Source organism: Cherax quadricarinatus, chromosome 39, assembly GCF_038502225.1.
Source record: "Cherax quadricarinatus isolate ZL_2023a chromosome 39, ASM3850222v1, whole genome shotgun sequence".
NCBI lineage: Eukaryota > Metazoa > Arthropoda > Malacostraca > Decapoda > Parastacidae > Cherax > Cherax quadricarinatus.
In genome coordinates, this window is record NC_091330.1 from 12476721 (window position 1) to 12620899 (window position 144179).

Here is a 144179-nt window from a genome sequence, read left to right on the forward strand (position 1 = left end):
GGGGAAAAGTGCTCTCGTGGATCGAGTCATGGCTCACAGACAGAAAGCAGAGAGTGTCCATAAATGGGGTTAAGTCCGAGTGGGGATCTGTAACAAGTGGCGTTCCACAGGGATCAGTCTTGGGCCCGTTGTTGTTTATGTATATCAGTGATCTTGATGAGGGAATTACTAGTGATATGAGCAAATTCGCCGATGACACAAAGATAGGTAGGATAATTGATTCAAACGTAGATGTTAGGGAACTTCAGGAGGATTTAAACAAACTCTATTCATGGTCAGAAAAATGGCAGATGCAGTTCAATGCAGATAAATGCAAGGTTCTGAAGCTCGGGAGTGTCCATAACCCTAGCACTTATAAGTTAAATGATGTAGAACTTAGCCATACAGATTGCAAAAAGGACTTGGGGGTTATGGTAAGCAGCAACCTTAAACCAAGACAGCAATGCCTAAGAGTACTTAATAAGGCAAATAGATTACTGGGATTTGTATCAAGAAGTGTAAGCAACAGAAGTCCAGAGGTCATACTGCAGCTTTATACATGTTGTTAGGTAAGACACATATGCAACAGTTAGGTATCTTTATTTCGAAACGTTTCGCCTACACAGTAGGCTTCTTCAGTCGAGTACAGAAAAGTTGATAGAAGCAGAAGATACTTGAAGACGATGTAATCAGTCCATCACCCTTAAAGTTTTGAGGTGGTCAGTCTCTCAGTCTGGAGAAGAGCATTGTTCCATAGAATGAAACAATATGGAGATGAAGTGACAGGATGGAGCCTTATATAGTGCCAACAGGTGAGACGTAGGTCACTAGAAGACGTAAGAACTCAGATGCTGGGAGGTCAGGTCCCTCTCAAATCCAGCCGTTCTCACTAGTAGAGGTTGTCGAAGTTGATTTTAGGTCTGTACCAAGATACCCTTGGTCATTCTGTCAGACACTGCAACACAAGGGTATCTTGGTACAGACCTACAATCAACTTCGACAACCTCTACTAGTGAGAACGGCTGGATTTGAGAGGGACCTGACCTCCCAGCATCTGAGTTCTTACGTCTTCTAGTGACCTACGTCTCACCTGTTGGCACTATATAAGGCTCCATCCTGTCACTTCATCTCCATATTGTTTCATTCTATGGAACAATGCTCTTCTCCAGACTGAGAGACTGACCACCTCAAAACTTTAAGGGTGATGGACTGATTACATCGTCTTCAAGTATCTTCTGCTTCTATCAACTTTTCTGTACTCGACTGAAGAAGCCTACTGTGTAGGCGAAACGTTTCGAAATAAAGATACCTAACTGTTGCATATGTGTCTTACCTAACAACCTGTCGGTATTTTATACCATTTTAATGTTCAATCTGTCAGACACTGCAAAACAAGGGTATCTTGGTACAGACCTGCAATCAACTTCGACAACTTCCACTAGTGAGAGCGGCTGGATTTGAGAGGGACCTGACCTCTCAACATCTGAGTTCTTACCTCTTCTAGTGACCTACGTCTCACCTCTTGGCGCTATATAAAGCTCCATCCTGTCATTTCATCTCCATATTGTTTCATACTATGGAACAATGCTCTTCTCCAGACTGAGGGACTGACCACCTCAAAACTTTAAGGGTGATGGACTGATTACATCGTCTTCAAGTATCTTCTGCTTCTATCAACTTTTCTGTACTCGACTGAAGAAGCCTACTGTGTAGGCGAAACGTTTCATAATAAAGATACCTAACTGTTGCATATGTGTCTTACCTAACAACGAGGGGAGATATCATTGAAGTGTATAAGTGGATGACGGGCATAAACAAGGGAGACCTTAATAAAGTACTGAGGGTGTCGAACCAGATAAGTACCAGGAATAATGGGTTTAAGTTGGATAAATTTAGATTTAGAAAGGACATAGGTAAGTACTGGTTTTCTAACAGAGTTGTAGATGCGTGGAACAGTCTTCCCAGTGGGGTGATAGAGGCTAGGACCTTGGGTAACTTTAAGAAGAGACTGGACAAATATATGAGTGGGAGGGGCTGGGTTTGATTGGTGTCATGGGGTACGGGAGTTATTTCTTGAGTAGCTTTAGGTAGATGTCGTTTTGAAGATTGACACACTTATGCAGCATATGGGAATGAAAGTTAAGACACATGTGCAACATCTGGATATCTTTATTGTAGACGTTTCGCCATCCAGTGGATTTATCAATACAGATTCTAGGACATAATAGGAAGACAGTAGAACTATATACAAAAGATGAGGTAATCAGTCCCTCGGCCTTGGTGTTAGTGAACATTAAAATGGTATAAAATACCGACAGGTTGTTAGGTAAGACACATATGCAACAGTTAGGTATCTTTATTATGAAACGTTTCGCCTACACAGTAGGCTTCTTCAGTCGAGTACAGAAAAGTTGATAGAAGCAGAAGATACTTGAAGACGATGTAATCAGTCCATCACCCTTAAAGTTTTGAGGTGGTCAGTCCCTCAGTCTGGAGAAGAGCATTGTTCCATAGTACGAAACAATATGTTTCATATTGTTTCATACTATGGAACAATGCTCTTCTCCAGACTGAGGGACTGACCACCTCAAAACTTTAAGGGTGATGGACTGATTACATCGTCTTCAAGTATCTTCTGCTTCTATCAACTTTTCTGTACTCGACTGAAGAAGCCTACTGTGTAGGCTAAACGTTTCATAATAAAGATACCTAACTGTTGCATATGTGTCTTACCTTGGTGTTAGTGTTCACAGCATCGTGGTGGAGGAGAATCTGGAGCAAAGACAAGAAGACTGGCGGTTATATAGACGTCAGTGGATAGGGACGGGCAGCAGACGAGGGCAAAGTCACTGGTAGGCGGGATTCCCCAGTGGAAGTAGGTCCTTCCCAAAGAGATGGGTTAGTTGCAGCAGCCGTGAAGAAGGTCTTGTAGATGTCCTCTGAACCAAGATTCCATGATGTTGCAGTGTCTGACAAGTTGTGCAAGAAAGGTATAAAATACCGACAATATGAAAGTTAAGACACATGTGCAACATCTGTATATCTTTATTGTAGACGTTTCGCCATCCAGTGGCTTTATCAATACAGATTCTAGGACACTGCAACATCATGGAATCTTGGTTCAGAGGATATCTACAAGACCTTCTTCACGGCTGCTGCAACTAACCCATCTCTTTGGGAAGGACCTACTTCCACTGGCGAATCCCGCCTACCAGTGACTTTGCCCTCGTCTGCTGCCCGTCCCTATCCACTGACGCCTATATAACCGCCAGTCTTCTTGTCTTTGCTCCAGATTCTCCTCCACCACGATGCTGTGAACACTAACACCAAGGCCGAGGGACTGATTACCTCATCTTTTGTATATAGTTCTACTGTCTTCCTGTTATGTCCTAGAATCTGTATTGATAAAGCCACTGGATGGCGAAACGTCTACAATAAAGATATCCAGATGTTGCACATGTGTCTTAACTTTCATATTGTCGGTATTTTATACCTTTCTTGCACAACTTGTCAGACACTGCAACATCATGGAATCTTGGTTCAGAGGACATCTACAAGATCTTCTTCACGGCTGCTGCAACTAACCCATCTCTTTGGGAAGGACCTACTTCCACTGGGGAATCCCGCCTACCAGTGACTTTGCCCTCGTCTGCTCCCCGTCCCTATCCACTGACGCCTATATAACCGCCAGTCTTCTTGTATTTGCTCCAGATTCTCCTCCACCACGATGCTGTGAACACTAACTCCAAGGCCGAGGGACTGATTACCTCATCTTTTGTATATAGTTCTACTGTCTTCCTATTATGTCCTAAAATCTGTATTGATAAAGCCACTGGATGGCGAAACGTCTACAATAAAGATATCCAGATGTTGCACATGTGTCTTAACTTTCATATTGTCGGTATTTTATACCTTTCTTGCACAGCATATGGGAATCTTTATTCAGGAAACGTTTCGCCACACAGTGGCTTCATCAGTCCAATACAAAGAGGAAGGCGTAAGGAGAGGAGGAGTATGAGGTAATCAGTCCCTCAACCTGGAGTCGATGTGTTCAGTCCATCAATCTTGTAGAATGTACAGCATAGGGCCGTAGACGTGGCTTATATACTGTAGTGAGGTGAGGTGAAGCAGGCGCAGGCGGGGTCATAGTGGTACCATCCACTAGTCGAAGTAGGTCTTCGTCCAAAGGTTGAACAAGTGTTGAAGAATTCTTTGTAACAAGATCCCATGATGCTGCAGTGTCTGACAGTTGTGATGAATGGTTTGAAAAACCGACAAGTTGAAGATTGACACACTTATGCAGCATATGGGAATCTTTATTCAGGAAACGTTTCGCCACACAGTGGCTTCATCAGTCCAATACAAAGAGGAAGGCATAAGGAGAGGAGGAGTATGAGGTAATCAGTCCCTCAACCTGGAGTCGATGTGTTCAGTCCATCAATCTTGTAGAATGTACAGCATAGGGCCGTAGACGTGGCTTATATACTGTAGTGAGGTGAGGTGAAGCAGGCGGAGGCGGGGTCATGGTGGTACCATCCACTAGTCGAAGTAGGTCTTCGTCCAAAGGTTGAACAAGTGTTGAAGAATTCTTTGTAACAAGATCCCATGATGCTGCAGTGTCTGACAGTTGTGATGAATGGTTTGAAAAACCGACAAGTTGAAGATTGACACACTTATGCAGCATATGGGAATCTTTATTCAGGAAACGTTTCGCCACACAGTGGACTGATGAAGCCACTGTGTGGTGATTGATACTCCTTATTTCCTCCATTCACCATCTCATTTCGATGTCCTGCTACACCGACACGGTTCTTATTCCAGCAGGACGAGGTATCCGTTGGTTTGTCCCAGTTTAGAAGTCGTGACTCAATAAACTTCACTTTCCTCGTGACGGGAACAACGTGGTCTAGCGTGTTCACTCGGAGCAAGGCGACTTATTTCACTTCACGCATTCTCTTAACTTAGCGTTATTATCATTAATTACATTACAATTCACAAGACGATTTAATGTCTCATAATTATTATACACATTAGAGATCACTCCATTAAGATCTGAGACCGATGAGTGATGAATAAACCAAGGGTAATTTTCCCCGGGACACAGTCCATGGCGACGCGCCAGTCACCCGGTCCTACCCTTATTCACTCACTTTACCACTCTATTACGATGGTCCTGTAAATCACGTTCCCTCACTCTCCACCAGGAACACTTACGACACTTCCTATTATGAAATGAGGCCTATATTAATCCTTAGGCCACTGTGAACGCCAATTTCCTGATCCCATGTTTCACAGCTTCCTCACTACATTCAAAACACTCCCGCCTCCTCGTGCCCCAGCTCGACCTATACCCCCGCACATCTGCGCAGGCGCAGTGGGAACCCAGTTGGTTCCATTCAGAATACAAATACATTTTGACCCAAATCAACACATTAAACACTTATTAGGCACTATAGCTTCGGAAATTAAATAATTTCCACACCACCTACGACTGCTGCCCCTCACCTGTCTACGGTTTATAAGCTGCTTCTCCGCTCATATACCGTATTCTGTTCAAGATTGATGGACTGTCCACATCGACTCAAGGCTGAGGGACTGATTACCTCATTCTCCTCCTGTTCTTCAAGTTTCTCCTTTGTATGGACTGATGAAGCCACTATGTGGCGAAACGTTTCCTCAATAAAGATACCCAAGAGTTGCACATGTGTCTAATTCAACATGTCGGTTCTCTGAACCATTCATCTACGACCCACACCAGCCGACTAACACCCAGGTTTGTTTGCAGTCGTGTCATTATGATTTCGTGAGTCACCCAGGTACCCATTTTACTGATGGGTGAACATGGACAACATGTGTAAGGAAACACTCCCGATATTTTCACCCTTGCCGGGAATCGAACCCGGACACTCAGCATGTGAAGCGAGAGCTTTGCCTACCAGGCCATGAGCCACCTTCAGAAGGCTTCTGACATAGTATCACAAAAGCTAGAGGAATAAGAAAAACACTACAGTGGATCAAGGAATACCTGGCAGAAAGGAAACGAGTGCTGGTCCGTGACGAGATCTTGGAATGAGTGCATGTAACGAGGAGGGTTCCACAAGGATTAGTCCTAGGGCCGGTGCTGTTATGTGAATGGCACGACAAAAGGAATAGAGTCAGATGACGTGAAACTAATGAGAATACAAACGGACGATGACCAAGAAAGGCTATAAAGGGATTTGGACAGGCCACTGGCCTAGTCTAACAAATAGCTCCTGAAGTCTAACCCTTACAAAGCTATAAAGCTTGGAGAAGGACAAAACAACACAAACAGGCCGCAGACGGAGTACAGGCTCGGAGGGGGGGGGGGGAAGGCTGAAGTCTCCCATCCCTGTTACAGTTTGAATGTTCTGTCCATGAATTTAATTTGTAAGTCTTCAACAAGAATATCCTTACCTGTTTAGTAGACGGTTCAGGACTTATGGGGTTCCTTTATCCTCGTTCACAACTGAAGTACATTCATTCTGGAGAACAGAAAAAACTTTCTTACCTTCAAGTCTGGCCCTTTATCTTTCCTCAGTTAGACACGTCTTCTTTTACTGGAAACCACTTCTCATATTTGTTACTACTACCAACCTCCTCCTCACTAATAACCTGCCTCCCTTCACTGTCCTCATCCACTTTACATTCATTACGAATTTTCAGTTCCTTATTTTCCTCCTTGAACTCTGATTCTAAAACACTACAGAAGCAGGCCATGTTAACACTATAATATTCCACACTAATTCACGAAGCATCAGCCGCAGGACAGGTAGGTGACCTCGTGACCACTGACCTTTGTGAACTGACCACTGACCTCGGTAAATTGCCCTGTCACCCTCCCTACAACAACCATTGTCCTTCCAACCACTACCATAAACCTCCCCCCCCCCTCCACAACCACTACTCTCCCTACAACCACCAATCCTTCCAAATACCATCATTTGCCATACTACCCTGCCCCTTACAACAACCCTCTCCCTCACACAACCACCACCATCACCATCACCCAAACAACCATCATCTTCCCCACTACCACTGCTCCCACCACCACCACTGCTACCCTAATACCTACCTGGAGTCTACCTGGAGGGTATTCTGGGGATCAACGTCCCCGCGGTCCGGTCCATGACCAGGCCTCCTGGTGGATCAGGGCCTGATCAACGAGGCTGTTACTGCTGACCGCACGTAGTCATTTATCACCCATGCAACCATAACCACCCACCAAGAGTGGGTGGTTATGTTTGCATGGGTGTGCTTTTATTGCGGTGAAGAGCTTTTGATTCGTGGAATTGGAGATATTCTCCACTTCCTCGGATTAAACCTAAATTAGAGATAATATGATTAAAGTGTTCAAATGAAAAATGATTATTGGGAAGAGCTAAATCCGTAGGGATTATACAGCGCATATTGGGGGAAGAGGTGGAAGGCATTATGCTTAATTCAGGGAATTGGAGCACAGATCCAATTCCCTAGATCAAGAGCCCCTCACCAGCATCAAGGAACCTCCCATGAGGGGGTTGAAAAACATTAATCAAGGAATATAAACGTGTTGAAAAAATCCAACCACGACAGGACTGGCAGAAATAGATCTCAGACAAATTTAGATTTAGTAAGGATATAAGGAAATACTGGTTTCAAAACAGAGTTGTAAATGAATGGAACAAACTTCCAAGCAGTAGTATTGAAGCTAGAACCTTGGATATCCTTAAATACAGGTTGGACAGGTAAATGAATGGGTGTGAGGTAGACCTAACTAGCATTGACTAATAGATAAATAAGACATATTCATTAACTTATTGGTGTTGTATACCATTGTTATGATACCTGTCTGACACAGCAACACCATGGAATCTTGGTACAGAGGACACCTTCTTCTACCTGTTTGGTAACCTCTTTGACATGACCTACTTCCACTAGTGGGCCCCGCCCATGATGACGATGCCTTCAGCTGCTGCACCTCATCTGACCCCACTACAAGTGACCATCTTTCTGCCTCTGCTTCAGATTAATCAAGACCACTGCTGTGAGCAATTTCATCAAGACTGAGGGACTTCTTACCTCCTCTTCTGCTGTCTCCACTTTCAAAACCTTCACTTAACCTCTTTATTGAATTAATAAGGCCACTGTATGGCGAAACGTCTTCAGAATAAATATATTATTATTATTATAATCAAAAGGAAGCACTAAGAGAATAAATATAGCCGAGTGTTGCACACTTGTACTCAGGGCCGGATTACCGCATAGGCAAACGAGGCATTTGCCTAAAGGGAAGGGGGAAGCTAAAGGAATCTTATAGGAGTCAGGAATCGCGGGAAGAACTAAAAGCCATAAATGAAATCGAAAGAAACCCAAAGTATTTCTTCTCCTATGCCAAATCAAAGTCGAGAACAACGTCCAGTATTGGGCCCCTACTTAAACAAGATGGGTCCTACACAGATGACAGCAAGGAAATGAGTGAGCTACTCAAGTCCCAATATGACTCAGTTTTTAGCAAGCCGCTAACCAGACTGAGAGTCGAAGATCAAGATGAATTTTTTATGAGAGCCACAAAATTTGATTAACACAAGCCTATCCGATGTTATCCTGACGCCAAATGACTTCGAACAGGCGATAAATGACATGCCCATGCACTCTGCCCCAGGGCCAGACTCATGGAACTCCGTGTTCATCAAGAACTGCAAGAAGCCCCTATCACCAGCCTTTTCCATCCTATGGAGAGGGAGCATGGACACGGGGGTCGTCCCACAGTTACTAAAAACAACAGACATAGCCCCACTCCACAAAGGGGGCAGTAAAGCAACAGCAAAGAACTACAGACCAAAAGCACTAACATCCCATATCATAAAAATCTTTGAAAGGGTCCTAAGAAGCAAGATCACCACCCATCTAGAAACCCATCAGTTACACAACCCAGGGCAACATGGGTTTAGAACAGGTCGCTCCTGTCTGTCTCAACTATTGGATCACTACGACAAGGTCCTAAATGCACTAGAAGACAAAAAGAATGCAGATGTAATATATACAGACTTTGCAAAAGCCTTCGACAAGTGTGACCATGGCGTAATAGCGCACAAAATGCGTGCTAAAGGAATAACAGGAAAAGTCGGTCGATGGATCAGATATGGTAAACACGAGGAAATTAAATCTTCATCAGAGTACAAAACAAATTCTGGCCACAAAATAGAGCGAAACACCAACGTCAAAGACCTGGGAGTGATCATGTCGGAGGATCTCACCTTCAAGGACCATAACATTGTATCAATCGCATCTGCTAGAAAAATGACAGGATGGATAATGAGAACCTTCAAAACTAGGGAGGCCAAGCCCATGATGACACTCTTCAGGTCACTTGTTCTATCTAGGCTGGAATATTGCTGCACACTAACAGTACCTTTCAAGGCAGGTGAAATTGCTGACCTAGAAAATGTACAGAGAACCTTCATGGCGCGCATAACGGAGATAAAACACCTCAATTACTGGGAGCGCTTGAGGTTCCTAAACCTGTATTCCCTGGAACGCAGGCGGGAGAGATACGTGATTATATACACCTGGAAAATCCTAGAGGGACTAGTACCGAACTTGCACACGAAAATCACTCACTACGAAAGCAAAAGACTTGGCAGACGATGCAACATCCCCCCAATGAAAAGCAGGGGTGTCACTAGCACGTTAGGAGACCATACAATAAGTGTCAGGGGCCCGAGACTGTTCAACTGCCTCCCAGCATACATAAGGGGGATTACCAACAGACCCCTGGCAGTCTTCAAGCTGGCACTGGACAAGCACCTATAGTCGGTTCCTGACCAGGCGGGCTGTGGCTCGTACATTGGTTTGCGTGCAGCCAGCAGCAACAGCCTGGTTGATCAGGCTCTGATCCACCAGGAGGCCTGGTCACAGACCAGGCCGCGGGGGCGTTGACCCCCGGAACTCTCTCCAGGTAAACTCCAGGGCCCCGCGCATTTGGGGGCCCCGCGGTCCAAGGGGTTCAGGGGCTCATCCAAGACTGCGCACATGGTGCAAGTGCAAAGGGGTCCCTACCTAAAAAGTTCAAGTGTTTGGAGAGTAAAATTGATTTTTAAAAATTAATCAAAACAAAAATAAATAATGAAATAAAATAAAATAAAAATAAATAAACCTAACCATAGATGGCAACTCTCAACACGCCTTTGTTTACATCAGAACAGCTGTGTTTTCCCGCTAATGGGCGAGTATGGGAGATTCCTCTCCAATTTTCTGTAGTAATTACACGTTATCTAGACTTGTACTGTGACAAATTAACTGAAGTGTTGTTGATAGACATTGATGTGTATGGATAAATGTTTGTTTTCGCCTCTAAATGTTAAGGGAGGTACCTGATAGGGTTACTTGACCAGTAAAGACGCATGGACCAGTAAAGACGCATTTTTGGTAAAAAAAATACTATAAAGAAAAACCTAAAAACGCAAACTGACTTCCGTTTGTAGGTTTTAAAAGCACTTTGTCCTGTCTTTAAGTCTTTGTCATTTCAATAACAGATCTCAATTGATTGATGTTCTACATCACTTCCGTCGCAAATGCTTAGTTTTCAAGTTGCGACGGAAGTGATGTAGAACATCAATTAATTTACTACATATTTCCCCAGAAACACATAAGCCACATCAGAAAATCGTTGGTTGGGTGAAACTGAAAACTGTCCCTGCATTCTTTAATTCTCATGTCCTTATCTATGGTGGTAGGCCATATATCATGCAAAACATAATGATTAGTTTAATTATGAAAATGGTAATACAAATACCATTGTGCATTGTTCTTGGACTCGGTATGATTTCTGTTTAAGTAAATTGGAGATCAAGGAGGATGAATTAGTAAAATATTCGTAGCCCAAATCACTAACCTAATCTATAGTAAAAGGTCTATATATGACTCCTTTCTGGTAACGTTTTGAATTTTTAGATGCGCAGCCAGAGGAAAGGGGGCTACAAGGGCCATATCCCCCCAATTGACAGAAAAAAAAATTAATAATTAAAAAATTAATAATAATTGATAATGAAAAATTTGTATTTGCATGATTACAGACAGTGATACATCCTCATTATGGCATTTCGTGAACGTGATGTTGGACGTTCTTATGCGAGTGGGTCACAGAAAAGAAAGAAGAAAATTCAAGAAGAACAGAAAAAGAAAGATGTAGGAAGCTGCAGAAAGATCACAGACATGCTCACGAAAACAGTTTCTGATGTTACCAGTACAGTTGAATCTGCAGATACGTCAGATCATACAGGAAGCCCTCCCTCCATTATTTCTCAGCCAGCATCTACTTCTTTTGTGTCTCCTCTCAATGTCTCAACGGACATTTCATCCACAGGATTTGTCTTAAAAGATCCTGCCTCATGGCCAAATGTAATCCCAGATTCTCTACGTAATGCTTTCATTGCAGAAAACTTCAGTCAAACTCTGAACATTGACTTTAGGAAATCAGCAAGGATTTATGATGATGGAAGTCGTCGTTGTTTAAAGTCATCTATGTTTTATAGGAAGCTTGCAAATTCAGAAACTGTGAAAAGATCATGGATGGAATACTCTGAAAGCTCAGGAAAAGTGTCCTGTTCAGCATGCAAGCTATTTTCTACCAAAGAAAATACCTTCACACAGGGGTTCAATGACTGGAAAAAATCCAAGCGTTTCGAGGAACATGAAAACAGCACCACTCACAGGAGCTGTATTTTAGCCAGTGTATCTCGTGCACAGAAAAAAGGCTTATTGGATTCTCATTTGGAAAATCAAACTGAAAAAGAGCGCACTTGTTGGAGAAAAGTTCTAGAAAGAGTTGTTGCTGTTGTAAAATTCTTAGCTCAAAGAGGACTTGCTTTCCGTGGAGAAAATGAGGTTTTTGGTTCGGAAAACAATGGCAATTTCCTAGGGATCATAGAACTGTTAGCACAATTCGATCCATTCTTAGCAAATCATGTGTCACGCCTTGGGAATGCAGGAAGAGGCACTATATCTTACATGTCATCTACTATATGCAATGAATTTATTGAACTGATGACTAAGAAGGTCCTCAATAACATCATAGCAGCTGTGAAAACTGCAAAATACTTTGCAATAAGTGTAGATTCAACACCAGATATTTCACATACAGATCAATTGACATTCATTGTTCGCTTTGTCGACTCCAGTGGTAAGCCTGTAGAGCGCTTTATAAAATTCATTCCTCTTTCAGGCCATGATGGAGAAACAATGATGAATGTAGTACTGGATACTCTGCTTGAACATGATCTCTCTATTATGGATTGCCGTGGCCAGAGCTACGACAATGCAAGTAACATGTCGGGTAAATATAATGGATTGCAAGCCCGTATCAAACAAAACCCACTTGCTGAATATGTGCCCTGCTCAGCACATTCTCTTAATCTTGTTGGGTCATGTGCTGCGGAGTGTTGTGTCGCTGCAGTTTCATTTTTTGGACTTTTACAAGCACTCTTTAATTTTTTCTCTGCTTCAACGCATCGGTGGAGTATACTCAAGTCAACCATTCATGGAGATGTCATCAAATCATTATCAACAACAAGGTGGTCAGCGCAGCATGATGCAACACATGCTTTGAAAGACAGCTTTGCTGAAATACGTTCTGCTTTGATCCAAATAGCAGAGGATGAAGACCAGACAGCAACTACAAGAAGCGAAGCAGCCAGCTTAGCATCAAAATTGGAAGATTTTGAATTGGCCTTACTCTGTGTGCTTTGGGACTGTATACTGGAACGGTTAAATGCCACGAACAAGACACTTCAGAAAATTGAAATTGAAATGCCTACTTGTGCTAACCTCTATGCAGGCTTAGTGGAATTTGTAAGCTCACTTCGCAATGATGAAGCTTTTGAAATGTTTGAAGAGAAAGCTAAACTGCTGGTGAAAGACTACAGTTACCGGGCTGATCATCAGCGGTCAAGGAAGAGGAAACGCAATTTTGAAGAGCCAGACAATGAAATTGTGTTGCTACCAAGGCAGAAATGTAAGACAGCTACATACTTCGTCATTCTGGATTCACTGATTACAGAATTGGTGAAAAGAAAAGAAATCTACCAGAATCTCAATTGCAAGTTTGGATTTCTGTTCAAAATTACTACTATGCCAGATGCAGAATTGAGAGAAGCTGCATTAAAGTTGCAACAACACCTTTCAGCAGATGTTCAGGACACATTTGTTGAAGAAATAGTTCATTTTTCTGGGTATATGAATCAGATTAAAGCTCCACCTGAAAAATGTGCGCCCTCAGCTGCTTTGAAACATTTAAGAAATGCAGGTATCTCAGAAACCTTCCCTAATGTTGACATAGTGTATCGCCTTTACCTAACACTTCCAGCTACTAACTGTGAAGGAGAACGTTCATTTTCTGTTTTGAAAAGAGTGAAAAACCAGCTCCGTTCAACAATGAGCCAAGATAAATTGTGTAACCTAGCCTTGTTGACCATTGAGTCTGATCTAACAAGAAATATTAATTTTCAGAATATAATTGATGATTTTGCCAATATGAAATCCAGAAAAAAGTTTATTTAAGAAGTGCCTGTGAATATAAACAATTCTTTACTTTCTTGAGTTTATATGATTTGATAGTCTTATGCATGATGCAATGATAAGAATAATGGTCAGTGATTTATAAAGGGAATAATAGTGCTGTAGTGGTTATGCTGAATATAATAGATACATGATGTCACTACTTTAATAGCCTAATCTAGTAGTACTATGCTGTCTTGAGTTTATTCTCTTTAAAATGCATGATTTAACAAGATAGTTATAACGGCTGTTGGTAAATGGTTTTGGTTGTCTTGATGTACTTTCCCTATTAAATTTAATCTAAATAGCCAGAATGTATTTAATTAGACCTTAAACAGGCTCACACCGACCCCCCCCCCCACCCCCAAGCTGGAAGGGGTCGCTTCGCCTATCGTAACTCAAAGGGGCCCCGCCAATCTGAATAGCCTAGGGCCCGGAGACTTCTTAATCCGGCCCTGCTTGTACTCATCAACTTTTCGGCCCAGTAGGCCTTCTGCAGTGTTACTTCATTCTTGTGTCCTCCAAGCGCTTTGCCACCACTAAGGGTTTAGCGCTTCCACATTAAATAATAACTGTACCCTAAAATACTATGTATAATAACTTTCTGACTATTGTTCCATATTTATTTATAATGAATTTATTGTTATTATTACCAGATGTTAACACAATTTATGTCATTCATACAAGCACCACCAGACACGTCACTCACCACCAGAACGCTGCAACCAGTGATACGTCAGCACCACCCAGACACGTCAGCACCACCCAGACACGTCACCGCCACCCAGACACGTCACCGCCACCCAGACACGTCAGCACCACCCAGACACATCACCATCACCCGTACATGTCATCACCATATAATCATGGGGGAGCGTTAGATAAGATATGATAAGATTTCGTTCGGATTTTTAACTCCGGAGGGTTAGCCACCCAGGATAACCCAAGAAAGTCAGTGCGTCATCGAGGACTGTCTAACTTATTTCCATTGGGGTCCTTAATCTTGTCCCCCAGGATGCGACCCACACCAGTCGACTAACACCCAGGTACCTATTTGCTGCTAGGTGAACAGGACAACAGGTGTAAGGAAACGTGTCGAAATGTTTCCACCCGCCGGGAATCGAACCCGGGCCCTCCGTGTGTGAAGCGGGAGCTTTAGCCACCAGGCCACCGCCACCGCGTTAAACCCATAGGATTATACAGAACATATGGGGATGGAAGGCATTCAGGCTCAATTCAGGGAACTGGAGTACAGATCCAATCCCCTAGATCAGTGGTTCCCAAACTTTTTCAGCTTGTTACCCAATTTAACATGCCACATGTACATAAAGCATGTTACCCCTTTCACAAAATGTTGTTATTATTGATATATATGGCTAAACGTGAACGTATACAGCCTCGCATACTCTGCTAATCCTAGCAAAACCATTGAAAACGTAAGAACCACACATACATTATATATAAAATTAATAATAGCTACAAATTCACAGTAACAGTGGGTAAATACTAACTATATACTGCACAGGACAGTACACATACATACCAGCTTATGTCTACCTCAGCTGATGCTCACAGATAAACTGACAGTGTGAAATAGAGGCAGCCTCAGGAAGTGAGTGACGCGTACTGGACAGGTCGATCTGGGCTACTGAGTGACTTTTGTCCTGAAGCATACTTGTCAAAATACTTTTGGGTTTCCACACACTTAGCTATATATTTCTTCTTTTCTAATACTGTATATTAGTTTTTGATGTTTATTGTTATTTAGTTTAACTTTATTACTTACTTATAATAGGTTTACTTTACAACTTTATATACTAAGACAAAGTTAACAATAATCCTCATACCGGGTACCGCATTGTTTTCTTGATTTTCAGAATTCATAACTTTTTTTCTGTCACCCCTCCATTACCCCCCAAAAATGGTTAAATTACCCCCAGGGGGTAATTTACCCCCAGTTTGGGAACCACTGCCCTAGATCAAGAGCCCCTCACCAGCCTCAAGGAGCCTCCCTTGAGAGGTATGTCATCACTAGACATGTCATCACTACCAGACACGTCACCACCATCCAACAGTTCTAGGGTAGTGGGTGGTTGCATGCCTGTCATGAGAGATTAGGCTGACGTGTTGGCCAATATTTCCTCTATAATGGAGGGCTGGGTCTCTGCCCAGCCGCTTACAGGGTAGGTTAGCGGATAGCATTATTTTTTCAGTAATATACATACTACCCAAGTGCTTCTGTACTCCCCAACTTGGATATTCACACCACACATATTTTCTTTTTTTTTTGTATTGATGCAGAAGAGGATTAATATATTTTCCTTCTGAATATTATTTTCGTTCCTACATGCATTACTAATCACGCCCCATTTCCAAATGTGAAAAATTTGCTTTGAATAAAAAAACTTTTCATGTCCTTTTTTATATGGGCATATTTGGAAACACCTTATCTTTTTATTTATGTTCATTCGTGTATGAAATGTGAACCCAAGCACGTTCTGACTGAATACATAGTAAGACAGCATTTATAACTTTAAAAATAGGCCTACCAGGCATAGAGAATGATACGTGATTTCACAGTCAAGAGGCAGGGACCAGGAGCTGAGGCTTGAACCCCAGGTGCAGTATTATGCCTACAGATTTAGCACTCCCCATGGATGTACAATAATATGTAATAAGAAAGGCGAGTGGTGCATTGAGGTATATGTGGAGACAAAAAACGTTATCTATGGAGGCAAAGAAGGGAATGCATGAAAGTATAGTAGTACCAACACTTATATGGGTGTGAAGCTTGGATTGTGAATGCAGCAGCGAGGAGGCGGTTGGAGGCAGTGGAGATGTCCTGTCTAAGGGCAATGTGTGGTGTAAATATTATGCAGAAAATTCAGAGTGTGGAAATTAGGAGGTGTGGAGTTAATAAAAGTATTAGTCAGAGGGCTGAAGAGGGGTTGTTGAGGTGGTTTGGTCAATTAGAGAATGGATCAAAGTAGAATGACATGGAGAGCGTATAAATCTGTAGGGGAAGGAAGGCGGGATAGGGGTCATCCTCGAAAAGGTTGGAAGGAAGGGGTAAGGGAGGTTTTGTGGGCGAGGGGCTTGGACTTCCAGCAGGCGTGCACGAGCGTGTTCGATAGGAGTGAATGGAGACGGATGGTATCTGGGACCTGACGATCTGTTGGAGTGTGAGCAGGGTAATATTTAGTGAAGGGATTCAGGGAAACCGGTTATTTTTATATAGCCGGACTTGAGTCCTGGAAATGGGAAGTACAATGCCTGCACTCTAAAGGAGGGGTTCGGGATATTAGCAGTTTGGAGGGATATGTCATGTATCTTTATACATATATGCTTCTAAACTGTTGTGTTCTGAGCACCTCTGCAAAAACAGTGATTATGTGTGAGTGAGGTGAAAGTGTTGAATGATGATGAAAGTATTTTCTTTTTGGGTCACCCTGCCTCGGCGGGAGATGGCCGACTTGTTAAAAACAAAAAATAATAATAATAATAATAGACAATGAAAGTTTGGATATCAGATTGGAGGGAGGGAGGGGAGGGGAAGAGTATAGAGGAAGTTACTGTATTTATATATATGGGAGTGGATTTGTCAACAGATGGATCTATGAAAGATGAGCAGCGCTGTATATTATTATAATCAAAAGGAAGCGCTAAGCCACAGCACTGTATAGCCCTTGTGGTTTAGCACTTCTTTTTGATAATAATAATAATATGAAAGATGAAGTGAACTATAGAATTGACAAGGGAGAAAATTGGTGGATAGTGTGTTGATGCATCCATGGAAAGAAAAGTTCATTTATAGAGGAAAAATGAGGAATATGCCAGAGTATAGCAGTACCATTACCTTCATGTGGGCAATAAATTAAGATACACATACAACAGTCAGGTATTTTAATCTACAATAAAGATGCCTAACTGTTGCACGCATCTTACTTATCAACTTGTCGGTATTCCATACCATCATCATATTTGCACCTTTTGTGTGTGTGTATAAGGCATGGGTTTTAAATGTTGCAGCAAAATGTAAGCTGGAGGCAGTGGAGATGTGTTTGAAGTGTTGTATGAATATTATGCACAGAATTAAGAGCATAGAAATTAGTGTGCGGGCTATATGAGTAGGACACGTGCAACAGTTTCGCATTTTTTTATTCCAGAAATGTTTTGCCTGCACAGTGGGCACCTTCGGTCAAATGAATCCAAAAGCTTCAGATTGCTGAGAAAAGGTTGTTGGGGAAGTTTGGCGTTTAGAGAGGAAGTAGCAGAATAGGATGACCAAGAGTGTTTGTAAATCTGGGATGGAAAGAGGGGTTGGAGTCATACCAGGAGTTGGAGGGAAGGGGCAAAGATTCTGAATGCTGATGGGGATTGTTTCATTTTTTGGGGTCACTCTACCTTGGTGGGAAAAAGCTAGTGTTAAAAAATAATAATAATTGAGCAAGAGGCTAGTAACCCCTTCTACTGTATACATTACTAAATTTTAAGAGAAACTATCTTTTTTCTTTTTAGGTCACCCTGCCTCAGTGGGATATGACTGGTTTGTTGCAAAAAAAAATATTATAATCAAAACCATGTGTTAAAACCCACAAGGGTCATACAACACTGCAATAATAATAATAATAATAATAATAATAAAGAATAAAAAGGCACAATACTGTAACTAGAATAATAAACAAATAACTTGCACATAGGAGAATGAAATTTATGTATTCAGTAATGAGAACAGTACTAAATGCTAACCCAGGTGAGAAATTTAATCAATATACTACAGCACAGGGGAAAAAAATCTATGCCTTGGCACCATTGTACCAAAAATTCATTTACCACATTTACATTTGGAGTAAAGGAGTCAATGCACATTCAAACTTTAACTATAAAATAGCCACAGAGAAAATCACAAATAGAATGTTAAGTCTGGCACTTCCTAACATCTACGCATCATAGCAAGGGAAAACCAAGAGGAGGAGGAGGGCAAAAATGAAACAAAGATAAAACAGTTATGATATACTACTGGTATGTGGGAAAATATTTGTGACTAATAATAATAATAATAATAATAATAGTAATAATATAGGCACACTCACTACCCTCTGTTCATAAGCTCCTTAACTAGCCTTCATTTTTAGACTCGCTCTTTTTTCACAAACACCAGAAAGCAGGGCTTGATATGTTACAAGCTGTCAGTGACCCTTAAAATCCCCAACAACAATGACAACACTTTGAACATAATTTAATTTGGGATTACAAAGGTAATATTCAATCTGGAACAATTCTCTGGAAGAAAATAAAACAAAAATGTTTGTCCAAACTGCTATGATACAAGAGCTGGTAATTAAGAGTATCCAGTCATGTACGAACCAGAATTTATAATAGATGGCACGTCGATGTTCAAATGCATGAAGAAAAATTTACTTTAATCTGGCAAAGAGCTCGGTTACTTAGGACAAATTGGATTTCAGTGATGTCTCTCTTCTTGCTTACTGCAATTATCATCATTTTTACAAAATACTGTATTGTGCTTTAATTCACTGCCACACAATATTTTAATTCTGAAGACTGTATTAGAATTAAGAAAGGATTTAGCATATTATCATTAGTAAAAAGACTTTAACAAATCCTAAGGATAAACTGTAATAAAACTAAATTCAGTTAAAGGTTTTATGCATTATTAGAGAATTTAAATAAATTTTAACTCTAAAATAACAGCAATGAATAGTTATGCAATAAATATTATATTCATAAATATGTTAATCACATGAGCATTTTTGTCTGAGATCCATGGAGCACAGATTAAATACCTTAATGACTCACGAAATTGTAATGACACGATTGCAAACAAACCATCGCGGGTTCTATCCCCGCCTGTGGTATGGTTTAAATACCTTAATGTTCATAAGAACATAAGAACGAAGGAACACTGCAGAAGGCCTACTGGCCCATGCGAGGCAGGTCCAAGTCTCCTACCGGCTTAAGCCAATGCACCCAACCTAGTCAGGTCAGGTCACATTGACTTAAGGGAGGAACACAGCAGTGTTCATAAACTATATTGTTTCATAATGTACATACATGAACAGGATTTTAAAATGTAATTTTCATTTTACACTACAAATACTGTACACATTTATACAAGCAGAGGTACAATGATAGTAATCTGAAAGAGTAAATGAATTTTGTAGTGACAGACACAAGCAGCAAGTGGAATCATAACAGCAGACGGTATTCCCATGTCATCTGCTCTTATTACAAAATTAATTTTCTTGGCCATATATTCTTGAAAAGATGAAGATAATTAATCCACAGTTTCCAAATGCACACTGTAGTACAGATAAATTATATAAATACAGATACTGTACTCATTTCTATTCTAAGCTTAGATGTTCTAGCCACTGTCATAACTTGCTAATTTATTAGCTATTACTGGAATTTTCTCTTCTGGAAGACTTGACTTTCAAAACATTACTACAGCTAGAAAATTATTTTTTTTTAAGTAGTGGTTGATAATTTATGTCAGTTCAATGATAGTTTTTGAAAAATCATTTATCTATGCCCTTGACACCATAATATAGTTTTTGTAAAATTATTGATCTATTCCCTTGACAGCTTTACAGTCAAAGAAGTTTTGGGCGGTCAAAATAGAAACTCTTAACTCGTATTATCCACTTTTTACTGTATTATTTTTATTTCAAAATGAGATTTCAAATACCAATTCCTTCTAGTTAATTTCACATAGACATTCGTACACTTGGATTTCAAAAGCAATTAACTATATTTTTAAGTGTGCTTTGAAATTTTGTGCCAATTATTTTTAGGTACAGAATTAGACTCGTTATATGCTTTGGAAGTACTACCTAAATTTTATCCTATGTACAACAATTGGACATGTCCCCTGGAATCACAAGTGGCGTTTGCCTAGTGAGCACAACTGTACTAAAATGAAAGTATCAATGAATCAACTAGCAATTATAAAGATCAAGCAACTAAGGTACACCATTCAATTATAAAATCAATACAGTACATGAAAAATACACTCGATGGCATCATTGAAGATTGGCAATATTTATAATTCACTTTGCAATAACTACCTTTACATTTTCTGGTACAAATACAGTATTATGAAATACGACAGTGACAAGATATTTTTTTATTCTATATAAGCTTGAGCAAGTGTTTGTCTTATATAAATAAATCAATAAATATTAAATGTGAGAGCAAATTTTATCAAATCACTTTATGTGTCTAGTACAGTTATTAAGAGAATGCAGGACTTGGCTCTCCCATGAATTTAGTTTGTTTACCAAGGAAGTATCATAAAAATAATGATACCATAATAAAGATGATCTAACAATGGGAAAGAAAGAAAAAATGCTAAGAATAGCAACATAATTTACAAGGATAACAGAGTATGTGTTCTTTACTTGCCATTGCCAATATAAGTACAAAATATTTCATCCATTACTGCCACATTTTGTCAAACATTAAAACAATTAATTTTTTCAAAAAATATAATAATGTGAAATGATCTGAATTTCAAAATCACTTGTTACCCATCCAACAACAATTACAGTATTTCAAGAAAAAATGAAATTAATCACTTCTAAAGTACTCTTTTCTGGTTTTCACTTATTAGAAGGCTTTCATGCTGCTAACTGGAGTCCTCATTCTTTTCCTTATCATCAATGTTCTCATTCTCTTTCTTTTCAGATTTATCTCCATCTTTCTTATCTCCTTTCTCCTTTTCCTTGCGAGTGTGACTCTCATATGAGCTTCTGGCATGTTGAAGGGCTGACTCAACACGAGAGGCAGTTTCCCTGAAAGCATCCGGTAGGTCGGGAAGGTCAGGAAGGTCGATGGAAGTGATGTGGGAAGAGAGGCGCTTGTACATGCTCGGCTCCCGTTGCTTTCTGTACAAACGAAAGATGAAAATAAAAACAGTGTACAGTACTGTACTGTACTAAGATTATCAAATGAAGTCAGTTGAAATTTTTCAATAGTTTTTTATAAATAATGTAGTATTCATGAATAATTGCAATATTAACAACACATATTTACATTTACAGTCATCTATCTATTGTGCATCACAAAACTTTCATTAGTTAAAGTGCAGTATTGTAAACCACATTCAAGGCACTTAAAAAAATAAACAAATAAATATCAAATAATGCACTTAAGAAGTATTAATGTATTACTTGGACACTTGTTTACCCCACAGTAAGATTTGGTTATACATTTTCAATATGTCATCATACACAGTAGGTATACTCAAGAAGTGTTCGAAATGTAATCTTAGGTGTTTAATGTAAAGCAACTATATTATGCCAGCTGACAAGTGGTAGTGAATATACTTGTTAGTAAGTAAAGTTAACACTTGTACTGGTTAACCTATGATGCGAGTATACTGTATACGAAGTAATAATGAATTTATCACTTTACAAGTAACACTGCATACACAGTGAACACTACATATTGCTATGAAAGTATTGGTGGAGATATCAGTGAACAAAAACACTGGATACAGTGACTAATTAGCACTATACTGTATTGCAGCATTTCTCTACTGGGAGTGATTATGCCTATATTTGAGTATATCTCCTGAATATACGACACAGAAAAATTGCTTCTTAAAAACATAAATACTGAATGCATTCAGTAATGAGTACAGTACTAAATGCTAAACAAGGTGAGAAATTTAATCAATATACCACAGCACAGGGGAAAAAAAATCTATGCCTTGGCACCATTGTACCAAAAATTCATTTACCACATTTACATTTGGAGTAAAGGAGTCAATGCACATTCAAACTTTAACTATAAAATAGCCACAGAGAGAATCACAAATAGAATGTTATGTCTGGCACTTCCTAACATCTACGCACCATAGCAAGGGGAAACCAAGAGGAGGAGGAGGGCAAAAATGAAACGAAGATAAAACAGTTATGATATACTGGTATGTGGGAAAATAAAAATCTTACTTACATCATACAATCTGGGTGCAACTAAATGGTCAGATAGGAGCTATTTTGGTCTGAAACATGCCAGAGAGAGAGTAATAAATAATACTAGACACAAAAAGCATAAATGTTCAACTGAATACAAAAAAATAAAACAAATTAAACAAGAACTTATACTGTAAATAAAGATAACGATCTGTTTGTAGAATAAAAAATTATATAAACACTGATCTGAACACAGTAAAAATAATTTTTAAAACAATGAGTGAAAAAATTCACTGTAAAAAAAAATATAATAAAACTCATAAAACAGCTGTAAAGAAAAAAACATGATTTGAAAGAATCTAAAAACTTATATACGTTACAATACAATTCCTATATTATATAAAAATAGAAACTGTACGCTTAATTTCACATAACTTTAAATTGAAATGAAAGCTAAATACTGAATATTTTGACACATATTTGAAGTGCTTAGCATAATATTTCAATAAAAACACCAAAAATCATTGATAAATATCATACAATACTACACATTATTATACTACCTGTTTTTTTTTTTTTTCCAACAAGTCGGCCGTCTCCCACCGAGGCAGGGTGACCCAAAAAAGAAAGAAAATCCCCAAAAAGAAAATACTTTCATCATCATTCAACACTTTCACCACACTCGCACATTATCACTGTTTTTGCAGAGGTGCTCAGAATACAACAGTCTAGAAGCATACACATATAAAGATACACAACATATCCCTCCAAACTGCCAATATCCCAAACCCCTCCTTTAAAGTGCAGGCATTGTACTTCCCATTTCCAGGACTCAAGTCCGACTATATGAAAATAACCGGTTTCCCTGAATCCCTTCACTAAATATTACCCTGCTCACACTCCAACAGATCGTCAGGTCCCAAGTACCATTCGTCTCCATTCACTCCTATCTAACACGCTCACGCACGCTTGCTGGAAGTCCAAGCCCCTTACCCACAAAACCTCCTTTACCCCCTCTCTCCAACCCTTTCGAGGACGACCCCTACCCCGCCTTCCTTCCCCTATAGATTTATATGCTTTCCATGTCATTCTACTTTGATCCATTCTCTCTAAATGACCAAACCACCTCAACAACCCCTCTTCTGCCCTCTGACTAATACTTTTATTAACTCCACACCTTCTCCTAATTTCCACACTCCGAATTTTCTGCATAATATTTACACCACACATTGCCCTTAAACAGGACATCTCCACTGCCTCCAACCGTCTCCTCGCTGCTGCATTTACCACCCAAGCTTCACACCCATATAAGAGTGTTGGTACTACTATACTTTCATACATTCCCTTCTTTGCCTCCATAGATAACGTTTTTTGACTCCACATATACCTCAACGCACCACTCACCTTTTTTCCCTCATCAATTCTATGATTAACCTCATCCTTCATAAATCCATCCGCCGACACGTCAACTCCCAAGTATCTGAAAACATTCACTTCTTCCATACTCCTCCTCCCCAATTTGATATCCAATTTTTCTTTATCTAAATCATTTGACACCCTCATCACCTTACTCTTTTCTATGTTCACTTTCAACTTTCTACCTTTACACACATTCCCAAACTCATCCACTAACCTTTGCAATTTTTCTTTAGAATCTCCCATAAGCACAGTATCATCAGCAAAAAGTAACTGTGTCAATTCCCATTTTGAATTTGATTCCTGTACTGGCCATAATTTAAGAAATATCAACAAAGTAAAGCACATTTTTCAATTTAGCCCTTTCATTTTCATACATAGAGCTATGTTATTGATACTAGGGTTGCTTTCTTAGATATACGCTTCGAGCTCAGTTCCCTCAGATAAGCTCTGAGCGGTAAATTTTGGCCTAGACGTGAGATAATAAGTCTGTTCAGTGAGAGTGCACAGCAGAAAAAAAATCCTGCCTCATGCAGTGAATGATGGGAAAAGCAAACTTCTGACCTTTTGTTTGGTTTAAAACAGGTGTTTTCTAGGATATTTTTTATGGTTTTATTGGTATTTGATAGAATGAAGACATGCCACCAAAGTGGAAATGATCTTGATTGGTTTCAGCACCAGAAGTAGCTTGAAAATGGTCTCAAATTAGAGGAAATATTAGAATTTTGCAAATTTTCCTGAAAATGAGAAAGGCCCTCCTATACCCCTATCTATTTTATGGTTTTTACCAGGTCTAATTTAATTATTGGGACACAGTAAACCATGATCAATCATCCCTAGTTATACAAGAAATAGATAAATCACCTACCTTTTTTTTTTTTTGTATGATGATGAATTCAAAATTGTAGGTAAGTGTAATAGTATAGGAAAGGCCTGAAGATGTAGTGCTTTGAATGTCTACAGTGTTTATTTTGGACTGTTTGTAAATCTGACTTTTTGAATTCTGTTTAAAATTGGCCAAATTACCAACTTCTGTGCACTTAAAAAGAGTAGTTCTGATAATTGAATGAGCAGTTTTTTGTGCTCAATCAATAGAACTGAAAGAATACTAGTGAAATAGCTAAAAATTTTGTCAAATTGAGCATTAGAATTGGTTTAAAATAAGACCCAAAGTGGGCAAAACTGCCTAGGCATAAACTGCACCCAGACTGCAAGCCTCTTCCCTGCATAATTCTTTAAGTTTTCCATCAAATTTCGTATTTTTGAGGTCATTTACCTCCTGGAAAAGATTCTCTACTATTTCGGATTATTATTTTTTTTTTAATGCTGTATTAAAGCACTTTTAATTCTGGGTCTTCTGACAATGAAGAGGTTAAGAAAGTTGCTTCAATAATGTTCAATTTAATGTCCCCTTCCCTTAGAATATTTTTCATTATCATACTTTATACATTATTTTTGCTCCCCCCTAGCCTTTTCTGCATTCTACATTATTTGGCCTCTCAAGCATGTCTATTATTACATTAATTACTGTTTCTCCTAGAATGATCTGTTCCATGAATTGTTAATTTTACTCCTAGCCTGTTTTGCACTATATTAATCATATCCATCAGCAAGTTAAGTATTAATTAATTAACACTGTATGACCCACTGAAATTTAATACCTGTTTTCTGAATATAAAATAATGTACATGTTTATAGAGGGGCAACTGATATATCGGATCATTATTAGTTGTAGCTACAGTTAGAGTAAGAGGTAGATGGGAAAAGAGGAAGGTGGCAACAACAAGTAAGAGGGAGGTGAAAGTGTATAAACTAAGGGAGGAGGAAGTTCAGGCGAGATATAAGCGACTATTGGCAGAAAGGTGGGCTAGTGCAAAGATGAGTAGTGGGGGGGGGGGGTTGAAGAGGGTTGGAATAGTTTTAAAAATGCAGTATTAGAATGTGGGGCAGAAGTTTGTGGTTATAGGAGGGTGGGGGCAGGAGGAAAGAGGAGTGATTGGTGGAATGATGAAGTAAAGGGTGTGACAAAAGAGAAAAAGGTAGCTTACGAGAGGTTTTTACAAAGCAGAAGTGTTATAAGAAGAGCAGAGTATATGGAGAGTAAAAGAAAGGTGAAGAGAGTGGTGAGAGAGTGCAAAAGGAGAGCAGATGAAAGAGTGGGAGAGGCACTGTCAAGAAATTTTAATGAAAATAAGAAAAAATTTTGGAGTTAAACAAGTTAAGAAAGCCTAGGGAAAGTATGGATTTGTCAGTTAAAAACAGAGTAGGGGAGTTAGTAGATGGGGAGAGGGAGGTATTAGGTAGATGGCGAGAATATTTTGAGGAACTTTTAAATGTTGAGGAAGAAAGGGAGGCGGTAATTTCATGCATTGGCCAGGGAGGTATACCATCTTTTAGGAGTGAAGAAGAGCAGAATGTAAGTGTGGTGGAGGTACGTGAGGCATTACGTAGAATGAAAGGGGGTAAAGCAGCTGGAACTGATGGGATCATGAAAGAAATGTTAAAAGCAGGGGGGGATATAGTGTTGGAGTGGTTGGTACTTTTGTTTAATAAATGTATGAAAGAGGGGAAGGTACCTAGGGATTGGCAGAGAGCATGTATAGTCCCTTTATATAAAGGGAAAGGGGACAAAAGAGATTGTAAAAATTATAGAGGAATAAGTTTACTGAGTATACCAGGAAAAGTATACGGAAGGGTTATAATTGAAAGAATTAGAGGTAAGACAGAATGTAGGATTGCGGATGAGCAGGGAGGCTTCAGAGTGGGTAGGGGATGTGTAGATCAAGTGTTTACATTGAAGCATATATGTGAACAGTATTTAGATAAAGGTAGGGAAGTTTTTATTGCATTTATGGATTTAGAAAAGGCATATGATAGAGTGGATAGAGGAGCAATGTGGCAGATGTTGCAAGTATATGGAATAGGTGGTAAGTTACTAAATGCTGTAAAGAGCTTTTATGAGGATAGTGAGGTTCAGGTTAGGGTGTGTAGAAGAGAGGGAGAATACTTCCTGGTAAAAGTAGGTCTTAGACAGGGATGTGTAATGTCACCATGGTTGTTTAATATATTTATAGATGGGGTTGTAAAAGAAGTAAATGCTAGGGTGTTTGGGAGAGGGGTGGGATTAAATTATGGGGAATCAAATTCAAAATGGGAATTGACACAGTTACTTTTTGCTGATGATACTGTGCTTATGGGAGATTCTAAAGAAAAATTGCAAAGGTTAGTGGATGAGTTTGAGAATGTGTGTAAAGGTAGAAAGTTGAAAGTGAACATAGAAAAGAGTAAGGTGATGAGGGTATCAAATGATTTAGATAAAGAAAAATTGGATATCAAATTGGGGAGGAGGAGTATGGAAGAAGTGAATGTTTTCAGATACTTGGGAGTTGACGTGTCGGCGGATGGATTTATGAAGGATGAGGTTAATCATAGAATCGACGAGGGAAAAAAGGTGAGTGGTGCGTTGAGGTATATGTGGAGTCAAAAAACGTTATCTATGGAGGCAAAGAAGGGAATGTATGAAAGTATAGTAGTACCAACACTCTTATATGGATGTGAAGCTTGGGTGGTAAATGCAGCAGCGAGGAGACGGTTGGAGGCAGTGGAGATGGCCTGTCTAAGGGCAATGTGTGGTGTAAATATTATGCAGAAAATTTGGAGTGTGGAAATTAGGAGAAGGTGTGGAGTTAATAAAAGCATTAGTCAGAGGGCAGAAGAGGGGTTGTTGAGGTGGTTTGGTCATTTAGAGAGAATGGATCAAAGTAGAATGACATGGAAAGCATATAAATTTATAGGGGAAGGAAGGAGGGGTAGGGGTTGTCCTCGAAAGGGTTGGAAAGAGGGGGTAAAGGAGGTTTTGTGGGCTAGGGGCTTGGACTTCCAGCAAGCGTGCATGAGCGTGTTAGATAGGAGTGAATGGAGGCGAATGATACTTGGGACCTGACGATCTGTTGGAGTGTGAGCAGGGTAATATTTAGTGAAGGGATTCAGGGAAACCGGTTATGTTCATATAGTCAGACTTGAGTCCTCGAAATGGGAAGTACAATGCCTGCACTTTAAAGGAGGGGTTTGGGATATTGGCAGTTTGGAGGGATATGTTGTGTATTTTTATACGTATATGCTTCTAAGCTGTTGTATTCTGAGCACCTCTGCAAAAGCAGTGATAATGTGTGAGTGTGGTGAAAGTGTTGAATGATGATGAAAGTATTTTCTTTTTGGGGATTTTCTTTCTTTTTTGGGTCACCCTGCCTCGGTGGGAGACGGCCGACTTGTTGAAAAAAAAAAAAAAAAAAAAAAAAATTATTATCTATCATGTTCATTATTATATTGCACTGTATATTAATTTACCTTGTAGTATGTTTTGCATTATATTAATCACTAATTGTTCCCCCAATACATTCAGCTTGTTCTGCATTGTCTCCTTACATGTTGTGCACAAATACATTAATTAATGTCTCCAGAAGGTTCAGAATCATACTGCACTGTATCTCCTGTCTTCTAACATGTTCTGCACTACATATATCAGTGTCCTCCCCTAGTATATTCTTTGCATATTAATTGCACACTACTGAAGTGTGAGCAAGGTAATATTTATGATGGGATTCAGAGTAAACCAGTTGGCCAGTCTTGAGTTCTAGAGGTGGAAAGTAGTGCCTGTACTGTAAAGTATAGATGAGGATGTTGCCATTCAGAAAGCCATTTAAACTATGATGTCAGCATTCTTTTGGCAAGACAGGGATTGAATGAGTGACGAAGAACTTGTTTCCTCATTTTTGGGTCGCCCTATGTCAGTGAGAAATGACCAGTGTTAAAAAAACTTAATTGCAAATTGTGTCCCCTAGAATGTTCTTGATTGCGAAAATATTATTTGTTTACTAAGTTTAATGATCTTTAAATATTATATTATCATTACTGTCGAGAGTGTCTTTCAAGTTTTAGTAGTTCCAGACAATATTGGTATTAAAAAGAATATGAAATTGTGAATTTATTTCACACTAAAGTAAAATAGAATAAATGCCTCAACCCTTTCAGGGTTGGTGCCGTACTAGTATGCCTTGCACGCCAGGGTTGGTGCCATACTAGTACGCATAAATTCTAGCGCCTTCAAATCTAGCGAGAGAAAGCTGGTAGGCCTACATATGAAAGAATGGGTCTATGTGGTCAGTGTGCACAGTATAAAAAAAATCCTGAAGCACACAGTGCATGAGAAAAAAACTCCGACCACATTTTTGCTTTAAAACAGTGACTTTGCAGTTTATTTTCGTATACTATTTATGGTTGTATTCTAGTTTTCCTGGTCTCATTTTATAGAATGGAAGACATATTACAGAAATTGAGATGATTTTAATTGGTTTCACAATGAAAAGTACCTTGAAATTGAGCTCAAAGTAGCAGAAATGTTCGATTTTTGCCAAAGTTCAAAACTAAACAAATCATACCAAGCGTCCAAAACACGTCAACTGGTGAATCTAATATTCTTTCACAAGTGCACCAATATTATTTATACCATTTCTACACTAATGCAGTAGTCTGCATAACAGTAAATCTTCTATTTTTTTTGTGAGAATAAAAATTCAAAGTGGAAAGCAATATGTAAGAGGCCTGGGGACGTGACTAATGAACAGAAAAAATGTTATTTTAGTGCTAGGAATGTCTGTCTTGTTTATTCTGGACTCTATTTGGAAATTGGCATCTTTTGAAATTTGTGTGAAATTGGCAAAATTACTAATTTCTGACCACTTTATTTGATAGTTGAAATCAGTAAATGGGTGGTTTCTTGTACTCATTCGATAGAAAAAAATGGAGTTCTAGTGAAACAGTTATGATTTTTGTCAACTGGTACATTGGAATTGGCCAAAAATATGGCTCAAAGTGGGCGAAATCGCCAATGCATAAACACTGTCGAGACGGCTAACTTCGCAGGAGCATAATTCCCCAAGTTTTCCATCAAACTTCATACTTTTGGTGTCATTATGATCAGGAGAAGATTCTCTATCATTTCATAAGAAAAAATAATTTTTTTTTTTTCAAAAAATTTCTGACCCTGAGAACAAGTTTAGGAGAGGGCCTACCAACCCTGAAAGGGTTAATAACTGAAATGACACATGTGAGATCAATGTTTTTTTACAATTTTTGCCAGATTTTCCTGTTTTAGATTACAGTAATATATATGAAGTCAACCCAATACAGAGTATCACGTAACACAACTGAGAAAATTTTTTTTAGTAGCAAGTGGTTATCGCTTAACCAGTGCAAAGGGATCGAGTAGTTCTTTAGGCTATTTCCCTCCTCCTCCTCCATATGTCCCTCGTAGGGCTCACCAAGTTATCGTTACCAACTGTTATTCAAACATCTCACAAATTTGCTACATTTGATTCTTCTCTCTAGTTCCTCTGAAGATTTGTGTAAGTACATAAAAGCATTTGGGTATTTTTGTTAAACAGTATTTTCACAATGGTGTGTATGTATTAGTACTCTGTATGTTTATGTACATACAGATAGTACTAATACATATATAGAGTACTCTATGTATATGTACATATAAATAAATAAATGAATAAATATATATATTTATTAATTTATTTACTTTAATAAAAGCCATTAAAGCAAATAAATAAAAACACTTATGCTCAAGCTTTCACAGCAATTAAATTTATTAATTTTGCGATTAATGAAATGCCACTTCAAATATAAGAAATAAATCTTATATTGCTGATTTATTATTGCAAATTGTCCTGTATGAATAACCTACTCACAGAATCACATGCACTGTTTGTAGCCACCACCGAACCACACCTACAAAAATGAGAATAACAATGATAAATAACCTTGATTTGTGGACTGAGTTATCAGATCCATATATATGTAGTTCAGTTTTTTCCAATGGTAAAAAAATTTACTACTTATAATAAAAGGATATTCTGAAGTTTAATGCTTTGTTACTCCTAATACAGTGCAGTTTCAAGAAAGGTTGAACAAAATTAATCTTCAAAACTGTGCAAACTTTTTACCCAAGAAATTATTCACAATAAATATGCAAATGAAAAATTTCTTTATGAATTTAACCAGGTGAAAACAAACTTGTCACTTGATGTACTGCATTATAATCTATTTCAAATGAGTTAACTGTAATTTTTGTTAACATTCTACTTCCATATTCTCAATGTTGATAAATTACACTAGCCAACAAAATTTAGCTTTTTATTCAGCTCAGCACTAAACAATCTGAGCTTGTTTAGTCTCTTATCATGTATGAATTTTTTGAAATCTTATAATCAGTATTTCTGTTAATTAAGGATGAAAACCTCATGATATATGTTACCTAACAATGCATTATATTATGCATGGACATTAATGTGATTCAATGACAAAATTAATCTTCCTTAATGTAGATTCATTATATATATATATATGAATAACAAAAATAAGAAAGTTCCATACAGTCATACAAGCATATTTACATTACATTTTTTGGATTTTTCACTTGGTATTCAGTATGGCTCTCCTGCACCAGTGTCAAGCAATAGCCGGCCACCAAACTGATTGTCAGGTTTTCCTGATATCTCTTTTCCATAATGTCCATAATGTCTTGGTGAATCATTTACCATGGGATTCTATTTCTTACTGTACATGCTGGAGCAAAACTTAAGTTCAAATTTGAATTCAACATCCTAAAATTAGTTAGAAACACTTGTTTTTAAACATGAATTGAAACCATTATTGGCCAGTGTTATCAAATGAGTTCATAGCTCAACATTTTTACTCTAATAAACCCTTTATGTATGTTACAAAAATGTACACCCTTTTGCAACAGGTTAAAATCCTTATGCAATGTAAAAATTAGCCTACTGAATTTCACACTGTAATAAGGTATAGTAATATTACAGTTTACCTATTATATGTTTAGTTTGGAATGAAGTACGGTTAACAGACCACCCAATTGTTTATTCAGTTTCAGAATTTAATTTTTAACACACTGACTGTCTCCCACCAAGATAGGCCAACCCCAGAAAAGAGGAAATGCATTCACAGTCATTCACTCAATTACTGTTTTGCCAGTGGTAAACATACATGCTAGTCTTAACTGTATATAAAATGCAGTTATGCTTCTAACTTGGTGCTTGTAACATACCTACTAAATATTTCAAAAGTTTTGCCAGCCTTTGCAGCCTGAGGCCAAGGTTTCCTGGTGACTGACTGATCAGCCAGACTATTGCTACCCATGGCCTACAAACCTAAACTTCAAAAATTTTTCATGTACTGAATAGATTATGAGGCCCCTCTCTTATCTCTACTTCAAAAAATTATACTCATTGTTTTAAGCGGAAAAAAAGATCTTTATATATATATATTTTTTAGCATCAATGTCTTACCTGAAGTGAATGGAAATATGAGCACGTTCTCATAATCTAGAAGGTCATTTTCCCAATTTGGGCAAAATTTGTTTTTATGTTCTCTAAGTATTAAGTCATCTGACACTTAATATTCCTGACTCTTTTACATGCTCCCTATATTCTACAAAAAAAAAAAGATATGATTGTATCTTTTATCCTGTACATATTCAATTTACTCACTTCAAATTTATCACAGTGGAACATCACGTTATTTTCTGTTTCCCAGTGGAAGCCCTTGTTGATATCTGATTGTAACTTCTTCAGTGTCATCTACTAAGGTAGAATTATTGCATTTATTATATGGTAAATGGTGACAGCAAGAGCAATTTCTATTGGAATTCTTTGCATTCAGAGAATGCATATTCTATTAAATGCTGTATTGTAGGGTAAGAAATGTTATAAAAAATAGAATGTTGCACCACAAGTAATCTACCATCTACTCCCTGCCATATTTAAAAAATAGTCTTTAAATTAAATTTGGGATTCAGATGATATTAAGTTAACTACATAATTATCAATCAACACCATTACCATCATCATTATCTACTGTATAACTCATTTTCCCACTTTCATGAGATAAAATACACTCACCAGAAAAAAAAAAAAATTTAGGAAAAAGGGTACAAGAAATATTCAACACTATGTAGTATCATAGATAACTTGGACCAGCTAACATCAGACAAACATCCACATGCCTCAGATATTTCACAAGATCCTAGTATACGTAAGAGTATAATATACACGACTTGAAAAAAAAAAAAAGATACTGTACAAATCATTCATTCCCTCCTAGCAAACTATCTACTTTTACTCCAAATCTTGTTAATCATCAATTACTGTGTCTTGTTAATATACAAACCAAGCTGCACGTTATACATACCATGTATACAGTACAGTAACACTGCTGCTCGTTAATATAAATGGACAAGGCAAAAAATTGTATTTTCATCCAGTTCTAAGGTCTCTCTTTCAGAAAAAAAAAAAAAAAAAGGAATGATTGTAAGTGCCATGAGTGGTGCTTTCTAGTGTAATATCAGTAATGGATGCTCCTTGCTAGACAATAATGAAGTGGAACATAGATGTTACTATGACCATGGCACCCGTGTGAATCAATTTAACAAAGAAGGGTGCATTTGATGAATTTTTAAACAATGTCAGTCAAATTCTAATTATTCCTAAATTCTTACATGCTCCATGCACTGCACACAAAAATTCAATGCATTTTCCCATTTTGCCATATAGCAGATCATTCTGACTTTTATTTGTTGAGTATTATTGTACACACTTTATATATCACAGGTGTTCCACGGAGTTGAAATTCCTTCAGCATTGTAAGAGGGTAAAAAAAAACATGGCATGAACCATGTGCTCATCTTGTGCTGTCACTAAGCACAAGTAACATAAAAGAAAATCTGATGCATATATTATATTTTGTTGGAACCAATGGGGAATTCTGCCTGTATGTTGCATGTACTAAATGTACATGCAATACTATTGCTTTCTTTGAGAACTGTAATAGTCAGGTAAGACTTAAGCATTCCTGTTGCCAGTTGGTAAATATTATGCCTCAGCCACAAATGCCAGGATATTTCCCCAGGATATATTGAAATGCATCATTTGGACTTAGGTACAGATTTTTTTTTTTTTTTTCAACAAGTCGGCCGTCTCCCACCGAGGCAGGGTGACCCAAAAAACAAAGAAAATCCCCAAAAAGAAAATACATTCATCATCATTCAACACTTTCACCATACTCACACATTATCACTGCTTTTGCAGAGGTGCTCAGAATACAACAGTTTAGAAGCATATACGTATAAAGATACACAACATATCCCTCCAAACTGCCAATATCCCAAACCCCTCCTTTAAAGTGCAGGCATTGTACTTCCCATTTCCAGGACTCAAGTCCGACTATATGAAAATAACCGGTTTCCCTGAATCTCTTCACTAAATATTACCCTGCTCACACTCCAACAGATCATCAGGTCCCAAGTATCATTCGTCTCCATTCACTCCTATCTAACACGCTCATGCACGCTTGCTGGAAATCCAAGCCCCTCGCCCACAAAACCTCCTTTACCCCCTCCTTCCAACCCTTTCAAGGACGACCCCTACCCCTCCTTCCTTCCCCTATAGATTTATATGCTTTCCATGTCATTCTACTTTGATCCATTCTCTCTAAATGACCAAACCACCTCAACAACCCCTCTTCTGCCCTCTGACTAATGCTTTTATTAACTCCACACCTTCTCCTAATTTCCACACTCCGAATTTTCTGCATAATATTTACACCACACATTGCCCTTAGACAGGTACAGATATTATGATTTATAGATTGTAGGTGTAATATATTTTGTTAGGAACTGTATTTAGCATATGATTTTTGGTTAAATATTTCTCCCTTTTCAGATCTTTATTTTTTATCAGGAATCACTGGCCTCTGTTAGTCATCCCTTTTAAAATGAGGCTTGCTTATACATGTTCTTTCATGGCTGAAGCATCTGTACTCCAATTCCTGGCACCTTAAGTTATATAGACACGATGCCTGGGGGATCTACATTTATACTTACAGCGTATATATACCAGTAATTTAGAAGAGAACAATGCATATAGATTTTGGCGAGTACACTTTTAAACTACTGCTTTATATTTTGTTAAACATCCCATTGATTTCTTTGACTTTCTTGCTACAAAAAATTTCCATAAGCTGAAAAGAGCCAGTTTTTGATATTCTTGGATTAACAGTGAAGCACTAGGGAGTGAGTACCCCATAACATATGATATACTGGGCATATGATATACTGTAATGTGACTACCAGGACACCGAGTAGTCACATTACACTTCAGGAACAAGAGGGAGTATAAAATGGCACCACCTGATATACTATAAAAAAAATCATAGCACATTTCAGTTAAGGAGAAAAAAGTGTGTGAGAAAGGGAAATGTAGTGGAGAAGAGTTCAGAGGTGAAATGGAGAATGTGCGAGGGGAAAGTATGCAAGGGAGGAAAAAGAGTGAGAAGAAGGAGAGAAAGTGTAAAGAATGGGAGTGTAAGAGGGAAAATGTGAGGGAAAGAAAAAGTATGGAGGAAGGGAAGGAGAGAAGAGGAGTAAAGAAAAGCAAGGAGAGGGTGTGAAGAAGGGAGAATGCATTCTGGTGATGCCCCTTTGAACACAATGCTAATAAAAATGACTATAATGTTCTCTGTAGACTGATACAGACATAAAACATCAAAGATAATCATAAAATTTAAAGTGGATACAATACAACTTTGTCAAAAAGATTATGAAATATGATATTTAACTCCCATGATGTATCTCTGGCAATTTAAATACAAAATATTTAACAAACTTTCTTCAAAAATTGGGATCTCTGGGGTCCAAAGAACATAAGTGGGGAGAGGTGCAATATAGACTAGACTCTAAAAAGAAGAAAGTTGAATGCCTGTTACTTACTTCACAACACCACCTGAATGTGCTCAAATGGTATGCAATTATTTTACAGTATCATATACAGTATTTCCTAGGTAGTAGGTTGGTAGACAGCAACCGCCCAGGGAGGTACTACCGTCCTGCCAAGTGAGTGTAAAACGAAAGCCTGTAATTGTTTTACATGATGGTAGGATTGCTGGTGTCCTTTTTTCTGTCTCATGAACATGCAAGTTTTCAGGTACGTCTTGCTACTTCTACTTACACTTAGGTCCCACTACACATACATGTACAAGCACATATATACACACCCCTCTGGGTTTTCTTCTATTTTCTTTCTAGTTCTTATTCTTGTTTATTTCCTCTTATCTCCATGGGGAAGTGGAACAGAATTCTTCCTCCGTAAGCCATGCGTGTTGTAAGAGGCGACTAAAATGCCGGGAGCAAGGGGCTAGTAACCTCTTCTCCTGTATATATTACTAAATGTAAAAGGAGAAACTTTCGTTTTTCCTTTTGGGCCACCCCGCCTCGGTGGGATACGGCCGGTGTGTTGAAAGAAAGATATACAGTATTTGCCAAACAACATCATAAGAGTCCATTCCTTCACAATTTTCCTTTGACTTTCAAGGCTACTGTGTCATGAACAGTATTCACAAATTAGGCAATTTATTTATAAACTAATTTTCAGCCTGTTGATGTTGCATACCTGCGTGTCTGTTCATATTTCAGCTGCTGACGATGAAATATGGCACTCTTCAAGAGCTCCTGCAGTGAAGTAAATTTTTCACTGGCATCCTTCATTACTCGAACAGCACTGTAGAAAATGAATAACATTATTCATTCAAATGCACATTGCAGCAATATTTTCAAATTAATTTTCATGTCTAACTCAGACCTTGCCCCTCTATGCAAATGTCACACAATGCATGACTAAAAAACTACAGGCTTTGTAAGAATTGGATATCAAAACAGTTCCAGAAAATGGGAAAATTAATGCCAACCATATTCTGGAACAGTGCTTTGATATACATGTACTGTACTTACCAGCCATATACATAGAGATTTCTAAAGTTATATTTTATAAGAGTGGTGAGGATGCTGTAGTCTGGAGGGCTATCAGAACAGTGATGTGAGTGTGCTTCTGGCAAGACAGACTGAATGAATCATGGTGAATTTTTTTCATCTTTTTTTTTTTGGGGGGGGGGGGGGGGGGGGGAAGGTTTCCCTATTTCAATGGAAGACAGCTGGTGTTTTAAAAAAATATATTTTATGGGAAGAATCTTTATGAAAATATTTTCATAAAAGTTGCAAAAACTAAGAGGATAATCCAAGAAATTATACAATATAATATAGAGAGTAAAAGTCCTGTGACTATGCTCTTTTAACATTGTGTTTTAACAGTTGGGCAGTAGTACTCTTAAACCAGTCCTTCAATAGCTATATATTTCTGGGGGTTTCTTGTTTAAATGTTTATATTACTAGGAGGTGATGAGGGTGTCAAATGATTTAGATAAAGAAAAATTGGATATCAAATTGGGGAGGAGGAGTATGGAAGAAGTGAATGTTTTCAGATACTTGGGAGTTGACGTGTCGGCGGATGGATTTATGAAGGATGAGGTTAATCATAGAATTGATGAGGGAAAAAAGGTGAGTGGTGCGTTGAGGTATATGTGGAGTCAAAAAACGTTATCTATGGAGGCAAAGAAGGGAATGTATGAAAATATAGTAGTACCAACACTCTTATATGGGTGTGAAGCTTGGGTGGTAAATGCAGCAGCGAGGAGACGGTTGGAGGCAGTGGAGATGTCCTGTTTAAGGGCAATGTGTGGTGTAAATATTATGCAGAAAATTCGGAGTGTGGAAATTAGGAGAAGGTGTGGAGTTAATAAAAGTATTAGTCAGAGGGCAGAAGAGGGGTTGTTGAGGTGGTTTGGTCATTTAGAGAGAATGGATCAAAGTAGAATGACATGGAAAGCATATAAATCTATAGGGGAAGGAAGGCGGGGTAGGGGTCGTCCTCGAAAGGGTTGGAGAGAGGGGGTAAAGGAGGTTTTGTGGGTAAGGGGCTTGGACTTCCAGCAAGCGTGCGTGAGCGTGTTAGATAGGAGTGAATGGAGACGAATGGTACTTGGGACCTGACGATCTGTTGGAGTGTGAGCAGGGTAATATTTAGTGAAGGGATTCAGGGAAACCGGTTATTTTCATATAGTCGGACTTGAGTCCTGGAAATGGGAAGTACAATGCCTGCACTTTAAAGGAGGGGTTTGGGATATTGGCAGTTTGGAGGGATATGTTGTGTATCTTTATATGTGTATGCTTCTAGACTGTTGTATTCTGAGCACCTCTGCAAAAACAGTGATAATGTGCGAGTGTGGTGAAAGTGTTGAATGATGATGAAAGTATTTTCTTTTTGGGGATTTTCTTTCTTTTTTGGGTCACCCTGCCTCGGTGGGAGACGGCCGACTTGTTGAAAAAAAAAAAAAAAAAAAAAAATTACTAGGAGGATTAATTTTTCAGTATTTATCATAGCACTTGCATTTTCAGAATGGTACACTAATTTTAGCTAAAGTTCAAAATTATCAACTGCTTTGCCCAGTACATGAGTTTAAAATTATCAGTTGCTTTGCCACTCTGACCATCTTAAAACTTAGGAAGCTCTTATTCAGAGAATAAGAACTATTACTATGTATTATACTCATGAAGAAGCACCAAGCATGCAAGGGTCATACAATACCTGAGGAATGGGGGAAGGCAGAATCAGGTTTGATCTGAGAAACAGAACAGCTCTGATTCCTTGGCTCAAAAGTCCTTCATTAGCATCATGGCCCCTTGATGGGAGTAGGTAAGGTTCTAATTTTCTCTTCCAAAATAACCCAGTTTCATTAGCTTTGAACACCTACTCAGCAATTTTTTTTTTTAACACGTCAGTCATCTCCCACCGAGGCAGGGTGTCCCAAAAAGAAAGAAAATCTCTAAAAAAGAAAATACTTTCATCATCATTCAACACTTTCACCTCATTCATACATAATCACTGTCTTTGCAGAGGCGCTCGGATACAACAGTTTAAAAGTCAACCTGCCATTATCCCAAACCCCTCCTTTAAAGTGCAGGACTTGTACTTCCCATTTCCAGGACTCAAGTCTGGCTAACCAGTTTCCCTGAATCCCTTCACAAAATATTACCATGCTCACACTCAGCAATGTACCTGTTCATTTATAGCCTACACACAATACTGTATTGGCAAATAAATAATGAAGAGTACGAAATTCCAAACAATAAATAATGTAAGGCAGGTCATATTGCATTACTGAAATATAAAAAAAATCACTGACTGAAGGAGGCAATAATTAACAGAAAATGGCACTAATATGCACTGTGTACAAATAAGAAACAGATTAATGAAATTTGTTTGTAGTTAGGTTGAGATACAACTGCGTACCCTAAAGCATACTCCACATCATAACAAGCTCCTTGTAGCTGTGAATGGAGTGCAGTGACATGTTGACGACGGGTAACAGTAGGAGGCAGTGCACGACGCACGTGCTCCTGCAGTCGATAGACTGCCAATGAAGGCTCATTGGCTGATATGTGAATATTTTCACTGACACGCTCCAAGGCTGTGGAGTAGAGAAGATATAAGTTCACATTATTATTTAAATACATGTCATGGCAAATACCTATACAATGCCAGATACCCCTAAAGATAATTTGCAATAGTCTTTTAGCTAATAATATTCATGAAATGAAATATGCAAAATACAAATGAAATAGTTAACATAAGGCAGGAAGGTGAATTTCAGTGGAACTCCAGTTTTCGTACTTAATCCGTTCCAGAAGGTCAGTCTAAATCTGAAATGTACGAACACTGAATTAATATTTCCCATAAGAAATAATGTAAATATAATTAATCCATTCCAGACACCCAAAAATATTAACAAAAAATACATTTTTTAAAGAATAACTATAGTTGTACATACAAAAAATAATAAGAAATAAATATAAATGACTAATTTTAATGATAAATGAACATTACATACCTTTACTGAAGATTCTTGTTGGCGTATTGAAGAAGGCAAGGAGGGAAGAGGGAGTTGAGGTTATTGTTTGGAAGGGTAATCCCCCTCCATAAGGACTACAGGTATTAAAGCCATCTCTGGGGTTACTTCCCTTCTTTATTTTTTACTGGCACTGGACCCTTGTCGCACTAAAACTCTGTCCAAGAGCTCTGTTTCTGGCACCTCTTTAAGATTTGCCTAAAATGGGACAAGGTATTGTCACTGAACATGTTGCAGATACGGCTTGTATCAGCTTTGTCAGGGTGATATTTTTCAACAAAAGTCTGCAACTCATTCCACTTTGCACACATGCCCTTAATCACTGAAGAAGGCACCTTCTCCCCTCTCTCTTCCTCCTCTGAAGCAATTTCCTCAGTTGTGGTCTGTTGCTGTTCCAGATGAAGGTCTTGCAGCTCTTCAGTGGTTAGCTCTTCCCTGTGGTCCTCCACCAACTCTTCTGTTGAACCAGCCTTTGCTGGCCTTAAATTCACTAACAGCAGCACTCGTTCCAGGCATTTTCTTTACAAGATCCACATGCAACTGCCTTGCCTTTTTACAAATGATCAACTCCACAACATTATCTCCCGCTAACTGTTTCTCGTTGATCCACACCAACAACAACTTTTCCACATCTTCAATTGTTTGTGATCTCTGTTTTGTTAGCACATTTACCCCTTTTGCAACTTTAGCTTCCCTGATTTTTACTTTCTTTGCCAGGATGGAACAGATTGCTGATTTCGGCTTCCCGTACATCCTGGCAAGCTCGGCTAAACGTACGCCACTTTCGCATTTTTTCTACAATCTCCTTCTTGAATTCTATCATGTTTCTCACCATCTTTACCATAGGGCTGGCACTAGGAACTTTCTTTGGGCCCATGGTGCCTTATTTCACAGTTGCAATCAATAAACAAGCACAAAAATTGTGAAATGTTTCGGATGAATGCTCACTCAACCAGTGACAGAGCCAGACTGAGACACGTACGCAGCAGTGTCCCGAGCAGGCAGATGCCTACGATACATACGATTTCCGGATGGAGGTACAAAATCCAGACCAAAATTTCAGCCAAAAAAGTGCTCTAAATCTGAATTGTATGATATGTGGATCGTACGAAAACGAGAGTTCCATTGTACTATACTGTTACTTTATAAAAATAATAAAAATATACATAGTATATGGAAGAATTTAATCAAATTTTAAGTACAGTATTTATAGAAACCTCTCCTCCTTTTAGATGACTAAAAAAATTCCCATCAGAAGTCAAATTTTTTGAACATTCTACATACCTTTTTTAACTTTAATTTCCAAATCAGGATCATTAGGAGGATATGGAGGAGACATTGTGGCCATTGTGGTTCTCTAATCTGTTTTGCTAACTGTTCGTCAATGCAGTACTTTTAACTGCAAGATGAAAGAAAATATACAATAACCAAATACTTCCAGAAGACTTGAAAAATACTGTGTTCAGTGCTGTAAGATCTCTGACCACAGAAAATGAAAATGAGCACAGATACCAGGCTAAATAAGGTTATATATTAGTGTGACACTACAGAACTTCATTGCATATATGGTACAGTACAAAGAAAATTATAAAAATTTTACAGAAAAAAATTACAAACACTATTAAACTCTTAAAAATTGAACCAATGAAAGTTTATATGAAGTCTATTTAATATAATGATGAATATCAACAGAACACACTGCATAAATGTATTCTGGGCAAAAAAAAAGAAGTGAAATACAGATATGAAAATCTTAAAAATTGTCATTAAAAATAATCACCTCAATATATGGCACACAACATGCCTACAAGACTAGCCTTGGAGCTAAGATGAATGACGTATGATGACCAGTGGCGCTAAGAGGAATGACCTATGATTATTTACAATAATAAATGAGAAGAAAATCATCTATCACTGCTGCAGGAAAGAGGCAAAAGTGTTTAGGCTAGCAAATGAACTCAGTTGGATCAGTATATCAGACTTTCATGGTACCTTCATAGAAGAGAACAGGAGTGGCAAAAAAGACTATTTGGATTATTGATTTAAAAATTAGTAATATGGAATAAGCCAAAATAAAGCCAGTTAGTGTGGCTTATTTTCACTGGATTTAGGACTGATGAAATTTGGATGTTAGGCTAGTGCTTTCTGATAGTTTTATTACATTAATATGTGGGAGAACTTTTCATCAGTAGGAAATACTGGAGATGACATCTGACTGATGAATAATTTGACATTGATAAGATCATATGAATTCATTTAATGTGCAGGAAAAGAGTTGCAAACTCAGCTGCTAGTAAATTTTTGGAAAATTTAAAAATAATTGTTTATTTCCAGAAAGTACTTTATACAATTGTTATAAAATTAGTTAAGCAAACTTTCATTTAGGTTTTGGATGTATAATATTCACATCTTGGTAATAAACGAATGTCTGTCCTCAGCAGGTTTCGGCAAAAAACTATAGTTTAAATGGTACAGTTCTGAGTGGGTCTTATATTAAAGACAGTGTTATGTTGTGCAAGCTATTATATATATAAAAATAAAAACAGAATTTTGAGAAAAACAACCTAATTCAAACTAACCTAAAATAACCAGGAATACCCTAATGCAACCCAAACAAACCCAATCTATCCAAACCCACTTGAGTTCCAATTAAGACCATGTAAATTTATTTAGGTACAGGTATACATAAATACAGTTACACAAATTATTACATGCACATAGGTAACGTGTGTAAATTACCTAGGATAAACACCCCTTATAAAAAAAAGTCAGTGACTTATTTCAATAATAGCCGTGATTATTACAATGGCCTTGACAGCACATATGTTATGGGAATTAAAAAAATAGTACATTATGTAGATTCAACCTAGGTGACATGTTTCACAGACTTAGTGGTAAGCCCTTTTGTTTCTTACCATTATTATTGCAGTGTTGTGGTCTGATGTTACTACAGTCTCCCAGGATGCATAAACCTTGTAGCTTGATGTTTAAGTAAGTTTATTCAGGTACTGGTAGACATAAATACAGTTACATAAATTTTTATACATAGCAGCATATGTGTAGATTACCTAGGTTAATCCAAGAAAGTCAGACAAAGTAACTTAGTTCCACTGAGGTACCATATTAATGTATATTACCTTGGTTCCTCCCGTTTAATGCTACAAAGATGGTCTTCTTCAGGATACATGTTTGCCTTAGTTTCACTCTTACCTGACGACTACACGAGCTGTTATGCAGTGATTAGTACTCACCTATTTGTGGTTGCAGGGGTCAATTCACTGCTCCTGGCCCCACCTCTTCCCTGATCACTACTAGATCCACTCTCTCCCTGCTCCAAGATTTATTATTATTATAATCAAAAAGAAGAGCTAAGCCACCCTGCTCCAAGAGCTTTATCGTACCTCTTCTTAAAGCTATATATGGATGCTGTCTCCACTACATCACTCCCCAGATTGGTTCACTAATGACCGTTGTCACGTCAGATGTTTGTGGAAATCAGCGTCCTGATGATCCTTTTGGTTCTGCCTAATGGAGTCACTCTATGATAGTTCTTCTTCAGGATACGTGCACTTAGCTTAGAAATTCGTCTTCTCCAGACGACCACAGGAAGCTGTCCGTCGCGGCTGCGCCCTGCAAGTTCCAGTCTCTCAGTTTTTATTAAGGATCACTAAAGATTACGCTTTATTGAGCCTTGCCTCTCATGAGTCAGGGAAAAATATGTTACCCAGATATAGCAAGGAATTATATAGAAAAAAGTTTCTTCCAGCAAGAGAAATGAGAATAAAATGTTCCTAGTTAGGTCAGGGACTCCTTTGCCTTAACCCAGATAGAGCCAGTACCTCTAAGTAAGTTTATTCAGGTATACACAAATACAGTTACATAGATAATCATACATAGCAGCATATGTGTAGAGAACCTAGGATAACCCAAAAAAGTCAGACGGAGTGACTTATTTCCATTGGGGTCCTTTTTATTTCCATTGGGGTCCTCTAAGTCACTTTAATAAAAATAATCATCTTTATTCTACAAGTACATGTACAACGTATACAGACCTAGCTAACGTCAGTGACATGCTACTATCAAGCACCCCTGTCGAAATAAGTCACTTTTAACTTTTGGGGGATTATTCTACGTAATTACACACGTCATTCCTCGCCCAGCTGACGGTGAGGGTGGACGTTTTTGCTACTCCTCTCTGACAGGCGCAAGTGCTAGCCAGGCTGTCACAATGGTGGTTGGGGTGAGACGCAGAATTAACACTGTCGGCATAGAATTACTGAGAGGTACAATTAATCAAGATTCGGCGTTGACGTTGTTGCCTCTGATTATTCGAGAGACATATGGAATTGAGGATTGCGACCTTTACGGTGTAGCCTTAAATGGAAACTACCGAATGTTCGTGAAACTGCTGTCATCACACGTGTATGAGGATCTACTTGCTCAATATCAGGATGTTGCTATCGAGGTTAACGAGGGCATCCTGGTAAAGATGGTCGATGTTTCGAGTCAATTTACGTATGTAAAGTTACGTAATGTGCCTTTCGAGGCAAATGAAGCTGACCTACGTAGTGTGTTCGGGAAGTTTGGAACTGTACACGTAGCTCAACCAGGCAAGTGGACGGCAGGGGCTTATGTGGGTTATCCGGAAGGTAGTTTTAACCTAAAGATGACTCTGAGGCAACCTATACCTTCGTATGTGTTCTTAGATGAATTTAGGACACAAATACTCGTAACTTACGCTGGCCAACGTAGAACTTGTAGACTGTGTGATGGTTATGATCACATAGCGGCTGAATGTGTGCGGCGGAGGACTGGCCAGGGAATACCAAGAAGTGACATTACGAGGCGAGGACCTACAGTGACAGATCAGAACCGCCAGGATGGACGTAGGCGTGGTCGGTTGTGGAGTGAGGAAGTGGAGGAAATGCAACGTGAGGTGGAGCATGAGGGTGCAGTGCAGCAATTGAGTGCGTCTGATGAGGATGTGATCCACGAGGCGGACAAGGACGTACCAAATGACGTTGAAATTGACGTAGTGCTTGAGACAGTTTTGCAGGAGATGTTCCCTAAATCGGAGGAAGCCTTGACAGAGGTAACGACGGGAGACCAGGTACAGGGACAAGGGGAAGCATGCGGGTCTGAAGAAAGGAATGTAATGTCGGCTTGGCCAAGTAGTGAGAAGGGGAATGAGGTGATAGAGGTGGAGGTGCACAATGAGGAAGGTCAGGAGACTAGCATGGCGGAAGAGGAAGTGTCGAGGAAGCGGGCAGCTGTCACGTCTGACTCGGATGACGTCCTCACTCCAGCACAAAGACCAGGGAAAAAGGCGGGGATTGAAGGTGTGTGTAGAGGCACAGAGAAAAAGAAACGCCAGCAAGGGGTTAGGAGTGGAGGGGATGGGGTGAGTGCCAAGGACGGTGTGTATGAGGTTACTGGACAGCGGAAAAATGTGGTGGGGAAAAGTGGGTGGAAAACGTAAGCAGGCCTAAGGTGTATGACAATTAATGTTAATGGTTTATGTAAGAGTGGTAAGTGTGTATGGTTGCGAGGACTGCTGTATCGTTATAAGGTAGATGTTGTCTTTATACAAGAGCATAACTTGAAAATAGGAAAATTGCTGGAGGTGGATGGATATAGGGCTTTCGTAACTCCAACGACACGTTTAAAAGGTGGAGTAGGTGTTTTAATTCGAGAGGCAAGCCCGTTTGTTTTGCAAAGGTTTGAGGGGGAGGGTGAGGGAAGAATAATGAGAGTGGACGGGTGGTGGATGCGTGAACGCGTGTCCTTTGTTGGAGTGTATGCTCCGGCGGAGAATGATGCGAGGGTAAAATCGGCTTTTGTAAGGGATGATCTGGTGTATTTCTTGAGAGCACTGCCCAGGGTTGCATTGATTGGGGGAGATTGGAATTGTATAATACGGAGATTTGATGTGATGCCAGCGGGGGCAGGATATTTTTCAAACGTGTTGCGAGACCTGTGTAGAGATATTGGGGTACGAGATGCATTTTGGGGTGGAATAGGTGAAGTGCAACATACGTACGTAAGGAGGGAATACGCAGCTAGACTGGATAGGATCTATATAACGCAAGGGGTTTCAGTGGAGTCTTTTAACACTATAGAAGCAATTTATTCAGATCACAGGGCAGTGGTGGTGGGGGTAGCATGGGACTCGTTAGTGAAACGGTTTGAAAGCTACTGGAAATTAAACACGCGACTCCTTGAGGATGAGGAAGTGGAGGAAGGGTTTGCTTCGCTGTGGAGGAAGCTAAGTGAGGAGGCAAAAAGGGTTGATAATGTTGTACGTTGGTGGGACAGTGTGGCCAAGGAGAGGATTCGTAGGTTTTACGTGGGTGAGGGGAAGCGGATAAATCGACTGAAGTATGGATTAACAAATTATTTGGAAAGTAGAATAGGATACTACCATGAACAAGGAGTAGTGGGAGGGGTATTCCAAACAGAGGCAATAGATGATCTGAAGAGCAGGATAAGAGAGGTGCAGGAGGAGAGATTTCATGCGGTGCGGGTGCAGGCGGGTGTGGAGGAAGTGCTTTGGGGGGATAAGCCATCGGCATGTGTGTTGAGGAGACAACAGCAGAGGAGGACAGCGACCACAATAGCAGATTTGGAAGTGCACACTGAGGTGAAAGGGTTTAGGGAGGGGCAGGTGTTAAAAACAACGGAGGTGATGAGTATATTCGCGGATGCGTGGTATGGGCATTATTGGAAAAGTAAAGGAGTTAATAGGGAGGATCTTGATGGGGTGTGTGCTGTAGAGCCCGTAGCTCTGGGGAGTAAGGACAGGGAAGCTTTGGGTGGGGAGATTGAAGAGGGGGAGATATGGAGAGCGCTTGTAGACATGTGCAGAGGCAAAGCACCAGGTATTGATGGACTACCAAGTGAATTTTACTTAAAACATTGGGATCTGTTAAGGGATTTTTTAGTAACGCTGTTCAACAGAATGAAAGATGGGGGAGAATTGGGCGAGAAGCAAAGTACAGGGGTCGTAGTGCTTGTGCCCAAGGGTAAGGGGCAGAGTACACTTAAGGATTACAGGGCGATTACTCTCATGTGTGCGGACTATAAATTGTTCGCGAAGATTTTGGGGAATAGGTTAAAATGTGTAGTGGGACGTGTAGTTTCAAAAGGTCAACTAGGGTTGCCAGGACGGTCGATGGTCATGGGGCACGGAATTCTAAAGGGGTTTGTTGAGAGTTTTGAGGGGACGCAGGAAGGAGGGGGTATGGTGGCGATTGATTGGCAGGGTGCTTATGATCAGGTGGAAAGGGAGGGTTTAAGACAGATCCTTAACAAACAAGGTTTTGGGGATGAGATTGTGGGGTGGGTTGAAACGTTGTATAAAGGGGCAAAAGCGAGAATTCAGATCAATGGACGTGTGGGAGGTGTGGTGAACATGGATAGGGGCTTGAGGCAGGGTTGCCCGCTATCACAGTTATTATTCGCATGTGTGCAAGATCCATTTTATAGGTTGGTTGAGACCAGAGTGTGTGGTGGGGAGGGGTCGAGGGAGGGCTTGATTAGGCATCATGTGGTAGGTTACGTGGATGACACGACACTCCTAGTCCGGAAGGGAACAAGATTGGGAGAGTTGGGAGGGGTGGTTGGCATGTTTGGAGGGGCGACAGGCATGACGGTAAACGTTGAGAAAACAAAGATCATGGGGCTAGGGGAGTGGAGAGACAGAGTTGATTGGGACTGTGATGTGGTGAGAAGGCAGGAAGGTCAGTTATTAATATGTGGCATTTCGTATAGAGCGACCATACGGGAGGCTAGGGAGGCGAATTCGTTGAGAATGGTGGAACGCGTGGAACATCGGTTGGGGATGTTGCGGTCTTATCACTTGACATTGTTGCAACGGGCGATTGTTATTAACGTATTGCTGTACAGTAAGGTATGGTATGTAGCAGCAGTTTTTCCATTGCTGAGAGCTGACATTACTCGTATCCTTAGAAGTGTTTTTAGGTTCTTATGGGGCTCAGGATGTGAATGGATGAAGAGGGAGGTGGTGACTTTGCCGGTGAGGAAGGGAGGTTTAGGTCTGTTGGACCTGGGAAGGAGGGTGAAATGCATTTTTGTCAGGTGGGAGTGGAAAAGATTAGGGGGACAGAGGGGGACATGCATGCAAAGGTTACATGATATTTTGAGGGGAATGTATGTGGGTGGGGAATGGAGGGAGTGTGAGATTTTGTTGAGGGCACTTTTGTGGGCGCGCGAGCCAGACAAATTAAAGGTGAGGGATTTATATCGAATATTGAGGGTAGAGGAGACGGCCCCAGTTGAGGGGCTGTTCCCGATGTATGCATGGGGAGCTATATGGAGTCTGTTCGGTAAACTAAAGTTAGGGCCCAGGGTGCGAGAGATCATGTTTAAATTTTTACATGGGATTCTGCCTACTGGATCAGTCCTCAGAAACAGACGTGTGGTAGAGGAGGGTTGGTGTGGGTTATGTGGGGAGTTGGAAACAGCCTATCACGTGGTATACTTTTGCGATTTTTTGGGGAGTGTGAGGGAATGGCTGGGGAAAGTGGTCAGGAGGATAGGAGGAACTGGGGTGTCAGTGTTGAGAGCGCTGAGTCTTGATATAGGGGGGGTGGGGGAGAATGTGGCACGGGGAGTAGCTTATATCATGGTGGATTTCGTGTACATATCGTGGGGAATGAGAGGGGTGGATAATGGGGAGACGAGGAAAAGAGTTTTAGCGAGGATTTTTTGTAGGACAATGAATAGGAATCGGGGAATTTATGGGAGGAGATGGGAGGGAGCTTTCACTGAGGGTTACAGGTCCATAACTGTTGGGGAGTTGCTAGAGTTGTGAGGGGGGGGGGAAGTGGGTTTAGATTGTTGTGTAAAGCATTAGATAAAAAAACGGGGGGGTACCAAACGGGCTTGCCAAACGAAAGATGTTGGTTTGGTGTGCATGTGCGTGGGGGAGTGATAAGTGCAAGAGAGAACGATTGTGTGTAATTGGGGTGTGCATGGGAGTGCTGAGTTCATGCATTCTTAGTAGTTATTTAATATTGTTAATTAATGCCTTCTGCTGAAGGCTATCGTAGTAGCGTATAAGAGTACAAGTCTGAGAATGCTGCATGGGACAGCAATAAAGTTAGGATTTGACTCCCATTGTAAACTAAGTCAGTTTCTAATGTATATATATACATATGTATATATAAATAATATTAGGACAGCAGCTGGCGTTTTCACTACTGTAGAGTTGTTATTGTTTTCAATTTAATATGTTCTTAAGTTTAATTTAGTATGGTTAGTTTATAAGTTACATAAACAACGGTGAAATGCTGTACATTTTGGTGAGCTGGGGTAAATAGGGGGGGGGGTTATACTGCTTGCATTTTTGCGGTATGTAATTATTGTGTGTGGATATTGAAATTAGCAGTCGGGAAGGAGTCAGAGGATTCTTTATTTTGTATTACTTGAATAGTTATATTTTGTAGTAAAGAATTATGTATATGGCAGTATTCACCTATCAGCTGCATGACATATTACTGCATATTGCAGTGTATAGAAATTGATGAATTTATATTGTCTGTCGATGCTCTCATACTGTATGCTTTTGTTCATGTATTGTATGTTATTAATAAAATATAAAAAAAAAATTACACACATGCTGCTATGTATGATAATTTATGTAACTGTATATATGTATATCTGTACCCGAATAAACTGTACTTGCTATATAGAAAGTCCCGTGTTATGCAGAACATTTCGAGCAAATTAGGTCAATTTTATCCCCAGGATGCGACCCACATCAGTCGACTACACCTAGGTTTTTTTTTATATTTTATTTAAAACAGTGCGATACAAATAGCAGAAATATATTAAAAGATACACGACAAAAGCTTACTGCACTAGAATTTCACTTAACCCGAAACCTAATATTGATACCATACTGCACAGTGGTAATACACACACACCCAACACACTGTATATTACAATGGTAATACACTCTCACACACAACACACCGTATATTACAGTGAATATACACTCACACTCAACACTATACATTACAGTGATATTGTTTTATTTGTTAAAGAACATCTCTAACAAGGTTACTTATACAAAACATCAAACACTGGAAATTATAAAGATTGTACAATAAAAGAAGAGATATAAAAAAAAACTAAACACGCACAATGACACACATACACAAGCACACATAGGTGAGGTTAAGGTCTCCCGTTCCACACTATCATATGCCGCCTCCCAATCTATAGCCAATACCCCCCCCTTTCCTAATCTTACTCTTTCTTCAATAAAACTTCTAATCATACCGTGACCTTCATACATAGACCTGCCCGGCACCCCATATTGTCCCTTGTCAATCACTCTGCCCAGGACTTTTTTTATTCTGTTAGCCAAGATCCTTCCAAAAATTTTATAGTCACCACATAATAACGAGATTGCACGATAATCTTTAACCGTTAATGGCTCGCCTTTAGGAACTAGGACGACCACAGCCAACCTTTGTTGTTCCCCTAAAACCCCATCCCGCTTCATTATATTGAATAAACGTACCAAAAACCCCTTTAAAACGTTCCAATTTTGAAGATAAAAGTCGCTGGGCAACCCATCAATTCCTGGCGCCTTACCCAATTGCGCCCCAGATAAAGCCTCCCAAGTCTCACACTCCGTTATCGGCCCTCCCAACATCAAACGATCATGCTCCTCCAGCTCACACTGCACAAACCTACCGATTGACTGCAATGCAATTTCACTTATTCCAACACTTTGCGTTTTCAATTTAACCCATGCATCTATATACCCACTCATACCCTCCGTCGTCGTCAACTCCTGATTCACTCTATACCCCTGCATACCTACCTGAACATTCAACCCCATTAACTCCATTGCTTTGCGACGTCTGTGTTGATTCCTCAACACACACGCCGACGGCCGATCTCCCCACAAAACCTCTTCGATTCCACCCTTAAGCCTTTCCCCATCAAACCTTTCGTTTTGTAAATTTCGTAGTTGCTCCTTAATTCTTTCAATTTCTATAACAGGATAATTAGCATTCGCTTGTACATAGCAGTCGCGCAACTGCCCCTCTAAATATCGTTGGAAACCGTATTGTAACTGACTATATCTCACTCCTTGACTAATATAATATTCCTTAATTCGCTTTTTGGCTATCGTTTCCCACCAATTAACCAAATCCACATCTCTAGGTGCTTCAACCACAAGGCGTTCCCACATATGCCCAAAAGACAAAAGACTTTCCTCCCTCTTCAATAACTTTACATTTAATTTCCAAAAAGATGGACCCCTTCTAGGCACACCCTCAATATCTACATCCATTACAACTCCTCTATGATCCGAAAAAACCACATTTATCACATTCACTCTCCGCACTGTAACCGCACTAGACACGTACATTCTATCCAATCTCGCCGCATAATCTCGTCTAATAAAAGTATGCTCCACCATGCCACCCCCCCCACACACATCCATTAAACCCACACTCGTCAATAAATCTCCCAGGAATCCCAAGCAACAACCTGCTCCTCGAGGCTCCACATCTTTTCGTCGTATTACACAATTCCAGTCGCCCCCTATTATCGCTACATTTGGTAAACTACGTAGATAATATACTAATACATCTTGTACAAAATGAGTTTTAAGTCGTACATCTCCCTCGGCCGGCCCATATACACATACAAAACTTATGTGTGCTCTACCCCATAAACCATCCACCCTAATCACTCTCCCCTCCCCCCTTTCACTATGGCGTACTACAAACGGGCTATTTTCCTTTACCAGAATGGCGACGCCTCCTTTTAACCTCGTCGCATATTCTATATACACATCATAACCATCCATTTCTAACTCATATCCAATTCTGTAATTGTGTTCTTGGATAAATACCACATCCACATCTAGACGCACCAAAAATTCATTAAACCACTTTCGCTTCCGCTCAGATCTCAAACCGTTAATATTTATTGTCAAAACCTTAAAGTCAATTAATGGGGTTTTCCTTTCGTTCTAGGTATAGACTTTTCACTTATACATTTTACACCACCTCTATCCCTCCCCCCTTTTTTGGGAACCACCTTGATAAACCCTTGTTTCGTGGATTCTCTGTTCCCTGTCCTCTGTACATCCGCCCAAGACTTTTTTCCTGGCCTTTGGGCAGGAGTAAGCACGTCGTCTGAGTCTGATGGGGTCGCAGTTCGCTTTCGCGTCCTACCCTCCACCTGCATTGGGATTTCTTTAGTACTATCGTGATGCACCTCCACTTCTGCTACATTTACCGTCATACCATGCGACACACTAGACTCAATGCTTCCATCCGTCGCCTCACCATGATGTTCAACCGATCCCAAAATTGCACCTGGATCCTCCACATGGTTGACGATCGACTCGTCTAACAAAACATCCAGTGCCTTCACTAAAGATGCCGCTACATCCTCTTCCCCCATAGTGGGCAGAGTCTCTTCCAATACTTTATTTATGTCCAGTGACGGTGATTCTTCTCGCTGTTTTGCATCCTCCAAAGCATTCTCCTGCGCTTTTTCTACCTCTTCACTCCAAGATGTCCGTTGTCGAGACGGGTGAGCATAAGACTGTTCTCGTCCCTCAACTTCCTCGACTTCTTCCGGTTGTTGCTGTTGCGATATTTGGAGATTCCCACGACGCTTACCACACTGTGCCGCTATGTGGTCATACGACCCACACAGCCGACACGTACGACGTTGCCCCGCATATGTCACATATACTTGAGTTCGAAATGCTTGCAGCATAATATAGGACGGTATGGGGTGGCGTAAGGTCATTTTGACTGAATATGTTCCCTCCAAACTTCCAGCATAAGGTCCAGCGGCCCACCGACCTGCAGAGGCCATATGAACCGTACCATAATTACGTAGTTCATCTTTTATAACAAAATCAGTCGCTTCAAAAGGCACATTCTTGATTTTTACCCATGTGTAGTATCTTGATACATCATGAAGACGTACTGATACAGCTGAATTGACGGCTATAATGGTCTCTTGATACTTATCCACCACTGCTTCGTAGACATTTGCTGACGTCATTTTAACGAAAATCCGTGTCGTCCCATTAAGTGCTACACCACATATCTCTTCATTTGCGATACCGTAGGTATCACGGATAATCGCCGGTAGTAACAAATCCATCGTGGCTCCCGTGACAGCCCCACGGGTCAACTCAACGCAAACAGTGTTGATGCGCCTGTTGCTATGCAGCGCCATGTTGGAAAATGAGCAGCACACGTCCTCACTACTCAATGACAGGCTGCCTGGATGAGGTAGAGTGCGGACGTGCTTTGCACCCCTCTACTGTTTCCCAGACGAGCTAATCAGTCAACGACATGGCGCCAGGTGTTCGCAGGAGAGTGAATACTGTGGGCATTGAACTTATTAGTGGGGCTTTAACACCTACGTCAGTCGATGTGTTATTGCCCAAAATTATACGAGAGACATATGGCATCAGAGACGAGGATTTATATGGAGTGGCACTGAACGGTGTATATAGAATTTTCGTGAAAGTGCTAACTGCTCAAGTATATGAGGCTTTGGTTGATCGTTACCAAGATGTCAGCATTACTGTAACACCGGCAGTGAGGGTCAAGTTGATTGATGTATCACGACATTATTCGTGGGTTAAGCTCCGCAACGTGCCTTTTGAGGCTGATGAGGTAGATATTCGAAATGTTTTCGAACGTTATGGAACTGTACATCTGGCCCAACCTGGCAAATGGGTAAAAGGTGCGTACACAGGATACCCTGAGGGTTCTTTTAATCTCAAGATGACGCTTAGGCATCCTATACCCTCGTATGTATATCTCGAAGAGTTTAGAACCCAGGTAATGGTAGCGTATGCGGGGCAGAGGCGTACGTGCCGACTGTGTGGCGAATTTGACCATATGGCGGCAGACTGTGGCAAGCGGAGTATGGCTCCTGGGCCGGCAAGGGGCGGAGCCCCTGCGCATGAGCACCCGATGCCTAAGGAAGAACGGGGGCAAGGAGGAGGGCGTGGTCGCATGTGGAGTGAAGAGGTAGTGGCTCCTCCAGTGGAAACGGAAGAAGTGGTGATCCATGAATCACCTGGCCCATCAACAGTGGCTCCTGGGCCGGCAAGGGGCGGAGCACCTGCGCATGAGCACCCAATGCCTAAAGAAGAACGGGTGCAAGGAGGAGGGCGTGGTCGCATGTGGAGTGAAGTGGTGGTGGCTCCTCCTGGGGAATCGGAAGAAGTGGTGATCCATGAATCACCTGGCCCATCAACAGTACAGTTGTCAAGTGAGGAGGTACAGGAGGGCGCAGCAGTGAAGGCTATTGAGGAGGAGTTGGAGACGGTGATACAGGCTATGTTACAGTCTACGGAGGTGGAGAGTTACAGCGAACAAGACCCTGGGATCAGGGTAGAAGGTGTGTGTGGGGAAGGGGAGGATCAGGTGGCACCTGTGGTGGACAGTGCGAGTGCCATGGAGGGGCATGGAGGCGGATTAAGGGTGGTAGAGGTGGAAGTCCATTGTGCTGGCTCCCAGGACTCCGATATGGAAACTGAGGGAGCTACAAGGAAAAGGGCAGCAGCGTCAGATTCGGACGATGTTCTGACACCGGCGCAAAGGCCGGGGAAAAAGACATGGGGTTCTGGTACCCAGAGTGACTCTGCGAGAGGGCCACAACAGAAGGGGGGGGGGATGGTTGGGAAGGAGGGGGGAAACTGTGGCAAAGGCACAGTCCAGGGGAACAGTCTGAAAGGGAAGAATCTTGACATGAGGCGGGGAAGGAAACCTTAAGCTGGCCTCAGGTGTGTAACAATAAATATTAATGGTCTGTGTGATGGTGTTAAACGGGAGTGCTTCAGGATGTTTTTGAATAGGTATAAGGTTGACGTAGCTTTTGTGCAGGAGCACAATTTTAAGCTTGGTCGTGAATTAGTGGTCCCTGGGTATCAGGCTTATGTGTTGCCATCTGAGCGTTTAAAAGGAGGAGTGGGTGTGTTGATCAGGGAGGCGGGCCCGTTTGTATTGCATAGGAAAGAGGGGGGGGGGGGCGGGGGGAGAGTATTACGTGTGGAAGGATGGTGGATGGGAGAGAGAGTGGCGTTTGTGTGTGTGTATGCCCCAGCAGAAAGTGACGTGAAAGTGAAGATGGATTTTGTGCGGGAGGAGCTCGTGTATTACCTACGCACGTTACCGTCTGTCGCGATTGTGGGGGGGGATTGGAATTGTGTAATTAAGAAGACAGACGTGGAACCCAGAGGAGCGGGATATTTTTCCTCAGTCTTGGGGGGCCTGCTTAGAGATCTTCAGTTACGTGATGCTTTCGGGGGAGGTCTGTGGGAGGTGGAACATACGTTTATAAGAAGGGGATATGCGGCTCGTTTGGACAGGTTATATTTATCTCGGAGGGTTTTGGTAGAGTCTTTTAAAACTATAGAGATGGTGTCTTCCGATCATAGGGCGGTATTAGTGGAGGTGGGATGGGATGCTTTGGCTCGTAGGCAGGGAAGTTATTGGAAACTGAACACGATGGTTTTGGGGGATAGGGAGGGAGTGGAAGCGTTTGCAATATTTTGGGAACAGCTCTGTGCCGACAGAAGAACTGAGGAAGACGTGGTAGGATGGTGGGATAGTGTGGCTAAGTTACGAATACGTCATTTTTATGTGAGGGAGGGCAAACGCATTAATCAATTGCGGTATGGTTTGTCGAATTACTTAGAATCTAGATTACGGAATTGTTACGAGGGGGGGGCGGTGGCCGGGGTGTACCCGGTGGAGGATATACACATGTTGAAGGACAGAATACGGGATTTGCAAGAAGAACGTTTTGCAGCTGTACGGTTACAGGCGGGGTTAGACGAAGTACTCTGGGGCGACAAGCCATCAGCTTGTGTGCTGCGAGGACAGAAGGTACGACAGCGAACGACTACAATACCAGGTTTGCAAGTCATATCTTCTGTGGGGGGTTTTAGAGAGGGTCAGGTATTAAGGGACACCAAGGGGATGAGTGCATATGCAGATAGATGGTTTGAGGAATACGGGAAAAGTAGTGGGGTGGATGGTGAGGTTCTTGGGAAGGTATGTGAGTATGTGCCGTGCAAACTGGGGAGGAGTGATCGGGAGGCACTGGGTGGGGTCATTGAGGAGGGGGAAATATGGAGAGCCCTTATGGACATGAAGAAGGGTAAGGCACCCGGGATCGATGGTTTACCTAGCGAATTTTATGTACAGCACTGGGGTCTGCTTAGGGGTTTCCTAGTAAGGTTAATGAATGCCATGAAAGACGGAGGTAAGATGGGAGAATCTCAGGCAACGGCGGTGGTGGTGTTGGTCCCAAAGGGTAAACAGCAGAGTACCCTTCGGGATTATCGAGCCATTTCATTGCTTTGTGCTGATTATAAATTATTTGCGAAAATTCTTGGGAATCGGCTTAAATGTGTTGTGGGGAGGGTCGTGTTTGAGTCTCAGTTTGGTTTACCTGGTAGGTCAATGAGCGTGGGCCACGGGATTATCAAGGGGTTCCTGGAGGACATGGAAAGGGAAAGAGGAGCGTTGGTGGCGTTGGATTGGCAAGGGGCTTATGATAGGGTGGAAAGAAAGGCTTTGAGGGATATTCTCCTACGACAGGGGTTTGGCGAAGAAATAGTGGGGTGGGTGGATACGCTGTACTCAAATGCGAAGGTAAGGGTGCAAATCAATGGGTGTGTGGGGGGGGGGTGTCAACATGGAGCGGGGTCTTCGGCAGGGATGTCCTTTATCACAAATATTGTTTGCATGTGTTCAGGATCCCTTTTATAGGATGGTGGAGGATCGTCTAAGGCCGGGGGGGAGGGATGGTGAGCTGAAGTCGTGGCCTGGTTTGGTGGGCTATGTTGATGATACCACTATTTTGGCAAGTGAGGAGACACGGTTAGGACTTTTGGGGGAAGTTGTACACACTTTTGGGAGAGCTACTGGGATGAAGGTTAATCTGGAAAAGTCAATGATCATGGGGCTGGGAGAGTGGACAGAGAGATTAGAGTGGGGATGTGATGTTGTGCAGCGGATGACCGGGAGTCTGAAAATCTGCGGTGTCATGTATGAGGCTGACCTGAGTGCTGCAAGGGTTAGCAATTCGAATAGGATGGTGGAACAGGTGCAGCGACGGTTGGGAATGCTGCGACCTCACCATTTAACCCTTAGGCAGCGTGTAATTGTCATCAATGTATTACTATATAGTAAAGTCTGGTTTGTTTCGGCTGTGATGCCGTTAACAGGAACGGCGATCACGAGTATTCTTAGAATGGTGTTCAAATTTTTGTGGGGTTCAGGGTGCAACTGGTTGCGAAGGGAGGTAGTAACATTGCCGGTATGTAGGGGAGGGTTGGGTTTGTTGGACTTGAGAAAGCGCGTGAAATGTGTGTTTATTAAGAGGGAAGTGATGAGTGCAGGTGGATGGAGGGAGGGTCAGCTAGATAAGGTACATGCTCACCTGAGGAAATGGTATGGAGGGGCGGAAATGAAGGAATGCGAGACAGTGTTACGCGCCTTAATGTTAGCCAGGGAACCAGGAAAAGTAAAGGTGGGAACGTTGTGTAAATTGTTAGAGAGACATGTAGTGGCGCCGGTTGAAGGGATCTACCCCATGTATGCATGGGATCTAATATGGCGAAGGTTTAGTAAATTAAGGATACGACCTAGGGCGCGTGAGGTTATGTACCGTTTCCTGCATGGGATTTTGCCAACGGGAGCGATGCTCCGAGACAGGAGGGTTATTGAGGGTGGGGGGTGTGGCAGATGCAGTGGGGAAGAGACTGCGTATCATGTCGTCTATTTTTGTGAAGGTTTGGAGTGCATCAGGGTATGGATGCGTAAGGTAGTGGTGAGGGTGGGGGGCCAAGGTGTGGCGGTATTGCGAGCGTTGAGTCTTGATATGAGTGGTGTGGAGGAGAGTGTGGTAAGAGGTTTAGCATATGTCATCGTGGACTACATATATGTTTTATGGGGTATGAGGGGGAAGGTGGGTGGGGATGTGCTGAGAAGGACTTTGGCGGCGACGTTTTATCGAACTTTGTGTCGCAACAGAGACATTTTTGGGAAAAGGTGGGAAGAGTATTTTTCTGAAGGTTATAGAGGACTAACAATAGGGATTTTATTGGCGTTATAAGGGGCTTTAACTGCCGGGGTGAGTGGGTTGGTAAAAGGGGGGGGGGTTCAGGGGATTTCAACGGGCTCACCTCCTTGGGAATGCAGTGATGTGGTTGGGTGTGATTGGAGGTACTAGTGTGTGACCAGATGAGAGGTTGTGCAAGATAAGTTTTGCTTAGTTCCCTTGATGGGGAAGGTGTAAGGAGCAGATTAAATATATAACATGTATTAATGTATAACCTATAAATTATATAACATGTATATTTCTTTGGTAGCGTATTATGTTCCACTTACACTGGTATTGCAATTGAATTTGAATTTTCTTGAGAGGGTTTTCCTTTCACTATTTCCTTGAAGCACTGAGTTATTTTTGTTTTATTGTAACGTGGGCCAGCATCAGTTTTGGTAGTAATTACCTATTATTATTGTTCTTATTTAAGGTATTGTAATTTTGGTAGTCCTGTACCATTCATGGTTGTAAATAATGCTTCCTCAAGTGACATGTGTCATAATAATCCTAAATTGAGGATAATTAATGTCATGATTATTCAGGTTGGTGATAGGGTTAGTTTTCAATGTGTTTGTGTGAGTGGGGGGGGGGGGATGATGGGTCACCTGTGTTGCAGCACAGGTTTCTTAATAAGGCATATTGTAGGTCTGGTGTATTTGTTGAGGGTGGTATTATGGGTGATTGTCATTAAGCTTGGAGCATTATTGTGTTGAGGTTGTAATTTTAGGAGTTTTATTAATAGCCATTTTGTGGCCTTTGTTATTATAACTTTATTCCTTCTTAAATTGTGATATGTTATAAAAACTTGTATATAGTAGACTGGCAGATGTTGCCTGGATGTTTTGTGTTTATATATTGATTTACTGATGTTGTCCTTGATCATTTTTTTGTATATGTACCTATTAATATCTGTACATGAAGTTTTTAAATAAAATATAAAAAAAAAAAAAAAAAAAAAAACTCAATGACTGTTGACGAACTGGTGTAGCTCGCCTGAAACAGCAGAGGGGTGCAGAGCACAACCGCACTCTACCGTGGTCAGGCAGCGAATGATACACCTAGGTACCTATTTTACTGTTAGGTGAAGAGGAATAACAATTGTCGTAAGGAAACACGTCCTAATATTTCCACCCGTACCAGGATCGTTAGTTTAATATTTATTTATTTATTTATTTATTTAAAAATTTGTGCACACATACAGAGGTACAAAAAATACAGAAAAAGAGCAGTATGCCAAAGCCACTTATACTATGCATAGCATTACGGGCTGGCTTAAAATTAACTTAAGATGAACTAAGCAATGATGACATCGGTGATAAAACTTTAATGTAAACAGATTACTATAAAGCACAAGTGAGTATTACAAAGACAGGTCATATGGCTGTATGCATTGTTGTACATTCAGTAGAATGGAGTATTCTGTTAGGTAGTTGTTGCGGCCCCTGCCAAACTAGCGGTTAAATAGTTAACCTGCCGGCCGGCAGTACCACTGGGTGCGTCATCAAACCCAATGTGGGGGCTGCTGAGCCGGCCTTAGAGCAGTAAGAGCCTGAGTGCCTCACGGTACACACCTAAGCAGTAGGTACCTGACCACCGAAGGGTACACGTCTACTGGCTTTAGTAACAGTATGTACCAGAGCGCCTCGCTGTACACACCTAAGCAGTAGGTACCTGACCACCGAAGGGTACACGTCTACTGGCTTCAACATTAAGTACCTGAACTCCTCAGGGTACACGTCTATGCAGTAGGTACCTGACCACCGAATCGTACCTATCTACTGGCGTTAGAAGAACCGCTCACCGCAGCTCACTGAGTCTGTTGGCCTCAGTTACTTGACGGCCGCATTCAGTGAGCTTGCAGCATGGTGTTCGGCTAGCGGTGTGTCAACCGCCTTTGGAGAGGATTTACTGGACTACCGGTGATGTCTGTGGACTCACCGTCTACGTTGATCAACTGTGGGCCGGAGTCGTCAGATGCTGTTTAGTGGGACATTACATGAAGAAAAGGTTGGAGTGTTACACTGAACTGGGCCAGGACCGTAGTGTGACACTGAGGGACGTACGATGGAGTGGAACACTGAGATATGCATAGGACCGTAGTGGAACACTGAGATGAAAAGGGTGTCGTGGGACACTGAAGATGGCCTGGTTGTAGTGTACACTGAACAGTGTCGTGTGACTGACTTCGTGTCGTGAGAGGCAGTTGATTGTAATTTATTATTATAAAAATGTTATTTATAATTTATTGTTTTAGCATAGAGATATATATATATAGTGACAGTAGTGTCAAGAGTTGTACCCTGTGTAGGGTTATTAATTATATTTTAGTAAAATGCTAATTATAATTTATTATAGTAACATGTACAAATATCATAGTTCAAATACCTCTAGACCAAAGATAGTTGATTTTTATATATTAAAGATTAATTTATATTAATGTGTGTATTTATGTATCCCGAACTCTTTATTACAAAAGGAGTAAATCTTAATAACACCTTCTTTTAAAAATTACTTTTTTTGTAATAGTAGTGTATTTAAAAAATAATAAAGTTAGATTGGGTTTTAGGTTTAACATTTATGTGATATAATTGTGAGAAACATTTAAGATATACAATTTATAAGGTTCAGTTATTCAGTATTTATTTGGTTTTGGGTGAGTAAGTGATCTTTGAGAAGAGACTTGAATTTATAAACAGGTAGTGTTTCTTTTATATTTACAGGTAATGAGTTCCAGATTTTAGGGCCTTTTATGTGCATTGAGTTTTTGCAAAGTGTGAGATGGACACGAGGAACATCAAAGAGTGATCTGTGCCTTGTGTTATGGTCATGTGTTCTGTTGAGGTTGGCAAGGAGATGTTTGAGGGGAGGGTTAATATCAGAGTTAAGTGTTCTATGTATGTAATAGGTGCAGTAATAAGTATGAATGTTTTGTATGGTGAATAGGTTTAGTGTATTGAATATTGGTGGAGTGTGCTGCCTATAGTGAGAATTTATCATTCTAACTGCAGCCTTTTGTTGGGTAATTAGTGGTCTGAGATGGTTACTTGTTGTTGAGCCCCATGCACAAATTCCATAGGTGAGATAGGGGTAAATAAGAGTGATATAGGGCCAGGAGGGCTGACTGTGGAGCATAGTACCGTATCTTCGATAGTATGCCTACAGTCTTGGAAATTTTCTTAGAAATTTGTTGTATATGTGTATGAAATTTGAGTCTATTATCAAGGTGGATTCCTAAGAATTTTCCCTCTTTATTATGCACCCAATACCCATCCTGTGGGCGGTAGTCAAAAGATTACAGGGGCACATAATGGGTCCAGGGACTGGACCCCAAAGTTTTGATAGCTGAACATGGTACAAAGGTAAAGAACTCCAGGTAGATCTGGTCCCGGTGTGGCCGTATGAATTGCTCATTACTTTATAATTTGTTTATGATTGTAACCAAGTATAGACGTGTAGATGATTCATTACCTTTGTAACTTGTTCATGATTGTGACCAGATCTACCGGGATCGAACCATGGACCTCAATGTGTGAAACGAGTACGCTACCAACCGAGATACAGGACACTGACCCTTTTTTTTTGGGGGGAGGGGGGTATCCTTGGTAATTTACACATATGTTATTATTAATTTACACGTATGTTATTATTTATTTACACATGTTATTATTTATTTATTTATTATTTACACATATGTTATGATAACTGTATTTATATGGACCTGTACCTAAATTAACTTCTGCCCGAAATGCCCCGGCATGATAGTGGTTTTCTTTGTACTTAACAAATCAAAACTGTATATACACAATGTAACCTTGCAAAGAAATAAAATCTTTATCTTTTTTTTTTAATCTTTACCCGTGTTTACTCGTGTTTTCACGGTCGCTCTTACGTGCTAGAACTTTAATTTGTGTCATCAATCCTATACGATACATCCCTCTAGCGCCTGGAACCAATCTTGGGCGGAAAACATTATATACTGAGTCAAAAAAGGAGAATTAGTGTGCACTGCGTAGCAGAGTTTACTGCCAGAGGGGAATCATAGGCCTGTTCCCGTGTGGAAAAAAATAATAATAATTGAACTTTTCATGTCAGAGGAAAGAAAGTCTCCCTGATAACATTGAGTATACATAGTGTATAGTGTATACTACAGTGGCTCCCTAGTATATTGATGATAAAGGCTAAAGTGTCATTTGAAAACAGGTGAATTTGTAAATGAAGTGATAAGCCTATAGAGGAAGGTGCCAGAAGTCGCCAGAAACTTACCACAGGTCAGCTGTATAGTCCTTGTGGCTTAGCGCTTCTTTTTGATTATAATAATAATAATAATTACCACAGGTCAGCTGTTTTTAATAATCTTCCTGGCCTGCTAGTGTACTCGCATATAATCTAGTGATACCAGTGAATAGCAGAATACAGTGTTGTAGTAGCAACTAACCAGTATTATAATGGTACTTAGTGGAGTGGAGTGACTTTCATTAGTTTCTTTTCTTGAAATACGAGACGTTACTGTGAATTTCATATAACCTGTAGTTACCAGCGGTCGCAATATACACAACGAGAAGCAATTATTACTACAGAAAAAGCGTCCTTCCTCCAAAATTTGCACCAGTCAACTATAGTGATAATATAGCATTTATTGTGGTGGAGACGGAAAAAAAATAGAAAAGCCAGATACAGCGATTGATAAACAAGGAGGTGACCGTTCGTCATTGTAGGAGCTGCCAGATATCACCGGCTCTTCAACACGCAAGTTATACTTTTGTATCAGTCAAATCACATATTACTCGGGTAGATAATTTCCAGTAGATCCTTCATGTGTTAGCTCAAATCACCGACCAGTATGTTTTAAATAAGTGACCCACTGATCAGAGCAGATCGACTGGTCCGGACCCTTGACTGGTCCGGACCCTTGACTGGTCCGAACCCTTGACTGGTCCGAACCCGGGACTGGTTTCAAACAGTTTCGTTGGACAATAAAGCAGACTGTAAACGGATGGGGTTGTAGGCGCCCTTATAAACACAAACATTAAAAATCAGGAACGTGACGGTAAGCTGTCCAATATACAAAAAGAGTTAGAAACAGAAATACAAATAGCTAGAGCTTCATTTAAGGTTATTAATATAATATTCAAGAGGTTGCTAGTAGAATTGTAGTAAATCAACCATTCAAATCATTATGAAGCTGTGTGTAGTCTGTGGTCAGTCAAACAAACGGGCTTCCACATGGATAAATTGTCATTTTTGTGGAAATTGGTGTCACGCCCCTTGTGCAGATATCCCAGAACTAGCTACAAGCAGTATTAAAACAGAGAAGTGTTTCTGGGTATGCCCAAATGAGGAAAATCTGTGGACTAAAATCACAAGGGTATTAAAAGAGGACAACATCAAAGCTGCTTTCATAGAAAACCTGGAAGCTTTCTACAACAGATGGGAACATAAAAAGTCTGGGCTGAATGGTACTGCCCTTGATACTGGCCATGTAGTCACAAACTGTAAGGCTGGAGATGAAGTCCTGGTAGTCAGTAAATGTGGGGCTGATAGTGCTGTCCTGGGAGACAGTAATGGTGAAGCTGGAGGTGCTGTCCTGGGAGACAGAAATGGTGAAGCTGGAGATACTGTCCTGGGAGACAGTAATGGTGAAGCTGGAGGTGCTGTCCTGGGAGACGGAAATGGTGAAGCTGGAGATACTGTCCTGGGAGACAGTAATGGTGAAGCTGGAGATTTTGTCCAGGTAGTCGGGAATTATACGCAGGAAGGAATACATATAAATGACCTCATAGGGGACAGGAGCCATAGTAGGGAAACAAGTGTAGTCAAAGATAAGATAAAACCAATATTGCAAACTAGAAATACCGCAGGAAATAGCAAACAAGAGGACTCCAATAGCAATAGTGAGGATAAATTACCAAAAACAACTGGTGGGAGCTCCATTGTTGGTGCTAGGGAGGATAGAAGTAAGACAGGGAAACATGCACCAACAGGGAATACAGTCACAGAAACCCAAGGCAAGCGGAAACCAAGCCTGTGCACATACTATGCACTTGGTATCTGCTGGCATGGGAAATCTGGAAAAACAGATGGGACGTGCAACTATGACCACCCTAGAAAATGCCATGCCCATATGACAACAGGAAAATGCAAACTCCCTTCCTGTAAGCTTTTTCACCCTGAAATGTGTACCTCTTCAGTACAGGAAAGACTGTGCTATAACTTAAATTGCCAGGCATACCATCTAAAGGGGACAAAAAGATACAAAACATCCAGGCCATGGGAAAACCTGGGTAGCCACAGCCACTCAAGAGGGAGAGGTTTTTTAGTGCCAGGAAGGAAAAAAAACTGGCAGGAAATGGCAGAAATCGTACACCAAATCCAGTCATTCCTGGAGTGGAACCACAGTCGATGGCCTCCACTCCAAACCAACAGATACAGATACTAATGCCGGAAAAAAAATCCCCCCCCAGTACCAACAATACCACCAGTCCGATAACATTCTTCTTTGCAAATATACAGGGTCTAAAGCCAGCAACAAACAACAAAATACCTTTCATCCGTGGACTGCTTGCAGAGGCAAAGGCAATGTTCGCGGCTTTCACTGAGACCCACATAAAGGATCACTTGGACAATGAAATATGGATCCCAGGTTACAACCTATACAGATGTGACAGAGTGAACAGGCAAAAGGGGGGGGTTGGCCTGTACATTGCAGAGTCACTTGTTTGCACAGAACTGCTTAATGCCTCAAATGACGTAGTGGAAGTTTTAGCAGTAAAGGTCGAGAACCAAAACCTAGTCATTGTGGTAGTCTACAAGCCTCCGGATGCAACATCCCAGCAATTCCAGGAACAGCTGTTAAAAATTGACCACTGTCTGGAAAATCTTCCAGCTCCTGCACCCAACATCTTGCTCCTGGGGGATTTCAACTTAAGGCACCTAAAATGGAGGAATATAGCAAATAATATTGTTGCAGAAATAACACCAGGAGGCAGCTCTGATGAAAACTCACACTCACACGAGCTTTTAAATCTCTGCACAAAATTCAATTTAAACCAGCAAATAATAGAGCCTACTAGACTGGAGAATACACTAGACCTCATATTCACTAACAATGATGATCTGATAAGAAATGTCACCATATCAAAAACAATATACTCAGATCACAACATAATTGAGGTTCAGACATGTATGCGAGGAGCCCCAGACCGACAAAATGAGACCAGTCACGAGGGAGCATTCACCAAATTCAACTTCAATAACAAAAACATAAAGTGGGACCAAGTAAACCAAGTCCTAACCGATATAAGCTGGGAAGATATACTAAGCAACACAGACCCCAACTTATGCCTAGAACAGATTAACTCGGTGGCACTCGATGTATGCACAAGGCTTATTCCTCTAAGAAAAAGGAGGAGTAGATGTAAAATAGAAAGAGACAGGCGCTCCCTTTACAGGCGACGGAAAAGAATAACAGAGCGGCTAAAAGAGGTCAATATATCTGAAATGCGCAGGGAGACACTGGTCAGAGAAATAGCAAGCATCGAACTTAAGCTAAAAGAATCCTTTAGGAGTCAGGAATCGCAGGAAGAACTAAAAGCTATAAATGAAATCGAAAGAAACCCAAAGTATTTCTTCTCCTATGCCAAATCAAAATCGAGAACAACGCCCAGTATTGGGCCCCTACTTAAACAAGATGGGTCCTACACAGATGACAGCAAGGAAATGAGTGAGCTACTCAAGTCCCAATATGACTCAGTTTTTAGCAAGCCGCTAACCAGACTGAGAGTCGAAGATCAAAATGAATTTTTTATGAGAGAGCCACAAAATTTGATTAACACAAGCCTATCCGATGTTATCCTGACGCCAAATGACTTCGAACAGGCGATAAATGACATGCCCATGCACTCTGCCCCAGGGCCAGACTCATGGAACTCTGTGTTCATCAAGAACTGCAAGAAGCCCCTATCACGAGCCTTTTCCATCCTATGGAGAGGGAGCATGGACACGGGGGTCGTCCCTCAGTTACTAAAAACAACAGACATAGCCCCACTCCACAAAGGGGGCAGTAAAGCAACAGCAAAGAACTACAGACCAATAGCACTAACATCCCATATCATAAAAATCTTTGAAAGGGTCCTAAGAAGCAAGATCACCACCCATCTAGAAACCCATCAGTTACACAACCCAGGGCAACATGGGTTTAGAACAGGTCGCTCCTGTCTGTCTCAACTACTGGATCACTACGACAAGGTCCTAAATGCACTAGAAGACAAAAAGAATGCAGATGTAATATATACAGACTTTGCAAAAGCCTTCGACAAGTGTGACCATGGCGTAATAGCGCACAAAATGCGCGCTAAAGGAATAACAGGAAAAGTCGGTCGATGGATCTATAATTTCCTCACTAACAGAACACAGAGAGTAGTCGTCAACAGAGTAAAGTCCGAGGCAGCTACGGTGAAAAGCTCTGTTCCACAAGGCACAGTACTAGCTCCCATCTTGTTCCTCATCCTCATATCCGACATAGACAAGGATGTCAGCCACAGCACCGTGTCTTCCTTTGCAGATGACACCCGAATCTGCATGACAGTGTCTTCCATTGCAGACACTGCAAGGCTCCAGGCGGACATCAACCAAATCTTTCAGTGGGCTGCAGAAAACAATATGAAGTTCAACGATGAGAAATTTCAATTACTCAGATATGGTAAACATGAGGAAATTAAATCTTCATCAGAGTACAAAACAAATTCTGGCCACAAAATAGAGCGAAACACCAACGTCAAAGACCTGGGAGTGATTATGTCGGAGGATCTCACCTTCAAGGACCATAACATTGTATCAATCGCATCTGCTAGAAAAATGACAGGATGGATAATGAGAACCTTCAAAACTAGGGAGGCCAAGCCCATGATGACACTCTTCAGGTCACTTGTTCTATCTAGGCTGGAATATTGCTGCACTCTAACAGCACCTTTCAAGGTAGGTGAAATTGCCGACCTAGAAAATGTACAGAGAACTTTCATGGCGCGCATAACGGAGATAAAACACCTCAATTACTGGGAGCGCTTGAGGTTTCTAAACCTGTATTCCCTGGAACGCAGGAGGGAGAGATACATGATTATATACACCTGGAAAATCCTAGAGGGACTAGTACCGAACTTGCACACGAAAATCACTCACTACGAAAGCAAAAGACTTGGCAGACGATGCACCATCCCCCCAATGAAAAGCAGGGGTGTCACTAGCACGTTAAGAGACCATACAATAAGTGTCAGGGGCCCGAGACTGTTCAACTGCCTCCCAGCACACATAAGGGGGATTACCAACAGACCCCTGGCAGTCTTCAAGCTGGCACTGGACAAGCACCTAAAGTCAGTTCCTGATCAGCCGGGCTGTGGCTCGTACGTTGGTTTGCGTGCAGCCAGCAGCAACAGCCTGGTTGATCAGGCGCTGATCCACCAGGAGGCCTGGTCGCGGACCGGGCCGCGGGGGCGTTGACCCCCGAAACTCTCTCCAGGTAAACTCCAGGTAAACTCCAGGTAAACTCCAAGAACAATAAGTTTTCTCAAACCCTGAAAGGAGCTCATGTAAGACGCATAGAGCTGATTACTTTTAGTTGTGCCGCCTGATGGATAGTTTGTTGTTCACCTTATGCTCATCTTGTGAGCGGTAGCGCATTTACAGTAAAGAGATGCACTGGGTATAGAGTGAACCGGGTAATTTACATGAACATTAAATAGAGCGGATCAGCTTACAATTATAGTTACACGAAAGTTAACTATACAAGAAATCAATCTTTCTCTTCTGTAGTTTCATTCATTAGGTACCTTTTAGCTCTTTCTGAACTGACACATGATAGTACTGGCTTTGACATGTTAAGGCAATCCGTTCAACTCCTTTATTACTATATAATAAAAGACGTTTGAAGCCTGAACATCTACTGTAGGTATTACACTTACTTTTAGCCAGCTCTAATTTTCTGCTCTGTGGATAATTCTCTAATGGTTTGGTGGGAAGCCGGTTACTGAACATAGGTGGGAGTGCAGGCGTCTCACTTTGCTTGGGCTTGGCAAGGAGATCCTCTTGATCTAATTGCAAGCTTCTGGTTCCTGTTTCTATTTACATATGGACTTCTGTTCCCTTTTCTTTCATCGCCAAGTTTGGGTAACACATATTCCCCGCACGTCGGGGAGCCAGGCTCGATACGGCTTAAGCTGTCAGTGGCCCTCATAAACCCAACACACACACAAAAAAAAGAAAGAAGATGCATATTTTATGTAAGTGTTTACTTTCATTATTGGGGTATAAAGAACTCCAAAGGAAGTAAGACAGATAATAGTTCTCTGACTACATTAACTTATCCAGGTTATCCTGTAGCTTAATAGTGTTCTCATGATAAATTATTTGACCTCTTGTAGTGTGGGTGAGGAACAGAGTACAGAGACTTATAAAAGGAGCGAAGGCAAAGCACTATTGCTCAAAAATTGAAGAGTATAAGCATAACCCCAGAAAGCTCTGGCAACAACTAAAACAGTTGGGGTATAGCCATAAGCCAGTAGATAGGTCTAACATAGTACTCACTATCGATAATGAGGTATGCCACGAAACATCTAAGGTGGCAAATTGCTTTAATTCCTACTACACATCTGTTGCATCAACACTAGTAAGTAAACTACCAGCTGCATCAAATACCTTTAACACAGATTCTGATAAGTTTCAAACATACTATACCAATAAAGGGGTAACCCCAAACAGTTGTCAACTAGTAAGTGTATCTCATGACTTTATTCAAAAAGAACTAAGCAGGTTAAACCCAACTAAGAGCACAGGCCCGGAAAACATCCCGTCTAAGTTCCTAAAAGATGGTGCTTCTGAACTGTCAATCCCTATTGCTTACATAATAAATCTATCAATCACCACTAATACTGTACCGGAGGGGTTCAAGGAGGCCAGAGTTACTCCTATCTTCAAGAAAAATAGTAGGTCTGATGTAAGCAACTATAGGCCTGTTAGTATACTCAGTATAATATCTAAAATTCTAGAGAGGGCGGTGTACTCTGAAGTAGTTAAGTACCTTAATGACAACAACATTCTCCATAGCTATCAATCGGGCTTTAGAAGAACCTACTCAACCGACACCTCCCTTATTAATCTGATGGATTACCTGAGAACTGAAATGTCAAAGAGGAACCTCATAGGTATGGTAACCTTAGACCTGCAAAAGGCCTTCGATACTGTCAACCACAATATATTATGTAAGAAACTTCAAGCTATCGGTATAGGTTCTGTAGACTGGTTTAAGTCCTACCTTAGCAACAGGAGACAAATAGTCAAAATCAACAAAACGGAATCAGAACCCCTGCCGATAACATGTGGAGTTCCCCAAGGTAGTATTCTGGGTCCCTTATTATTCTTATGTTATGTCAATGACATGCCTATCAGTGTCAAGTGCAAACTCCTACTGTATGCAGATGACAGTGCTCTGTTAGTGTCAGGTAAAGACCCACAAGATATTGCTAATGTTTTAACACTGGAACTGGAGTCCTGCAGCAAATGGTTAGTAGACAACAAACTATCATTACACCTCGGGAAAACTGAAGCCATTCTCTTTGGCACAAAACATAAACTGAGAAGGGTAAATAATTTTAATGTTCAGTGTAATGGGGAGCCCATCACTTTGGTTTCATCAGTAAAATATCTGGGAATCCCCTTTGACCCATCATGCATGTCAGGAGAATTGATAGGTAACAGTGTAGTAAAGAAAGCGAATGCCAGACTGAAGTTCCTGTATAGACAAGCACAGTGTCTACCTACTGAGGCTCGCAGGACCCTATGTCTAGCCCTTATACAATGCCATATGGATTACGCTTGCTCTTCATGGTACTCTGCCTTGACAAAAAAACTGAAAGATAGACTGCAAATCACCCAGAACAAAATCGTAAGATTCATCCTGGGGCTGGGACCAAGAGAACATGTAGGCCAGGATGAATTACAGCAGTTGGATATGCTGAATGTTGAAGATAGAGTTAAACAACTGAAGCTAAATCATGTTTATAAAATTGCTCACAAACAGTGTCCAGAATATCTTGCTGTCAATTTTGTCAAGGTTGGGAACCAAAGCAATCATATTACAGTGGACCCCCGCATACCGTTGGCCTTACATAACGTTAAATCCGCATACCGCTACATTTTATCGCCAAGATTTTGCCTCGCATACCGCTAAAAAACCCGCTCAAAGCTGTTCGTCTATGTGCGGCCTGAGCCACGCTCACATGTTCCGCCGGTGGCATTGTTTACCAGCCAGCCTCTGCGGCTCGCAGGACCCTATGTCTAGCCCTTATACAATGCCATATGGATTACGCTTGCTCTTCATGGTACTCTGCCTTGACAAAAAAACTGAAAGATAGACTGCAAATCACCCAGAACAAAATCGTAAGATTCATCCTGGGGCTGGGACCAAGAGAACATGTAGGCCAGGATGAATTACAGCAGTTGGATATGCTGAATGTTGAAGATAGAGTTAAACAACTGAAGCTAAATCATGTTTATAAAATTGCTCACAAACAGTGTCCAGAATATCTTGCTGTCAATTTTGTCAAGGTTGGGAACCAAAGCAATCATATTATAGTGGACCCCCGCATACCGTTGGCCTTACATAACGTTAAATCCGCATACCGCTACATTTTATCGCCAAGATTTTGCCTCGCATACCGCTAAAAAACCCGCTCAATGCTGTTCGTCTATGTGCGTCCTGAGCCACGCTCACATGTTCCGCCGGTGGCATTGTTTACCAGCCAGCCTCCGCGGTAACATCCAAGCATACAATCGGAACATTTCATATTATTACAGTGTTTTTGGTGATTTTATCTGCAAAATAAGTGACCATGGGCCCCAAGAAAGCTTCTAGTGCCAACCCTACAGCAATAAGGGTGAGAATTACTATAGAGATGAAGAAAAAGATCATTGATAAGTATGAAAGTGGAGTGCGTGTCTCCGAGCTGGCCAGGTTGTATAATAAACCCCAATCAACCATCGCTACTATTGGTGGTACAGCTGCTGCTGCTGCTGTACCACCGTCAGCTGCTGCTGCTGTACCACCGTCAGCTGCTGCTGCTGCTGCACTGTCAGCTGCTGCTGCTGCTGTAGCACCGTCAGCTGCTGCTGCTGCTGTACCACCGTCAGCTGCTGCTGCTGCTGTAGTACCATCTGCTGCTGCTGTAGCATCATCTGCTGCTGCTGTAGCATTGTCTGCTGCTGCTGTAGCACTGTCAGCTGCTGCTGCTGTTGTACCACCGTCAGCTGCTGCTGCTGCTGTAGTACCGTCTGCTGCTGCTGTAGCATCGTCTGCTGCTGCTGTAGCATCGTCTGCTGCTGCTGTAGCATCGTCTGCTGCTGCTGTAGCACTGTCAGCTGCTGCTGCTGTTGTACCACCGTCAGCTGCTGCTGCTGCTGCTGCTGCTGTAGTACCGTCTGCTGCTGCTGTAGCATCGTCTGCTGCTGCTGTAGCATCATCTGCTGCTGCTGTAGCACTGTCAGCTGCTGCCGCTGTTGTACCACCGTCAGCTGCTGCTGCTGCTGCTGTAGCACCGTCTGCTGCTGCTGTAGCATCGTCTGCTGCTGCTGTAGCATCATCTGCTGCTGCTGTAGCACTGTCAGCTGCTGCTGCTGCTGCTGCTGTAGCACTGTTGTTGGTGTGGCTTATTGAGAATACCAAGAAACAATTAACCCCAGAGGATTTGCCACCCAGGATAACCCAAAAAAGTCAGTGTCATCGAAGACTGTCTAACTTATTTCCATTGGGGTCCTTAATCTTGTCTCCCAGGATGCAACCCACACCAGTCGACTAACACCCAGGTGAACAGGGAAAAATGCCTGGAACTAGTGCTCATATTGGTGAATTTAAAGCCAGCAAAGGTTGGTTTGAGAGATTTAAGAATCGTAGTGGCATACACAGTGTGATAAGGCCTGTTCTGGAAGAAAATGCCAAACAGGACCTACAGTACTCAGGAGGAAAAGGCACTCCCAGGACACAGTGTCTCATCAGTCATTGCTGCATCTTCAATAAAGGTAAGTGTCATTTATTCTTCATTTAGTAGAGTAGTACATGCACAATATATACTGTGCATGTACTACTCTACTATTGTGCATGTATCCTTCTCTTTGTGTGTAGGAAAATGTATATTTCATGTGGTAAAATTTTTTTTTTTCATACTTTTGGGTGTCTTGCACGGATTAATTTGATTTCCATTATTTCTTATGGGGAAAATTCATTCGCATAACGATAATTTCGCATAACAATGAGCTCTCTTGCATGGATTAATATCGCTATGCGGGGGTCCACTGTACTAGGGGGAGGGAGCACAACTTTGTAGTACCCACAGTCATTGGCCAGGCTTCAAACACCTTTTATTGTACAGCAATAAAGGAATGGAACAGACTACCTGCACATGTCAAAGCCAGTCATAGCATGAACCAGTTCAAGAAGAGTGCCAAAAGGTGTCTGATGAATGTAGCTACAGAAAGGGAGGGGAATGATTTTCTATTTTTTTTAGCTAACATACGTGCAAATTTTACCTTATTCCTAGTAATGCAGCTGGCTCAACATGGCCAACATGGCAGGTTGTGTAGCAGGCTAGCTGGGGGATTTTCAAGGATAGCTCCTGGTCAAAGAGGCTGAACAGGTCCCTACTTAACAGAACTCAGTGTGAATGCTTTGAGAAGATACCAGAGCAGCGAACGGACATCCCAGTGCATCGTTTCAGCGTAAATAGTTGAAGTGTTGTGCAGTTTCAGAGGATTTGGTGTTGTCGAGTCAGGACCAGTCAGCGCCTTCCCCCCTCTCCGCTGGGGGGGAGGGGGAGGGCGTGTGTAGTAAACAGTGACCCTCTCATAACGCCTCACCCCTGTGCGTCTCCCCCCCCCTCACCCACCCAACTCCCAGCGCCACCCCATCTGTAGAGAGAGGGTACTTCTCCCCTAACCCACGATGTCAGCGATGGCACTGCAGGGAGTGCCGGGCTCACAGGAACTTCCACTACAGGGACAGCATCATGGAGTTCGACCGCGAGGCAGCTGTCAGGTGTGCCACAGGCAGTGTGTACTCAGTTCCTCAAGCTTCAACATCCGTGCACACGAGGGCGTGGGATCTTCAATCAACTTGGCGTCCACCAGGACACTGACATGTCCCTAGGGGAGCTCTCCATCGGGCTGCTAACGGAGTCACTGGCTTCTTGGACCTCTTGGGGAGGGTCGATGGTGCTCGTGCAAGCAGCAGATCCCAGGGCAACTTGCTGCTGTTTGCAATGGCTGTCTACCGAGGAGAGACAGGCACCTAGCAACATCTGTTGTTGGGGCAATGGATGAATTCCCTGCTATGTTTGTTAACTGCTCATTACTCTGTAATTTGTCTATGATTGTAATCATGTGATAACATGTTTATCATTCATTACCTTTGAAACTTGTCATGATTTTGACCAGCTCTACCTGGAGCTCATTACCTTTGTAAATTCTCATGATTAATGTGTTTATGATTCATTACCTTTGCAATTATTCATGAGTGTGACCAGCTCTACCTGGAGCTCATTACCTTTGTAACTTGGTCATGATTATGACCAGATCTAGTTCGTTACCTTTGTAACTTGCTCAGCTATCAAAACTTTGGAGTCCAGTCCCTGGACCAATTATGTACCTCTGTAATCTTTTGACTACCGCCCACAGGATGGGTATGGGGTGCATAATAAACATATTAAACTAAACTTCCTAGTAATGACCCTCGTATTGTAGATAGTCTTAACCCTAGTCTTTTTAGTATGATAATAAGATGTTATCTTCATTGTGGAATAATAAGAAAATATTATAACCTTTATATTATAATAATAAGGTAAAAGGACCCCAATGGAAATAAGTCACTCTGTCTGACTTTTTTGGGTTATCCTAGGTTCTCTACACATATGCTGCTATGTATGATAATTCTATGTAACTGTATTTGTATACCTGAATAAACTTACTTACTTAATTACTTACTTAGTCAATGGCAAATTTGTTGTTATTCATTCCCTCATCTATGTAAATTATAAACACAGACCCCTTGTGGCATACCACTTGTGACAAGTTCCCATTCTGATTTATTTCCCAATTGGTCAGCCATACCTCGACCCACGAGATGGTTTCTCTTATATTACGTGCTGCAATTTTTCTCTTCTTGTGGTCTTGTAGGCAATGCTCTTGCTTCTCACACACTGAGTGTCCATGGTTCAATCCCCAGCAAGGGTGGAAACACTGGATGTGTTTCTTTACACCTGTTGTCCCATTCACCTAGCAAGCAAATAGGTACCTGGGTGTTAGTTGACTGGTGTGGGTCGCATCCTGGGGGACAAGATTGAGGACCCGAGTGGAAATAAAGCAGACAGTCCCTCGATGACACACTGCCTTTCTTGGGTTATCCTGGTTGGCTAACTTTCCGAGGTTAGAAATCCAAACAAAATCTTATGCTTTAGAAAATAAACAAAATGCAGATGTAGTATACACAGACTTTGCTAAAGCATTCGACAAGTGTGACTGTGGATAATAGCGCACAAAATTCATGATAAAGGGATAACAGGAAAAGTTGGTAGATGGATCAATAACTTCCTAACAAATATAACACAAAGAGTAATAGTGAACAGAGTAAAGTCTGAGGCAGCTACTTTGAAAAGCTCTGTTCCACAAGGCACAGTACAGTACTCGCTCCCATTCTATTCCTCATCCTCATATCTGACATAGACAGAATGTGAATGACACCCGAATTGCCATGACAGTGTCCTCCATTGAAGACACCGCTAAACTCCAAGTGGACATCAACCAAATCTTCAAATGGGCTGCTGAAAACAACATGAAGTTCAATGAAGAGAAATTTTACCTACTCAGAATGAAAAACTTGAGGAAATTAAGACTCTGTCAGGGTATACAACAAATTCTAACCAGAGAATAGAGTGAAAAACAAATGTGAAGGACCTGGGAGTCTCACCTTCAAAGACCACAACAATGTATCTACCTCATCTTCTAGAAAAATGATAAGATGGATAATGAGAACCTTCAAAACTAGGGATGGATACCCCATGATGATTCTCTTTAGATTACTTGTTCTCTCTAGACTGAAACACTGCTGTACACTAACTGCCCCCTTCAAGGTAGGTGAAACTGCTGACCTGGAGAGTATACAGATAATTTTTACAGCACACATGAATATGATCAAGCACCTAAATTACTGGGAACGGTTAAGTCCCTTGATTTGTATTCTCCGGAACACAGACGAGAAAGATACAATACAATACAATTTTTATTTCTTTGCAAGTTTACATTGAGATTCTGTAGTTGCAATAATGAGTTGCAGTGCAAAGAGAGTGACTATCATGCCATGGCATTATGGGCAGACTAAATTAATGGCTTACAGACTACTTAATACTAAAGAAATTGATCATAGTAAGTTACAGTCAAGTTACAATCAAGTTATGATCTGCTGATATTACATTGGGACAATTTGAAAGTATTTTGTAGGTTGTGTATATCAGTAGTAAATATTTAAGTTAAAAGGCAGCAGTAAGAATGATAACAAATTCCCACTCCCACCAGCATACTCCACCAATTTTCAAAAGTCTGAATCTGCTCACCATTAAGAACATCCATACTTATTCATGTACCTACTACATACACAGAACAATACATGTAAATGTAAACCTCCACTCAAACTTCTCACCAACCTAAACAGGACACATGACCACAACACAAGGCACAGATCTCTTTTTGATATACCTCATGTCCATATCACACTGTAAAAACTCTATTCTCATAAAGGGCCCCAAAACATGGAATTCATTACCAGAAAATATTAAAGTAACCCAGTCTGAAAATCAATTTAAGACTTCTCAAAAGCCACTTAATCATCCTAGACTAAATGCTAAATACTCAGTACACACTTACTCACCTATGTACTCCCACATCATAACTGAAACAATCACATTGAACCTTTTATCCATTGTTGACAGGAATATAATTGAATCATTGTTTTCACAAAAAGCATTTTCGAATATAAATATATCTTTGTATTATACAAATTTTGATTCATTTATAATTAATATTCTACTGTACAACTGTGAAACAATTACTATCCTACTGTACAACTATGATATACTCCTTAGTGTTAAGTAGACTGTAAGCCAATAATGTTAAGTTGGCCCATAATGCCTAGGCAAAATAGAGGCTCTCTTTGCATTGCAACCCACTATTGTAAATATAAAATCTCAATGTACTGTTTGCAAAGACATAAAATGAATAAATTAAATAAATAAATAAATAAATAAATAAAATAATATTGGAATATAATACTGAGTGTTGGTGAAAATAGTTTACAGTATGAGAATGCTACAATATGGTGTAAGGCAGTATAGTTTTGTGCAGGTATTTATTCTTCAGTGTAGTATTAAGTTATGTATGAACTTTGGGTATTTAAATTGTGAAATGTTAAGAATTAGGTAATTGGGAGGTTTTTTGGTAAATTTAAGTATTGAATATTGTATACTTAGTTCAGGGTGAGTAGATGGTTTTTGAAAAGAGTCTTAAATTGATGTTCAGACTGGGTTACTTTAGTATTTACTGGTAGAGTTCGAAATTTTGGGGCCCTTTATGTGCATAGAGTTATTACATAGTGTGATGTGGACACGGGGTACATCAAAAAGTGATCTGTGTCATGTGTTATGGCTGTGCGTCCTATTTAGGTTGGTGAGGAGAAGTTTGAGTGAAGGGTTTATGTTTGAGTGTATGTATATAGTAGGCACAAGAATAAGTATGGATGTTCTTTATGGTGAGCAGTTTTAGACCTTTGAATATTGGTGGAATATGCTGTCTGGAGTGGGAATTTGTTATCATTCTGACTGCAGCCTTTTACTGGGTTATTAGTGGTCTTAGGTGATTTAATGTTGTTGATCCCCATGCACAAATTCCATAGGTGAGAGTAGGGTATATGAGTGAGTAATACAGTGCAAGGAAAGCTGATTGTGGAGCATAGTACCATATCTTTGATAGTATACCTACTGTCTTAGAGATTTTCTTGGAAATCCTAGAGAGATTAATACCAAACTTGCACACAAAATTCACTCCCTACAAAAGCAAAAGACTCAGCAGGAGATCCAGCATTCCCCCCAGTGAAAAGCAGAGGTACCATGTGTACATGACGAGACAACACAATAAGTGTCAGGCCCAAAACTGTTCAACTGCCTCCCAGCATACATAAAGAGGATTACCAATAGATGCCTGACTGTCTTCAAGAAGGCAATGGACAGGCACCTAAAGTCAGTACTTGACCAGTCAGGTTGTGGTTCATACGTCAGTTCGTGCACGGCCAGCAGTAACAGCCTGGTTGATCAGACCCTGATCCACCACGAGGCCTGGTTTCAGACCAGGCCACAGGGGCATTGACCCTTAAAACCCTCTCCAGGTATACTCCAGGTGTGTAACTATCAAAGACCTTACTGAAGTTCACAGTGTCATACTCTTAATCTTGGTTTACCATCTCGGATACCTTAGTGAAAAAGGTTAGTGGACTGGTAAGCCAAGAATGCCCTTTGTAAACTTGTGCCAAGATTCACTGATCAAATTAAAGTGTATATCTTTCAAGGTAACTTCAAATTGCATCCATATTTACTAATCCCATTAACTTTCCTACACTTGAGGTTAGACTGATTGTTCCATAATTTGAAGCTAAGGCCTATTTCCTGTTTTGTAAGTAGATACATATCACATTTGTCATTTTCCACTTATCTAGTATGAGACCCATTAGTAGTGATATGTTGAAGAGGCTTAACTTGCTAAATATACAAAACATCCACACTTATTTTTGTGCCTACTACATACACAGAACACTGTACTCTAATGTAAACCCTCCTCTCAAACTCCTCCTTGATAACTATAACAGAGCACACAACCATAATACGAGACACAGATCACTCTTCGATATCTCTCGTGTTCATCTCAGCCCTATGCAATAATGCTATGCACGTAAAAGGCCCGAAGATCTGGAATTCATTGCCAGAGCACACTAAAGGGCCCCTGTCTGCAAATAAGTTTAAGGCCCTAACAAGAAATCACCTAATCACCTAAAGTTAACGAGACAAACTGTACCTAATCACTAGCAGTTTTTCAAAAACTACTCATATTATGTGAAATTAGGATGTCTATTTTTCCATTGTTTTAAATACAGTGGACCCCCTACCAACGAAGGCATCGTCTAATGAATAATTTGACTAACAAAGCATTTGAGCGTAAAAATTTTGGCCCGACCAATGATGAAAAACTTGACTAACATCATTCATCCCAAACGCGTCCACGTGTCCCGTCTGGCTTGAACACGCCTTAGCTGCCTTGCCTTCAGTTAGTATGCCAGTGTTTACAAACCAGTGCGGTTGCTTCCACGCATACATTCAGTACATTTTGTATTATTCCAGTGTTTTTAGTGCTTGTAACTGCTAAATAAGCCACCATGGGTCCCAAGAAAGCCTCTAGTGCCAACCCTGTGGTAAAAAGGGTGAGAATTACAATTGAAATGAAGAAGGAGATAATAAATAAGTATGAAAGTGGAGTGCGTGTCTGCGAGCTGGCCATCTTGTATAACAAACTCCAATCAACCATCGCTGTTATCTTGGCCATCAGAAAGGCAATCAAGGAAGCTGTTGTTGTGAAAGGTACAAGTATGTTTTCGAAACACATCACAGGTACTCGAAGATGTTGAGAAGCTGTTGTTGTTGTGGATAAACGAAAAACAGATATCAGGAGATAGTATCTCTCTCAGTCCATCGTATGTGAAAAGGCAAGGCAGTTGCATGACGATTTAATTAAAAAAAATGCCTGCAACTAGTGGTGATGTGAGTGAATTTAAGGCCAGCAAAGGTTGGTTTGAGAGAATTAAGAATCGTAGTGGCATACACAGTGTGATAAGGAATGGTGAGACTGCCAGTTCAGACAAAAAAGCGGCTGCAGAATATGTGCAGGAATTCCAGGGGTACATAGAGGCTGAAGGATTGCAACCCCAACAAGCGTTTAATTGTGACGAAACAGGCCTGTTTTGAAAGAAAATGCCAAATAGGACCTACATTACTCAGGAGGAAAAGGCACTCCCAGGACATAAACCTATGAAAGACGGGCTTACTCTTTTGTTGTGTGGTAATGCTAGTGGTGATTGCACAGTGAAGCCTTTATTGGTGTATCACTCTGAAACTCCCGGAGTGTTCAGGAAAAACAGTGTCGTCAAGGCTAATTTGTATGTGATGTGGAGGGCAAACAGTAAGGCATGGGTCACTTGGGACATTTTCTATGACTGGTTTTATCATGTGTTTAGCCCCACTGAAAAATTACCTCCTGGAAAATAAATTGGACCTTAAGTGCCTCCTGGTATTAGAAAATGCTCCTGCTCATCCTTCAGACTTGCCAGAGTGAATTTTGAGGGAGTTGAGCTTCATAAAAGTGAAGATTTTGCCTCCTAATACCACTCCTCTCCTCCAGCCCATGGACCAGCAGGTCATTTCAAATTTCAAAAAACTGTACACCAAAGCAGTGTTTCAAAAATACTTTGAAGTGACCTCAGACACTCGACTGGCCCTAAGAGAGTTTTGGAAAGATCACTTTAGTATCCTCAATTGCATAATCCTTATAGGTAAGGCTTGGGAGGGAGTGACTAACAAGACCTTGAACTCTGCTTGGAGGAAATTGTGGCCACAATGTGTACAAGAGAGGGATTTTGAAGGGTTTGGGGCTAACCCTGAGAAGCCTATGACAGTTGTGGAATCTATTGTGGCATTGGGGAAGTCCTTAGGGTTGGAGGTTAGTGGGGAGGATGTGGAAGAGTTGGTGGAGGACGATGATGAAGAACTAACCACTGATGAGCTGCAAGAGCATCTGCAACAGCAAGAGGCCACAGTTGAGGAAATTGCTTCAGAGGAGGGGAGAGAGAAATTGAGGAAGTTGCCTTCTTCAACGATTAAGGAAATTTGTACAATGTGGACAAAGGTGCAAACCTTTATGGAGGAAAATCACCCTGACACAGCTATTGCAAGCTGTGCTAGTGACTTTTATAATGACAATGTTGTGACCCACTTTAGGAAAATCTTAAAGGAACGCGAGGTACAGAGCTCTATGGACAGATTTTTGGTGTAACAGAGGTCCAGTGACTCACAAGTTGTTCCCAGTGGCATCAAAAAACAAAGAAGGGAAGTAACCCCAGAAAAGGACTTGCTACCTAAAGTCCTTATGGAAGGGGATTCCCCTTACAAAAATTAATACACCTCCATCTCCCTCCCATCTCATCACTCATCACTACATCTTCAATAAAGGTAAGTGTCATTTATTCTTCATTTAGTACAGTACATTATTTATTGTGCATGTATCCTTCTTCTGTGTAGGAAAATGTATATTTCATGTGAATTTTTTTTTTCATACTTTTGGGTGTCTGGAACGGATTAATTGGATTTCCATTATTTCTTATGGGGAAAATTAATTCGACTAACGATAAATTCGACTAACAACAAGCTCTCTGGATTGGATTAATATCATTGGACAAGGGTTCAGTAGTAGTAGATTGTAATACAGTATGTCATAATGTAAATTATTCCATTGTAATACCAAATTTCATTGTTTTAAATAGTACTAAGCTGTAATACATCATATTGTAAATTGTTACATTGTAATACTGTAATCTTTATTAACTAATTCAATAGTGTAATAAGTCTCTACTAGACTCACCACAACCATGTAGCATTACCTGATAGAATATATAATTCTACTGTACTCACTGTAACTCATCTAATGACCATATGACCTATGTATTATTGCCTTACTAATCTTAAGTTAATCTCTAAGTTTACCTGAAATGCTCTGCATACAAAGGGGCTTTTGGCATGTACACCCAACTATTATATTTCTCTGTGCAACCATATAATTTGTCAAAATAAACATCTTTATCTTTACCTTTTAATATTGTTTATTATGTCATATTAGATGAATTGTGATAAATAAATAAGCCATAGAGTTGATATTAGCATCATATTGAAGGAGTATTTTGTCCTCCAAACAATACTCTCCTCCCTCTCTCCTCCTCTGTCTTTCATAAGCCAACAAGAGTCTTCAGTAAAAGGTATGTAATAGTGATTTAAATGTTCATTAATTTATTTTATTTAGTCATCATTGTTTTGTGTATGTAAAACTATAGTTAATCTTTAAAAAATGTATTTTTTGTTAATATTTTTGGGTGTTTGAAATGGATTAATTGTATTTGGGTGCAGGAGGGAAGAGGAGCGATTGGTGGAATGATGATGTAAAGAGAGTAGTAAGGGAGAAAAAGTTAGCATATGAGAAGTTTTTACAAAGTAGAAGTGATGCAAGGAGGGAAGAGTATATGGAGAAAAAGAGAGAGGTTAAGAGAGTGGTGAAGCAATGTAAAAAGAGAGCAAATGAGAGAGTGGGTGAGATGTTATCAACAAATTTTGTTGAAAATAAGAAAAAGTTTTGGAGTGAGATTAACAAGTTAAGAAAGCCTAGAGAACAAATGGATTTGTCAGTTAAAAATAGGAGAGGAGAGTTATTAAATGGAGAGTTAGAGGTATTGGGAAGATGGAGGGAATATTTTGAGGAAATTGTTAAATGTTGATGAAGATAGGGAAGCTGTGATTTCGTGTATAGGACAAGGAGGAATAACATCTTGTAGGAGTGAGGAAGAGCCAGTTGTGAGTGTGGGGGAAGTTCGTGAGGCAGTAGGTAAAATGAAAGGGGGTAAGGCAGCCGGGATTGATGGGATAAATATAGAAATGTTAAAAGCAGGTGGGGATATAGTTTTGGAGTGGTTGGTGCAATTATTTAATAAATGTATGGAAGAGGGTAAGGTACCTAGGGAGTGGCAGAAAGCATGCATAGTTCCTTTGTATAAAGGCAAAGGGGATAAAAGAGAGTGCAAAAATTATAGGGGATAAGTCTGCTGAGTATACCTGGTAAAGTGTAGGGTAGAGTTATTATTGAAAGAATTAAGAGTAAGACGGAGAATAGGATAGCAGATGAACAAGGAGGCTTTAGGAAAGGTAGGGGGTGTGTGGACCAGGTGTTTACAGTGAAACATATAAGTGAACAGTATTTAGATAAGGCTAAAGAGGTCTTTGTGGCATTTATGGATTTGGAAAAGGCGTATGACAGGGTGGATAGGGGGGCAATGTGGCAGATGTTGCAAGTGTATGGTGTAGGAGGTAGGTTACTGAAAGCAGTGAAGAGTTTTTACGAGGATAGTGAGGCTCAAGTTAGAGTATGTAGGAAAGAGGGAAATTATTTCCCAGTAAAAGTAGGCCTTAGACAAGGATGTGTGATGTCACCATGGTTGTTTAATATATTTATAGATGGGGTTGTAAGAGAAGTAAATGCGAGGGTCTTGGCAAGAGGCGTGGAGTTAAAAGATAAAGAATCACACACAAAGTGGGAGTTGTCACAGCTGCTCTTTGCTGATGACACTGTGCTCTTGGGAGATTCTGAAGAGAAGTTGCAGAGATTGGTGGATGAATTTGGTAGGGTGTGCAAAAGAAGAAAATTAAAGGTGAATACAGGAAAGAGTAAGGTTATGAGAATAACAAAAAGATTAGGTGATGAAAGATTGAATATCAGATTGGAGGGAGAGAGTATGGAGGAGGTGAATGTATTCAGATATTTGGGAGTGGACGTGTCAGCGGATGGGTCTATGAAAGATGAGGTGAATCATAGAATTGATGAGGGGAAAAGAGTGAGTGGTGCACTTAGGAGTCTGTGGAGACAAAGAACTTTGTCCTTGGAGGCAAAGAGGGGAATGTATGAGAGTATAGTTTTACCAACGCTCTTATATGGGTGTGAAGCATGGGTGATGAATGTTGCAGCGAGGAGAAGGCTGGAGGCAGTGGAGATGTCATGTCTGAGGGCAATGTGTGGTGTGAATATAATGCAGAGAATTCGTAGTTTGGAAGTTAGGAGGAGGTGCGGGATTACCAAAACTGTTGTCCAGAGGACTGAGGAAGGGTTGTTGAGGTGGTTCGGACATGTAGAGAGAATGGAGCGAAACAGAATGACTTCAAGAGTGTATCAGTCTGTAGTGGAAGGAAGGCGGGGGAGGGGTCAGCCTAGGAAAGGTTGGAGAGAGGGGGTAAAGGAGGTTTTGTGTGCGAGGGGCTTGGACTTCCAGCAGGCATGCGTGAGCGTGTTTGATAGGAGTGAATGGAGACAAATGGTTTTTAATACTTGACGTGCTGTTGGAGTGTGAGCAAAGTAACATTTATGAAGGGGTTCAGGGAAACCGGCAGGCCGGACTTGAGTCCTGGAGATGGGAAGTACAGTGCCTGCACTCTGAAGGAGGGGTGTTAATGTTGCAGTTTAAAAACTGTAGTGTAAAGCACCCTTCTGGCAAGACAGTGATGGAGTGAATGATGGTGAAAGTTTTTCTTTTTCGGGCCACCCTGCCTTGGTGGGAATCGGCCAGTGTGATAATAATAATAATAATTGTATTTACATTAACTCTTATGGGAAATATTATTTCGCTCATCGGCCATTTCGGTTTTAGGCAGACCTTCTGGAACGGATTACGGCCAATAACCGAGGGTCCACTGTACATCTATAAAAATACATCTTTTTATAATAAATATTCCAGAAGCCATAGTTCACACTAGCATCCACGCAAAGTTTGGTGAGCAGTTGCTCTTTTATTGTGAAACCCCTTTAGTAAATAACCTTTCTTTTCTTTCAAGAGCAACTCGATTTAGCCAGTAATATGATTTGGCCAGTAATGTGATTTTGGCTGGTTCACAAAAAGCATTAAACTTTCAATTATTTTTTTTTTTTTACAAATACAGTGCAACCTCTGTTGTCCATTGCATTGCTTGTCAAACAAATCAGTTTTCAAATGAGGAATTTGAGAAAAAATGTTCTGGTTTTCATATGTACTCTTGGTTGTTGATGGACATTGCAAATGAGACAAAGCGGCTTTGGTCACATGCTCACAGTGTGTGTGCACTGGATAATGAGTTGACAGCGTGGGTCTTAGTCAATATAGCCACTTACTTGAGTGCTGTAAACATCTCTTGAGGTTTTGTTGTGCATCTTGTGAACATTTTTTTTTTTTCTTTTGCTATTTTGCAGTTTTGGTGCAATTTTTTTTTATTGTGATATAAGCCATCATGAGTCCAAAGAAGGATAAAGAGTTTAAAAAAGAAGTTATTAGAAAGTATGAAGATAGGTTTCGTATGGTTAATATAGCAAAAATTTTGTAAATCAGTGTCTACCATTAGCATGATACTGGGCAAAAGGGAAAAAATTAAAGCAACTAACCTTGTAAAAGGCATGAAAGTGATATCAAAACAAAGGCCACAAATTATTGAGGAGGTTGAAAAACTCTTGATTTGGATAAACAAAAAACAGTTACACAGTAATAGTGTTTCAGAGGCCATTATTTGTGAAAAAGCGAGGCAGTTGCATGACGACCTCGTGACAGAAAACCCTGGAACAAGGGTTTTCTTTCAGGAGGTCATCATTTTTCAAGGTTCGTAGGGGTTGGTTTTATAATTTTAAGAAAAGTGGCATTCATAGTGTGGCTAGGCATGGGAAGGTTGCCAGTGCTGACAAAGTGGCCATTGAAAAGTATGTTACTGAATTCCAAAAGTACATAGAGGCTGAGGGGTTTGTCCCCCAACAAATGTTTAATTGTGATAAGACAGGCCTCTTCTGGAAGAAAATGCCCAAGAGGACTTACATAACTGAAGAGGAAAAGTCAGTGCCAGGACACAAACCAGTGAAAGACAGGCTCACTCTGTTATTGTGTGGTAATGCAAGTGGGGACTTGAAATTGAAGCCCTTGTTTATCATTCCGAAAATCCACAAGAATTTAAGAAGAACAATGTTATGCAAAACAGATTGTCTGTAATGTGGAGGGCCAACACAAAAGCTTGGGCAACAAGACTATTTTTTATTGAGTGGGTTCATGAGGTCTTCGCTCCCACTGCCAGAACATACCTCATTAAAAAACAATTGCCATTCAAGGCCCTTTTCTTATGGATAATGCTCCTGCTCACCCTCCAAGCTTGGAAAATGAGTTCCTGGAGGAGTTCAGTTTTAAAACTGTTAAGTTCTTGCCTCCTAACACCACTCCTCTAATCCAGCCCATGGACCAGCAGGTCATTTCTAACTTCAGGAAACTCTACACCAAAGCACTTTTTGAAAGGTGCTTTGAAGTCACTTCAGAAACAAATTTAACCCTCAGGGAGTTCCGGAAGGACCATGTCAATATCCTCACTTGCTTAAGGCTTATAGACAAAGCCTGGAGGAATGTGTTTTCCCTGACCGTGTAGTCAGCATGCATGAAATTATGGGTTGACTTTGTGGCAGCAAGGAATTTTGAAGGTTTGGAAGATGAACCTGAGCAAGTAGAGGGCATTGTGTCCTTGGGGAAGACCTTGGGCCTAAAGATGGCTGAAGATTATGTGATGAAGTTGGTGGAGGAGCATAGAACTGAACTCACCACAGAAGAACTTCTAGACCTTCAGGAGATTGCAGCAGAGGAGAAAATGGATGATGTGCCCATTGCACTTATCAAGGAAATGTGTGCTAAATGGTGTGAAGTGCAGGAATTTGTTGAAGAAATACCATCCAGACAAAGCAGTGGCCATCCCTCTCTCTATCATGTACAGTGACAGTGTGATGTCTCAATTTAGACAAGTGCTTAAAATGGAGCCTGAAACCAATCTCACTGGACAGCTTTTTAGTGAGACAAAGAACCAGTGAGCCAGAACAGGGTGTTAGTGGTGAAAAGAGACAAAGAAGAGAACACCAGAAGGACAGTTGCCTGACATATTAATAGAAGGTGATTCTCCTTCTAAGCAGTAACATACCCTCTCCTTTACTCCACTTCCTGCTTCCAGTATGCCATTAGCTCCTCTGACAGGTAAGAGGCAGTATTTCAGTTAATTATCATTTAGTATTCGTTTTTACAGTTTCCCTGTGCTGTATAATTTTATATATTTTTTTTGTAGTAGTTAGTACATTATTAATAAATTATTATATTGTCATTTGGGGTCTGGAGCAGATTAATTCTACATATTTACATTATTCTTTATGAGAAAAGCTGCCTTGGTTGTTGTTGATTTTGGTTGTCGAATCAACATCTGGAACAAATTAAATTTGACAACCGAGGCTCCACTGTAGTAGGTTACCAAAAAAGCATTTCTACAAATGCCATTAGCCATAAAAAAAATTAGGATAATATCAGAAAAAATGTATAGAAAATGTAACAATTTTATTGTTCTCTAGTTAAGAACAATTAAATAAAAGTCACAATGTCAGATTTGTTCATAAGAAGCCAAGGTAATTTTAAGCTTTTGTTTTCTAATTCTCCAAACCAAACTGTACCATCTAATCAATGCCTGCAGTGGTACACAGTAAATTACATATCAACCACTTGCACTTACAAGCAATGTCACATTGCAAAAGTTGCTTAACTTTTTCCTTATCTTTCTTGTACTACAAACATCTGGCTTAACCTAATGACCAGGACACCACTACTTACAGAACTTCATTGGTGTATAATTTATCTATCTTGTATAAAAAAAAGTCATGACTGTTAACTAACCTTTAAATTATAAATTGTATTTTGCAGATAATACAATATGTAACCAGGAAACAAAGAATGAGCCAAGATCTCACTCCTAGAATGAATTCATCAACTCACAATTTTGAGAATTTTTAAATCAATACTGATAGGGTAACTTTAGTTCCATCAACATCACTCTTTAAATACTGATGACTGAATTTTGGAAAAATATATTGCAAATTAAAAGACACATGTAATAATACCTTTATACTGTATTTACATGCTTCCTCACTGAGCACAGACTAGTTAAAAGACATTGCTACAGGAGATGCAAGTCCATCAAAACATTCAAGATCTATTTTGTTGTTAAAACAGATTTTCACTACTATATTTGTTTCTCAACAGTACCATTTAAAAAAAAGTACATGAAGAAAAAAATATATACAGTACATAAATTAATTTTTGTTATTCAATTCTGCTTAAACACTTGTCTTGAATAAATGATAAACTTGAGCACTCCTGTAAAAAGGTTTTAGGCTCAAAACTGTTATTCTGGACACATATTTACTTTACCTTAAACATATATATATCTCTCTTGAGCACTCAGAAACAATACTGGGATAGAAGGCTTGCACTATGTACTGCAATCCACATATTAAGTTGCTCAATTTCACATTGAGTCCAATTTTAGTTTTCTCTACATGTATAACATTAAAATATATTAAGGAAGATACACAGGCCATGTATATGTATGTATGTATGTATACAGTGGTACCCTGAGTTTCCAACTTAATTTGTTCCAGAAAGCTGTTCAAGTGCCAATACTGGATGAATCTGTTCCCATAAGAAAAAGTGTAAATTAGGTTAGTCCATTTCAGACCCCCGAAAATACACATACAAAAGCACTTAAAATATTAAACTTACATAATTGTTCGAGTTGGAGGGGTTCGAAACTCGGGGTACCACTGTATATACATGTGTGTGTGTGTATATATATATATATATATATATATATATATATATATATATATATATGTCGTGCCGAATAGGCAGAACTTGCCATCTTGGCTTAAATAGCAACGCTCATCTTGCCATATAGGACAAGCGAAAATTTGTGTATGCAATAATTTCGCCAAAATCATTCTGAACCTAACGAAAAAAATATATTTCACTGTGTTTGCTTAGTATTAAATTATTGTAAACAAATCTAAAATATATTTAGTTGGGTTAGGCTAAAATAAATTGTTCTTGTTATAATAAGGTTAAGTAAGTTTTCTAAGATTCTTTTGGAGCAAAATTAAAAATTTTTACATTAAAATTAATGAAAAAAATATATCTTTAAACGTATATGAGAAAATTTTAGAAAGGACTTATTTTTAAATGAGTTCTTGCTAATTGACCAGTTTTACATATTCGGCACAACATATATATATATATATATACAGTGGACCCCCGCATAGCGAACGCATCGCATAGCGAACAATCCGCATAGCGAACGCTTTGTTCGCTGAAATTTTGCCCCGCATAGTAGACAAAAACCCGCTCAGCGAACTTCGTCCGAGACGCGTCCAATGTGGGCCCTCACCCAGCCTCACATGTGCCGCCCGTCCCATTGTTTACCAGCCAGCCTCCGCGGTAACATCCAAGCATACACTCGGAATATTTCGTATTATTACAGTGTTTTCGGTGCTGTTTGTGGAAAATAAGTGACCATGGGCCCCAAGAAAGCTTCTAGTGCCAACCCTACACCTCAAAGGGTAAGAATACCCATTGAACTTAAGAAAGAAATCATTGATAAGTATGAAAGTGGAGTACGTATCACCGACCTGGTCAGGTTGTACAAGAAACCAAAATCAACCATCGGTTCTATTGTGGGCAAGAAAACGGCAATCAAGGAAGCTGTTGTTGCCAAAGGTTTAACTGTGTTTTCGAAACAAAGATCGCAAGTGATGGAAGATGTTGAGAGACTCTTATTGGTGTGGATAAATGAAAAACAGCTAGCAGGAGATAGCGTCTCTCAAGCGATCATATGTGAAAAGGCTAGGAAGTTGCATGACGATTTAATTAAAAAAATGCCTGCAACTAGTGATGATGTGAGTGAATTTAAGGCCAGCAAAGGTTGGTTTGAGAGATTTAAGAAGCGTAGTGGCATCCATAGTGTGATACGGCATGGTGAGGCTGCCAGTTCGGACCACAAAGCGGCTGAAAAATATGTGCAGGAATTCAAGGAGTACATAGAAACTGAAGGACTGGAACCTGAACAAGTGTTTAATTGTGATGAAACAGGCCTGTTCTGGAAGAAAATGCCAAGCAGGACCTACATTACTCAGGAGGAAAAGGCACTCCCAGGACATAAGCCTATGAAAGACAGGCTTACTTTGTTGATGTGTGCCAATGCTACTGGTGATTGCAAAGTTAAGCCTTTATTAGTGTATCACTCAGAAACTCCCAGAGCGTTCAGGCAAAAGAATATCCTCAAGGATAATTTGTGTGTGCTGTGGAGGGCAAACAGTAAGGCATGGGTCACTAGGGAATTTTTCTATAACTGGTTACACCATGCATTTGCCCCCAATGTGAAAGATTACCTAACTCAAAAGAAATTAGACCTTAAGTGCCTCCTGGTGTTAGACAATGCCCCTGGTCATCCTACAGACGTGGCAGAGCGACTTTATGGGGACATGAGCTTCATTACGGTGAAGTTTTTGCCTCCTAATACCACTCCTCTCCTGCAGCCCATGGACCAGCAGGTCATTTCCAACTTCAAGAAACTGTACACAAAAGCTCTGTTTCAAAAGTGCTTTGAAGTGACCACAGACACTGGATTGACTCTAAAAGAGTTTTGGAAGGATCACTTTAATATCCTCAGTTGTGTAAACCTTATAGGTAAGGCTTGGGAGGGAGTGACTAAGAGAACCTTGAACTCTGCTTGGAAGAAACTGTGGCCAGAATGTGTAGACAAAAGGGATTTTGAAGGGTTTGAGGCTAACCCTGAGATGATTATGCCAGTTGAGGAATCCATTGTGGCATTGGGAAAGTCCTTGGGGTTGGAGGTTAGTGGGGAGGATGTGGAAGAGTTGGTGGAGGAGGACAATGAAGAACTAACCACTGATGAGCTGATAGATCAACTTCAAGAGCAAGAGGCCAGACCTGGGGAAACTGGTTCAGAGGAGGGGAGAGAGAAATTGAAGGAATTGCCTACTTCAAAGATTAAGGAAATGTGTGCAAAATGGCTTGAAGTGCAAACCTTTTTTGATGAAAATCACCCTCACACAGCTATTGCAAGCCGTGCTGGTGACTATTACAATGACACTGTTGTGAAACACTTTAGGAAAGTCATAAAGGAACGAGAGGTACAGGCCACTATGGACAGATATCTTGTGCGACAGAAGTCCAGTGACTCTCAAGCTGGTCCTAGTGGCATTAAAAGAAGAAGGGAAGTAACCCCAGAAAAGGACTTGCTACCTCAAGTCCTAATGGAAGGGGATTCCCCTTCTAAACACTAACACTCTCTCTCCCCTCCTCCCATCCCATCAATCATCACCAGATCTTCAATAAAAGTAAGTGTCATGTAATTGTGCATGCCTTTTTCAGTTTGTGTGTACTAAAATTAACATTTTTTTGTGGTAAAAAAATTTTTTTTTCATACTTTTGGGTGTCTTGCACGGATTAATTTTATTTCCATTATTTCTTATGGGGAAAATTAATTCGCATAGCGAACATTTCGCATAACGAACAGCCCTCTTGCACGGATTAAGTTCGCTATGCGGGGGTCCACTGTATATATACATACACACACACACACACACACACACACACACACAGTGGAACCCTGGCTTTCGTCTGGTCTGGTTATCATAAAATTCAGTTTTTGACCACTTTTTTCTGTGAAATTTTCCCCATTTTTGTACATCCTTTCAGAAATCGTCCATACCTGACACGTCTGCCTGCCCGCGGGATGCGGCTGGTCATACATTCCTGACTCAGTCTGCCTTTATTACTCGTAGAGGGTGGTAGTGATGGTGGTAGAGGGTGGTAGTGATGGTGATAGAGGGTGGTAGTGATGGTGATAGAGGGTGGTAGTGATGGTAGTAGAGATAACCTCTCCTCCCTCTCCCCTCCTCGCTATCTTCCATATGCTAACAAGAGTCTTCAATAAAGGTAAAAGTGATTTAAATGTTCATTTATCCATTTTATTAGTGCTTTATATTTATTTCTCATTGTTTTCTGTATGTAAAACTATAGTTATTCTCTATAAAATGTATTTTTGGGTGTCTGGAATGGATTAATTGGATTTACAATATTTCTCATGGGAAAATTACTTCAGTTTTCATTCAAATCGGTTTTTGGCCGACCTCCTGGAACAGATTAAAGACGAAAACCGGGGTTCCACTGTACATATATACAGTGGACCCCCGCTTAACGATCACCTCCAAATGCGACCAATTATGTAAGTTTATTTATGTAAGTGCGTTTGTACGTGTATGTTTGGGGGTCTGAAATGGAATAATCTACTTCACAATATTCCTTATGGGAAAAAATTCGGTCAGTACTGGCACCTGAACATACTACTGGAATGAAAAAAGTTCGTTAACCGGGGGTCCACTGTACATATGTCATCTACCAAACTGCGGCAGGCCAGGCCTCAACCCCACGACACATTGTCCCGCCTCAGGAGACAACACAATGTACCATGTCACCTTGCCACTGAGTCAGCGCTGGCTAAGTGGTAAGGTGACATGGTACATTGTGTTGTCTCTTGAGGCGGGACACTGTGTCGTGGGGTTGAGCACTGGCCTGCCACAGTTTGGTGAATGATTCAAAATTACTTGTTTCATGATTTCATTGCTATATATGTGTGTGTGTGTATGTGTATATATATATATATATATATATATATATATATATATATATATATATATATATATATACACACAGAGATACACACACACACACACACACACACACACACACACACACACACACACACACACACACACACACACATACCATCCGACTTACGACCAAGAATGTAGTATAACCTATACCTTAAGTAAAGAGAAACAACTCTGGAACAAGTGTAATATGTAGCTGGCTGGGTGGGTGATTGGCTGACTGAATGTGTGTGTGTGTGTGTGTGTGTGTGTGTGTGTGTGTGTGTGTGTGTGTGTGTGTGTGTGTGTGTGTGTGTGTGTACTCACCTATTTGTGGTTGCAGGGGTCGAGTCTTAGCTCCTGGTCCCGCCTCTTCACCGTGTGTACTCACCTAGTTGTACTCACCTAGTTGAGGTTGCGGGGGTCGAGTCCGAGCTCCTGGCCCCGCCTCTTCACTGATCGCTACCAGGTCACTCTCCCTGAGCCGTGAGCTTTATCATACCTCTGCTTAAAGCTATGTATGGATCCTGCCTCCACTACATCGTGTGTGTGTGTGTGTGTGTGTGTGTATCTCTCTCTCTCTCTCTCACAGGTACACGTAAAGTTATCATACATAGTATAAATTACCTAGGATAACCCAAATAATCCAGACAAAGTGCTATACAGTGGATCTGTGCTCCAGTGCCCTAAATTAATAATAATATTAATAATAATTATTATTATTATTACAATAATGCATATGTACTAATAATATTATTATTATTAAACTATAATATAATAATCGTGTCCACTCATTACTTACCTTAAAATATCTGTAGTCTTAATGTAGAGTGAGAGGTGAGTAAACAAGATTAACCCTTTGACTGTTTATGCTGTATAAATACGTCTTACGCGCCACTGTTTCTGACGTATATAGTGTACTTATAAATTCTAGCGGCTTCAAATCAAGCAGGAGAAACCTGGTAGGCCCACATGTGAGAGAATGGGTCTGTGTGGTCAGTGTGCACCACATAAAAAAATCCTGCAGCACACAGTGCGTAATGAGAAAAAAAACTGGCCGTTTTTTTTGGATTAAAACGCCGACTTTGAGGTGTATTTTCGTATAGTATTTATCATTGTATTCTCGTTTTCATGGTCTTAGGTGATAAAATGGAAAACATTACAGAAATGGAGATGGTTTTCATTACTTTTGCGATGAAAACGACCTTGAAACTGAGCTCAAAATAGCGGAAATGTTCAATTTTTACCAATGTTCAGGAGTAAGCAAATCACACCACACGTCCAATACACGTCAACTGGGGAGTCTAATATTCTTTCACTAGTGCACTGATATTATTTATACCATTTTTAAAATAATGCAGTAGTCTGCATACCAGTAAATTTTGTATTTTTTTGTATGAATAAAAAATCAAAATAGAAAGCAATAGTAATATATGAGGGGCTTAGAGATGTGACTAATAAACAGAGGATATGTTATTTTAGTGCCAAGAATGTCTACCTTGTTTATTCTGGACCCTGTTTTGAAATTGGCATCTTTTTTGATTTGCGTGAAATTGGCCAAATTGCCAATTTCTGACCACTTTATTGGGTAGTTCAAATCGGCAAATGAGCAGTTTCTTGTACTCAACTGATAGATAAAATGGAGTTCTAAAGAAATAGCTATGAGTTTGGTCAACTGGAACAATAGAATTGGCTAAAAACAGGGCTCAAAGTCGGCAAAATCGCCGATACGTATATGTCGCCGAGACCGCTAACTTCGCGGTAGTGTAATTCCATGAGTTTTCGACCAAATTTCGAACTTTTGGTGTCATTACCATCGGGAAAAGATTCTCTATCATTTCATAAGAAAAAATTTTTTTTTTTTCAAAAATTTTGCGACATAGAATGACAGTTTCAGAAAGGGGCCTGGGACAGTCAAAGGGTTAAATGAATAAACGAATGAGTGTGTAGAAGGTTGGCGAGTTATGTAAACAAACGTTGTTGTTGTTGTTGTTACCAGCCCGGACACGAATGAGTCCTGTTCACTCTGCCAAGCCGACCAGAAAAACATCTCATATTTGTTAATTTATATGTTTATATGTTATGTAGCATGTTTATTTATAATTTTGAAAAAGAAATCATAGATGGATTAAGCAAAATGTCTACATCAACGTTTTATACACATTTAATGCGCCTCAGTGATTATCATTGTTATTATCATTATTAATATGGCATCTTCAAGACCAATTACACTCTTAATGAGTGGCTCTGAGACAGACACAGGTAGACAGACAGACATTCAGGTAGACACACACAGGTAGACAGAAAGGCACACACAGGTAGACAGACAGATAAACAGACACACAGAGATATAGGCAGACAGATACAGACAGGTTTATGTGCAACAGTGAAAACAAGACTTCATCTTAGGGGCCATGGTGAAATTTACTTTCCAGTTGGTACAGTTAATACAGTATAAGCTGCCTGCATGACACAGTGCCGCTGCGAGCATCATGAAATATTGTACATTGGTGTGCATCAGCCGGCCTAGCCCAGTTGCCAGATGCACGGTCGTAAGTCGAGTGGACGTATGTTGAACAGGTCGTAAGTCGGATGGTAGGTGTATATATATATATATATATATATATAAATATATATATATAAATATATATATATATATATATATATATATATATATATATATATATATATATATATATATATATATATATATATATATATATATATATATATATATTATATTCTTTCAACAAACCGGCTATATCCCACTGAGACAGGGTGGCCTAAAAAGAAAAACAAAAGTTTCTCTTTTTAAATTTAGTAATGTATACAGGAGAAGGGGTTACTAGCCCCTTGCTCCCAGCATTTTAGTCGCCTTTTATGACATGCATGGCTTATGAAGGAAGAATTCTGTAGGGCCCCACTTATATGGCAGGTTAGGTTCCAGGCTACCACCATAAAGCAGAAATCGCTGTAAAGTGGAACACTCTTTTTTTCCACTTATAAGTACACATAAATACTAGATAACAAGTTTACACTAACATATATTAAGTTAGCAATAGGACTAGGCATTAAAAACATTATAAAAGTAAAATACATGTACACATATAGTACCCTCATTACTTATCTTAAAATATTTGTAGTCTTAATGTAGAATGAGATGAGTAGTATTTATTGTAAGAAATCAAGTGTGGTATGTATGGTAGCCAGCCAGGCTACCATACCAGGCCACCCCACCCACACATAATATTGTATGACATTTAAAACGTCCCAGAGCAATAAAATGCTTATACAGGTCGCTCATTACTTGCCTTAAAATATTTGTAGTCTTCATGTAGGGTCAGAGGTGAGTAAACGAGATAAAACGAATAAATGAGAGAGAGAGAGAATGAGTACATGAGAGAGGACAGGCGCTGAGTTACGTAAACAAACCAGGCAGACATGAGTTTTGTAAACATACCACGCGAATGCATCTGGTTTGTGTACAAGTTACATTATGTACAAGTTGTCTCCACATTCATACAGTAGAATAAATATAGAGCAACACTTGCATTCTCAAGTAACACCGTTTTTAGAAGAAATGCCGCTCTGAATGAAGACATACGAAAGGAATAATTTTCTACAGTTACTACAGTGAGACATATAAGTGAACAGTATTTAGATAAGGCTAAAGAGGTTTTTGTGGCATTTATGGATTTGGAAAAGGCGTATGACAGGGTGAATAGGGGGGCAATGTGGCAGATGTTGCAGGTGTATGGTATAGGAGGTAGGTTACTGAAAGCAGTGAAGAGTTTTTACGAGGATAGTGAGGCTCAAGTTAGAGTATGTAGGAAAGAGGGAGATTATTTCCCAGTAAAAGTAGGCCTTAGACAAGGATGTGTGATGTCACCATGGTTGTTCAATATATTTAAAGATGGGGTTGTAAGAGAAGTAAATATGAGGGTCTTGGCAAGAGGCGTGGAGTTAAAAGATAAAGAATCACACATAAAGTGGGAGTTGTCACAGTTGCTTTTTGCTGATGACACTGTGCTCTTGGGAGATTCTGAAGAGAAGTTGCAGAGGTTGGTGGATGAATTTGGTAGGGTATGTAAAAGAAGAAAATTAAAAGTGAATACAGGAAAGAGTAAGGTTATGAGGATAATAAAAAGATTAGGTGATGAAAGATTGGATATCAGATTGGAGGGAGAGAGTATGGAGGAGGTGAATGTATTCCGATATTTGGGAGTGGACGTGTCAGCGGATGGGTCTATGAAAGATGAGGTGAATCATAGAATTGATGAGGGGAAAAGGGTGAGCGGTGCACTTAGGAGTCTGTGGAGACAAAGAACTTTGTCCTTGGAAGCAAAGAGGGGAATGTATGAGAGTATAGTTTTACCATCGCTCTTATATGGGTGTGAAGCATGGGTGATGAATGTTGCAGCGAGGAGGAGGCTGGAGGCTGGAGGCAGTGGAGATGTCATGTCTGAGGGCCATGTGTGGTGTGAATAAAATGCAGAGAATTCGAAGTTTGGAAGTTAGGAGGAGGTGAGGGATTGCCAAAACTGTTGTCCAGAGGGCTGAGGAAGGGTTGTTGAGGTGGTTCGGACATGTAGAGAGAATGGAACGAAACAGAATTACTTCAAGAGAGTATCAATCTCTAGTGGAAGGAAGGCGGGGTAGGGGTCAGCCTAGGAAAGGTTGGAGGGAGGGGGTAAAGGAAGTTTTGTGTGTGAGGATCTTGGATTTCCAGCAAGCATGTGTGAGCATGTTTGATAGGAATGAATGGAGACAAATGTTTTTTAATACTTGACGTGCTGTTGGAGTGTGAGCAAAGTAACATTTATGAAGGGGTTCAGGGAAACCGGCAGGCCGGACTCGAGTCCTGGAGATGGGAAATACAGTGCCTGCACTCTGAAGGAGGGGTGTTAATGTTGCAGTTTTATAAACTGTAGTGTAAAGCACCCCTCTGGCAAGACAGTGATGGAGTGAATGATGGAGAAAGTTTTTCTTTTTCTGGCCACCCTGCCTTGGTGGGAATCGGCCAGTGTGTTAATAATAATAATAACAATAATAATAGTTACCCCCGGTAATATTATAGTGTACACATTTTCTCTGATGTTGGACTAGAGAAAATGTTATTCTTGCTGTCACTTGTACAAGTTGCCTGGCTACCACATCTCATATTTATGTTAATTTATTCTACTGTGGGGTGTATTTATCATGTTTATATGTTATGTATTGTGTTTATTATATAATTTTGAAAAAATATCATAGATGGCTTATGAAAATGTGTATATTAACATAATATATGACATTTAATGAGAGTGATTATTATTGAGTATTATTATCATTATTAATATGGCATCTCAAGACATAAGACACTCTTACTGATTTTAACCCTTTGATTGTTGCAACCCCAAATCCTGAGGTGTCTCCTGGTGTCGCAAAATATTTGAAAAAAAAAAATTATATGAAATGATAGAGAATCTTTTCCCAATGGTAATGGCACCAAAAGATCGAAATTTGATAGAAAACTTATGGAATTACGCTCTCCTGAAGTTAGTTCTCTTGGCAATATTTACGAATCGGTGATTTCACTCACTTTATTCCAGTCGACCAAACTCATAACTATTTCTTAAGAATTCCATTTGTTCTGTTGATTGAGTACAAGAAACTGCCTATTTACCAATTTCAACTACTCAATAAAGTGGTCAGAAATTGGCAATTTGGCCAATTTCATGCAAATTAAAAAGTATGCCAGTTTCAAAATAGGGTCCACAATAAACAATACAGATATTCCTGGCTCTAAAATAACATTTTCTATGTTCATCAGTCACGTCTGCAGGCCCCTCTGATATTACTCTTGCTTTCTGTTTTGAATTTTTATTCAAACAAAAAAATAGAAGATTTACTGTTATGCAGACTACTGCAATATTGTAATAATTGCATAAATAATATCAACCCATTCATGACTACATATTAGAATGACTAGTTGGACATTTATTGGACAATGACATCATTTGTTTACTCTTGAACATCGGCAAAAATCAAACATTTCCCCTACTTTGAGCTCCATTTCAAGGTCCTTTTCATAGTAAAACCAATCAAAATCACCTCTATTTCTATAATGTGTTTTCCATTCTATCAAATGTGACTACAAAAACGAGAATGTAACCATAAAAACTTTACGAAAATACACCTCTAATTCGGCATTTTAATTGAAAAACATGGTCGGAGTTTTTTTTTTACCTCATTATGCACTGCGTGCTGCAGGATTTTTTTTATATGGTGCACACTGATCACACAGACCCATTCTCTCACATTTGGGCCTACCAGCTTTCTCCTGCTTGATTTGAAGCCGCTAGAATTTTTGAGTATATATACGTCAAACACATTGGCTCGTAAGACATATGTATATACGACTCCAACATATGTATATACGACCGAAACAGTCAAAGGGTTAATGTGTATCTGCACGCCAACACAGTGTGTAAGTTTATTTAGGTACAGGTATACATAAGTATAATTATCAGAGTACAGTATATATAAAATAAGAAATAACTTTTAAAAACACTTGAAATTTTGGAAAGTTTCCAGACATAATGGAGACGCAGTGCTCATGGAGAATGTAAACAAACAGGGTTGGGTGCAGTGACCATATTAGAAAGTCAGGTGGGGGAGCCATATAGCGAGTTTTGGTCATAATTTGAAATGTACATATTTGCGGAATGCCGTAAGGCGAAACACCATAAAGCAGGGCCCTACTGTATATGTGTATGTATACACACACATACATATATGCAATAAGATCACAGTAAACAGGTGATATCACAATATGCAGAACCACCGTGAAAAAACAGTGAAATTCCAAGCGCTTTCGTGACTTCTCACATTATCAAAGAACTCTAAAATTAAAAAACAACAACAGGAAGGCATATAAGGGTAAGACTACATCTCACAGTCATTTAAGTCAGTCAAGTTGCTTAATTTATCCACTAAATCTATGGACTTCTGCGCCAGTCTTCGTCGGGTGTGGGTCTCTCTCTCTCGCCTGTGTATCAGTGACAAATTTCCGCCCTTCTCTCTGGGATACTTGTCCTCGTCTATTTTGCCCACTGGGCACTCTACAGGAGGGGCACCTATTCATCGGCTTTGGCCAGCTCCATTTTTTCCGCTCTGCAGAAAATTCTTTAATGGTCTTTGGTGGGAAGCCGGTTACTGAACTCAGGTGGCAGTGTAGGTGCCCCTCTCTGTTGGGGCTTGGCAAGGGGGTCCACCGGATCTAATTGGAAACTTCAAGTTTTTATCTCTATTTACAAAGGAACTTTTGTTCCTTTTCTTTCATCTCCCAGCCTTGGGTAACAAATCTTCCTTGTGCCATTGAGAAGTCAGGCTCGATACGGCTTATGCTGTCAGTGGCCCTAATAAACCCAACAACAACAACACTAAATTTATGTTGTTTTTAATATTAAATTTAGAAATTTTTCCAACAATTGGGCTCAAAATATCTACAAGCCATTTAGATAATGCATAGGAAACTGAATCAATGGAGCTAATAAGTGATCTAACTGGATTACCTGGTTTGTGCAATTTTGTTAATCCATGCCTATAGATTAGTGACTTGACTGACTTTAATGATTTCAATATGGTTAGTTTTGATGTTACTTGTTTACAAAAGTTCCAGTTGATGATTTTTTAAGTTTCTTATCTGAAGAACTTGTTAATTATGATTTACCATTACCAGTTCCTGCTATCATTAAACTTATTAAATTTTGTATTGTTGATGCAAAATTTGTGTTTAATGATGAGTTTTACACTCAGAAGTTTGGTATGGCAATGGGGAAATCCTCTCTCACCTGTTCTTAGTAATTTATACATGGATTTTTTTGAAACAAGATTGCTTAACACGATCCTTCCTAATAGAGCTAAGTGGTATAAATATGTTGATGATATTTTGCATTTTATGCCTAAAAATATAGATATAAATAATTTCCTTGTTAAATAAAATAGTTTAGCTCATTCAATAAATTTTACTGTTGAGTTCGAAGAAAATAACTCTTTGCCTCTCCTAGATGTTAAATTTAAAATTTACAGAAAACCAACAAATACCTATTCCTATGTACACCATTATTTTTCACATCAAGATAGAGTTAACCCCATGACTGTCGCAACCCCAAATCCTGAGGTGTCTCCTGGTGTTGCAAAATCCCCCCCCCCCCAAAAAAAAATTATTTTTCTTATGAAATGATAGAGAATCTTTTCCCAATTGTAATGACACCAAAAGAATGAAATTTGATGGAAAACTGACAGAATTACGCTCTCGCGAAGTTAGCGACCTTGGTGATATTCACGAATCTGCGATTTCACCTTTTTTGAGCCCTATTTTCGGCTAATTCCAATGTTCCAGTCGACCAAACTCATAGCTATTTCTTTAGAACTCCATTTTTTCTATCAAATGAGTACAAGAAACTGCCCATTTACCGATTTCAACTACCCAATAACGAGGTCAGAAATTTGCAATTTGGCCAATTTCACGAAAATTAAAAAATATGACAATTTCAAAATAGGGCCCAGAATGAACAATGCAGACATTCCTGGCTCTAAAATAACATTTTCTTTGTTCATAAGTCATGTCTCCAGGCCCCTCTGATATTACTCTTGCTTTCTATTTTGAATTTTTGTTCAAACAAAAAATAGAAGATTTACTGTTATGCAGACTACTGCAGTATTATAATAATTGTATAAATAATGTCAGCCCATTCATGACTGCATATTAGAATGGCTACTTGTACATTTATTGGAAAATGACATCATTTGTTTACCTTTGAACATCGGCAAAAATCAAACATTTCCCCTACTTTGAGCTCCATTTCAAGGTTCTTTTCATAGTAAAACCAATCAAAACCACCTCCATTTCTATAATATGTTTTCCATTCTATCAAATGAGACCAAGAAAACGAGAATACAATCATAAATACTATATGAAAATAGACCACAAAGTCGGCATTTTAGTTAAAAAAACTGGTCGTATTTTTTTTTTACCTCATTATGCACTGCGTGCTGCATGATTTTTTTATATGGTGCACACTGACCACACAGGCCCATTCTCTCACATGTGGGCCTACCAGCTTTCTCCTGCTTGATTTGAAGCCACTAGAATTTGAGTACATACACGTCAAAAACGGTGGCTCGTAAGACGTATATATACGACCAAAACAGTCAAAGGGTTAAACTGTCAGTATTCTCATCAATGTTTTTGAGAGCTTTGCATATTTGTAGTCCAGAATTCATAGATGAAGAAATCTCAAAAATTTATGAAATAGCTAATGATCTAAAATACCCAAGAAACTTAATTGATAAATCCTTTAAACTTGCCAGAAATACTTTTTACAATTCAAAAAGGGACAACCAACCTTATTCAACTAAAAATATGCTGGTTCTCCCTTACCATGAAAACTTAATTGATATGCCTTCTCTTCTATAAAAGCTGTATTTAAAAATCTTGATACAGCAAAATAAAAAATTTGATAAATTCTCCTCAAAATCCTGACGAGTGTGTCTATAAGATTCCTTGTAAAATATGTGATAAAGTTTATTACAGTTAAACTTGTAAAAGTCTTGAACTAAGATTAAAACAACATAAGTACAGCATTAGAAGTGGGCAAGATTCTAATGTTCTGTTTATTCATGTGAGAGATTTGAACCATCCACTTGATTTTCAAAAGGCTGAGAAAGCTGTATGAAGCAAGTCCATGGTCAACAGGAATATAATAGAATCATGTTTCATAAAAAGCAGTTTTGAAAATAATATGAATATTTCTTTTGGTTTATATAAATTGGATTCATTTATAATTAATAAAATTTGAGAAGAATTTAATGATACATGAGACAAGTAAAAATCTTAATGCTTGGGTACAGCATCAGTGTTTCACATTCGGGTGTTGTGACATGACTGTGAGGTGTAGTCTTGCCCTTATATGCCTTCCTCCTGTTGTTTTATTTTTATAGTTCCTTCATAATGTGAGAAGTCACGAATGCACTTGGAATTTCACTATTTTTTTTACAGTGGTGGTTCTGCGTACATACATACATACATACATACATACATACATACATACATACATACATATATATATATATATATATATATATATATATATATATATATATATATATATGTGTGTGTGTGTGTGTGTGTGTGTGTGTGTGTGTGTGGGTATATAAGTATTAGTCAGAGGGCTGAAGAGGGGTTGTTGAGGTGGTTTGGTCATTTTGAGAGAATGGATCAGAGTAGAATGACTTGGAGAGCATATAAATCTGTAGGGGAAGGAAGGTGGGGTAGGGGTCGTCCTCGAAAAAGTTGGAAGGAAGGGGTAAGGGAGGTTTTGTGGGCGAGGGGCTTGGACTTCCAGCAGGCGTGTGTGAGCATGTTCGATAGGAGTGAATGGAGACGAATGGTATTTGGGACCTGACGAGCTGTTGGAATGTGAGCAGGGTAATATTTAGTGAAGGGATTCAGGGAAACCAGTTATTTTTATATAGCCGGACTTCAGTCCTGGAAATGGGAAGTACAATGCCTGCACTCTAAAGGACGGGTTCGGGATATTGGCAGTTTGGAGGGATATGTTGTGTATCTTTATATGTATATGCTTCTAAACTGTTATATTCTGGACACCTCTGCAAAAACAGTGATTATGTGTGAGTAAGATGAAAGTGTTGAATGATGATGGAAGTATTTTCTTTCTTTTTGGGTCACCTTGCCTCGGTGGGAGACGGCTGACTTGTTAAAAAAAATATATGTGTGTGTGTGTGTGTGTGTGTGTGTGTGTGTGTGTGTGTGTGTGTGTGTGTGTGTGTGTGTGTGTGTGTGTGTGTGTGTGTGCGTGCTTCTCCTGTATATATTACTAAATGTAAAAGGAGAAGCTTTCGTTTTTCCTTTTGGGCCACTCCGCTTCGGTGGGATACGGCCGGTGTGTTGAAAGAAAGATATATATGTGTGTGTGTGCAAGACAAGCCATGCTATGGGGGCTGAAAATCTTGTCTTGCATTGTTAAGATTACCTGTCTGCGATTGTTTTGCATATGTATGTATGTATAGGTATAGGTATATATATATATATATATATATATATATATATATATATATATATATATATATATATATATATATATATATATATATGTATATGTATATATATAATATAATATAGGGGAATGTATGAGAGTATAGTTTTACCAACGCTCTTATATGGGTGTGAAGCATGGGTGATGAATGTTGCAGCGAGGAGAAGGCTGGAGGCAGTGGAGATGTCATGTCTGAGGGCAATGTGTGGTGTGAATATAATGCAGAGAATTCGTAGTTTGGAAGTTAGGAGGAGGTGCGGGATTACCAAAACTGTTGTCCAGAGGGCTGAGGAAGGGTTGTTGAGGTGGTTCGGACATGTAGAGAGAATGGAGCGAAACAGAATAACTTCAAGAGTGTATCAGTCTGTAGTGGAAGGAAGGCGGGGTAGGGGTCGGCCTAGGAAGGGTTGGAGGGAGGGGGTAAAGGAGGTTTTGTGTGCGAGGGGCTTGGACTTTCAGCAGGCATGCGTGAGCGTGTTTGATAGGAGTGAATGGAGACAAATGGTTTTTAATACTTGACGTGCTGTTGGAGTGTGAGCAAAGTAACATTTATGAAGGGATTCAGGGAAACCGGCAGGCCGGACTTGAGTCCTGGAGATGGGAAGTACAGTGCCTGCACTCTGAAGGAGGGGTGTTAATGTTGCAGTTTAAAAACTGTAGTGTAAAGCACCCTTCTGGCAAGACAGTGATGGAGTGAATAATGGTGAAAGTTTTTCTTTTTCGGGCCACCCTGCCTTGGTGGGAATCGGCCAGTGTGATAATAAAATATAATAATATAACATAATGCCAAATAGATAAAACTGGTCAACTAGCAAGAACTCATTTAAAATTAAGTCCTTTCTAAAATTTTCTCTTATATGTTTAGAGATATATATTTTTCATTTATGTAATGTAAAAATTAATAATTTTGTACCAAAAGAACCTTAGAAAACATACCTAACCTTATTATAACAAGCATAATTTAATTTAGCCTAATCCAACTAAATATATTTTAGATAAATTTAGAATAATTTAATAATAAACAAACACAATGAAATATATTTTTCTGTTAGGTTCAAAATGATTTTTGGGAAGTTATTGCATACACAAATTTTAACTTGCCTTATTTGGCAAGAAGAGCATTGCTATTTAAGCCAAAGCAGCACTGTATAGCCCTTGTGGCTTTGCGCTTCTTTTTGATTATAATAATAATATTTAAGCCAAAATTGCAAGTTTTACCTATTCGGCACCACACACACACACACACACACACAGATGCACGCACGCATGCATGCACACACACACACACACACACACACACACACACGACTCGACCCCAACAACCACAACTAGGTGAGTACACACACACACACACATAACACATACATACATACATATATAAAATAATGACTTACAGAGCCTGTAACATAATTGAAATTTATTCCAGCTTTTTAACATATTAAAAATATAAATAATCATGTAATTCATATCCTTACATCAAATAATCATTTCTACACTTTTTAAATGTAAATCCACGTTTACATACTGCATACACAATCAGAAACAATAGCTAACTATCAGTGATAGTTACTACTACAAATGTCTATCAAGGTTAGGTCTTGTAATGCATTTCCTGGAAAAGAAAAATTTAAATTTATTTAAAAACATTTTCTTTTCAGTTCATTAAAATTTAAAATAAGAGACACTTTTGGAATATGTATTGTTCATTATATACACTACACTGTTCATACAAAAAATTGTCATTTACATTCAAATATAAATCATTAGAATCTTCAACTACTGTATTCTGAACATGAAAGGTTTGAATTTTTAAACCAGTAATTCTACACAAATATCATCCCAATTCATCATTTTATCAAGGTTGATGCATATTCTCATGAATGTTATTCCATTGTATTCCAGGATATCTAAACCTGTCTACATTCACTGCAATTATCATATAACAGAGGTACTGTACTGAATTATTTATTTTAATTTAATGTATCTGTAAATTTCTTATGATAATTATTTATGGAAGATATTTTTCTTAAATTTGAGATTTGCTGTTTAGCTGTTACAGTACTAAAATGATAGAGTTAAACCTGAAGTACATAATAACCATATGTTAAAAATTAACAACTCCAGAATTCATTAAAAAATGTTTTTTTAATATGCTATTTAAAACAACTAGCACAAAACTGTTATATAAAAGTTTATGGGCAGCGACTCTTTAAGAATAAATTATTCAAAGGATAACTTGTGGGGAAAAAAGGTACATTCCTACTATCAATGAGCAATAAACTAGTCAAGAATTAGTTGAGTGACCAGCATAGTTTGCATCAGGTATAAGTATTGCAACAAGTTCTAACCAGATGTGTTACATATCATTATAATATTTGCTAATATTTAGCCAATTTTTTTTTATAAATTCAAATTCAGCACTGTAAGAGGCTACAGGTAATCCTTTAAGAAATGATGAATGTGCTGAAGTATGTTTACTATTCTTCATAATACAGGCAGTCCCCTCTATACTAATGTTCGCTTAAATGAACCTGAGACATTAAGGAACAAATCAGCATAGTAAATGTCCCTTCAAGGAAGGTGCCTTGGTGCCAGTGAAGGCTCTTGATCCAAGGAATTAGAACTATCCTCCCTTGGATTGAATTTGATTGCCTCCTTTTCCTCAAGGAGCTGTATGACCCTTATGATTTTAATGCTTCTCCCTCATGAAATAATGATAATAATGCATTGAGATTAAAAATGTGTTTCACTTAGCATGTGCAAATGTTACGATGAGTGAAGGTCTCATGCTAGTTTCATTATTCTAAAAAAAAAAAAAAAAATCTTTCAAATGTAAGAGGGTCTTCTTTACTGTTTGATTCCTCTTTATATGAGGGTGTCATGAGTGTGTTAGTGTAATAGATTAAGCATGACACATGTAGAGCACCCTAGGATTCATTAAATGACATGTCTTAAGGTTGCCTTGGCATCTACCTTTTGGGCTGGCCAAATCAATCAATGAATAACTCGCTTGCAGAGTCAGTCTCTCTCTCTCTGAGAAGTTCAGACTAATTGGTGACGCTGTGTAGATGGCATTAGTGCATGTTGGGCTTTTTCATATTTTGTTTTTGTCCTGCTTCTTACCTTGGCCAGTATAAATTCCAAGCAGTCATCAAGTGACTAGGGTTGAAGGTTCCTTAGGAGGAAGCTACAAATACAGTAAAACCTTTCATAAATGAATTTTGGCAGTTTTTGACAAAAAAAAAATGCTGGACAGTCTACTCCAACATTTTGTGCAGTACTAGCCAAAGTGACCATGTCCATTACCTGTACATCTTCATTGGTTCTGGAGCCATAGGCCACCTGCACCAGGTTCGTTGTGGTCACTAATGCATACACTTGTCATTTAATCTCTAATTTCCCTGGATTTAGAGCATTTTGTGTGAACTTATTAACATGTTAAGTAAAGTGCAATTAATGTTTTTTCTAAAGCAAGTGGTGGTGCCAAGAGAAAATGTGGGGTTCTCAGAAATGTTTCTTAGCCATCTATGTCTTCTCATCCATCTCCATTATTTTCACTAATAGAACTTTACAGTTCCTCTGACTCAGAGCAAGTTATTCTGAGTTACCACTATCTTTCCACCATGGAAATGTAAGTAAAATTACTGTAAATTATAGTAACTAAATTATTATACAATACAGTACTGCACTGTAGTACTACAGGTTGCAGTACCTGTATTCTTATTATCCAGTTATCTCCTGCATCAGTGGGCGATGTCCACTACTTCAGAAGACAACCAGATGATTGTAAATCATTAATTTCATAATTTGGGAGTTGTGGACAGTTGTCATTATCATACACTCCCTTTTTCCTATTACTCTGTTAATAAGAGCTTTTGCTGACGAGCTATTTTACGGCAGACTGATTCTGGCAAAAAAATGTCTGATGTCAAAGTTCTAGATTTACTCATTACCAATGTTTACTGTCATTTCTTAATGTGATTGAATTGTTTTAATACATATTCGGTATGTAAATCCTATCATTGCTGCTACAGTAACTCTCACTAGTAGTAATTTAGTGGAGGATATAAGGTTCCCAATACCTAAACCGAAGACCAAAATTTCTGTAGCTTCTCTCTAAACATTATTGTTATTCAGGACAAAGGTTTAAATTTTTCAAATTTAAAGGATGGGCAAAGTTTACAAATGGATAGTTTTACTTCTAGTCAAGGGTGGCAGGAATTTATGAAGGTGCAAGTGCTGATACCAGTGAGGAAAGTGACTACACACACTAGCAAGTGATTAAGCTGATGAAACTGGGTTGTACTGGAAGTGAAGACAAGAACTTAAATACTATATGTTTATTTCAGGAGTAGCTTTGTTTGGATTTTTACACAGCTGTTGAAAAATACATCATTGGCAACACCATTGCTGACAAAATATTGATCCTCACTGATAATGCACATACCTATCCAATTCACTGTAAAGTTCTTACTTAAAAAAGGAGTTACCCTGGACCAAATGTGAGGATGAATCATCCTTTGAGGATAGCCATTGCAAACATCCATCATCCATAAAATCTCTCATAGGCCATAATCTAGAGCATCTTGGAAAAAGAGTCAATAACTTCTTCAGAGTAGAGGAAAGTTAAACATTCACCTTGCAACATTTTGGGAAAAGTTTAATATGATTGCCATTAGCCATCATACTTAGAACTCATGGAAGTGACAGTCTACTAGCACATGAAAAAAAATGTGACCTGTGTCAATGACTTCCCTGGATTCAAGTATAGTTAAACATTTACAGGCAGATAATTAACCCTGACTAGGCTGTTGGCATTGATAAGACTGTTGTGAGCGGAGTTGGTGACATTTCATGGAGAGCCCCCCCCCCCCCCCCCAAAAAAAAAAAAAAAAAAAAAAAACAGTAATACAGCTTGAGCAATAGCAAGCAATTTTTGCATGATGATGTGGATAATTGTAGTAACTTAATGGAAACCTTTTAAGAGGTATTCAAATACCATTAGGTTAAAAGATCAAGATTATCAGTAGTGCAGTGCTACTGAAAGCTTTTTGAAGAACAGTAATTCTTTTACAGCTTTCACTTTAGCACTTTCCATGAATGTAATAACTCGCACATTTTAGGGTTAGCTCTATACTGAAAGGCCTATAAAGGTTCAGCACATGCTTTTGAATAATACTGCCCTTCATCAAGCAGGCTAGCCTGAATAAGAGATCTGTAACTGCAGCAAGTCCTTCCATGAGCAATGGCTTTTTCCCTTCTCTGCCCCCCCCCCCCCAAAAAAAAAAAATTTCATTCACATGTTTCCTCATGGTATAAATTAAACAATCCCCCTTCTGTGGGTAGCACATGGGGCTAAAAAAAAAAAAAAAAAATCCTAACTTGTCAATATTGTTTGAAATCTTGCTCCCACTTCAACTATTGCTTAAGAGTGTTCCTCATTTATGTACAGTACTATGTCAAGAATCATATAGCCTGCTCTAAGCCTAACTAACTGTTCATTTTAGGCATGTTGATTTAATTTAAACTGAATTTGTACAACAATTCCAGGAATTCATCTTCAGTAGCCTATTGTAATTTTTTTTTATATATTGTAGGATTCATATTACAAGTTTTCTTGAAATGAATCAGTCATAAATGAAACCTCACATTGCTTTCTTTTTTAAACAAGTGCAACTCATATGATTCATTGGTTATAAGGCTGTTGCTTGTATATATAGCTAAGATATAATAACAGTTTATATTCCACTTTATCCCAAATGAAATCCAAAAGATCAGAATTGTAGTCAATCCAGTGGAACAAAGGCTAGCTATTCAGCAGTTTTTACTGTCTATACTCTTAAAGAGCAATCTCTCCTGCCATTTCACTGAAAGGTCCAAGAATGTGGAATAGCCTGAGAAAAAATGCTGCCTAACAATAACCATCTTCAAAATAAATGTGACAATTAGTAGTCTGCTAGAGTAGTCTTTTGACAATTAGTAGTCTGCTAGAGATGATTATTATCGTGGAAATTGCTAAATCCATCGAGTCATTTAATCTACCAAAGAACTAAAGCCAAATAACAATCATGTCAATGTTTATCATTGTTTTCACAATAATGCACTAAATCTTCATGTGTCTAGAAACAATAGTTCTTCCCTTGTCCTATTCTCAAATTCTGTAAAAATTGTCATTTTGCTCACCTTTATCACAAAAGACACTCCCATCCCTTTAGGTTTTTCTAAAAATATCAAAATATTCTTTAATCTTCTAGTACAGTTATTATGCATCACCTTGCACCTTATAAAACCTGTACATTATTAGTTTTGTGTACATATGTATACAGTGGAACCTCGGTTTTCATATGCTCTAGTTTTCATACGATTCAGTTTTTGACAACTTTTTTCATCAAAATTTTCTCCCAGTTTTCGTACGGTCGAAAATGGTCCGTACTAAACTCGTCCGCTTGCCCGCATGACTCTGCCACTCAGTTCCCGGAATCAAGCGCCCACACAAAGCATCCCATGCATTAGTGACTCGGGAAGAGATAGGGGAGAATGTGCCTTCTTTGGTGATTAAGGACAAGTGGAATGAGTTGCAAAGTTTTGTGGAGAAATATCACCCTAACAAAGTTGTTGCAAGCTGTGTCTGCAACATGTTCAGTGACAGTGGAGTGTCCCATTTTAGGCAAATCTTAGAGAAGCCAGAAACAGATTTTTCTGGACAGATTTTTTGTGTGACAGAGGTCCAGTGACTCTCAAGCTGGTCCTAGTGCCAGTAAAAGACAAAGAAGGAAAGTAACCCCAGATAGGGCTTGATACCTGAATTCCTTATGGACGGGGATACCCCTTCCAAACAAAAACCTCTCCTCCTCGCTGTCTTCCATACGCCAACAAGAATCTTCAATAAAGGTAAAAGTGATGTTAAATATTCATTTATCCATTTCATTAAGTCATTTATATTTATTTTTCATTGTTTTCTGTATGTAAAACTATAGTTATTCTCTATAAAATGTATTTTTTGTTAATATTTTTGGGTGTCTGGAATGGATTCATCGGATTTATATTATTTCTCATGGAAAATGTTGCTCCAGTTTTTGTATGATTCGGTTTTCGTCAGACTTTTTCGAACGGATTAATCACGAAAACCGAGGTTCCACTGTATATTCAATAAGAATTTACTTTAATCCTTATTTAGATACTAGAATATACTGCGAGTTAGTTTATAGCCTTGATGGCCCCCGTGCAGTTAGGACTTAAAACATGTCAAATTAATTTAGGTTTGCCAAATTGTAATTCTCAAAATAATTACAAAATTTAGTAATACTATATGGACTGGTAATAAGCATTTATTTATAAATAAAAAACTTCAGTCATCTGGACCTTATTTAGGTTAATGTTTATATATAACATATAATTTTATTAGTTTTGATAATGGATACAAGATATTTATAATCAATAAATCAGCATTTTGTCTTCAGCTGTGATAATGAACTAGTAATTATGTAAGATCATGAAACTTTCTATTTTGTGTTCTAATTTCATCATCATCTAAAGGTTTAGACAAAGAAAGATATGTTCGTGTAAGCAAAGAATCTTGGATTATAAACTTTCAACCTAACAAAATTTAGTACAAAGAATATGGACTTTGTATACCAAATTTTGTAAGGTTGAAAGTGTATAATTGAAGATTTTTGTTCATATGACATGTCTTTATTGGTTTTAAAATATTGAATGATGAAATTAAAGCACAGACTAGAAGGCTTACGATTACAATACAGCCTCTCCTCACTTACCCACGTCGTTAAACGAATTCGTCGCTAAGTGAGGAGCATACTATAATGGTAGTGGGTTTGTGTTAGCCATCTTTGATATTATTTTAATGTCACCTTTGCACCATTTATACCATTTTTGGTATTTTAAAAGTTTATACAGTAGTGTACTGTATATTGAAATAAACAGAATAGAGGAAATCACCTCTAATATACATTAGGTATGCATACTGGTCAGAGAGCCCGTTGTAAGTCCGAGTCGTTGGTAAACAAGTATGTCGCTAAGTGAGGAGAGGCTGTAATGTACTAAATTTTTTTTCATCACAGATGGTCCCTCAAGGGAGATTCCTTGATGCCAGTGATGTGCTCCTATTGCGAAGAATTTAACCTTTCCTCCCCTTCTTGAATTGAACCTGATTGCTTTCCATTTCTCCAGGTCCTGTTTGAGTAATACAGGTTTAATGCTTCCCCCTAAATATATTTATAACAGCTGTAACTGAATTTCTCATTTATTGATATACTGTAATTTTATATTGGTTAATTTTTGTTCCCAGTCAAAATACTTTTCCTGGACCATAACTGAATTTTTATATTATTATTATAATCGAAAAGCTCTAAACCTACCAGGGTCATACAGTGCTGTGAAGTTTTATAATACAAGTACACAGTACAGCATTTGGAAAAGCTTGATTTATCTTTTGATTTTATAACTTTAGCTCTTCATTAGTTGAGGGACTGTCTGTACTTGAGAGGTAGCTTGATTGCAGCCTTTGCTGATATTTTATCACTTGGCTAATATGAAGAATACAGGTCACAATAACATGGCTGAAACATATCATAAAATACCCACACTTGTGCAACAAAAGTTATGATGTTTTGGTCTGTCTTGGACCACTGTCAAGTCACAACTGAGCAAAGAAAACCAGAGAGGGAGAAGGTGATAGTAGAAATAGCACCAACCGTGATAACAGTAAAAGTTCCAGTAGTAGTAGTAATGATGGTAGTACTAGATGTAGAAATAGTAATACTGTAATTTAGCAGTAGTAAAACAATTAGTAATAATGGTACTAATTTTTTTTTTCAACAAACCAGCCGTATCCCACCAAGGCAGGGTGGCCCAAAAAGAAAAATGAAAGTTTTTCTTTTTAAATTTAGTAATTTATACAGGAGAAGTGGTTACTAGGCACTTGCTCCCGGCATTTTAGTCGCCTCTTACAACACGCATGGCTTACGGAGGAAGAATTCTGTTCCACTTCCCCATGGTATTAGAACATAAAAGAACAGAGGAGTACTACAGCAGGATTAATAATGTAAGGTAAAAGGACACAAGTGCAACTAATGTGACATTTTTATTGTGGCACCGTTTTGCTCTCCAGGAGTGAAACGGTGCCACAATAAAAATGTCACATTAGTTGCACTTGTGTCCTTGTACTTTACATATTGTTGGTAATTCTACCAACATTATTACTGGATTAATAATAGAATAATGAAGGTAAATTGCATTCTAAGGTAGTAAATATCAAAATAACTCGAGACTAACCCATGTCCCTAAGGGGTAGAGGAACTTTGCCAGTAGGTCCACTTGCCCATAGTAGGAAAAAGTTAAATACAAAAGACAGGTCAAGAGGAAAGGTGAGGCAGCAAAGATCATGTCAGGTCATGCATGTTTTGAAGATTTGAGCATCTGTCAGTGTACTGAAAAAGGCAAGAATGTCTAGAAATAAAACCAGGACTATGAGTCACGCTACCAATGTTGTGTATAAGAACTGATTCAACAAGACATTTTGTGAAGGCTAGAGGAGCAGCTAGATTTAGCAGAGGACCAGTTTTTAGGAAGGCTGTAATCTCTAACATGACAGAAAAGTCTTTGTTAGCAAGTTGACACTTTCTGTTGTGTTAAAGTCAAAAAGAGAGCAACCAGTTTCACCAAAGTATTGAAGACAAGACTAGAAGGGAATGAAGTAGATGCCTTAAGGAATCAGTGGCAGGAGAAGTATGCACTAGAATATGATGAATGGTGAAATGCAAGTGTGTTATTATAGAATGAAAAATGTTCAGATTTTGTACATTGGAACAGGTGCTGTATAATCCTACGAGTTTAGCGCTTCCCCTTAATTATAATAATAATGTACATTGGAAATATAGGGAAGGCAAAGTACAGAAGTGTATTTATGAGGGGAGAAAGTCTGCTTAGCAAGGGCAGTCAAGGAAAAAGAGTAGAAATTTTAGTCGAGAAATTGAGAATTACAGGTATGAGGGGGCACAAATTCAATTCAATTTTATTCTCTATAAGGGTTACAATGTGCATCTGTGATCCTCAATTTCTCAACTTTGCAGCTCTTTCACTTTGGCTATCCTTTCAATATCATAAACTCTGCCTTCTCCCATGCAAAGGGAACCTACTCTCTGAAATTAATTCTCCTGCATACATTCCTGTACTTTGCCTTCCTATATTTTCAATCTGCAAAATCTCAACACTGTTCTCTAGATATCAAACTTGCATTTCACCAAACTAAAATAGTAAGTGGTAATTTAATTCTTACTTCATCTCCTGTCACTGATGCTTCCGATGTCCCTTTCATTCTCCTCTTGCCCTCTTCAGTACCTCAGTATAACTGATCGTTCTCTGGCATAAACCAAGTGTTTGGTGACACAGTACTCTTTTTCTGTCATGTTAGAGATCATATTATTATTATTATAATCAAAAAGAAGCGCTAAGCCACAAGGGCTATACAGCGCTGTTAGAGATCATAGCCAACTTATAAACTGGTTGTCTACTAAAACCATCTACCATTCTAGCCTTCATAGGCGTTATCTTGTCGAATCAGTCCTAACAGACATTCCTAACGTGAATCTTTGTCTGTAGACATTCCTGCATTTCTCAATACATTGTCAAGTGCTCTAATCAGAACATTCATGACTTTTGCCTTTCCTCTTGATCTGTCTTCTGTATTTCCTGCTTTCATTTTCTTTCCTACCATAAACCAGTAGACCTACTGCAGTGCTCTTGTCTCTTAGGGACTCTGATCTTCACCTTGATGTAATTTTTCCCTTCATTACTTTACTACTAGTCCTACTATTTTCCCCTAATTACTATCCGACCTGTCCTCTGGTTTTCTTTTTTTTTTTTTCTCTCTCTCCCATTTGCAACAATGGTCCAGGGTGGACTGAAATGCCACTTTAACTTTTCTTTTCATAAGTCTGGGTATTTTGTGACTTGTTAATGTTTCGTTTCACAGGCTTAATAGCAATATACTTTATTCTCATTGTCCTAATTCTTATACGTAATACTGGTAAGTACTGTTCAAATTAAATCTTAACTTGTGGCTTGTAATCCTTGCATGAAAGGTGCATTTTTGTAATTTTTATAACATGGCCTACCTAACCTAAATGTTTACAATTACATGTAACCCTCCCCTCAAGAGAGATTCATTAATACTAATGAGGGGCTCTTGATACTAGGAATTAAATCTCTCCTTCCCTTTCTTGGCTCAAGTCTAATTGCTTTCCATTCCCCTCAGGTGGTGTACAACTACCAAAATCTAATAACATGAAAATACACCCTTAATGTAAGTTTTTGAAGTTATAAGTTAAATTTCACATTGTTGAACATCAGATACATACTAATATTATATATAAAAAATGTGGAGCAACACACAGGCTGCACAACAAGATATACAGTCTCATTTGCATTGATATGCATATCCTACTGACTTGAGTCCTAAAAAGAGAGAACATTAAACTGGAAAATATAAAGTATATTTAAAAACTGCAAGCTAATTATCCTGAACTACAGTAAATATTTCACATATTAACAAATTAATCAGTGTACTGTATATCTAAATGATGTGAATGAAGACATGAAAATATATTTAAAAATAAAATTCATAACTTCAAAAATAGACTTGTCGATATATTGTGGCCATTTACATAATTATATGCACATTAAAGTCAATCATGGAGTATAACGTATATCATAACATTATAGAATTCTCAATATCATTAACCCTTAAACTGTCCAAACATAGATTTACGTTTTTTTTTTTTTACATTCTTTCTTATGGAGAAAATCAAGGGCGGAGCGCTGTGCACGCAAACATAGATCTACGTTTGGACAGTTAGAGGGTTAAAACCATAAAAAATAATCACATGATACATTTTCACAAACATGTGATTAGGTCAGATTTTAGCCTTGCTTTTCTTAAATTATCTGACATCAAGGCCCATACTCTAACACACTCAGGTTAAGCAACATGCTACAAAACTGTTGACTGCTGCACTCATAACATTTAAGTGCTTGCTGAAATTTTTTACCTTTTTTTTTCATTAAAAATACATACATTTTGTAAAGCTAAAAATTCAGCAAGCAACAATTTTTTTTTCCTATGTAAGTGCAGTGGTTAACTGTAATGTTACACTTCAAAAACAAAACTCAACTTAAGTGTGTTTACAATGAATTTGGCCTGATACAAGAGCTACAAAAAGCACACATTGCTGATATATGCAAGATAAATCAGGAAGATATACAGATTATAATACACAAGTGCCAATAATATTCTGTCAGCTGTACACTACACAGGAACATACACAATTTCCAAATACAGCAAATAGTTTCCACCAATCCTCCTTTCTCACTGCTATATAAAGCTACAGTACTGGGAAGGAGAAATGACATGTTGCACCATCTCCTAAAGCAAGAGGCCATTACATGAAATACTGACACCAAATACACATCCATTCTTTCTCTATATAACGGCTGACTAAAATAAATCATAAGGGAAAGATATTCAACTTAGATTGTCATGTACTCAAGACAAGACACTATTTGAAGCAAGTGTGGAGGGATAAGAGGCTCAGGTGTCCTGGGCTAATACCTGATTGGTTTTATACACATGTAATGAAATTCATTACAGTAGTTTCTTCAGTCCAGTATAATTTTTCAAGATACTGGAGACACTATTTTGCAACAATCACTGTCTATTAGCAGTATATTTGTTTAATGTGCATATCACCCATTTCTTCTATCTGGCAACTATTCATTTCTATTACTACGCCAAAATGATCACTGCAGCTATCACTATCTACGATTGGCACCATTTGAATATACTTATGCTCCCAGATTAGGTCATGCCAAAGTTGAATGCTGCAGCTGTACTAGATGCTTATATGCCTCGTGGAATGTGGGTCGCAGCTGGGGATCCAAATTCCAAGACTGAAAGACAATTTGCAGTTAAAATCATGATAAGAATACTTCAAATTTAAATAATGGAAACAAAACTGACCAGTAAGTAAAATTTATAAAAATCAAGTCTCACTCACTAGAGGAAAATAATGGAAAAATTGCCTATTGTAAGAAATGGGACAGGAATTAAAAGGGCTCTTTTAAATGATCATTTAATATCTATTCAAAATAACCCCCATATATTTAAGGTATATCCTACCCAATGAGAAACTGTGTCCAATAATTAGTAATTACTGTTGAATAAAACTTCATTTGGTTTTTCAGTCCGTACATCTGACATCATCTAAAGATGAATGTACCAAATCTGAGGCAATTTAAATATGAAGCTTCTTGTGCATCATTACATATTCTTTAGTGTGTATTCCAATTTTTATAAATTATATTAACATAAAAATTATACTGACCAAGTCAGGGCAATAACCTACATAAAATTTGGTGGTAAATTTAAAGTCTACTTTACTCTTTCAGGGTGGGTCCCATAGTACTATGGCTTCGAAGCTCACAACTTATCTGAATGAACTCAACTCGCTCAAATAAGCTGTGAGAAGTAAGTTTGGGCCTAGATATAAGAGAATGGGTCTATGCAGTGTGTGCACCATATGAAAAAAATCCTGCAGCTCATAATGGGAAAAAAACTGCAACTGTGTTATTGGTTTAAAACAGTGACTTTATGGTGTATTTTCTTATGGTTGTATTCTTAGTTTGACCTTATTTGATAGAACAGAAGATATATTACAGAAATAGAGATGATTCTGATGGTTTCAAGAATGAAAGTATCAATCAATCAATCAATCAATCAATTAATTTTAATTTCTTTGCAAGATTACATTGAGATTATGAAATTACAAAAATGAGTTGCAGTGCAAAGAGAGTCATCATCATGCCTAGGCATTATGGACAGACTTAATTTAATGGCTTACAGACTACATAATACTAAAGAAATTGTACATAGTTTAAGTTGTACATCTTGTTTATTTATAGTACACAGTGCAGCGCTGTATAGCCCTTGTGGCTTAGCGCTTCTTTTTGATTATAATAATAATATAGTACACAGTAATTTTACTCAAATTACAATAGTTTCAATAATAAATATTGAAATTATATTATGGGAATATAACATTGTGAGTTGTTGAAAGTAGTTTACAGTATGAGAATGCTACAACTGGGTAGGTATTTATACTACAAGGTAGTTTTAATCAATGTATGAACTCTGGGCATCACGTTTTGAAGTTTTAAGATTTAGGTAACTGGGAGATTTTTTGGTAAAGTTAAATATTGAGTACAGTGGAACCTCGGGTTACAAATTTAATCCGTTCCGTGGACCTGTTCGTATGCTGGGTCAATTTTCCTCATTTAAATTAATTGAAATGCAATTAATTTGTTCCAGCTGAATTCGTGCTCTTGGGAGGCATGACAAAATAACCCTAATATCAACTCTATGGCTTATTTATTTTTCACAATTCATCTAATATGACATAATAAACAATATAAATAACATAAAAACTTGATACACACTCTAGAATGAATAAAATATGTCATTACATGGACGGCGGAGGGAGGAGGATTGTGGTCGGGAGTAGTTGCGCATTCTCGCTATGAAAACGTAGTTTGTGAGGCTAACTGGAGAAGAAATGCAGAGTGGCATATCCTGTCAGGAGTTCACACTTTTCTTAAGAACTGCCCCTCAAGGAAGGCTCCTTGATGATGGTGAGGGGCTCTTGATTTAGGGAATTGGATCTGTGCTCCAGTTCCCCAAATTAAGCCTGAATACCTTTTCCCCCACTAGGTGCTGTATAATCCTATGGGTTTAGTGCTTCCCCCTTGATTATTATAATAATAATAATCTTAAGAACTGTTATGTACAATTTTTGTTTATCTCACTACACTACATATCTCCTGTGAGCTGTTTCTCCGTCAACCATGTCAACAGCAGCTTTTCCATCTTTTCACTGACAAAGGTCCACTGCTTAGAAATTACTGTAACACCCTTTGCTGACACTATAGCCTTTATAGACTCCTTCTGCTCTAGTATTGTACATATAGTAGAGGGGCTATGCTTGTACTCAACTCGCTAAGTCCTCAACCCTCGTACCTAGTCTGTGCTCATTAATCATTTCTTGCTTTAATTCCATGCAAACCATCCTCTTTTTCTTCTCGGCACTGTCCACTGCACTTGCTTTCTTAGGACCCATGGTCAGAAGAAATCTGGCGAATTAACTGCACAAAACGTAAGGAAATCACGAGAATTCCTTGCACCACGAGGGTAACTCCATAAGCACATGTGCACTGGTGACCATTGTTTTCACTGACACTGCTGTCTGGTGGTGGTATTGTCAAACTAAATTATAAGCAGTACGTACATACATGTACTATTATTATTATAATTATTATTGAATGTATTATTATATTATTTTATTATTATTACATACTATTATATTATTATTATATTATACATGATTATTATTATGTATTATCATTATTATTAGTAAGTATTATAATAATAATAATTACTATTATTATTATTAATTTAGGGACCTCGAGCACAGATCAAATTCCCTAGATCAAGAGCCCCTCACCACATACATACGTACTACTACTACTACTACTATTACTAATAATAACAGAAAGGAGAAACTTCAAAAGGTTGCCAGTAGTTGGTGCCACCATCAGCAAAATACTGGTAACTACTACTAGTACACTTTGCACCTGTCTAGACTTAAGTAGTCTTAAGTAGGCATTTCTGCCCAAAATGCCTCAGCATGATAGCGGCTTTCTTTGCTCCAGTCATATTATATGTAAACACACATTGTAACCTTTGCAAAGAAATATATATTTTATTTATTTATTCACTTAAGGAACCTCCCCTGAAGGGGAAGTTCGCATCCTGAAATTTCTTTCGTATCCTGAAGCAAAAAATTGACTGAATGACAGTTCGTATCCTGAAAAATTTGCATGGTGGGGCGTTTGTAACCCGAGGTTCCACTGTATTTAGTTTAGGGTGAATAAGTGGTTTTTGAGAAGAGTCTTAAATTGATGTTCAGACCGGGTTACTTTAGTATTTACTGGTAATGAATTCCAAATTTTGGGGCCCTTTATGTGCATAGAGTTTTTACACAATGTGATATGGACACGGGGTACATCAAAAAGAGATCCTTGTCTTGTGCTAGGGTTGTGTGACCTGTTAAGGTTGGTGAGAAGTTTGAGTGTAGTGTTCTATGCATGTAGTAGGCACAAGAGTAAGTATGGATGTTCTTTACGGTGAGCAGTTTTAGACTTCTGAATATTGTTGGAGTATGCTGTTGGGAGTGGGAATTTATCATTCTGACTGCAGCCTTTTGCTGGGTTATTAGTGGCCTTAGGCAATTTAGTGTTGTTGATCCCCATGCACAAAGCTTTTATGTGAGATAAGGGTAGATGAGTGAATGACACAGTGCAAGGAGAGCTGATTGCAGAACATAGTACCATATCTTTGATAGTATGCCTACTGTCTTAGAGATTTTCTTGGAAATTTGTTGTATATGTGTCTGGAATTTGAGGCTACTGTCAAGGTGGATTCCTAGGAATTTTCCCTCTGTAAGTCTTGTGATGGGTAATCTGTTTAGCATTATGTTAAGTGGAACATTTGCAGCTCTGTTTCCAAACTGAATGAAATAGGTTTTGTCAGTATTGAGGGTAAACTTATTAGTCATCATCCAGGTGGATATTTTCTGCAATTCGGCATTAACAGTGTTGGCCAGTATGACTGGGTTTGGGTGAAATCACTTGAAGTTCGCTTGAGTTCAAAGTAGCAGAAATATTAAATTTTTGCCAATATTCCAGAGCACACAGATTATGTCACTTTTCCAATAGGGATCCAAGAGGCCAGTCTAATACGTGTCCTCAAATGTGCTGACATTATTTTTCAATTATTACAATAATGCAGTAGTCTGCAAGACAGTAAATCTTCTATTTTTTGTTTGAACAAAAGTTTAAAATGGAAAGCAAGCAATGTATAGGAGAGGCCTGAGGACATAACCAATGAACAGAGGAAATGCTTGTTTTAGTGCCAGGAATGTCTACGTTGTTTATTCTGGACCCTATTTTTAAATAGGTAATTTTTTAATTTTTTTGTGGAATTGGATAAATTGCCAATTTCTAATCACTTTATTGGGTAGTTGAAATAGGTAAATAGGAAGTGTCTTATACACAATCGGTGGAAGGAATACTAGTGAAACAGCTAAAGAGTTTGGTTGACTGGAATTGGCAGAAAATAAGGCTCAAAGTGGGTGAATCTGCTGGTGTGTAAATAATGCTGAGACCGCCAAGACTGAGAGAGCATAATTCCAAATTTTGTACTTTTGGTTTCATTACGTTGGGGAAAAAATTCTGTCATTTCATGAGATTTTTTTTTTTTTTAAATTCTTCAACTCTGAGATCAGGGGTATCAACCCTGAAAGGGTTAAGGCTGAAATTATACAATTCATTAAGAACACTATTTTCAGTATAGGCATAGTAGTACTGCATGATCAATATGGTAACCACACTAAGGGAGGTGCCCTGATGCTGGGTAGGCTCTTGATCCAAGTAACTAAACTTGTCTTCTTTCTTGCATCAACCCTGAATGCCTTCCATTTCCCAGGCAGTATATGATCCCTACAGGTTTAGCACTTTCCCCAATTAAAATGAGAATCAGCATTGTAATTATATGTCAAGTGTCATCTCTTTTATCTAAAAATAACCATACACTCATTCTCTCTAATTTTACTCTCAAAAGTGTTTTTAATGGATTTGAGTGAAATTTTGAATTTGGAGTCAGTGATAACCAGTAAGGACATATTTTGGTTGAAGATTGTACAGATAATTAACCCTTTGACTGTCGCAACCCCAAATCCTGAGGTGTTTCCTGGTGTCGCAAAATATTTGAAAAAAAATAATGATTTTTTTCTTGTGAAATGATAGAGAAGCTTTTCCCGATGGTAACGACACCAAAAGTACGAAATTTGATGGAAAACTTACAGAATTACGCTCCTGTGAAGTTAGCAACCTTGGCGATATTTACAAATCGGCGATTTCACCCACTTTGAGCCCTATTTTGGGCTAATTCCATTGTTCCAGTCAACCAAACTCATAACTATTTCTTTAGAACTCCATTTGTTCTATTGATTGAGTACAAGAAACTGCCCATTTACCAATTTCAACTACCCAATACAGTGGTCAGAAATTGGCAATTCGGCCAATTTCACGCAAGTTAAAAAATATGCCAATTTCAAAATAGGGTCCAGAATGAACAATGCAGACATTCCTGGCTCAAAAATAACATTTTCTTTGTTCATCAGTCATATCTCCAGTCCCCTCTGATATTACTCTTGCTTTCTATTTTGAATTTTTATTCAAACAAAAAATAGAAGATTTACTGTTATGCAGACTACTGCAATATTGTAATAATTGTATAAATACAGTGGTCCCTCAATAATCGTCCGGCCTGAAAGTCGTTTATTTCGGAAATAGTCCCGATATTTCGTCTAAACACTGGCTCGCAAATGGTCCGTTAACTCGCTAATCGTCCTTCGTCCAGGACGGGTACTCACGCTCTGAGCCACCTGGGCCTGCCTTCCCAGCCAGTGTGCCATTGTTTACCAGTGAGCGACGGTCCCCTCACATGCTCCTACGAAATATTTCATAATATTCCATTGATTTTAGTACTTGCAAGTGCTAAATAAGCTACCATGGCTCCAAAGAAAGCTTCTAGTGCCAGCCCTTTGGTAAAGAATGTGAGAAACACATAATTTATGAAAAAGTTTGTAGAAAAATACCAAGGTGGTGGTGGTGGTGGTGGTAGAGTGGAAGCAGTTGTGATAGTGGTAGAAGGTAGTAGTGATGGTGGTAACAGTCGTAATAGTGGTAGAAGGTCGTAGAGATGGTGGTAGAGGGTTCCTTCTTTAGTGATTCAGCGATTCTACCAACTTCTGCAATGTTGTTGGAGTTATATAGGGCTACAGAAAACACCGCCGCCTCAGCTGCTGCTTCACCACCATTATGGATGGCTTACACTCAGTGGCCCTTATATACCCAACAACAACACAACACAACACCTCTCATGACATACGTAATGACTTATTTTATTCATTCTAGAGTATATTCCATGTTTCTATGTTATTAATATTGTTTATTATGTCATATTAGTTGAATTGTGATAGATAAATAAGCCATAGAGTTGATATTAGTGTCATATTCTCCAACAATAAACTTGCCATCCCTCCCTCACACAAACAAATCTCCAATAAGAACATAAGAAAGGAGGAACACTGCAGTAGGCCTGCTGGCCCATACTAGGCAGGTCCTTTACAATCCTTCCCACTAAGAACATAACAATGGAAGAACACTGCAGTTCTATTGGCCCATACAAGGCAGGTCCTTATCAAAATGACCTCTACCCAAAGCTACCCAAGAATTTACTCCCGTACCCAATGACACAAATCAAACTCAGCCCCTCCAACTCATATATTTGTCCAATCTCTTCTTAAAGCTACCCAAGGTCCTAGCCTCGATCACCCTACTGGTAAATGTGATGTTAAATAAGAACTTAAGAAAGTAGGAACACTGCAACAGGCATGCTGGCCCATACTAGGCCAGTCCTTCACAAATCCAACCCACTAATAGAACAAATGCTACCCAAGCAATAAGCTCAGGTGTAAGTCCGACTCAAATCCAACCCCTCTCACTCGTGTATTTATCCAACCTAAATTTGAAACTACCCAATGTTTTAGCTTCGATCACCCTACTAGGCAGACCGTTCCACTCATTAACTACCCCTATTACCAATGTTCATTTATACATTTTATTAGTGCTTTACATTTATTTGGCATTTTTTTCTGCATGTAAATCTATATTTATGCTAGGGAAGTGACCCCTGAAGTGACCTAGAGTCCTTATGGAGGGGGATTCCCCTTCCAAACAATAACCTCTCTTTCCTCTCTCCTCCTCCCTGTCTTCCATTCATCAACAACAGCCTTCAATAAAGGTAACTGTCATGTTGAATGTTCATTCTTTTGTGCATGTAAATCTATCTTTTAGGTAAAAAAAAAAAATTGTTGTTGATACTTCTGGGTGTCTGGAACGAATTAATTGGATTTACATTATTTCTTATGGGGAAAATTGATTCGAAAATCGTCTATTTCAATAATAGTCCCACTTCCAGGAACGGATTAAGGACGATAATTGAGGGACCACTGTAATGTCAACCCATTCATGACTGCATATGAGAATGGCTAGTTGGACATTTATTGGACAATGACATCATTTGTTTACTCTTGAACACTGGAAAAAATCAAACATTTCCCCTACTTTGAGCTCCATTTCAAGGTCCTTTTCATAGTAAAACCAATCAAAATCACCTCTATTTCTACAATATGTTTTCCATTCTATCAAATATGACTACGGAAACGAGAATATAACCATAAAAACTATACGAAAATACATCTCAAAGTTAGTGTTTTAACCCGTAAACGGTTCAAACGTATATATACGTTTTTTCAACATTTGAAAGTATGTAAAAAAGTAGATCTTTTTTTTTTTTTACATTTGAAAATATGTAGAAAAACTTTGATCTACTTTTTTTTTGTTATATTTGAAAATATGTAAAAAAAAGGTAGATCTACTTTTGGAGCACTACACATGTGAATGTAGATCTGCTTGGACCGTTTACGGGTTAATCCGACAACAAGACCGGAGATTTTTTTTCTCATTATGCACTGCATGCTGCAGGATTTTTTTTATACAGTGCACACTGACCACACAGACCCATTCTCTCACATGTGCGCCTACCGGCTTTCTCCTGCTTGATTTGAAGCCGGTAGAATTTTTGTGTATATATATGTCAAACACATTGGCTCGTAAAACATATATATACGACCGAAACAGTCAAAGGGTTAAGAAAATCTGAGTTAAGGTGTTTCAAATACTATATAAATAATATCCAAAAATGTGAATTAAGATTCATATTAATTTTTTTTAAGCTATTCTTTACCTAAAATTTACCTATGACCAGTTTTGAGTGCTCTTCAACCAGGCCATTTGTGCTAGTGGCCAATAAAGCCATCACAACCTAGCTAATCTGGCATTTGTCGAAGGAACCTGTTCAACTTCTTGAAATCTCGTATCACTATTCACTATTGTAAGAACATACTTTTTACCTACCTCTTTCATCAATTGATACACCTCGGGTGGACAACAGTCAGGAGCTTCCATGCGGTAACCCTTTTCTACATGCTTCATCACATCTGCCAGTGGCTGCACAATTAATAAGTTACTTGAAAATGGCATTTAATGAAATAAAATGATACATTCCTGACCTAAATAAGCTTGAAAACATTTTTTATTTTTTTTCAGTTTTTGTCATTTATTAGATTCTGTGTCTAGAATAAATTTATAACTAATGATAACAACCCTAAATTATTTAGGTCTTCAAAAAGAAAATATATAATTTATAAAAAAAATATGCCTATATAAAAACTACTTACAATTCGTGGGTAAGGAACCCTGCCAAATGAATAAATTTCCCAAAGAAGAATGCCAAAGGACCACATGTCTGATTTGTTTGAAAATTTCTGAAAAAGAAAAGGTTTAACCACATTACAGAATGAAGGATTGCTTGTTAATATATATCATTCATATATGCTCATGTTTACATTATTAATTGGAGAAATCAATATTGTAAAGTGGTTAAGCTCCTAGTATTTTAGCTGCTTCTTACAACACACATGGCTTACAGAGGAAGGATTCTTCTCCACATCCCCATGGAAAATATTTTTTTCAACATGCTGGGTGTCTCCCACCGAGGCAGGATGACCCGAAAAAGATACTCTTCCACCATCATAAAATACAGTTACTGTGAAAACAAGTGTATAAGGAATATGTACTGGAGATTGATCCTGTGGCCTCTGATGAGAGCCCCTAGTCTGACTACATATAGTCGAGTAGGTAGAGATAAAAAGAGGTGTGTGTGTATGTGTACACACACATACACACACACACACACAAAAAAAAGTCTTACACTATGTCTGAGAGCCTCAGGTGCAGTCCATTTAATTGGGAATTTCCCTCCATCCAACTTGAAGTTCATCTCGTGGGCCAGACCAAAGTCACATACCTTGGCTACACCCTCCTCGCTTATAAGAACATTACGAGCAGCCAAGTCACGATGAACTACCTTCTGCGACTCTAAGTATGCCATACCACTACAAGTGTCACTGTCAAAAGGACAAATGATCAATGCACAATATTGCTGCCTGAAAAAAAATTTGAAGATACATATAGTTATAGACAATGTGTTTGATGTGAATACATTTATGCAATTACCAATTTGTTTTTATAAGAGCAGAACTGTGCTTGTGGTATCCTGTATTCAGTTCATAGTTATTATGTTTATCACATTTTCTTATACCCAATCCATGGTGGTATTTCTTCATGCCAATGTCCTTGATCTGCATACTTCCATTATGAGTTTCTGGACTTTCTCGCTTGTCTTGATTTTTGTGTAGCATGAGATTCGTGATACATTGCAATAATAATCTTTTGTCAATGGTTAGCAGATTAGCTAAAAACAAATATGCTTGGATGAGGAGAGAGGTTGAGCTACAATTTGAGAATTACAGCAGCAAAGGCCAAGTCTGAACCAAAACTGCTTCACAGCCATATCAGAAGACAGACAATAAGAGACCAGGTAATCTGAGTGAAGAAAGGTTAACCTGTGGAAAATGACAAGCCTATGAAACTTTGATCAAATTATTTCTCAATGGAAACAGGGACAATATCAGAAAGCCTAGGGAACAGAGTACATCAACAGGTACTGAAGAACAAACTTAATACAAGGGGAGAGGTAATGAAATTTCTGAAGGATCTGGATACAAAAAAGGCAATGGAATCTGAAAGCATCACCATGGATTCTGCACACCAGCCGTCTCTATCTGATCTGTTAGCTAGGATCTACAAGTCAGTGGATATGGGACAGTTGCCAGAGATCTGCAAGACAATGACTTCTTCTTTCAACAAACTGGCCATATCCCACTGAGGCAGGGTGGCCCACAAAGAAAAGTTTCTCTCTTTAACTTTAGTAATGTATACAGGAGAAGGGGGTACTAGGCCCTTGTTCCTGGCATTTTAGTCACTTCTTAAGACACGCATGGCTTATGGAGGAAGAATTCTGTTCCACTTCCCCATGGAGAAGACAATGACTGTAGTTACTAAATTTAAGAAAAGAGACAGAAAACACTGAACAACAGACCAGTTGCTATGACATACCATGCAAGGTAATAGGCTGGAATAACAGGGAAATACTTCACTGGATCAAAGAGTACCTAAGAGCAAGGAAATGATGAGTGATTGTCTGGGAAGGGAGACAGAGGCTGTAGACTTTATTCATAGAGAAACACACTAAGAGTGAGCATAATGCCAAGCATATTGCCCTAGGCTTACATCAACCAAGTAACCTCTGCAGTAAATGCTCGTCTGGCAAATCTACGAGTAGCCTTCAAAGAATCATTCCAGCTCCATTAGCCAACGTATATTAGGCCCATTTGGAGTATGCAGCACCATCAAAATCACCTCACTTGAAAAGGCACGTTAAAACTAGAGAAAATACAGAGGAATGCAATGAGGCTAGTTCTAGAGCTAAGGGGTACAAGCTGGGAGAAGAGGCTTTGTAATTTAATCTAATGAGAACAGAAGAACCAGGGGAGACTTGATAAAAACATACAAAATATCTACACAAATTGACAGAGTAGACAGGGATAAGCAGTTTGAGATGTGGGGGCACAGGGAAGTCAGGAAGTAATTTTTCAGTCTCAGGGTGGTTGGGAATTGGAATGATGTCAATGAAGACATGGTGGAGGCAGGTAGGACAAGCTAGAAGGACAAGCTGCAGGTTGAGAGGTGGGGGCCAGGAGCTAAGACTCGACCCCTGGAACCACATATAGGCAATTACACACACACACACACACACACACAAAGACTCGGTTTCTTTGTAAGTAATACTGAACGCAAGAATCACTTTTTTTTTTTTTAAACATCGGCCTTTTCCCATCGAGGCAGGGTGTCCCAAAAAGAAAGAAAAACCCAAAAAGAAAGAAAAAACTTTCATCATCATTCAATACTTTAACCATCACTCATACATAATCACTGTCTTTGCAGAGGTGCTCACATACGACAGTTTAGATGTCCCTCCAAACTGCTAATATCCCAAACCTCTCCTTTAAAGTGCAGGCATTGTGCTTCCCATTTCCAGGACTCAAGTCCGGCTAACCAGTTTCCCTGTATCCCTTCACAAAATATTACCCTGCTCACACTTCAGCAGCTCATCAGGTCCCAAAAACCGTATGTCTCCATTCACTCACGCACACTTGCTCAAAGTCTAAGCCCCTTGCCCACAAAACCTCCTTTACCCCCTCTCCAACATTTTTGGGGACGACCCCTACCCTGCCTTCCTTCCCCTACAAATTTATACACTCTCCAAGTCATTCTACTTTGTTCCATTCTCTCTAAATGACCAAACCACCTCAACAGCCCCTCTTCAGCCCTCTGGCTAATACTGTTAGTAACTCCACACCTCCTAATTTCCACACTACGAATTCTCTGCACATTATTTACACCACACATTGCCCTTAGAGATGACATATCCACTGCCTCCAGCTGCCTCCTCACTGCAGCATTTACAACCCATGCTTCACACCCATATAAGTGTGTTGGTACCACTGTACTCTCGTACATTCCCTTCTGTCTCTACAGATAGCTTGACACACCACTCACCTTATTTTCTTCATCAATTCTATGGTTAACCTCATCCTTGATAAACCCATCTGCTGACAAGTCAACTCCAAAATACTATCTGAAAATATTCACTTCCCTCCAATGCGATATCCAATTTTTCTTTATCTAAATCATTTGATACCCTCATCACCTTACTCTTATCCATGTTCACTTTCAACTTTCTACCTTTACACACCCTATATTCATATATTCACTCCTTTTCTTCGCTCTCTTGTTTTAGTGTCTGATGACTTAATTAATTACTTATTTGTACAATTTAAATATTAAAATCTCTACAACAGAAATTTAGATTAGAGCTATAACAGAACAACTGATTTATGACTTACCATGCAAAGTTGATCTGGTCTTGCTTAGTAACGTGTAGTCTTCCTCGTGATCGTAGGTAATCAACAAGGGAACCTTTGCTCATGAACTCTGTTACCAGAAGGATGCAAGAATCTTCAAATACTAAGCCCAAAAGATTCACTAAATTATTGTGTTTTAAACTCCTGTGAATAAAGAAAAGCAGTATTGTTATTAATTCTGGTAATACCAACTTTACAAATGATGGTAACAGTAGACATATAAGATACAGTATAATATTTCCTACTGTAAATAAATAACCATTTTAACTTGCCTAAATACAACCAAACTGCTAAATACTGGGTATGGCAAATAACTTATAGCCACACATAAGCTACAGCGTAATGTTTTTGCAATTGAATTCATGACTGAAGCAACTCTTTACAGGAGGGCCCCGATTATACATTGGGTTAGATTCTAGGCTACCGCTGTAAAGCAAAAATCGCCATAAAGTGAATCACCTTTTGTTTCACTTTTAAATACACATAAAGGCCTGACATGTTTACACTAAAAATTTTGTATATTTAGGTATCATATTAAGTGTGCAATAGAGCTAGGCCTAAAAAAAGAATGATACGAATGTACAGTACACACATTATTTACTTAAAATATATTTTCATCCTTAGCTTATACATAGGGAGTAGTGAATCTGAAACTTCGGAAAATTGCCAGAATACAGAGAGAAAGAGCACACAAATTCTTTAAACAGATTGAATCACTGACAACACACCCTGGCTCATGGCAACTGTTATGCATTAATGTGTAAGATAATTTGCATATAATGTAAGGTATATTGTGGAGATAATGCTCCATAAATGTATATATAATGTCAGCGTTTTGGGTGAACATGTAATAGACGGTCAGATGGAAACGTATTAATGGCCAGTTGGACACGTGTTACAAAAAACGCTATTTCTAATAAGCTTAGAGATCTCCAGTGAATACTAGAAAGGACTGCCCTTCTAGCATCCAGCCTGTTACTGGGTTTTCGTAACAAGTAGTCAGTATCCTGGTCCAATTATCCATTAGAATTCAATAATAATTATTAGTGCTTCAGGATTACAACTGGTAGGCTACTAACTAAAGAAATTAAAATTTAATAAATTTATTAACAATCAAGATGTTTAGGAATATATTATCAAATTAAAATAAAATATTCAATTTAAACAAATTAATAATAATCACTTCTCTCATGTATAGTAGTATTGTGCTGAAGACACATATCACATTTATACGTCTTAAGTACCGTCTGGTACATTAACATTTAATAATATATATATATACAGTGGACCCCCGCATAACGATCACCTCCAAATGCGACCAATTATGTAAGTGTATTTATGTAAGTGCGTTTGTATGTGTATGTTTGGGGGTCTGAAATTGACTAATATACTTCACAATATTCCTTATGGGAAAAAATTCGGTCAGTACTGGCACCTGAACATACTACTGGAATGAAAAAAGTTCGTTAACCGGGGGTCCACTGTATATATTATATATATATATATATATATATATATATATATATATATATATATATATATATATATATATATATTTTTTATTATTATCACACTGGCCGATTCCCACCAAGGCAGGGTGGCCCGAAAAAGAAAAACTTTCACCATCATTCACTCCATCACTGTCTTGCCAGAAGGGTGCTTTACACTACAGTTTTTAAACTGCAACATTAACACCCCTCCTTCAGAGTGCAGGCACTGTACTTCCCATCTCCAGGACTCAAGTCCGGCCTGCCGGTTTCCCTGAATCCCTTCATAAATGTTACTTTGCTCACACTCCAACAGCACGTCAAGTATTAAAAACCATTTGTCTCCATTCACTCCTATCAAACACGCTCACGCATGCCTGCTGGAAGTCCAAGCCCCTCGCACACAAAACCTCCTTTACCCCCTCCCTCCAACCCTTCCTAGGCCGACCCCTACCCCGCCTTCCTTCCACTACAGACTGATACACTCTTGAAGTTATTCTGTTTCGCTCCATTCTCTCCACATGTCCGAACCACCTCAACAACCCTTCTTCAGCCCACTGGACAACAGTTTTGGTAATCCCGCACCTCCTCCTAACTTCCAAACTACGAATTCTCTGCATTATATTCACACCACACATTGCCCTCAGACATGACATCTCCACTGCCTCCAGCCTTCTCCTCGCTGCAACATTCATCACCCATGCTTCACACCCATATAAGAGCGTTGGTAAAACTATACTCTCATACATTCCCCTCTTTGCCTCCAAGGACAAAGTTCTTTGTCTCCACAGACTCCTAAGTGCACCACTCACTCTTTTTCCCTCATCAATTCTATGATTCACCTCATCTTTCATAGACCCATCCGCTGACACGTCCACTCCCAAATATCTGAATACGTTCACCTCCTCCATACTCTCTCCCTCCAATCTGATATTCAATCTTTCATCACCTAATCTTTTTATCCTCATAACTTTACTCTTTCCTGTATTCACCTTTAATTTTCTTCTTTTGCACACCCTACCAAATTCATCCACCAATCTCTGCAGCTTCTCTTCAGAATCTCCCAAGAGCACAGTGTCATCAGCAAAGAGCAACTGTGACAACTCCCACTTTGTGTGTGATTCTTTATCTTTTAACTCCACGCCTCTTGCCAAGACCCTCGCATTTACTTCTCTTACAACCCCATCTATAAATATATTAAACAACCACGGTGACATCACACATCCTTGTCTAAGGCCTACTTTTACTGGGAAAAAATTTCCCTCTTTCCTACATACTCTAACTTGAGCCTCACTATCCTCGTAAAAACTCTTCACTGCTTTCAGTAACCTACCTCCTACACCATACACTTGCAACATCTGCCACATTGCCCCCCTATCCACCCTGTCATATGCCTTTTCCAAATCCATAAATGCCACAAAGACCTCTTTAGCCTTATCTAAATACTGTTCACTTATATGTTTCACTGTAAACACCTGGTCCACACACCCCCTACCTTTCCTAAAGCCTCCTTGTTCATCTGCTATCCTATTCTCCGTCTTACTCTTAATTCTTTCAATTATAACTCTACCATACACTTTACCAGGTACACTCAACAGACTTATCCCCCTATAATTTTTGCACTCTCTTTTATCCCCTTTGCCTTTATACAAAGGAACTATGCATGCTCTCTGCCAATCCCTAGGTACCTTACCCTCTTCCATACATTTATTAAATAATTGCACCAACCACTCCAAAACTATATCCCCACCTGCTTTTAACATTTCTATCTTTATCCCATCAATCCCGGCTGCCTTACCCCCTTTCATTTTACCTACTGCCTCACGAACTTCCCCCACACTCACAACTGGCTCTTCCTCACTCCTACAAGATGTTATTCCTCCTTGCCCTATACACGAAATCACAGCTTCCCTATCTTCATCAACATTTAACAATTCCTCAAAATATTCCCTCCATCTTCCCAATACCTCTAACTCTCCATTTAATAACTCTCTTCTCCTATTTTTAACTGACAAATCCATCTGTTCTCTAGGCTTTCTTAACTTGTTAATCTCACTCCAAAACTTTTTCTTATTTTCAACAAAATTTGTTGATAACATCTCACCCACTCTCTCATTTGCTCTCGTTTTACATTGCTTCACCACTCTCTTAACCTCTCTCTTTTTCTCCATATACTCTTCCCTCCTTGCATCACTTCTACTTTGTAAAAACTTCTCATATGCTAACTTTTTCTCCCTTACTACTCTCTTTACATCTTCATTCCACCAATCACTCCTCTTCCCTCCTGCACCCACTTTCCTGTAACCACAAACTTCTGCTGAACACTCTAATACTACATTTTTAAACCTACCCCATACCTCTTCGACCCCATTGCCTATGCTCTCATTAGCCCATCTATCCTCCAATAGCTGTTTATATCTTACCCTAACTGCCTCCTCTTTTAGTTTATAAACCTTCACCTCTCTCTTCCCTGATGCTTCTATTCTCCTTGTATCCCATCTACCTTTTACTCTCAGTGTAGCTACAACTAGAAAGTGATCTGATATATCTGTGGCCCCTCTATAAACATGTACATCCTGAAGTCTACTCAACAGTCTTTTATCTACCAATACATAATCCAACAAACTACTGTCATTTCGCCCTACATCATATCGTGTATACTTATTTATCCTCTTTTTCTTAAAATATGTATTACCTATAACTAAACCCCTTTCTATACAAAGTTCAATCAAAGGGCTCCCATTATCATTTACACCTGGCACCCCAAACTTACCTACCACACCCTCTCTAAAAGTTTCTCCTACTTTAGCATTCAGGTCCCCTACCACAATTACTCTCTCACTTGGTTCAAAGGCTCCTATACATTCACTTAACATCTCCCAAAATCTCTCTCTCTCCTCTGCATTCCTCTCTTCTCCAGGTGCATACACGCTTATTATGACCCACTTCTCGCATCCAACCTTTACTTTAATCCACATAATTCTTGAATTTACACATTCATATTCTCTTTTCTCCTTCCATAACTGATCATTTAACATTACTGCTACCCCTTCCTTTGCTCTAACTCTCTCAGATACTCCAGATTTAATCCCATTTATTTCCCCCCACTGAAATTCTCCTACCCCCTTCAGCTTTGTTTCGCTTAGAGCCAGGACATCCAACTTCTTTTCATTCATAACATCAGCAATCATCTGTTTCTTGTCATCCACACTACATCCACGCACATTTAAGCATCCCAATTTTATAAAGTTTTTCTTCTTCTCTTTTTTAGTAAATGTATACAGGAGAAGGGGTTACTAGCCCATTGCTCCCGGCATTTTAGTCGCCTCATACGACACGCATGGCTTACGGAGGAAAGATTCTTTTCCACTTCCCCATGGACAATAGAAGAAATAAAAAAGAACAAGAGCTATTTAGAAAAAGGAGAAAAACCTAGATTTATGTATATATATATATATATATATATATATATATATATATGCATGTGCGTGTCTGTGAAGTGTGACCAAAGTGTAAGTAGGAGTAGCAAGATATCCCTGTTATCTAGCGTGTTTATATATATATATTATATATTATATATATATATATATATATATATATATATATATATATATATATATATATATATATACACATGTATATATATATATATATATATATATATATATATATATATATATATATATATATATATATACACACACACAAATAAGTTTGTGTGTATGTGTGTAAGTGCTCTAAGTAGTTCGCTATGTCTCAAGACTTGACTAGACTTAAACCAGTGACTGACAAAGTCCTCACATCAACTAACTTCTTGACCAACCTGGCAATCAGAACAACTTGCTTGAACAATAAAACGACTTATAAGCCGAACAGCAATATAACAAGCAACTGCTACACAGAATCAGGAACAAGGAGATAATATAATGACACTAAGTAGGGACCATCTGCAGATCCTCCACAAAAGTCACAAAACTCCCATACTACTGAATCTAAGTTCAGCATAAGAAAATCCCCGACTGTGTCAGTACACAGATACCAGTACAAATTAGGTCAGAAGCTACAGTAAGTAAGTAAATTTATTCAGGTATACACAAATACAGTTACATAGAATTATCATACATAGCAGCATATGTGTAGAGAACCTAGGATAACCCAAAAAAGTCAGACAGCTCAGGACCTGAGTTGCTCAGAGTGTCTATGCGACACACAACCTCAGTACAACGTCTAAAATCACTAAGTCTAGACAATGTTCTGTGAACAGTTCTACAGAACCAACAACAAGAAAGCGACTGAGACGATCTTCCAACAAGGGCCAATAAGAGAGTTAGGCACGTCTTGTCAGGAATACGTCCAACCACCAAGAGAGTCTAGCCCAGACTGACTACTCCAGGCGAGGTGTGAACACCCCCCCCCCTCGATCACGTGATAGCTCCTTGGACAGTTGCTGCCCAGCAACACCGAGAAGCCGGCAGGGTAACGAGCCATGAGCGATAATTACAGTAGTTAGACAATCAAAACTTGAACTATGAGCACATAATAATATATGAATGTTACATCCTACCTAACAATATAAGTCAAATAATAATATAAAGTAATATATTTACGATTTAGCTATTATCGCAAATACAGTGGACCCTCGACTAACGCTATTAACCCTTTGACTGTTTCCGACGTATAAATACGTCTTACGAGCCAATGTTTCTGACGTATTTATACGCACAAATTCTAGCGGCTTCAAATCGAGCGCCAAAGGCCTGGTAGGCCTACACGGGAAAGAATGGGTCTCAGTGGTCGGTGTGCACCCTGTGAAAAAAATCTGGGACCTAGCAGTGCATTGTGGGAACGCCATGTTGTCAGTCCATTTTCACCATGCCTCTCGGTAAGAAGTTCCTCACTCCTCGGCGGATTGGAGGTCTTTTGTTCCCAAGTGATAGCTCTAACAGCGATGAAAGTGTCAGTGACAGTGAATTCAAGGGTTTTCAAGTGAGTGTTACCGAAAAAAGTGCCCAGGATAACGTAAATAGTGACGAAAACCCAGATGACCCACAACCTTCGACCTCTGGTGCTGTGCCGGCTTGTTCACGTTCACGTTCACCTGTACCAGGACGAAAGAGGAAACTATTTGGTCGTGTACAACACCCTGATGATAGCAGTGATAGTGATAGTGATTTCAAGGTCATTGAAAGCAGTTCTAGTGACAGTGAGAGTGAATATTCCCCAGTGAAGCGCCAGTATGTATGACGTAGCATGCGGTCTGGTAGTGTTTCATATGTTGTTCCAAGGGGAAGGAGAAACTCTGGGAGCACATCCCGTGGCCCAACACCACGACCTGATAGTGAAGATGACGATATTGTAACGATGGGTATGAATGGTGACAGTGAGGGAGGAGGCAGTGGTGGTGATAGTGAGGGTGGCACGGCCCATGTGGCACCATCACCGGGCCACGCTACTAGCCACGCGGCTGACTCAGCAGAACAACCAGCCTCACCCTACCCCACACTGCCACAACCTGCACCACCACAACCTGCACAGCCACAACCACGGTACAATATCCAGACCCCACCAGCAGACCGCATCTGGGATTGGCAGGACAGTGACGAGTTTGTTCCCAGTCCCCATGACTTTGATGAAACACAAAGTGGAATAAAGCCATCTTGTCCACTTGGGAACAATGCCAGTGAACTGGACTGCTTTGAGTTATTTTTCGATGAACCCCTGATGGACATCATTGTCAGGGAAACAAATACATACTGTGATTACACCATGGCAAATACAATTCTCTCACCAAAATCACGGCTACACATGTGGAAGGAGACAACTGTGGCAGAGATGTACCTGTTTTTTGCCACAATAATGCTTATGCCACATGTGTATAAGCACACTGTCACCACATACTGGACAACAGATCGCCTGATTTCAACTCCAGGTTTTAGTGACATTATAGGTGTCAATCGTTTCCTGATACTGTTGCGTATGTTACACTTTTCAGACAAAACCAGGCCTGACAGAAGCGACAGGTTATATAAGATAAGAAATGTGTTTATGTACCTGAAACAAAAGTGCTGCATGTATTTTTATCCCTTCAGGAAGCTTGTTATTGATGAGTCCTTGATTTTATTCAAAGGAAGACTCTCATTCAAGCAATATATACCAAGCAAGAGGAAACGCTTTGGTATAAAGCTATTTGTACTGTGTGATTGCAGAAGTGGTCTTGTTTTAGATATTATTGTGTACACTGGCAGTAATACTTTGAGAGATACCATGAAGTTATTGGGTATCTCTGGTGATGTGGTTCGAACAATGATGGAACCATATCTTGGTAAGGGGCATATGTTATTTACTGATAACTGGTACACAAGCCCCTTACTCAGTGATTTCTTGCGAGTGAACTTGACAGACGTGTGTGGCACAGTGCGTGGTAATCGCAAACATATGCCAAGGTTCGACGCTGGCACTCGCAGAGGTGAGGTGCAAGCCTTTGCTGCCAATGACATCATGGCATTTCGGTGGCATGACAAATGTGATGTCACATTGTTGACATCAGTTCACACAAACGAAATGGTACCCAGTGGCAGGGACAACAGAGAGACCAATGAACCCATTCTAAAGCCTGCAGCTGTCATGGACTACAACCTCAATATGCGCTTAGTGGACAAATGTGACATGCAGATTGGGTTTGCAGACTGTGTACGCAAGAGTTATAAGTGGTATATCAAACTTTTTTTCCATCTTGTTGATATCTCTATGCTAAATGCTTATAACATATACAAGTTGAAGACCAACAAAACACCAAAATATGGTGAATTTTGCCTGTCAGTAATCAGACAAATAATTGCAAAGTACAAAGGAGCAACTCCTGCAATAGACCAGCGCCCACAGACGTCATCTCGTATGAGGCCTGGTGATCACTACCCCATACAACTGCCTCCTGCTACTGCCAAGAAAAATGCTCAGAAGAGGTGTTATGTATGTATGCATACCACAAAACGCCCACAAACACGCAGAGACACTCGTTTTATGTGTGAGGAGTGTGAAGTGCCCCTCTGCATATACCCATGTTTCAAAGAGTTCCACAAGCTGCAGCAGTTCTAGGAACGTGGTTAGTGACTGTACATATGTATATATATTATGGAACAATAGTAATAAACATTGTTTTGTATTGTTTGTTTGTGTAAACAAAGTGTATACACAAACTAATAGTGATAAAGTTTGTTCTGTTATTGTGTTGTAAATAATGAGTGTATATTTGAACAATGCACCTTACATTGGTCTCACAGGCCACATAAGTTACCTGGAAAAGAAAAATATTGAAAAATGCAAGAAACCTTTGAATTAGAGTAAATAAAAGAATACCGGGTGGGCGGCAGTTGCCGCTGTTGCCGTACGCACGTCAATTTCTGCAAACTTTGCGGCTCTATATCTCGGTAAGTACTGATGGCAAAAAAATTTTTTTAGGCTTAAAACACTAGTAAAAATATTCCTAACATTTTCATAAGAAAAAATAATTTTTTTTTTTTTCGAATATTTGGCGACATAGAATGACAGTTTCAGAGAGGGGCCTGAAACAGTCAAAGGGTTAATCCGTTCCTGAGAGCTCATCGTTAGTCAAAATTATCGTTAGTCAAGTTAATTTTCCCCATAAGAAATAATGGAAATCAAATTAATCCGTGTAGGACACCCCAAAGTATGAAAAAAAAAATTGTTTTTACCACATGAAATATTAATTTTAATACACACAAACTGAAGAAGACATGCACAGTTACATGACACTTACCTTTATTGAAGATCTGGTGATGACTGATGGGATGGGAGGAGGGGAGAGTGTTGATGGTCTTAGTGTTTAGAAGGGGAATCCCCTTCCATTAGGACTTGAGGTGGCAAGTCCTTTTCCGGGGTTACTTCTCTTCCCTTTAAATCTCTCAAACCAACCTTTGCTGGCCTTAAATTCACTCACATCACCACTAGTTGCTGGCATTTTTTTAATTAAATCATCATGCAACTTCCTAGCCTTTTCACATATGATCGCTTGAGAGATGCTATATCCTGCTATCTGTTTTTCGTTTATCCACACCAATAACAGTCTCTCAACATCTTCGAGTACTTGCGATCTCAGTTTCGAAAACATAGTTGCACCTTTGGCAAGAACAGCTTCCTTGATTGCCGTTTTCTTGCCCACAATAGTAGCTCGGAGACACGCACTCCACTTTCATACTTAGCAATGATCTCTTTCTTCATATCCATAGTAATTCTCACCCTTTTTGCTGTAGGGTTGGCACTAGAAGCTTTCTTGGGGCCCATGGTGACTTATTTTACAGGTGCAATCACTAAAAAGGCTGTGATAATATGAAATGTTGCGACTGTATGCTTGGAAGCGACCGAGGTGGCTGGCTGGCTTGTAAACACTGGCCAGAAGTGGACACTTCTCAGACGGAAGGAATAGTGTCGGTCGAGTTTTTTAGCGCTAGTCGAGGCAAAAATTTTGGGTTAAAATGTATCGCTAGTCGGTTTTATCGTTAATCGATGCCAGCGTTGGTCGAGGGTCCACTGTACAGTGGACCCTCGACCAACTATGGCATCGATTAACGATAAATCCGACTAGCGATACATTTTATCGCAAAAATTTTGCCTCGACTAGCGCTTAAAAACCCGACCAACGCTATTCATTCCTTTCGAGACGCGTCCACTTTGGCCTGAGCGCGTCTCACTTGTCCCATGGGTGCCAGTGTTTACAAGCCAGCCAGCCACCGCGGTCGCTTCCAAACATACAATTGGAACATTTCATATTATCACAGCCTTTGTAGTGATTGCACATGCAAAATAAGTCACCATGGGCCCCAAGAAAGCTTCTAGTGCCAACCCTCCAGCAAAAAGGGTGAGAATTACTATGGAGATGAAGAAAGAGATCATTGCTAAGTATGAGAGTGGAGTGAGTGTCTCCGAGCTGGTCAGGTTGTATAGTAAACCCCAATCAACCATCGCTACTATTGTGGGCAAGAAAACGAAAATCAAGGAAGCTGTTTTTGCCAAAGGTGCAACTATGTTTTCGAAACTGAGATCGCAAGTGATAGAAGATGTTGAAAGACTCTTATTGGTGTGGATAAACAAAAAACAGATAGCAGGAGATAGAATCTCTCAAGCAATCATATGTGAAAAGGCTAGGAAATTGCATGACGATTTAATTAAAAAAATGCCTGCAACTAGTGGTGATGTGAGTGAATTTAAGGCCAGCAAAGGTTGGTTTGAGAGATTTAAGAAGCATAGTGGCATTCATAATGTGATAAGGCATGGTGAGGCTGCCAGTTCGGACCACAAAGCAGCTGAAAAATATGTGCAGGAATTCAAGGAGTACATAGACAGTGAAGGACTCAAACCTGAAGAAGTGTTTAATTGTGACGAAACAGGCCTGTTTTGGAAGAAAATGCCAAGCAGGACCTACATTGCTCAGGAGGAAAAGGCACTCCCAGGACATAAGCCTATGAAAGACAGGCTTACTCTGTTGATGTGTGCCAATGCTAGTGGTGATTGCAAAGTGAAGCCTTTATTGGTGTATCACTCTGAAACTCTCAGAGTGTTCAGGAAAAACAATGTCCTCAAGGCTAATTTGTGTGATCGGAAATTGTTAATTTGGCCAGTTTAACACAAAGTTCAAAATATTCCAATTTCAAAATAGGCTCCAGAATAAACAATGTAGGTATTCCTGGAACTAAACTAACATTTCCTCTGTTCATTAGTTACATTTTGAGGCTTTACAAATAAATTCCATTTTGATTTTTTATTCACATAATGAATTTTTATTCACACCAAAAAATAGAAGATTTACTATTATGCAATACTGTAATAATTGTATAAATATCATCACCATATTTGTGAATGTATATTAGACCCACCAGCTGACGTGTATTAGATGTGTGAGGTCGTTTGTTTACTCTTAAATATCGGCAAAAATTTGAAATTTCCGCTATTTTGAGCTCAGTTTCAAGCCATTTCCAGTGCTAAAACCAATCAAAATCATCTCTATTTCTGTAATATGTCTTCCATTCTATCAAATGAGACCAAGAAATCGCAAATACAACTATAAAAAACATATGAAAAAACACTGCAAAGTCGCTGTTTTAATCGAAAAATCATGATTTCAGTTTTTTTCTCTCATTATACACAGTGTGCTGCTGGATCTGTTTTATGTGGTGCACACATACCACACAGATGTATTCTCTCATATCTAGGCCCAAATGTACCACTCACAGTTTATCAGAGTGAGCTGAGCTCATGGCGTAGATCTACGGTTTGGACACTCACCGTAAAGCCGTAGATCTACGGGACGGACCCTGAAAGGGTTAAATTCTTGGACACTGGGGCACCACTTCAGATTTGGGCCTTGGACCCTGAAGGGGTTAATCTCTTTTTTCAATTCCATACTAATTCTCGCCCTTTTTACCACAGGGATGGCACTAGAAGCTATGTTGGGGTCTATAGTGACTTATTTTGCAGTTACAAGCACTAAAAACACTGGGATAGTGTGAAATGTACCGAATGTATGCATAGATGTGACCGCACTGGCGCTGAGGCCACACGTGGGACACGTCCCAGACGAATCACGTAAGGTGAGTTTTTTATCGTGAGGCGAGGCAAAATTTTTGCGTTCAAATGCTTCGTATGGCGGATTTAACGTAACGAGATGCGTTCGTAAGGCGGAGGTCCACTGTATAGGGGAACCTCGGCTTACGAACTTAATCCATTCCGTGACCTTGTTCGTATGCTGAGTCAATTTTCCTCATTTAAATTAATTGAAATGCAATAAAATAGGCCATAATATGGTGAGTGAATGCAATGCCAGTGGCAGCATCCTCCTGCCATTTACTCTCCCACTCTAGTATCATCCCACCCAGTCCATAACCCCACACCTAACTTGTCTTTATCTATGATTAGTGGTGAGGTAGTCACATATGTAACCACAGGTGTGGTCATAGGTGAAGACATGATCACTGTGGCCACAGTGGAAGTGATGGTGGTGGTAGCAGCGGCGGCCAGTGGCGGTGGCAGTGGCGGGGGCAGCCACAGTGGTGGTGGTGGCCAGCTGCCTCACTCTGTGCTGCTGCCTTCTTCGTTTCTCTAGCTTTTTTCAGTTTCTAATCACTTCCTGGGCTTCTTGCTGATTGTACGTGAATACTGTCTCTTTGGGTGAGGCATTGTGTAAGAAATTTGTACAATATAAAACAAAATTACGCATCCCAAGGGTCTGCTGTGGTCACTCAGAGCGACTCGCCTCCCCTTCCTTTTGACCCTTGGTTGGCACTGAGGTAGCCGTGGTCTAGCAGTACCTACAGCCACCCAAAGGGTTACCAATTTGTATTTTGAAGCATTTGGCATAAAAATATGAAAAAATTACGAAAAATATCTAAAAATGACAACATATTATTATTACTATTATATTGTATTAATTATTATTATTCTTAGTATGTATGTATTATAATTATTATTATTAATACATTACTATTATTAATTTAGGGAACTGGAGCACAGATCCAATTCCCTAGATCAAGAGCCCGTCACCACGTACACACTAATAATAATATTATTATTATAGTAATAATAATAATAATAATAATAATAATAATAATAATAATAATACGTACAATATAATAGTAATAATAATAATACCAACAGTAAGGAGAAACTTCAAATGGCTGCCAGTAGTTGGTGCCCCCATCAGTAAAACATTGGTAACCACTACTAGTACACGTTTCACCTGTCTAGACTTAAGTAGTCTATTAGTACACTGGACCCTCGGCTAACGAACGCTTCGCATAACGTTAAATCCGCCTAACGAAGCATTTGAGCATAAAAAATTTTGGCCCGCGTACCGATAAAAAACTTGCTCAACGTGATTCATCCGGGACGCATCCACGTGTGGCCTGAGTGCACCTCAGCTGCCCCGTGGGTGCCAGCGTTTACAAGCCAGCCAGTGCGGTCGCATCTATGCATACATTCGGTACATTTCACATTATCCCAGTGTTTTTAGTGCTTGTAACTGCAAAATAAGTCACCATGGGCCCCAAGAAAGCTTCTAGTGCCAACCCTGTGGTAAAAAGGGTGAGAATTAGTATGGAAATGAAGAAAAAGATAATTGCAAAGTACGAAAGTGGAGTGCGTGTCTCGGAGCTGGCCAGGTTGTATACAAAACCCCAATCAACCATCGCTACTATCTTGGCCAACAAAACGGCAATCAAGGAAGCTGTTCCTGCAAAAGGTGCAAGTTTGTTTTCGAAACAGAGATCGCAAGTACTTGAAAATGTTGAGAGACTGTTATTGGTGTGGATAAACAAAAAACAGACAGCAGGAGATAGCATCTCTCAAGCAATCATATGTGAAAAGGCTAGGTAGTTGCATGACGATTTAATTAAAAAAATGCCTGCAGCTAGTGGTGATGTGAGTGAATTTAAGGCCAGCAAAGGTTGGTTTGAGAGATTTAGGAATCGTAGTGGCATACATAGTGTGATAAGGCACGGTGAGGCTGCCAGTTTGGACCAAAAAGCGGCTGAAAAATATGTGCAGGATCAAGGAGTACATAGAGGCTGAAGGATTGAAATCCCAACAAGTGTTTAATTGTGATGAAACAGGCCTGTTTTGAAAGAAAATGCCAAATAGGACCTACATTACTCAGGAGGAAAAGGCACTCCCAGGACATAAGCCTATGAAAGACGGGCTTACTCTTTTGTTGTTGTAATGCTAGTGGTGATTGCACAGTGAAGCCTTTATTGGTGTATCACTCTGAAACTCCCAGAGTGTTCAGGAAAAACAATGTCCTCAAGGATAATTTGTGTGTGCTGTGGAGGGCACACAGTAAGGCATGGGTCACTAGGGACTTTTTCTATGACTGGTTTCACCATGTGTTTGTCCCCATTGTGAAAAATTACCTCCTGGAAAATAAATTGGCCCTTAAGTGCCTCTTGGTATTAGACAATGCTCCTGGTCATCCTTCAGACTTGGCAGAGTGAATTTCTGGGGACATGAGCTATATCAAAAAACTGTACACAAAAGTTACGTTTCAAAAGTGCTTTGAAGTGACCTCAGACACTCGATTGACCCTAAGAGAGTTTTGGAAAGATCACTTTAGTATCCTCAGTTGTGTAAACCTTATAGGTAAGGCTTGGGAAGGAGTGACTAAGAGGACCTTGAACTCTGCTTGGAGGAAATTGTGGCCAGAATGTGTAGAAGAGAGGGATTTTGAAGGGTTTGGGGCTAACTCTGAGAAGCCTATAAATAACAAAAAAGGCACAATACCGTGACGAATGATACACAAATAACCCGCACCTTTTCTTGAAGCTCTTAATAATCTTGCCCCTTCCATTAAGTTTAAAGCTGAATGGGAATCTAATTCCTTGCTTCCTTTCCTTGATGTCCATGTCCACCGCTCAGATACAGATTTTTCCTTTTCTGTTTACCGAAAACCTATGCACAGTGGCATGTACATTCACTACTTTTCCTATCATGCTTCCCCTGTCAAGAAAAGTGTTCTTATCTCCCTCTTTCTCCGTGCCCTCTGCATCTGTGATCCTCAGTTCCTTCCAGCAGAAATTTCCACTCTTCATAATTCGTTTTCCCGTCTTGGCTACCCTTTCCATTTCATAGACTCTGCCTTCTCACGAGCTAAACATAATTTCTTCTCTCCCAAACTCTCTACTCCTGGGAACTCTTCTGTCCTCTGCCTTCCCTACATTTCCGGTCTTTCTAATCTCAACAATTCTCTCCGTCCCTTAGACATCAAGCTTACTTTCCGCCAGACTAACACTCTTCGCACTAATCTCGTTCATACCTCTCCTCCCTCTACAGATGTTCCTGGTGTCTACTCTATTTCTTGCTCCTCCTGTCCTCTTCAATACTTTGGAGAAACTGGCCGATCTCTTTCTGACAGACTTAGGGAGCACAAAAATAGTGTTAGGTTTGCCGACACTAACAATGCTCTTTTCTGTCACGTCAGAGATCACAGCCATCCTATAGACTGGTCTTCTGCTAAAACTGTCTTCCCTACTTCCAACTTTAACAGTCGCCATCTTGTTGAATCCTCTCTAATACACAACTTTCCTTGTATGAATCTTAGTCCTGGTTTTGTCTCTGTAGATGCCTTCCTCCCCCACTACATTGTAAAATGCTCCAAACTTCAGAATACCCGTGACTTAACCTGATTCCTCATTTTTTCTTCTTCTCCCTCTTCCCCTTTCCTCTTTCCTTTTTTGTCTTTCTTCTGTCGTGTGTTTCTGTTCCTTCATTATTTATTTCATCACTTCCCCTTCCCCCCACCTCTGTGCACTTGCTCTCCCTCTATGGACACCTAGCTCCCTTGCAGTGCTTCCCTTTCTTTATACTGACTGGCTCCTCCTCCTTAGTTCCCCACTACTACCACCACTACTACTACTACTGCTACTACTAATACTACTACCACTACTACTACTACTATCACTACTACTACTACCACTACTACTACTACTACCACCACTACTACTACTACTACTACTACTACTACTACTACTACTACTACTACTACTACCACCACTACCTCTTCCTGCCTATATATAGCCGTCCTGCTCCACTTCTGGTTAGTGTGACTTTGTAAATGGTCTAAGTCGGACCGAAACGTCGTCGTAAGCTCCTCTCTTCTATGTGCAGGTTATTTGAGAAACCTATGCCAGTTGTGGAATCCATTGTGGCATTGGAGAAGTCCTTGGGGTTGGAGGTTAGCAGGGAGGATGTGGAAGAGTTGGTGGAGGAGGACAATAAAGAACTAACCACTGATGAGCTGCAAGAGCATCTGCAACAGCAAGAGGCCACACCTGAGGAAACTGCTTTAGAGGAGAGAAAGAAACTGAAGAAGTTGCCTACTTCAAAGACTAAGGAAATGTGTGCAAAGTGGGTTGAACTGCAAACCTTTATGGATGAAAATCACCCTGACACAGCTATTACAAGCCGTGTTGGCAACCTGTACAATGACAATGTTGTGGCCCATTTTAGGAAAATCTTAAAGGAACGCGAGGTACAGAGCTCTATGGACAGATCTGTTGTGCAACAGAG

General features: G+C 39.4%; 2 protein-coding genes across 17 annotated transcripts in view; both read right to left on the reverse strand.

Moving 5' to 3' along the window:
- Window positions 1–19186: 19186 nt before the first annotated feature.
- LOC128696423 (BLOC-1-related complex subunit 8 homolog) lies at window positions 19187–43442 on the reverse strand. 3 transcript variants are annotated; one of them, XM_070092383.1, is made up of 5 exons: window positions 43169–43442; window positions 41052–41166; window positions 39152–39329; window positions 36419–36526; window positions 19187–21443 (listed from the first exon to the last, which is right to left on the reverse strand). In XM_070092383.1, the coding sequence occupies exons 2-5, from the start codon at window positions 41113–41115 to the stop codon at window positions 21185–21187; spliced, it is 609 nt and encodes a 202-aa protein (XP_069948484.1). In that variant the 5' UTR covers window positions 41116–41166; window positions 43169–43442; the 3' UTR covers window positions 19187–21184. The 3 variants fall into 3 exon arrangements, with proteins under 3 accessions (XP_069948484.1, XP_069948485.1, XP_069948486.1); XM_070092384.1 differs by lacking the exon at window positions 43169–43442 and adding an exon at window positions 43019–43162; XM_070092385.1 differs by lacking the exon at window positions 43169–43442 and adding an exon at window positions 42905–42996.
- A 58709-nt stretch (window positions 43443–102151) lies between these two features.
- Csk (C-terminal Src kinase) overlaps window positions 102152–144179 on the reverse strand; it is a 457260-nt gene continuing 415232 nt past the window's right edge. For all 14 annotated transcript variants that reach the window (XM_070092392.1, XM_070092396.1, XM_070092386.1 and 11 more), the window contains 5 exons: window positions 127606–127767; window positions 124509–124704; window positions 123976–124062; window positions 123653–123745; window positions 102152–115447 (listed from right to left, as the gene is read on the reverse strand). In XM_070092392.1, coding sequence (XP_069948493.1) covers window positions 115361–115447; window positions 123653–123745; window positions 123976–124062; window positions 124509–124704; window positions 127606–127767 — 625 coding nt within the window. In that variant the 3' untranslated portion in view covers window positions 102152–115360. The remainder of the gene's footprint in view (window positions 115448–123652; window positions 123746–123975; window positions 124063–124508; window positions 124705–127605; window positions 127768–144179) is intronic.

Coding starts and splice junctions, on each gene's coding strand:
- LOC128696423 (XM_070092383.1), bottom strand. CDS start 41,115: ATGGCCACAATGTCTCCTCCATATCCTCCTAATGATCCTGATTTGGAA. Junction 39,330..41,051: donor GGAAATTAAAGTTAAAAAAG/GTATGTAGAATG, acceptor TCTACTCCACAG/CCTTGGAGCGTGTCAGTGAA. Junction 21,444..36,418: donor AAATATGAACAGACACGCAG/GTATGCAACATC, acceptor TCGTTTGTACAG/AAAGCAACGGGAGCCGAGCA.